Source organism: Wyeomyia smithii, chromosome 2 (assembly GCF_029784165.1).
Source record: "Wyeomyia smithii strain HCP4-BCI-WySm-NY-G18 chromosome 2, ASM2978416v1, whole genome shotgun sequence".
In the NCBI taxonomy this organism is placed as follows: Eukaryota; Metazoa; Arthropoda; class Insecta; order Diptera; family Culicidae; genus Wyeomyia; species Wyeomyia smithii.
The window spans coordinates 81197207-81303297 of record NC_073695.1 but is presented as its reverse complement, the minus strand read 5'-3'; the positions used below and the strand labels follow the sequence as shown (position 1 = coordinate 81303297).

The 106091-nt window shown below is 40.8% G+C and overlaps 3 protein-coding genes across 6 annotated transcripts; all 3 read left to right on the top strand.

The window, feature by feature from the left end:
• The first annotated feature begins 22955 nt into the window (after nt 1-22955).
• On the top strand, nt 22956-47457 carry LOC129723315 (PE-PGRS family protein PE_PGRS47-like). 2 transcript variants are annotated; one of them, XM_055677468.1, is made up of 4 exons: nt 22956-23123; nt 38145-38307; nt 46995-47184; nt 47250-47457. In XM_055677468.1, exons 1-4 carry the CDS (start codon nt 23060-23062, stop codon nt 47385-47387), a joined length of 555 nt encoding a protein of 184 aa, XP_055533443.1. In that variant the 5' UTR covers nt 22956-23059; the 3' UTR covers nt 47388-47457. The 2 variants fall into 2 exon arrangements, with proteins under 2 accessions (XP_055533443.1, XP_055533442.1); XM_055677467.1 differs by lacking the exon at nt 22956-23123 and adding an exon at nt 33183-33390.
• Nucleotides 47458-75888: 28431 nt separating this feature from the next.
• Nucleotides 75889-77154, top strand: LOC129723309 (uncharacterized). Of its 3 annotated transcripts, none has more exons than XM_055677449.1 (3): nt 75889-76137; nt 76219-76377; nt 76448-77154. In XM_055677449.1, the coding sequence occupies exons 1-3, from the start codon at nt 76065-76067 to the stop codon at nt 76954-76956; spliced, it is 741 nt and encodes a 246-aa protein (XP_055533424.1). In that variant the 5' UTR covers nt 75889-76064; the 3' UTR covers nt 76957-77154. The 3 variants fall into 3 exon arrangements, with proteins under 3 accessions (XP_055533424.1, XP_055533426.1, XP_055533425.1); XM_055677451.1 differs by having other exon boundaries at nt 75890-76137; nt 76463-77154; XM_055677450.1 differs by having other exon boundaries at nt 75891-76137; nt 76219-76383; nt 76463-77154.
• An 18328-nt stretch (nt 77155-95482) lies between these two features.
• Nucleotides 95483-98256, top strand: LOC129725440 (uncharacterized). Its single transcript, XM_055681294.1, has 6 exons — nt 95483-95606; nt 95661-95750; nt 95815-95901; nt 97522-97674; nt 97745-97886; nt 97951-98256. The coding sequence occupies exons 1-6, from the start codon at nt 95501-95503 to the stop codon at nt 97961-97963; spliced, it is 591 nt and encodes a 196-aa protein (XP_055537269.1). The 5' UTR covers nt 95483-95500; the 3' UTR covers nt 97964-98256.
• Nucleotides 98257-106091: the final 7835 nt, after the last annotated feature.

The window sequence follows — 106091 nt, the reverse complement described above, 5'->3', positions numbered from 1 at the left end:
TTTTCGGACAACAAATTGTGCAAAAAATTGTTCAAAATTGGAGAAAATCCTTGTCGGTGAAGTTTACCCGAAAGAATGTCAATAGAAACGGAATCAAAAGCCCCCTTAATGTCCAAGAACGCAGACGCCATTTGTTCTTTACGAGCATACGCCAGCTGAATATCTGTTGAAAGCAACGCAAGACAATCATTCGTCCCTTTGGCACGGCGGAAGCCAAATTGAGTTTCTGATAGTAGACCATTTGATTCGACCCAGTGGTCTAAACGACGGAGTATCATTTTTTCCATCAATTTCCGGATACAGGATAGCATTGCAATCGGCCTATAAGAGTTGTGATTAGAAGCTGGTTTCCCTGGTTTTTGGATGGCGATCACCTTCACTTGCCTCCAATCCTGCGGTACAATGTTTTGCTCCAGGAACTTATTGAACAAGTTCAACAAGCGCCTCTTGGCATTGCCGGGTAGATTATTCAACAAGTTGAATTTGATTCTATCTAATCCAGGCGCGTTATTGTTACAGGACAGGAGGGCAACTGAAAATTCTGCCATCGTAAAAGGTGATTCTATCGCGTCGTGGCCCGGAGACGCATCGCGAACAATATTTTGCTCAGGAACAGAGTCCGGACATACTTTCCTGGCAAAATCAAATATCCACCTACTTGAAGACTCCTCGCTTTCGTTGACCGTTACGCGATTCCGCATTCTTCGGGCTGTGTTCCAAAGAGTGCTCATCGATGTCTCCCTCGACGTCTCGTTCACGAACCGACGCCAATATCCACGTTTCTTTGCTTTAGCCAAGCTTTTAAGCTTGGTATCAAGCTCCGAATACCGTAAATAGTCGCCAGGTATACCTCCCGTCTGGTAGGCCTTAAACGCGTCGGATCTTTGCGTGTAGACATCGGAGCACTCTTGGTCCCACCACGGAGTGGGAGGCCGTTCTTTGATCGTTACGCCGGGATATTTCTTCGTTTGGGCTTGCAACGCGGCGTCGAGAATCAAGCCCGCGAGGAGGTTGTATTCTTCAAGTGGTGAATGATGTTGAATCGACTCGACCGCTTTTGAACTCATTTCCTCGTATAACTTCCAATCGACATTTCGTGTGAGGTCATACGGAATGTCAATTGGTCGCATGCGAGTTGACCCGTTAGTAATTGAAATAAGAATAGGCAGATGGTCGCTACCGTGAGGATCGAGGATTACCTTCCATGTGCAATCCAACCGTAGCGACGTCGAATATAAGGATAGATCCAAAGCGCTTGGGCGCGCTGGAGGTTTCGGGATACGTGTCATTTCACCGTTGTTTAAAATAGTCATGTCGAAGTCATCGCAAAGGTTATAGATTAAAGAGGAGCGGTTATCATTGTATGGGGAACCCCAAGCCACGCCATGAGAGTTGAAGTCTCCCAAAATCAAACGTGGCGAGGGAAGAAGTTCTATTAAGTCAAAGAGCAGCCGTTGCCCAACCTGTGCTCTGGGGGGAATATATATTGAGGCAATACAAAGCTCTTTACCTTGTATTGTCATTTGACATGCGACAACTTCGATGCCTGGAATCGAGGGGAGGTTAATACGATAGAAAGAATAGCACTTTTTAATCCCTAAAAGTACTCCTCCATATGGGGTGTCTCGATCAAGGCGAATAATATTAAAATCATGGAAGTTGAGATCAATATTTGAAGTAAGCCAAGTTTCACAAAGGGAAAATGCATCGCATTTGTTTTTATTTATCAAAACTTTATACGAATCAATTTTTGGTAAAATACTTCTACAATTCCACTGTAAGACAGAGATAGAATCCTTCATATACGCAGTTGAATTAGGCATCGAAGGATACAATCGCTGCAAGGAGAGGCCATTGGGCAGTCAACTGCTTCAAAAATGATCTAACTGTTGGGAGGAATGCTGTAAGAAAAATTTTAATTGGATCGGGTACATTGAAAGTTTCAAAAATCCAGTCCACAATGTCAGAAAATTTCACTAATCCAGAGTTTGTTTCATCAACTGGGAATGTAAAAGGAGCAACTGGGGTTTTAGATGTTCCTGGCAGTGCTGGGAACTCCTTCTGGGACTTTAAATTTGCCAGCCCAGGAGGAGTTTGCTTCGGTTTTTCCGCAGCACTGTTTGGTTTGTTTGTAACTTTCATTTCACTTTGAGAAATCTTAGGACCTTTTCTGGGAAGTTTAGGAGAGGAAATATTTTTCCTCTTTCTAGACTCCCCAGGATTGGCGTAAGATGCTCCCGCTGGTGAATCGTCAGAATCGGTTTCATCAGAGGACAACAGATCGAAGGGGTTCGAAGTAACGGGAGAAGTGGTAACGGTCTTCTTCAGCATGTCAGCGTAGGAACGCTTTGAACGCTCTTTGAGAGACCGTTTTATTTTATCCCTGCGCTGCATGTACACCGCACATGTCGAGAGCTCATGCAGATCTTCTCCGCAGTGAATACACTTTTCAGCGTTAACACTGCAAGAATCTTCCGCATGAGACTCCCCACACTTGCCACAACGTGCCTTATTGCAGCAGTAGGCGGCTGTATGGCCTAACTGCTTGCAATTCAGGCAGTTCATGACGCAGGGCACGTAGAGCCTCACAGGGAGACGAACCCGGTGGATCGAGACGTGGCTTGGTAGTGCAGACCCGGCGAACGTAACTCGAAACGAGTCTGACGGAGTGTATACTGTTTTGCCACCGATGATCGATGCTGACCGCAATTGCTTGCAGTCGAGCACCTTTACTTCGGGACACGTTTTGTTCTTAAAGCACCCTTTGGCACTTTGCAGTATACACTCGACGGACAGACTCGAATCGGTTATGACACCGTCGATCTCCACGTCTCGTGCGGGTATGTAAACGCGATACTCGCGTGTGAAGAGCTCAGAGCAAGCTATATCGTTGGCCTCTTTCAGGTTACCGACCACGACACGGAGCTTGTTAGGCCGGACCTTGGAAATTTCGGTCACGCCCTTGTACTCCTTCGTCAGGTCTTTAGAAATCTGCAAGAGGTTCAACTTTTTCGATTTCGGTCCTGCCTTTGGCCGAAAATAAACAGTATAGCTGCCCTGGGCTCCGTCTGGGTAAAGCCTGGGGCGAGGGGGGACTGAAGAATGAACAGGGGAGGGGGTAACAGAAGGGTCAGGGTCAGAGGGGCTCGGGGATGGTGGCGCGGGAGGTGAGGGATCTACATCCATCGCGCTAAGTCTAGCGCACTAGCGCTGACAAGAACACGTACCTTTTTATTTCTCCCTTCCAGTAAGGTTGGTTGTCCGATCGTTCGAAGTAGCAGCCGTTACAGCCAGCAGCACCAATACAGCAGCACCAAACAGCCACCAGCAGCGAGCCAGGTGTGAGATCACTCCACACAGCGATACAACTCGCTGACACTGATGGCTTCTTCTTTTTCCTCGTTCGTGTCTCGTCCACTGCTGTAGCACAATCCAGCCAGCAGCCAAATCGGCTTACGCACCAGCTGGCAGTCACGATGCGAAACAGTTGCACAAAGGCACGACCTTGAACCCGGATTTATTTCACTCGACCAGGCAAACAATGCCAACACTTGTTCACACGTCTTTTGTTTTATACTCTATCGGACCGATCACCAAACACGTCCAGTACTGATGCGTGTTCGGCACAGAATGAACGGCAGCGGTTGTTTTAGGAAGACACAAGACAAATCAGAAAAAGTTGTGCGTGCTCAGAGAAGGGAACAACTTCTGCGTCGAAGAATTTGAAAACATCCACCCACTGGCGTAGCGTGGGGGGAGGGGGGCACCCTGGGGGTCACCCTCTAGAGGGTGACACACATGAGAAAAATTTGATCCGTGAGATTGATTATCAATTAGGTAGTGGTCAAGGTGAACCCCTCGAAAATTATTTAAATTTTCAACCAATTTTTCAAAAATGGGTAGATTTAGTACAATTGAAAACAAGCGTGCTAACTCTCACATTTTTTGATAACAAGATGATTTCGCTGCAACCTGGTGAAGGTGACACCCAAATTTCCCAAATTACCCGGTCACGCTACGCCACTGCTTCCACCCATCGTTCATCGCTTCTGGTCCTTTTCTGAATCCATTCGTCAATCGAAACAATAGCTCTCCACGAAAGCAAGCTGGATGAAATCCTAATATGTTTTTCAAAATTCCGGACCAAAAATTTAATCCGCACACCGCTCCTGAAAATCCGGATCGGTAGTTGTGATAATCTTTAAAATAAAGTTGCGTAAAAAAATTTACTTCTTTCGGGTGGTGGGAAGAAAACAACCAACAGATAATAGAGATTGATAAATCTCCCATGGAGAGTAAATATGTTAGCTTACTCGCAAAAAAAAAAAAATCTACGCTCTTGCGTGTGACAGTTAACCAGCAGTTAACCTTTCTTCCTTTCTTCGTTTTATTTATCAATTCCTCCTCAGTTTTCACACAAATTTGTTGGAGTAGGTCTTACGCTTCAGGCTTGCTCAGAAATCCTCGATGGAATGCAGCTTTAGGACGTTGGGCGGGTTTGCCAACTTGGGTATCACATCGATATTCAGCCGCTCCATCTCCTCCAACAATCGTTTCGAATAGTGGGCCGACGTCAGATCCGGCCAAAACACCGCGTCTTCGGACTTATGGTATTTCTTGATGAACGACGCAACTTCCGGCAGGAACTCCGTACTATCAAATACCCCGTTCAAGGCAAGTCTGGAGCGGAAGAAGAGCAGCTTTGAAATCCTCTTCTTTCTGATTGTTAGTCACAGCAGCGCCTATTTGGGGAACTTGGTGTGTGAAATAAACTTCACCTCGGTGCTCATTTCCTTCATGGGGGAAGTAAAATACGAAGTGCCCTGCCAGTCGTTGCCATCCAAGGTGAGACAGGTTTCGTCGTCCATCACCACCGCCAGGTACTTTTTCACTGTTTGGTCGGTTGCATCGACCTCCTGACCAAGCGATGTAGCCACTATTCCCTCGGTCTTCCTCTTCAGTATCCTTTGGAGCTTCTTGTCGCTCAGGGTCGTCATCCGTCCGGAACTGATCTTTCTTTCAATGCTCTGATTGTTGTCCAATAGTGCCAAGATGTTGTAGATGTCGGAACGGGTGTATCCGGTGTCCACGAACTTCCACACGATGTCCTTATTCGACGCGACGGGATACCGTTCTTTGAACGCGCACACCTCTAAACGGAGTTTTTTTTTAATAGGGGGGGGGAATGTTTGTAATGATTTATTTATGTACTAATATCTATTCAGAATTAATATTGTGTGTTCTGCCACAAATGGTGACATTTCAAAACTATTATAAATATTTGTACGCTTTTTTATATTATTGAATGTTATGAGCTTTCGCAGTTAAGTTAATGTAATTGTAGGAAAATTATTAAATCTACTTGTCAAGGAAAAAAAGGAATAAAACAAAACTTAAAATAAACTTAAAACTATCTTACTGACTATAAAGTGAGCTAATCGTTGCAATTGAGGATTGTAACGATTTTTGTCGGAATTTGTTGATAATTTGGCTTGACATATTTTCGAATGTTTCTACATTAGTGAGCCTATGTAGCTCGTTTGTGCTTAACCAGGGAGGACGCTTCAAAATCATTTTCAAAAGTTTATTCTGAATCCTTTGAAGTGTCTTCTTCCTAGTTGTACAACAACTTGTCCAGATGGGAACTGCATTTAACATTGCTGGCCTTAAAATTTGTTTGTAAATTAACAGTTTATTCTTGAGACAAAGTCTAGAATTCCTGTTGATAAGAGGATATAAACATTTGATATACTTATTGCACTTTGACTGGATATTTTCAATGTGCTCCTTGAAAGTAAAATTCTTATCATAAATTAGCCCTAAGTATTTAACTTGATCAGACCAATTTAAGACCACACCGTTCATCCTCATAACGTGGTTATGGGTGGGTTTGAGAAATGAAACTCTTGGCTTATGAGGAAAAATAATTAACTGTGTTTTAGAAGCATTAGGGGAAATCTTCCATTTCTGCAAGTATGAAGAAAATATATCTAAACTTTTTTGTAGCCGACTGCATATAACACGAAGGCTTTTTCCTTTTGCGGAAATGCTTGTATCGTCACAAAACAGAGATTTCTCACAACCTGGTGGTAAATCAGGAAGATCAGAAGTAAAAATGTTATATAAGATTGGGCCCAAGATACTCCCCTGAGGCACACCAGCTCTAACAGGCAATCTATTAGATTTACCATTTAGATAGTTAACCTGAAGAGTGCGGTCAGTTAAATAACTTTGTATCATTTTTGTAAGGTAAAGCGGAAAACTGAAATTTGACATTTTAGCTATTAAACCTTCATGCCAAACACTGTCGAATGCCTTTTCTATATCTAGTAGAGCTGCTCCAGTCGAATAGCCTTCAGATTTATTAGTTCGAATCATATTTGTTACTCTAAGTAACTGATGAGTAGTGGAATGCCCATGGCGAAAACCAAACTGCTCATTTGCAAAAATGGAGTTCTCATTAATATGTGTTATCATTCTATTGAGAATTATTCTTTCAAAAAGTTTGCTAATAGAGGAAAGTAAACTAATTGGTCGATAACTTGAAGGCTCAGCTGGATTCTTTTCGGGTTTTAAAATTGGAGTGACTTTGGCATTTTTCCATTTCGTAGGAAAATGTGCTAGTGCAAAGCATCTGTTAAAAATTTTTACCAAGAAATTTAAAGAGTTTTCGGGAAGTCTTTTGATGAGGATATAGAAAATCCCATCATCTCCTGGTGCTTTCATGTTTTTGAATTTTTTGAGAATAGTTCGCACCTCACTCAAGTTTGTTTCCAATACCTCTTCAGAAAGAAATTCTTGGGTGGTGATCTGATCATACTTTTGGTTTACTTCATTTTCAATAGGACTTACTACGTTCAAATTGAAGTTATGAACACTCTCAAACTGCTGAGCAAGTTTTTGAGATTTTTGTTCATTCGTTAGAAAAATGCAATCACCATCTTTAAGGACTGGAATTGGCTTCGAAGGTTTCTTAAGAACCTTCGAAAGCTTCCAGAAAGGTTTTGAATAAGGTTTTAGTTGTTCAACTTCTCTCATGAAATTCTCATTTCGCAAGAGGGTGAATCTATGTTTAATTTCCTTTTGTAATTCTTGAAAAAATAATTTTCAAAGCAGGATCACGAGATCTTTGGTATTGACGTCTCCGTATGTTCTTCAAACGTATAAGAAGTTGAAGTTCACTGTCAATAATTGGTGCATTAAATTTCACTCGAGCCTTAGGAACTGATAAATTCCGGGCATTGAGTATTGAGCTGCTAAAATTATCTAATGCTCTGTCCTCTAAACGGAGTAACTTCACTATTTCCGCCATCACGGTTGGAGGTCGACTGATAGAGCTGTCACCTTTGTTCTGCTGACTCATCGGTTAATATGTTTGATGCTGCATGCGTAGTTTCGTCAGGGCGTGTAGAGGTAAACTCATGAAACATCGGCAATTTTTGTCCATTTTATTTACCGCAAACGTTATTTGAGAAATGATCAGTAAAAAATCACTGGTTTTCAGGGCGGGGGCCTAGCGTGGTTGTTAACGTCTACGCTAACCACGCTCGACGCCTGGGTTCGAATCTCACCGCCGACATAGGTGTCGATGGGTTGTGAGGTGGCATGATCCACTCACAACCAACCCAACTAGTCTAGATTCAATCCTAGCCGACACCGGCGATTTTCTGAGGCGAAAAATCTCTGGGATCACGCATTCCATCGCATGAGAAAGTAAAGCCGTTGGCGCCGGTCCGTTAATTAACGGGTCGTGAGTAAGGGTCCTGGGTGGAGTCGCCTCCCTGGGCGTCGGTGATTGGCACAACAACAGTGGCGGAACTAGACCGACGGAAAATAAGCGAGAATAAAAAAAATCACTGGTTTTTGTTTAGACCCCCGATTCTGAATCAGCAACTGGACCCCGGACGATATTAGAAACTAGAGTCCCGTGGAATCTTATTTCCCTTGCGTGTCTTGGTTCAGCAGAACATAACACATATGCTGCTCATTGGTTTTAGCTGTCGACAAAATTAAAAAAGGAACCCAAAAGCCCGGAAAAAAATGGAACATTCTGCTATTCTACCATTCCTATGAATTTTGGTGCCCCTAGCCATTACCAAAACGCTTCAACTTACGTGAAAGGGTAGTATAGAAATTGCGTGCCGGGTTCGTCGCTTTAACGTTATGTTTACGAGGAAACTCATTCTGAAGAAACGGGAATGACTAGGGACATCAAACCTCACAAGAATGGTTGAATAGCTATAATTATTCATTTTTTCCGGTTTGAGCATTTGGAGTGCACCTGCGTTGACCAGTGCTATCCTTTCTACTGAATAGATAGGTCATTTCGTATGGAAACGATCGTGAGAACAATAAACCAAAACTGTCGATGAACAATCTAAACAGGTATATAAATGCAGCTCTGTCTGTCTGTCTGTCTGTCTGATCCTTGTAGACATGAAAACTACTGAATCGAATAGCCTAAAAATTTGTATGAAAGGAAGGTGTGCGAGCCACCATGGAACTATTTCTTGCTCCCAAAAACCTTCACGAGTCAAATTTGAATCCATTTGCTTGATAAGTTTCCGAGTTGTACAGAATTTTCGTTTTTATTTGTATGGGACCCCTCCCTTCCGAAAGAGAGAGGGCTCTTCAACTATCCCAATCATCTTTCCCGTTCTCTAAAACCCCTACATACTAAGTTTCACGCCAATCGGTTCAGTATTTTTCAAATTTATATGGATCAGACAAACAGACATGCTTTTTTATAAGTTTAGATTTTGTTACATATCACTTGGGTTGCCTCCAATAAACGTTTTGAAAAATCTAGAATTCTTCCAGATTTTTCAAAATGGAAATAAAACTGGGAAAACTAGGTAGATCATAAATCTAAGTGAGACAAATCCAACATATGAGCCGTTGCGAACCAGAGTGGTCTCTGTGGCATCGAGCAAAATGTTCAGGAGAAGCAATTTACGAAAAATCTCTGAATTAAATTCTGTTCAACGGATTCTTTCAAACCAAATATTCTAATATAAAGGTTATGAAGTGGTTTAACATTGGGATACATAAAACCAACAGTTTCTTTGCGAAATCGGTGATTTTATCTCTTCCTTCATATATATATATATATATATATATATATATATATATATATATATATATATATATATATATATATATATATATATATATATATATATATATATATATATATATATATATATATATATATATATATATATATATATATATTTTTTTTTTGTTTCAGGTGTAGGGGAAATTAGCATCCAAACCCCTGAGGTGACCAACTTCAGGGAGTGTGGGGTTGATTTGAATCAGTGACCGGACCCACTAAAACCCCTCCAGTCTCCAGCCCATAATACTCCCCGGGACCACCGCTAGGTATTGCTTCGGGGAGCGGCTTTTGTGCTCTGTGCACCCTCTTGGTTCTATAGATCTCTTTGCTAACTTAGCTAACTAACCTGGAGACTGGCCGTTAGCTAACACTGGCGTGTCGGTGGTCAACCTGTCGCCTGTTTTGCAATTCTAAAACTATTTGAGAGGCGGCTGTACAAACCGCCCTCCAAATGTTTGGGTCTTTACACATCCTCCGAACTAGGTTGTCCGGAGTGGTGTCTGGCCCGCTCACTACCATCATGTCGCTCCGCGCATGCACAAAACGAGGGCACACGAAGAAGACATGCTCAGCAGTTTCTTCCGCATCCGCGCACTCGGGACACATGGGGGACCCCGCATGCCCGAATCTGTGTAGATACTGCCTGAAGCAACCATGACCTGACAGAATCTGTGTCAAGTGGAAGTTAACTTCTCCATGGCGCCTCCCGACCCATCCGGATACGTCCGGAATAAGTCGATGCGTCCATCTACCCTTTGCGGAATTGGACCATTCCTGCTGCCATCTGATCATCGAGAATGACCTTCTGGTGCCTCGTATACCCCTTGTGTCACGTTGATCGAAGCATTCTACGTCCTCCTTAATGGCTATGCTGATAGGCATCATGCCGGACAGGACGCAGATTGCGTCGTATGACACTGTACGGTACGCGCTCACAACCCTCAGGCACATGAGCCTGTAGGTACTTTCCAGTTTTCGACGATGACTGTTGGTACCTAACGCTTTGGACCACGCTGGCCCACCATACCTAAGTATGGACGAAACCACGCTGGCAAGAAGTTTACGCTTGCTGCCATATACCGCTGAGCGATTGGACATCATTCGAGATAGTCCTGCAGCGGCCGTTGAAGCCCTCTTACAGGCATAGTCGACGTGACTCTTAAATGTGAGCTTATCGTCAACCATAACCCCCAAGAGCTTCAAGGAACGCCTTGAGGTAATGGTGCAGTCACCGACTCTGACTGCCTGTTGCTCTAATTTGCGGTTGTTCACAACCGTAACCTCCGTTTTATGGTGCGCTAACTCCAGTTTCCTAGAGTGCATCCAGTCTTCGACCTTGCGTATGCAGTGCGCGGCCGTCAACTCGACCTCTTCGATCGACTCGCCGTAGACCTCTAGCGTGATGTCGTCTGCGAAACCGACGATCACAACCCCTACAGGGAACTTTAGTTTCAACACCCCGTCATACATGACATTCCACAACACCGGGCCCAGGATGGAACCTTGCGGTACCCCTGCGGTGATTGGGACGCACTTCTGACCCTCCTCCGTGTTGTAAACTAGTACCCGATTCTGGAAATAATTTTCCAAAATCTTGTACAACGACACCGGTACGTGGATGCTCCTAAGCGCGAGCGCTATGGAGTCCCAACTGGCGCTATTGAATGCATTCTTCACGTCAAGCGTGACGATTGCGCAATAGCGAATGCCCCAACTCTTACGCTGGAGTGCTACCTCTGCCGTCTTGGTGACAGAGAGAATAGCATCCAGCGTGGATCTACCTTTCCGGAAGCCGAACTGGTTACTTGCCAGACCGTTTACACCCTCTGTGTACTTCACCAGTCTGTTGAGGATAATCCTCTCAAGCACCTTGCCCGTAGTGTCCAGCAGACAGATAGGTCTGTATGCCGATGGGTCCCCTGGCGGTTTCCCAGCCTTCGGCAACAGCACCAATCTCTGTCGCTTCCACCTGTCCGGAAAGAGGCAGTCATCCAGGCACTTCTGCATGACTGCTCGAAATAGATCGGGGGCCACTTTCATGGCCGTCCTGATGGCCAAGTTCGGGATTCCATCCGGTCCCGGTGCCTTGCTCACCTTTAAGGAGTTGGCGATCACGATGAGTTCCTCATTCGTAACCCTTACCTCCTCCACAACCTCTGCACGGCTGCCGTCTCTCACGGATTGGATGCCCGGCAGGTTGGCCGACCATCCCTGGTCTGTGTCTGAGATACTGGAACGTCGGACGTGAGACTCAGCAACCGGAGGCCAAGGATTTGGCTCGTGTCGTGGAAAGAGTCCCTCGATGATACGCTCCAGCATCGCTGGTGATCGCTCTGCAGGCGCCAACACGCCTTTGGTCTTCGCCATTACGACTCTGTAGGCGTTGCCCCACGGATTCGTATTGGCACTCGCGCATAGCCTATCGAAGCAGGCCCTTTTGCTCGCCTTTATCGCACTTTTAAGCGCCGATCTTGCAGATCCGAATACTACACGGCGCTCTACCCTCTGTGCATCGGTACGTGCACGTTGCAACATCCGTCTTGCAAGGAGGCACGCGCTACGGAGGTCCGCTATCGCGTCGGTCCACCAGTATACCGGTGACTTACCATTCCTAGGTTGGCGGGTCCTAGGCATGGTGGCGTCGCACGCCCGCGATAATGTGGCAACTAATTGGTCAGCACTCGGGCGGAGCCAACTGCCCCCCTCGCGCTTTCTTCTCATTGCTTCTGCAAATACCTCGGCATCGAAATGCGATGTCTTCCACCCGCGGACGGTCGGAGTATTGGCTCTACCCGTCGCCTGGCGCCTCACGTTATGGACTACGCTATAGCAGACCGACTGGTGGTCACTATAGGTGTAGCCATCGTCTACCCTCCAGTTCACGATCAGTCCTGGGCTGGAGAACGTCACGTCGATGATCGACTCCGCACAATTTCTGCTGAATGTACACTTGGTTCCAACGTTGGCCAGATCTAGGTTGAGCTTTGCCAAAGCTTCCAACAAGATCTGACCCCTCCGGTTCGTGCGGCGGCTTCCCCACTCAACAGCCCAAGCGTTGAAGTCGCCCGCCACTACTAAGGGTGTTAGTCCCGTCAGCTCCATAGATAACAAATCGACCATCTGGGTGAACCTTTCGATAGACCAACGCGGCGGAGCATAACAACTGCAGTAGAACACTCCGTCCACCTTGGCAACCGCGTATCCTTCATTTGAGGTTGACACAACCTCCTGAACCGGGAACTTGCTGGTCGTGCATATGGCCGCCGTACTGGACTTATCTGCAACCCAATTACCGTTTCCGGGAGGAATGCAGTAGGGGTCCGATACGATTGCGATGTCCGACCGCGACTCAGACGCTGCTTGGTATAGCAGCTGCTGTGCCGCATAGCAATGGTTCAGGTTCAATTGTGTCACCCTCACGCCCGTGGTTTCGTGGCCGCCTTACCGGCTGGGCACCGTGGGCCTCACATAAAGTGCTTGGCGTCCCGTTTTCCAGTACATACCAAGCACTTGGGAGGCTCCCCGCAGTCTTTAGCTTTATGGCCAGCACCACCACAACGCCTACATAACTGGCTCCTATCGGGCCCCTTGCAGGTCCAGGACTTGTGTCCTCCCTCGAAACACCTGAAGCAAACGTCCGGCTGCTGGAGTATGCTCAGGGGACATACTGACCAGCCAACCTTAAGTTTGGCTGTCTTCAAGGCCAGAGTTGCATCGGCCGATGCAAGCCGGAAAGTGGCCACCTGGGTCCCCGCTGGACCCTTTCGGAGGCGAATTACCTCAGTGGCTACTTCCACTCCGCACTTCTCCTTGAGGGCCTGTGCAATATCGCACCTCTCGGTGATTTCATCCAGGTTTTTGAGCTGGAGAGTCACCTCTGAGGTGAGTGCCCGAATTTGCACATCTTTCCCGAGGACCTGCTCGGCTACCGTCTTGTAGGCAGCGCCCTTGTTTTTAGCATCCTTACGGAGCTCAAGGATCATCTCGCCGGTGCGAGAACGACGGATGGTCCGCACATCCGCTCCCAGATCCTTGAGCTGGGTTTCGCCTCTCATTTTCTTCAAGACTTCGGAGTACTTGGACCCCTCCGTCTTGAGTATGAGGGCGTCGCCCCTGCTTCGCGCCTTCTTTCCCATTTTTGGACGATTTGTCGCCTTCTCGTCGTTGCGCTTGCTGTCTTTTTGGCGCTTCCTTCCTTCCACGGTAACCCAAGGGTTTCCCGTAGCTGCCACTTCGGCAGACTTTTCGGCAGACTTGGAGGCCGTTGGTGTGCTATCTCGCGGGCTTAGCACAACCAACCGTTTCTTGCTGTTCTCGGGGGCTTCCCCCGGAGACTGCCTTGCTCTTTTTGCGGCTGACCCGGAGGCGCAAACCGCTGCAAACATGCAGGTGTCCGTTTGGACCGACTTCGTCGCCCTTCCGGTCACCTCCGTTGCATTCTTCTCTGCGGCCACCGCTCTTGCCTTGAGCTCGGCGTGCTCCTTCTTCGCAGCATCGACGGAGGACCGAAGCATGTAGAGAGCCTGCTTCAGGTACTTCGTCGTGTTGGTGCGACTTTTCGCAAACTCGATTATGGCATCGAGCTGCTCCGACAGCGCTACTACCTTCGGTAGCGTGTCTCGCTGTCTTCCGACCGCCTTTATCAACAGTGGACCAAACACTGCGATGTCTTGCGTCGATCCGGTAGGCGTACTGCCTTTGCCGTCTTCGCAGGCGTCCTTTACTGCATCCATCTCCGCCTTTCTCGGCGGAGACCTCTGGATGCCTCCTCGTGCAAACGGGTTTTTCAACCCATCTGCGCCCAATTGTTGATCTTCATTATTGCTGTTCATTTTTGTTAAGTGGGTCCCCCTTCCGGCCGCTATCCTTATCCATACTGGAGTGGTCGCCTATCTGGTCCCATGGTAGTCTATGCCGAAGCAGTGAGGCCATGGCTAGGGGCGGCTGCCATAGCGCCTTATGAGCAACTATGACACCCCCGACCGGCACAAGACAGGAAAGGACATCTGGTCCCACTCCTGCCCGGTTCCCACCGGGCAATGAATTTGGAACGTACTGGAAGGCCTGCCAGGTTTTACGGGACGGAGACCCCTGCACCGGTTGTTGTCTCGCCGTTTCAAGCCGTTGTCACACGACCTTACTAAGGGAGCTCGGCGCAGGTGCCAGCCCAGAATCGTGGTACGAAAACGAAATCCGACTCTTATCATATGGCGTTGCGACCAGTTACCGTAATTGGGAACTTACTGGCATCAATCCCAATGGGCGAATTAGTGCATTTGGGTGGTGGGAGCGGCACTATTCGCTCCGTCAGAGCTGCTTCCGGATAATGTGGCTTTTGTGAGAATTCGGCGGCCCAATGCCTGAGTCTCACCACAACCTAGGCTAGCTCTCGCTGATGGTCCGGGACTGCGTTCTTGCAGTTAGCACTTCCGTGACCTACGGTAATCGCCAAATACCGACCCGTGGTGGCATACAGCTCTGCCATATATATATATATATATATATATATATATATATATATATATATATATATATATATATATATATATATATATATATATATATATATATATATATATATATATATATATATATATATATATATATATATATATATATATATATATCATTCTGTGCCGAACACGCATCAGTATCGGACGTGTGATCGGTGATCGCTCCGATAGAATATAAAACAAAAGAAGTGTGAACAAGTGTTGGCATTGTTTGCCTGGTCGAGTGAAATAAATCCGGGTTCAAGGTCGCGCCTTTGTGCAACTGTTTCGCATCGTGACTACCAGCTGGTGCGTAAGCCGATTTGGCTGCTGGCTGAATTGTGCTACAGCAGTGGACGAGACACAAAAGAGGAAAAAGAAGAAGCCATCAGTTGACAGTGAGTTGTATCGCTGTGTGGAGTGATCTCACACCTGGCTCGCTGCTGGCGGCTGTTTGGTGCTGCTGTATTGGTGCTGCTGGCTGTAACGGCTGCAACTTCGAACGGTCGGACAACCAACCTTACTGGAAGGGAGAAGTAAAAAGGTACGTGCTCTTGTCGGCGCTAGTGCGCTAGACTTAGCGGGATGGATGTAGATCCCTCGCCTCCCGCGCCACCATCCCCGAACCCCTCTGACCCTGACCCTTCTGTTACCCCCTCCCCTGTTCATTCTTCAGTCCCCCCTCGCCCCAGGCTTTACCCAGATGGAGCCCAGGGCAGCTATACTGTCTATTTTCGGCCAAAGGCGGGACCGAAATCGAAACAGTTGAACCTCTTGCAGATTTCTGAAAACCTGACGAAGGAGTACAAGGGCGTGACCGAAATTTCCAAGGTCCGGCCTAACAAGCTCCGTGTCGTGGTCAGTAACCTGAAAGAGGCCAACGATATAGCTTGCTCTGAGCTCTTCACACGCGAGTATCGCGTTTACATACCCGCACGAGACGTGGAGATCGACGGTGTCATAACCGATTCGAGTCTGTCCGTCGAGTGTATACTGGCAAGTGCCAAAGGGTGCTTTAAAAACAAAACCTGTCCCGATGTAAAGGTGCTCGACTGCAAGCAATTGCGGTCAGCATCGATCATCGGTGGCAAAACAGTATACACTCCGTCAGACTCGTTTCGAGTTACGTTCGCCGGGTCTGCACTACCAAGCCACGTCTCGATCCACCGGGTTCGTCTCCCTGTGCGATTATATGTGCCTCGCGTCATGAACTGCCTGAATTGTAAGCAGTTAGGCCACACCGCCGCCTACTGCTGCAATAAGGCACGTTGTGGCAAGTGTGGGGAGAATCATGCGGATGATTCCTGCAGTAAAAATGCTGAAAAATGCATTCACTGTGGGGAGTGTCAGCATGAGCTCTCGACATGTGCGGTGTACATGCAGCGCAGGGATAAAATAAAGAGGTCTCTCGAAGAGCGTTCGAAGCGTTCTTACGCTGAGATGCTGAAGAAGACCGTGACCACTTCTCCCATTACATCAAACCCTTTTGATCTGTTGTCCTCTGATGAAACCGATTTTGACGATTCACCAGCGGGAACATCTTACGCCAATCCTGGGGAGTCTAGAAAGAGGAAAAATATTTCCTCTCCTAAACTTCCCAGAAAAGGTCCTAAGATTTCTCAAAGTGAAATGAAAGTTACAAGCAAACCAAACAGTGCTGCGGGAAAACCGAAGCAAACTCCTCCTGGGCTTGCAAATTTAAAGTCCCAGAAGGAGTTCCCAGCACTGCCAGGAACATCTAAAACCCCAGTTGTTCCTTTTGCACATCCAGTTGATGAAACAAACTCTGGATTAGTAAAATTTTCTGATATTGTGGACTGGATTTTTGAAACTTTCAATGTACCCGATCCAATTAAATTTTTTCTTACAGCATTTCTCCCAACAGTTAGATCATTTTTGAAGCAGTTGACTGCCCAATGGCCCCTCCTTGCAGCGATTGTATCCTTCGATGCCTAATTCATCTGCGTATATGAAGGATTCTATCTCTGTCTTACAGTGGAATTGTAGAAGTATTTTACCAAAAATTGATTCGTTTAAAGTTTTGATAAATAAAAACAAATGCGATGCATTTTCCCTTTGTGAAACTTGGCTTACTTCAAATATTGATCTCAACTTCCATGATTTTAATATTATTCGCCTTGATCGAGACACCCCATATGGAGGAGTACTTTTAGGGATTAAAAAGTGCTATTTTTTCTATCGTATTAACCTCCCCTCGATTCCAGGCATCGAAGTTGTCGCATGTCAAATGACAATACAAGGTAAAGAGCTTTGTATTGCCTCAATATATATTCCTCCCAGAGCACAGGTTGGGCAACGGCTGCTCTTTGATTCAATAGAACTTCTTCCCTCGCCACGTTTGATTTTGGGAGACTTCAACTCTCATGGCGTGGCTTGGGGTTCTCCTTACAATGATAACCGCTCCTCTTTAATCTATAACCTTTGCGATGACTTTGACATGACTATTTTAAACAACGGCGAAATGACACGTATCCCGAAACCTCCAGCGCGCCTAAGCGCTTTGGATCTATCCTTATGTTCGACGTCGCTACGGTTGGATTGCACATGGAAGGTAATCCTCGATCCTCACGGTAGCGACCATTTGCCTATTCTTATTTCAATTAATAACAGGTCAACTCGCATGCGACCAGTTGACATTCCGTATGACCTCACACGGAATGTCGATTGGAAGTTATACGAGGAAATGATTTCAAAAGCGGTCGATTCGATTCAACATCATCCACCACTTGAAGAATACAACCTCCTCGCGGGCTTGATTCTCGACGCCGCGTTGCAAGCCCAAACGAAGAAATATCCCGGCGTAACGATCAAAGAACGGCCTCCCACTCCGTGGTGGGACCATGAGTGCTCCGATGTCTACACGCAAAGATCCGACGCGTTTTTGGCCTACCAGAAGGGAGGTATACCTGGCGACTATTTACGGTATTCGGAGCTTGATACCAAGCTTAAAAGCTTGGCTAAAGCAAAGAAACGCGGATATTGGCGTCGGTTCGTGAACGAGACGTCGAGGGAGACATCGATGAGCACTCTTTGGAACACAGCCCGAAGAATGCGGAATCGCGTAACGGTCAACGAAAGCGAGGAGTCTTCAAGTAGGTGGATATTTGATTTTGCCAGGAAAGTATGTCCGGACTCTGTTCCTGAGCAAAATATTGTTCGTGATGCGTCTCCGGGCCACGACGCGATGAATCACCTTTTACGATGGCAGAATTTTCAGCTGCCCTCCTGTCCTGTAACAATAACGCGCCTGGGTTAGATAGAATCAAATTCAACTTGTTGAAGAATCTACCCGGCAATGCCAAGAGGCGCTTGCTGAACTTGTTCAATAAGTTCCTGGAGCAAAACATTGTACCGCAGGATTGGAGGCAAGTGAAGGTGATCGTCATCCAAAAACCAGGGAAACCAGCTTCTGATCACAACTCTTATAGGCCGATTGCAATGCTATCCTGTATCCGGAAATTGATGGAAAAAATGATACTCCGTCGTTTAGACCATTGGGTCGAATCAAATGGCCTACTATCGGATACTCAATTTGGCTTCCGCCGTGCCAAAGGGACGAATGATTGTCTTGCGCTGCTTTCAACAGATATTCAGCTGGCGTATGCTCGCAAAGAACAAATGGCGTCTGCGTTCTTGGACATTAAGGGGGCTTTTGATTCCGTTTCTATTGACATTCTTTCGGGCAAACTTCACCGACAAGGATTTTCTCCAATTTTAAACAATTTTTTGCACAATTTGCTGTCCGAAAAGCACATGCATTTTACGCACGGCGATTTGGCAACTTTTCGCATTAGCTACATGGGTCTTTCCCAGGGCTCATGTTTAAGCCCCCTTCTTTACAACTTTTATGTAAATGACATCGACGAATGTCTGGCAAATTCATGCACGATAAGACAACTTGCAGACGACAGTGTAATCTCTGTTACAGGAGCCAAAGCTGCCGATTTGCAAGGACCATTGCAAGATACCTTGGACAATTTGTCTGCTTGGGCTTTACAGCTAGGTATCGAATTCTCTCCGGAGAAGACTGAGATAGTAGTTTTTTCTAGGAAGCATGAACCTGCTCAGCTTCAAACACAATTAATGGGTAAAACGATTTCTCAGGTTTTGGTACACAAATATCTTGGTATCTGGTTCGACTCTAAAGGCACCTGGGGTTGTCACGTGAGGTATCTGATGAAAAAATGTCAACAAAGAGTGAATTTTCTTCGTACAATAACCGGACAATGGTGGGGAGCCCATCCAGGAGACCTTATAAGGCTTTACCAAACAACGATATTGTCTGTTATTGAATACGGGTGTTTCTGCTTCCGCTCCGCAGCAAACACACATCTGATCAAACTGGAGCGAATACAATATCGTTGTTTGCGTATCGCCTTAGGTTCGTGCAGTCGACCCATACGATGAGTTTGGAGGTCTTAGCTGGAGTACTACCATTGAAAAACCGCTTCTGGAGCCTGTCTTCTCGTATTCTTATCAAATGTGAGGTCTTGAACCGTCCCGTGATTGAAAATTTTGAAAGGTTAATCGAACTTAATTGTCAAACCCGTTTTATGACATTGTATTTCCATCACATGTCCCAAAATATTAACCCTTCTTCGAATATTCCAAATCGTGTCGACTTATCAAATACTTCTGATTCTACTGTGTTTTTCGATACATCCATGATAGAAGAAACTCGTGGAATCCCGGATCATTTACGCGTGCAGCAGATCCCCAAAATTTTTTCCAATAAATATCGAAACATCAACTGCAACAATATGTTCTACACTGACGGATCACTTCTTGATGGGTCCACTGGCTTCGGTATCTTCAATAACAATTTAACCGTCTCCCATAAGCTCGATAATCCTGCTTCTGTTTACGTCGCAGAATTGGCTGCAATTAAGTACACCTTAGGGATTATCGAAAAAATGCCCACGGACCATTATTTCATCTTTACGGACAGTCTCAGTTCCATTGAGGCTCTCCGATCGATGAAAGATGTTAAGCACTCTCCGTATTTCCTGGGGAAAGGGGAAAATACGGGAACATCTGAGTGCTTTATCCGAAAAATCGTTTCAGATTACCTTAGCGTGGGTCCCTTCTCACTGCTCGATACCAGGCAATGAGAAAGCGGACTCTTTGGCTAAGGTGGGCGCAACAAACGGAGATATTTATGAAAGACCAATTGCTTTTAATGAATTTTTCGCACTTGTACGTCAGAATACGATCATCAGTTGGCAAAATGCTTGGACCAGAGGGGAATTGGGAAGGTGGTTACATTCCATAATCCCCAAAGTATCGACGAACCCGTGGTTCAAGGGGTTGGATGTAGGTCGGGATTTCATTTGCGTGATGTCCCGGCTTATGTCCAATCACTATAGATTTGACGCGCATCTCCGTCGTGTTGGGCTCGGAGAAAGTGGTATCTGTGCCTGTGGTGAAGGTTATCACGACATAGAGCATGTGGTTTGGTCATGCTCGTACACCGTGACGCCAGGTCTAAATTAATAGCTTCCCTGCAGGCCGAAAGTAAGCAGCCGGCTGTTCCTGTTCGTGATGTCTTGGCGAGCCGTGACCTATCCTACATGCCCCTTATATACGTTTTCCTGAAATCCATCCACGCCCCAGTTTAATCCTATTCCCTTCCGCCTACATCCAACCAAACGACAAGAACACGTTAAGACCCCGGATCCGGAAACAGCAACTAGACCCGCACGATACTCTCAGGTCCCGAGGGACCCAATATGCCAGTCCGTAATATCTTGGCCCAGCAGCGGAACATATTCAATATGCTGCTTACCTATGGCGATGGAAAACCATCAAACAACAAATCAGTGCTTTTAATGCAAAACATTCTAGCTTTAAGTTAGATTTAGTTTCAGCTCGTAGTCGGCAGCGAGGATAAAAAATTTGCTTTTAGTTATTAAGATACTTTAGAAAGTAAGCTACCAGATATAATTGGCGCCGTTAAACATTAAATTGTAATTTGTGCCGTGTCAAATAAATTATAGATGAAAAAAAAAAAAAAAATAAAAATATATATATATATATAAATATATATATATATATATATATATATATATGTATATATATATATATACATATATATATATATATATATATATATATATATATATATATATATATATGTATATATATATATATATATATATATATATATATATATATATATATATATATATATATATATAAATATATATATATATATATATATATATATATATATATATATATATATATATATATATATATATATATATATATATATATATATATATATATATATATATATATATATATATATATTCACTGGAATCCTCGAACCGTTTCGGAACAGAGTAGTCTATGTACACAAACCTGGTCAATGACAATGAGAATGACGGTAACTCGTATAAAATGGCTAGTGTCACATGTTATATGATACATATAGCATGTCACATGTCAGATGTCACGTGTTACATTGGGAGTCAAAAAACTGAATGCAATGCTGTACTGAACCATGCAAAATATTCAAAAATAACCTCACAAAAATAAAAAAATATATGGAAAAATATAGGAATCGAACAGAATTGAAAAAAAGTGCATAATAGTGGGTTTGAAGCTGAAAAAAGTCATTTTTTTCGTAAATCACGTTTGGGCAACCTGAAAACAATTTTTTAGAAAGTCGAAATGTTCTACAAAAATGCTATAAATAACATTATCTTTCAATTTAGGGCTGAGCACCTTGACTTTTTCAACATCGATTTTTTTTGGGACACCCTAATTATACATATTACATAATATTTTACATGTTACATTTTTTGTGTTACATTACGTGTAACATGTTACATATCACGTGTGACATGTACAAAACAAGTGGCATGTTCCTTATCACATGTTATATGCTACATGTTACGTGTTACATGATAATTTCAAAACAAATATTTTTTCTATTATTATTTCCTGTTCTTCTGCATCGTTTTAAATGTTTTTGTTGAAACTCTATCAATTTGGTTAGGTCCAGGAGAGAAGAAGATGATAAGAAGAAAATACGTAAAATACCTCAACGCAACTGACCTATAAACACCTATAAAGAATTCGTACAACAATGAGAGTAAAACTCGCCAACATATAGAAAATTACGGCCAACTGCATGACTGGATCACATAAAAATAACTGGAAGAATCCAGTTTAAAAAAGAACATAGGCATCTCTGCATACAACCATCACATCCCTAGGTGTCGCATACAAACTACGTAACGCAAGAAAAAGGAGGTGTACTTCCGTAAATATTTTCTCAAATTGAACATTTTGTACTTACTTATTGTTACATAGGGGGTAGAGGTCTGCAATTTTGATTTTTAGCGTTAAGTAGTTTTTGTACAACGTCCTACTACACCTCTTTTCCTTTTGTTGAATAATGGTAGAGATATGAGATAAATATTTAAATTAATAAAATCTCAACGATTAGGAGAGCGTTCACTTTTAAGAAAAACCTTTGAAAAACAAACGCTATGGAGCGAGAAGAGTTAAATAATTTATAATTTATTGTTTTGATCAGCTTTGGTTAAGTGGTCCCATCCTTTTGTGCAAAATCCAATACAATTTTTACACATGTTGCTTGCTATTTCATGACGATATGAAAGAGTTGCTGAGATGACTGAACCCAATTTCTCAAGGCATTACATAAATAGTAATAATCATAAATCACTCGTTTGGAATTTTTTTTTAAATACAGTATCATTTGCATATTGACAGCATTAAACCATTATAATAAAATGTTTTTTGATAAATTGTTTTGACTATAACAATAATTTTAAATTTAGGCGCTGTTATGTGCACCATATATAGCCAGAAAAGTCACCGATTACAAGAAATACATAAATATGCATGTACATAAATGAATTCAACCGGTCTAGCTCAAGGTATTTTTGTTTGCACTAACGAGGGGATTTTGCGGGCTACTGAAACGGTGTGACTCTATCAGCGGAGCGTACCGCGATCTTCGCAAGGAAGGTCAAAAAATTTGTTTTGCCTATGCAGTCCAATGCGATAAGTAAATAACCTCCTCAGTTTTCGATGGAGTACATTCGAAAAATTTACTTCCGAACCGGAAATTCTGCGTCTACTGTTTTATTCGGTCGGCGTTGTTTTTCGATTTACATAAAGCTATGTTTTTGTACCAAACTTCTTTGCGTATTTTCTTCTTCCTACGGAACTGCCGCCAATGGATGCTGTGAAGATTATAAGAGCAAACAAAGTCTTTATCAAGCGAAAAACCTGGAATTCAAGTTTTAATGGCAGAAGTCTACTTCACAGCAAACATCCTAAGGTTGAACATCAGTTTGGTTTTGGCTGTGACAGTGACCGGGCTGGATTACCCTCAAATCGCAAGTTCGTGCTCATCGCTTAGAGAAGTTTGTAGTGGATTGGCAGCAGTGAAATGAAAGTTTCAATTTGTGTTTCGGCATTATTGCTGGTGGTTGCCGTTAACGGGCATAGTGAAGGTATATGAGAAATGTTATTCCTATTCATTCTAAATTTTTGATGATATCGTTTTAATATTATGGTCGTTCTATCATTAAATTTAATTGGAAATATAGCAAAATTCACAGTTCTATCTAATCAAAAACTTCATCATTGTGAACTGTTACAAGAAATGTGTGTTTCCAGCGAAGAATATGTGAATTTCAAAATTTGTATATCAGAAACATGCCGCTGGTGTGACTAAAATTTAAAAAAAATTATTAGGGGATTAAAAGTAGTTTTTTGAATACCGGCATGTTTGGGACATGTTCGAATTGAGTAAAAATAATCAATGTCCAATTTATTTTTTTGCTTCTCAAGATTTTACCCCTTTTTTCCTCAGAAATAATTTCTGGTTACGCCACTGCATCATATAAGTAAAATAAAAAAAGGAAATATTCATTTTATGTTCGTTAATAGCAAATTTGAATATTTTTTTGTGATTCAATTATCCGGATAACTCCGGATCCGGATAATATATATATATATATATATATATATATATATATATATATATATATATATATATATATATATATATATATATATATATATATATATATATATATATATATATATATATATATATATATATATATATATATATATATATATATACGTTACACCACGACCGACCGGCCTAGGCGCACCCGGAGCCGAGACGTCAGCAAAAACCCAGCTGAGGCCCGTAGCAACAAGCGGAGGAACCAAACCAGCAACGAAACCATAAATTGACAATCGATGACGACTGCAGGATTCGATCGAACCACGCGGACAAAGGCTGCATCAGAATTGAACCACCGGAGGAACGACGAGTCAGCGGATTTAGTTTATTTAAGCTTTCTAGATTTAATTTTCAATTCAGTCTTGTGTGTAATTCAGTAGTGATCGGACATTAAAGTGTTAATCGTAGTAATAAAGGTTTTTTTAGCATAATTGGCGCAGTCGCAAGGCCAAGTGGTTAGACAAAGTGAACAGTGTTAACAGAGTGAATATCTAGTATCACAGTCACCGAGTTCTACAAAGAGGAACAGCCCACGTCTATGGCAGACAACTGATACACCCAGCAAGATCAACCCCTGAGTGAACATCAAGGACTTGCGGATATCAGAGGACCGATCCCGCCATTTGGAAACCTACCCCATCCATCCGTCACTTCACACCAAGACTCCAGGAGATTAAAGCAGTAATCTTCCTGTAAGTAACCACAATCATTTTTCTAAGATTAACACAAACAAAACCATACTAATTCAGAGGTGCGAGCCCCCACCAGCGGTAAGCGGACACCTGAAATATCACAAAGTGAAAAAACAAAACTAACAACTAACCGTGAAAGTGCAGTGTAAGTGAATACTGACAACAAATCTATACGCAATACAAAGCAAACGAAGTTAATTTATTATAATGGCCGAGCGCGACTTAATGATCTCACCAGATCTCGCAGCCCCAGAACTTTATGAAGAAGAGCCACAACCAGCTCCTCAACCAGCCCCACAACCGGCAATCACAATTGAGGGTTTACTTCAGCACATAAGAAGTTTAACGCAGAACCAAAATGAGTTGATTGAACAACTCAGAAATTTAAAAGAGAAGGCGGATGATCCTTTTATGCAATTCAGGACTTCAGACCCAATCAAAAATCTAACAACATTTAGTGGAAATAAAAAAGAGACCCATGCATGGCTGGAAGACGCGGAAAATACTCTCGAACTTTTTAGAAGATACCGAGATGAACCAGTGTATAGCCAATTAGTCAGGGCAGTGAAAAATAAAATTACGGGCGAAGCCAAAGAGATTTTGATCGCTGCTGGCAACCCGAACAGCTGGCTAGAAATTAAAGAGGTGATTTTGAATTCCTACGGGGATAGACGTGACCTTACGTCACACATCCAATCATTATTTTACATAACACAAGGGAAAAAGACAATTCCTGAGTATTATAATAAAATCAAAACCATCGACACCGCTATCAAATCGACAGCGGCGACGATGGAAGATTATCAGAATGCAACTAAGGCAATAAACAATTAAGTAAGCTTGATGACGCTTACTAGATTCATAGATGGCCTCACAGACGAATTGTCTATGCATGTGAGGAGCTATCGACCAAAAACATTGGAAGAAGCCTACGCTATAACAACGCAATACGCGAATGCCGCGTACAGGCAAAAATTTAACAAACATTCCAGTTCAACCTCTAACAATTCATTCAATTCAAAACCGTTTTCAAATTCCAACAACGGTAATCAGACGAATACAAAACCCAACTACACGAACAACAACAACAACAGCAACAACAAGCACGGTAACACGTTCAACGCGAAACCGAACGGATCAGGGAAATTTAAAACCCCTAGAGGTCCACCGGTGGACGACGACGTTTCAATGAAAACCGCAAAGTCCCGTACGGAGGTGAACAACCACGAAACCAAACCAAAACAAGAAAGCGAATTCAGCAAAAACTACGAGGATGAGAACGACACCTCTAATCAGCTGGAGGAATCAGCTATGAACTCGGAATTACTTGATTACTTCGTCGGCGAGGAGTTAAATTTTCACGTGGTAGAAGAGCCACGTCGAAAAATATAAAAAGCGATAACAATTTTGTACCTTATATAATAATTCAAACCTCGAAAGGTGAGATGAAATTTTTGATCGACACGGGAGCGAACAAAAATTATATTTCACCCGAGCACGTAAACATTGAAAATTGCAGAACTGAGAATGGAATCAGGGTAACGAATATAAGGGGAACACATAAAATAAACAAATCAGCTTCTTTTGATCCATTTCAGATCAAGAAGAAATTGAAATTTTATATTTTTAAATTCCACAAGTTTTTCGATGGATTAATAGGTTACGAGTCATTAAGAGACTTAAATGCTCGAATCGACATTCGTAATAATTCCTTGAAAATCGGACGAAAAACAATAAAAATGCAAAAAAAATTCCCTGAAGAGCAAGCAATTAACATAAATGAACAAGAATTTCAGTACATCGCACTGAAAACCAAAAAGAACGGTAATTTCATAATAGCGAATGAAAAGAAATACAATTCATTCACTATTTTACCTGGTATCTACAGAAGCAGCAATAATAAAGCTTTTGTAGCGATTCAAAATTTCTCAAAATCTTCACAAGAAATAAATTCGAGTGAAATCGAAATGGATGAGGATCCGTTCGATTTAACCGAATTGCCAAAGCAAATAAACATGACAAACTATACCTTTCGTGACGACCACATGAATAGGGAAGAAAAACAAGCCCTCGAAACGGTGATCGATCAATACAGAGATGTTTTATACGTGGAGTCCGACAAACTGTCATTCACACACAAAATAAGACATAAAATTCGAACGGTAGATAGTATCCCAGTCCATACGAAATCATATAAATATCCCTACGTTTATGAAAGCGAAGTACAAAAGCAAGTTAAAAAGATGCTAAACGATGGAATTATAAGAGAATCAATCTCACCATACACCTCACCCGTATGGATAGTCCCGAAAAAGGCAGATGCATCTGGTCACAAGAAATTTCGTTTAGTGATCGACTACAGAAAGCTTAATGAAAAAACTATCAACGACAAGTACCCCATACCCGAGATTACCGACATCTTGGATAAACTGGGAAGGGCTACATATTTCTCAACTATTGATTTAGTTTCTGGCTTCCACCAGATCCAGCTAGCAGAAGAAGACACAGAGAAAACAGCATTTTCTGTGAACGGAGGAAAGTACGAGTTTACTCGCATGCCATTTGGGTTGAAAAACGCCCCGGCAACTTTTCAAAGGGTAATGGACTGTATACTAAGGGATTTAATTGGAGTATGTTGTTTCGTCTATATGGACGATATAATCATATTTTCCAGTTCAATTCAGGAACACAAGAAAAATTTAGCACAAGTTCTAAAAAGACTTAAAGAAGCTAGACTAAAAATTCAGCTAGACAAGTGCGAATTTTTTAAAAAAGAAACGCAGTTTCTAGGTCATACTGTCTCTGAAGATGGAGTAAGACCAAACAGTGACAAAATAGAAATCATAAAAAAATGGCCAATCCCTAAAACAGAAAAAGAAGTTCGTCAATTCTTAGGAACGCTAGGCTATTATAGGAGATTTATAAAAGACTTCGCTAAAATAGTGAAACCGTTGACAGCACTTCTTAGAAAAGACGCGGAGTTTGAGATAACACCCGAGATAAACGCATGCTTCGAAAAGTGTAAACAAATTCTAACGCTAGATCCTGTGTTAATTTACCCCGATTTCAGCAAGGAATTTATTCTTACTACCGATGCAAGCGATTATGCAATAGGGGCAGTACTGTCGCAAGGGCCCGCAGGCAAGGACAGACCCATAGCATACGCATCGCGAACTTTAAGTAAAACAGAGGAACGATGCTCAACAACGGAAAAGGAATTTTTGGCAATCGTTTGGGCGGTCAAACATTTCAGACCGTATCTATACGGACGGAAATTCAAAATGTTTACAGATCACCAACCACTTACCTTCTCTATGACTAATGCAAATCACCGAATCATAAGAGGTAAACTGGCTTTAGAAGAATTTGACTACGAACTAATCTATAAACCAGGGAAACAAAACGTCGTCGCAGACGCGTTGTCTCGGATAAACCTAAAAAAAACATAATCAATTAAACGCACATTCACAATCATCGATGTCTTTAAACGTGGAACCCTCCGAACGAGAAGAGGAACTTTCAGATGATGAAAGTGACGACATGACAGTACACTCAGCGGATACAAGCGATGATTACTTTATTCCGTGCACTGAGAGACCAATCAACACATTCAGGACCCAAATTATTTTTAAAATCGGAAAAACAGAGATTACGGCATATGAACAGATCTTTCCCAAATTTCACAGGCACATAATAGTCAAACAAAGTTATACGGAAGAAGAAAAAGTAGAAATATTAAAGCGGACTCATAACCCCAGAGGTTCAAGTTGCCTCAAAATTCCAATCTCTTTAGTTCAATTAGTTCAAGAAACTTACCGGAAACATTTTTCAACTAATAGCCCCTACAAAGTTTTTATTTCAGAAACCCTTCTAGAGGACCTACGCCTAGATGAACAACAGGATGAAATTGTGAGGGAAACTCATAATCGTGGCCACAGAGGAATCAAAGAAAATAAGAACCAGATAATGCAAAAATATTTCTTCCCACAACTTGATCGAAAGATTAAAATTTTGATAGATTCCTGTGATATCTGCAAAAAAGCCAAATATGACAGGAAGCCACCGAATTTGATAAGAAAAAGCATTTTCGGCAATAACCCTTTCGATCGAGTCCACATTGACATATTCTTTTTAAAAGGTCAAAAGTGGCTCACCATAGTCGATTCGTTTTCCAAATTTGCAAATGCCATACCTTTGGAAACTAGAACAATAGTGGACGTAAAAAATGCTATTACAGAACACATTAGACAATTTGGCAGACCGAAGACTATTGTGAGTGACCAGGAACCTTCTTTCAGGTCTATTGATTTCATCGGATTCCTTAACGACCTAGGAGTCGAGTTACATTTCGCGAGTAGTTCAAATTCAAACGGTATTGTAGAACGGTTTCATTCTACCCTAATCGAAATTTATCGAACAAACAAAATTAAATTCAACGATTTGCCTACAAGAGATCAAATTAATATCGCCGTCGATATTTATAACAACAGTTTTCATACCGCTATAAAAAATTTACCGCGTAATTTGGTATTCAATCATTCGGGCTCGACAAACATGGAAGAAATTTCGGAAAAATTTAAAAGCTTGCAATCAGCGGCTAAAATCGAACTGGATAAAAGGAAAGCTAAATATGAACAACAAAATAAAGATAACGAACAACCTGAACAATACAACCCAGGCGATGCTAAATACATTAAAATTTCCCAACGAATAACTAAAGACGTAAACCCTTACAAAATAACTACCATAAAAGAGAATAACGATCTTACATTTAAAGACATCAATGACGTAAAAATACACAAAAACAGAATAAAAAAATAATCGTTTAAATCAATAACTTAACTCTCGTTACAGATTAACTTACATCATCCTAATACACGGCACAAAATTTAAAGAAATATCATATAATAATGGCATAATTGCCATAAAACTAAAACAAGTTAGGATAAGAATAGGGTTTGAGAGAGTTGTACACAAAATCAATATTAAATCCATTGCAAACAACATTGACTACATAGAAAAAACGACAGAAAACCTGAAAATAATAGATCATCTCAGAAGGACCCTTGATTACAAAATCCAATACGCAAGAGGAAAATTGTTGAGTTTATATCCCCGCAGAAATAGAAGAGCATTAGTTAACGCTTTAGGATCAGTAATTAAACTTATTGCAGGCAATCCAGATAACGATGATATGGAAATTATAAATCATAATTTAGAAACGTTAGAAAAGCAGGGAAACTTACTCTCCCAATCTTTATCAAGGCAAATAATTATAAACGAAAGAATTCAGAATCAACTGAATAATATTACAGATATTCTCAAGAAAATAAACAAACAAATTGTAGACCAAAATAATAACTCACTTACGACCAATACGGACTTGGAATACATTAATCTTATTATGAACCTTGACATGTTAATTCAAATTCTCACTAGCGTAGAAGAACAAATCGAATTTGCAAAGCTAAACATTTTGAATAGAAACTTATTTTCATTAGATGATAAATTGTACATTTATAACAGACTTAAAGCACAAAAATTGAATCTGGATTACTTAGATCAAATATTCCAATACAGCTCAGGAAGCGTAATTGTAAAAGGCGACGAAATCCTAATTTTGGCGAAAATACCCATCCTAGAAGACAACGAGTTCGACCTGATCAACATCCAGACGCTCAACTTAAACAACACACGAATCGGTACAGACATCAAGCTGGTGGCAAAGCACAGAGACATTATCTATAAACAAGAGCACATTTGTGACATCTGCGAAGCAACAACTCTTATCGAAGACGACTGTATCAACAACCTTTTGAATCATTTGACACCAAAATGTGTCCTAAAACCCGTCAGGCAACATATCAGAATACATGAAATCAAAAAAGGAATCATACTATTGGATACGAATCAACAAGTATTGATTTCCGACTCATGTAATAACTCGAGATTAGTCAACACCCCGACTATTGTCGAAACAGACAATTGTACGATTAAGGTGATGAATCTCACATTAAATGGTCAAAAGCATCTAACAGACCACGAAGAATACCTCATACCAATCTATGGAAGGAAATTCATTCAACTCAACTACTCGGAAGAGCGGAATGAGATCACCCACATCAAACTGGAACACTTAAACAGTCTTCAAGAGATAAAGTTGGACCTGCATCGCTCGAAGAGGACAACAACCATCGGAGGAGGAATTCTCCTCACACTAACCTTTTTCTGCTCTTTTGCAATTTATATCATCAACAGAAGAACCAAATCTAAGGAAGATACCATCCTGAAAATCCATAAGCTTGCTGAAACCACCACGGAACCTAAAGGGACCATTGGAAAAGGAGAACCCGCAACCTTACCGAGGCTCGTCCTTTTCGAAAAATCGTCCGAGGACGGACGACAATCTAAGGGGGGAGACGTTACACCACGACCGACCGGCCTAGGCGCACCCGGAGCCGAGACGTCAGCAAAAACCCAGCTGAGGCCCGTAGCAACAAGCGGAGGAACCAAACCAGCAACGAAACCATAAATTGACAATCGATGACGACTGCAGGATTCGATCGAACCACGCGGACAAAGGCTGCATCAGAATTGAACCACCGGAGGAACGACGAGTCAGCGGATTTAGTTTATTTAAGCTTTCTAGATTTAATTTTCAATTCAGTCTTGTGTGTAATTCAGTAGTGATCGGACATTAAAGTGTTAATCGTAGTAATAAAGTTTTTTTTAGTTCCCGCGATAAATCACGGCATAATTTATATATATATATATATATATATATATATATATATATATATATATATATATATATATATATATATATATATATATATATATATATATATATATATATATATATATATATATTCACTGGAATCCTCGAACCGTTTCGGAACAGAGTAGTCTTTGTACACAAACCTGGTCAATGACAATGAGAATGACGGTAACTCGTATAAAATGGCTAGTGTCACATGTTATATGATACATATAGCATGTCACATGTCAGATGTCACGTGTTACATTGGGAGTCAAAAAACTGAATGCAATGCTGAACTTAACCATGCAAAATATTCAAAAATAACCTCACAAAAATAAAAAAATATATGGAAAAATGTAGGAATCGAACAGAATTGAAAAAAAGTGCATAATAGTGGGTTTGAAGCTGAAAAAAGTCATTTTTTTCGTAAATCACGTTTGGGCAACCTGAAAACAATTTTTTAGAAAGTCGAAATGTTCTACAAAAATGCTATAAATAACATTATCTTTCAATTTAGGGCTGAGCACCTTGACTTTTTCAACATCGATTTTTTTTGGGACACCCTAATTATACATATTACATAATATTTTACATGTTACATTTTTTGTGTTACATTACGTGTAACATGTTACATATCACGTGTGACATGTACAAAACAAGTGGCATGTTCCTTATCACATGTTATATGCTACATGTTACGTGTTACATGATAATTTCAAAACAAATATTTTTTCTATTATTATTTCCTGTTCTTCTGCATCGTTTTAAATGTTTTTGTTGAAACTCTATCAATTTGGTTAGGTTCAGGAGAGAAGAAGATGATAAGAAGAAAATACGTAAAATACCTCAACGCAACTGACCTATAAACACCTATAAAGAATTCGTACAACAATGAGAGTAAAACTCGCCAACATATAGAAAATTACGGCCAACTGCATGACTGGATCACATAAAAATAACTGGAAGAATCCAGTTTAAAAAAGAACATAGGCATCTCTGCATACAACCATCACATCCCTAGGTGTCGCATACAAACTACGTAACGCAAGAAAAAGAAGGTGTACTTCCGTAAATATTTTCTCAAATTGAACATTTTGTCCTTACTTATTGTTACATAGGGGGTAGAGGTCTGCAATTTTGATTTTTAGCGTTAAGTAGTTTTTGTACAACGTCCTACTACACCTCTTTTCCTTTTGTTGAATAATGGTAGAGATATGAGATAAATATTTAAATTAATAAAATCTCAACGATTAGGAGAGCGCTCACTTTTAAGAAAAACCTTTGAAAAACAAACGCTATGGAGCGAGAAGAGTTAAATAATTTATAATTTATTGTTTTGATCAGCTTTGGTTAAGTGGTCCCATCCTTTTGTGCAAAATCCAATACAATTTTTACACATGTTGCTTGCTATTTCATGACGATATGAAAGAGTTGCTGAGATGACTGAACCCAATTTCTCAAGGCATTACATAAATTGTAATAATCATAAATCACTCGTTTGGAATTTTTTTTTAAATACAGTATCATTTGCATATTGACAGCATTAAACCATTATAATAAAATGTTTTTCGATAAATTGTTTTGACTATAACAATAATTTTAAATTTAGGCGCTATTATGTGCACCATATATAGCCAGAAAAGTCACCGATTACAAGAAATACATAAATATGCATGTACATAAATGAATTCAACCGGTCTAGCTCAAGGTATTTTTGTTTGCACTAACGAGGGGATTTTGCGGGCTACTGAAACGGTGTGACTCTATCAGCGGAGCGTACCGCGATCTTCGCAAGGAAGGTCAAAAAATTTGTTTTGCCTATGCAGTCCAATGCGATAAGTAAATAACCTCCTCAGTTTTCGATGGAGTACATTCGAAAAATTTACTTCCGAACCGGAAATTCTGCGTCTACTGTTTTATTCGGTCGGCGTTGTTTTTCGATTTACATAAAGCTATGTTTTTGTACTAAACTTCTTTGCGTATTTTCTTCTTCCTACGGAACTGCCGCCAATGGATGCTGCGAAGATTATAAGAGCAAACAAAGTCTTTATCAAGCGAAAAACCTGGAATTCAAGTTTTAATGGCAGAAGGTCTACTTCACAGCAAACATCCTAAGGTTGAACATCAGTTTGGTTTTGGCTGTGACAGTGACCGGGCTGGATTACCCTCAAATCGCAAGTTCGTGCTCATCGCTTAGAGAAGTTTGTAGTGGATTGGCAGCAGTGAAATGAAAGTTTCAATTTGTGTTTCGGCATTATTGCTGGTGGTTGCCGTTAGCGGGCATAGTGAAGGTATATGAGAAATGTTATTCCTATTCATTCTAAATTTTTGATGATATCGTTTTAATATTATGGTCGTTCTATCATTAAATTTAATTGGAAATATAGCAAAATTCACAGTTCTATCTAATCAAAAACTTCATCATTGTGAACTGTTACAAGAAATGTGTGCTTCCAGCGAAGAATATGTGAATTTCGAAATTTGTATATCAGAAACATGCCGCTGGTGTGACTAAAATTAAAAAAAAATTATTGGGGGATTAAAAGTAGTTTTCTGAATACTGGTCGGACTCGATTATCCGGAATATCATTCCGGATAATCGAGTTATCCGGATAATTGAATCACAAAAAAATATTCAAATTTGCTATTAACGAACATAAAATAAATATTTCCTTTTTTTATTTTACTTATATGATGCAGTGGCGTAACCAGAAATTATTTCTGAGGAAAAAAAGGGGTAAAATCTTGAGAAGCAAAAAAATAAATTGGACATTGATTATTTTTACTCAATTCGAACATGTCACAAACATGCCGGAAGTGACATTACTGGTCACAAATATGCCAGAAGGAATGGTAAAGGTAAAATTTCGGAATTAAAATTAAAAACGAACACCAAAAAATTAAAATTCCGGATAATCGAGTCTAAAATTCCGGATAATCGAGTCTTCGGATAATCGAGTCCGACCTGCAATGAAATTAGATTTTTTTCATGACAAATCATAATTTAGCATAGTACAAATCAGAATAGTCAAAACCACCTACTGCAAATCTCCGGAAAAGATAAAATGTAAAAACGATTTAGACATCTAGTTCACAACTAAAAAGCAAGGTACAGTAAAGTACAATAAAAATAGTATGAGCTGAAAAAATGCTACTTGATTACTTCTTTACTGCCAAAATTTCTAAATTTTATAAATTTGTCCCTTTTCTACGTATATTTTTAATTTTTCCTATCATCAAACTTGATGAATTTAAACGTTGACGGGTGAAAAGTCGTTATAAAAAATGGAGATTAATGTAAAAAAATCTAAATTAATCCACCTAGTGGTGCAGAAACCTTTGTTATACTAACTATAATTGAATACTTATTAGGCTGCCTATAATTGCATATCTGTCCCATCTTCATTTTCATCAAGTTGAGAAAACAGCACGTATAGGTATTTTTTCGTGCTTAAGTTATTTCAACTGTTGAGCGTGGTTTATTCCCATATTTTCGACATGATATAATGAGATAGACATTTACCATAACTTCTCTATAAGAACGACAAGAATGCACGTGGGACTGGTATGCGATTATAAACAGTAGGCCAGTAAATCACAAATCGTATAGCAACGTAAATCCAATTTCAATTATGAATAAAAGGAATTCAAAAGATAATTTTCAGAAGGTGAACCAAAGACAATCTTTGAACTATAGCTTGACGTGGTTTTCGCAAATATTATGGATGTTATCACTGGAGTATATGAGTCTTATATTTTCAAACGAGAACCAATTTTTAAATGCTGGATAGAAGCAACATATTTTTTTTAAATAAACAGAAACAGTAAACTGTAAATAGTAATAGATAACAAAGATGCTGATTTCATCCTAGAACAGCAAATATGTATGTTAGTTCGAGGCAGTTCTAATTTTTTAATTCCCTATAATCCAGGTTTGAATACCACATTCGCATTATTTTCAGAAATCGCAGGACCTAGAATTATGAATCAGCATCAAGTCTTTTTTACGAATTGAAGCCAACTTCTACTAACCTCAGATCAGCATTACAAAGAAAAAAATATAACCATTGACGAAAGTTGTCAATTCAATTCTATCTCAAATGCATAATCTGAAAATGAAGGTTTTCGCGACATTTGAGAGATTTGGATTTTCGGAGTGTAGACGGCCTAGGCTGTATGATAAAATCCGAAATAAAGACTTTATAAAACTTCCTGCGATAACGAGAAAAGGAATAACATATTAGCACTTTGTCTAAAATAAGAAACCAATATTTATATCTAATATGAGCGTAGTGTATCATATCATAGGAATAAGTGACTTTCCACCTGCGCACACTAGTAAACGTGTATAGCCATGTAAAGTTGCTTCAGTTTCATCCAAACTACAAATGATCGCATCTCGATGTTCACAATTTGTGTTGTCGATGATTGTTGCTTTCCTTTGAGAAATTAATAGCGATACGAAAAAAGAGGGATAGAGAAGAAGGAAAAGCATGGAGAGAGAGATAAATTATCCAGAAAGTAAAATATCCCATGTCTAAAATATACTTTGGTCAAAACTCTACAGTTCAAGCAACCAATAAAAAATCGCACTCAGTATGATTTTCAAAGAGCTCCGGGGCTTTCATTTGAGCATGCGAACATCGAAATCGGAATATGCGTACTGTAAAAAGGGTGTTTTTTGTTATTTTTTTTTTGTTAGATTTTGGTAAACTACACATATAAACAACATATTTACACATCTATACATACAAGCACACATTCACATACATACAGAAATTGTTCAGTTCGTCGATTTGAGTCGATTGGTATACAAAACATGGCCCTCCGTGCCATTCATTTTGCCTTAACAGTTAAATGTCTCATATAAAAAATACTCTTTGATCAATAATTCAAAATCTAAGCCACTAATCGAAAATCCACTCGGTAGCATTCTGGGGGAGCACAGTAGCTTTCGTTTGCGTATAAGATCATTAAAATCGGATATTGCGTTCTGTAAGAAAGGTGCGTTAGTATTTTTCGGCACATACATACAGACAACATACATACACACACACACATACACACGAACAGACATTGCTCAGTTCGTCGAGCTGAGTTGAATGATATATACGATTCGGCCCTCCGGATCTTGGATCTATTTTGCGTTTTTGGACCGATTTTATAACCTATGTTTAGTATAACAAAGGTAAAAAGTATTAGTAATAAACAAATTTTGATGATAATTTTTAGGTTTTTTAGTTGAAGAATGGCAATGAAATTAAAAAAAAATCTGGGTTGCTAAATTTTTCTCAAATGAATTTTCTCGATTTGCTCAAATTTTATCTGCTTCATAAACTTATCAATCATATATTGGTTATCGTAGACATATGAAATTGCAGTGAAACGTCTTGAGTTGTTCAAAACCGATGTCATCCACAAAAACTTTGAACTTTTTTCAATATTCTGGATGTACTAATTTTCCTTTCTGGGTAAGGCTAACCACTATTTATCATGAAAACAACTAACATTTTTGTTCAGTTCTTTGTTTCGATACAAAAATACAAAGAAAAAAATTGTAAAACAGATAAACAAACTATGCTGATACTGAACTCAAGAAGAATTTAGATGCACAATTTGAAAAAAAAAAAAACTTTTTCAGATCGAACTATTCTAAAGCAAACTTCAATCAAATTTGATTCGACGTTATATACATCGATTGAGTTATGTATTTTTGAAATAAAAAACTTCCGAGAAAATTGGAACCATTATTTTTTGTTTTATTTCCGGAAAAAAATGAACGAGTTTTTATTCTTTACTAAAATTAATTGCATAGTGTATATTTTTTGAATAAAACTTAAGCAAAGTTTTACTTTGAAAGCGTTATATTTTGTGATTTGGTAACCAAAGAAAAAAATTCTTTCTTCTTTATAATTAATAAATGAAAAACAAATATATTATAGTAATTCAGGGTGTACACTAACTGTATTATAAAATGGTCTGTTGCAACCTTGAAATATACGAAAAACCTAATAATGGAATCTGTTGCTGTAATTCCTAAGCCTTCATGTTTAAAGTGGCGATTACTATGCGGAAAAATCCTTGTTTTGTTTCAGCTGTAACCAGAGATCATGCAAGTTTTTTTTCTTCCACCACACAAATACCAATAACTTATGGGGCAATAATTGATTTTCAGTTTAAATACTACACCACGATTAGTGGAGAGCTGAATATATTAACACATTACCATGTACACATCATAAGTATATACAGTTTGTACATAATCTGATTAGTTTTCAAGGTGCCAAAGAAACGCTCAATGAAAGAGACGAGTCACGCTACATAGTTTACTAATCAATTCGCTCAATTCCCATGCACTGTCTGCGGGTTTCCCCATGAAAGTCAACACTGTCGTCTAGCCACTATTTGTGGCCAGCCCCGGAAGAAGTGGAATGCAAACTACTGGTCGGCTCCAACCGGTCGATTAATGCAGTTCGTTGATCGATATCAGATCGTTCGTACCTTTCTTTGTCTAAGCCAATGGCATCTGCTGAAAATCGTGGATTTACACTAACCGGTTTTACGATTTTATGACGGGATTTACCAGCGTCATTCTAAATGCTCCATCCCGCGATCATCGGGGGTTAGTCTAAAGAGCAAACATCGATAAAAGTACAGTCAAGATCAGTTTAACATGTATTTTTAAAGTGTTATTGCTACCGAATTTTTGTAATGGAAATGATTAGATGTTAGCGTTTACTAGCATGTGAAGCTCGAATGCGCGTGTGGCACGATATGAATGTGTTGTTTTCAAGAACTTTCCAGATAACAAGAAGAACTTCAAGAACTACCAGATAACAATTTAACCCCTGCTCCGTTACGTGGTGTTTTCAAGATAATGTTTTTCGGATTTGTAAGATTTTCTAAAATTGAACAATTGAATCAATATAATTCCTAGAGTTCAAAACAACATTAGTAACATTGGACATATACTTTAAATAGGCAAAAGTACAGAATCGTAGTAAATATTTCAAATTAAGCAAAAGTATACTAATTATCGTTTTAGATGTGGCGTTGAAAGCGAGAACTAACGATGCAGCATTCGAAGAAGTTCTTGTCCAATCGTCGCTGAACGTTCGCAAGTCTAACTCAGCTGCACGGCGACATGTGAGAAGTTTAATGGATTTGCTAATGGCACCGAGTCACTCGCGACCCAAGCGACAGTTTGGGTAAGTAGCGGTTTGAGGGCTTTAATTACGTCTTCCTAACGGGTAGATATGATTCAATGGGATTTAAATAGGTACGAAGAATGGTTTGAGTCTCAGATTTAAAGGGCTTTTTTTGTGAACGGTGATGACGTTGAACTCCAAAAACATTGTGGAAGAAACAATGTTCGAGTGATTTTTTCAAAATTGTTTCACAGGTTTTGAAAATTTTCGGCTAAAAATGCTTTCCTCTGCCATTAAACAATATGAAATAACATTTCCAATGGCATTCGCTTGTTGACGAAGATCTATGTCACAAACCAGAAGTACGTTTTTTGCCTATTTCCCGCTACTTATACAGACAGTCTTCTTCTTCCTTACTTGTATATGATCTGTTAACAACCAACAAGCCAAATATCATGGAACCCATCGGATGTTTAAGTTCTAAATTTTATTTTAAGTTCTAAATTTCGTTTTCTCTGGAATATCCACAAATTTCTTCTATGAAGTGAACCGCTGCAGCTGTAGGACACAGTATCAATGCATCGAGCTTATCATCGGAGAAATCATTGGAATGAAATCGTCGCAAAAATTCCTTCCGATTTCCAGTCATCTCGTACATCAGCAGATCGTGCATCTTCTCCCACCGCACACATCTACCAAGTGCGAGGCCTACCAGGAAGTCGACGGCCTCTTCCTGGTTTACTGTTGAACATGGTTTTTGGCGGCTTTCTCGTCAGGCATTCTGGTTATATGTATGTCCGCTGTATTACCTTCATTATATCAGCATATGTGTATACCTGATACAACTCGTGATTCCAATTTACCGCCAAGTATCGATCGCAGAGCTTTACACTCAAATACTCCGAGTACTCGTCGATTAGCTTCCTTCAGCGTCCATGCTTCATGTCCGCAAAGGGCAACCAGGAGAATCAGCGTCCTATATTGCGCTAGTTTTGTGCGAGTTTGCAAACTACGAGACCCTAGCTGGTTACGTAGTCCGTAGAATGCCCTGTTCGCTGAAGCAACTCGTCGTTTTACGGTCCCTATCGTTGTCACATGTCACAAGCGATCCAAATTAAATGAATTCATCAACCACTTCAAATTGTTTACTATCAATCTTCACTACAAAATCAACACAACCGGAACTCCCACGCTCCGTGCCTGCTACCATGTACTTTGTTGTGGCAGAGGTAATGCTGAGACCGAACTTCACCGCTTTCCTCTTAAAAGACCTGAAGGCCCTCTCCACGGCCCTACGGTCGAAACCGATGATGTCAATATCGTCCGTAAAACCATATTACACGTGGACCAGTTTTTGGTGATTTTAGACCCCCTTCCCTCTTTATGGACAATCGTTCATACCTGCATGTTCTAAAAATTTTGTTTGAATCTTGGACATTCAAACATTTCTGTGTTTAGCATATTCTTAACATATTTAAAATATATTCAACCAATTGATCAAAGTCACCCCAGTTTACGGTACCTAGTACAATTTGTGATTCATGCGTCTGTGCCACACACTTTACGCTGAAATACTCCAAGCCCTCGCCAATCAGCTTCCTTCAGCGTCCATGCTTCATGTCCGTATAGGATCATCGGAACGATCAGCGTCATGTATAGCGCTAGATTTGTGCGAGTTTGAAAACTACGGGACCATATCTGATAACCGGGAGGATCAGCGTCATATACAGCGCTAGTTTTGTGCGAGTTTACAAACTACGGGACCATAGCTGATTACGTAATCCGTAGAACTCCATGTTCGTAATCGCAGCACGTCATTTCATTTTTTGGCTCGTATCGTTGAATTCATTAACCGCTTCAAATCGTTCCCCATCAATCTCCACTTCAGCATCAACACCACCGAAACCCCTACGCCAGCTAGGCCATGTACTTTGTTTTGGCAAAGTTTATGCTGCCGCTTCCCTCTGAAAAGGCCTTAAAGACTCCTCCACGGCCCTACGGTCGATACCGATGATATTTATGTTGTCCGCAAAACCAAGGAGCATCGCACATGCGTGATGATCGTACCTTTTCTCTGCAAATTTGCTCTTCGTACTGCACCTTCACTGAGTCATATGCCGCATAAAATCTACATCTAGTGGGTATGCAAGTTATACTCGCGAAAATTATCGAGGATCTGTCGCAGGGTGAAAATTTGATTCGTCGCGACGCCCCTGTCGAAAACCAGCCTGGTATTCGTCGACGAAGGATTCCATTGACGGGCTCAACGGGATACGGAAGATAATACCTCGATAGTTACTACAATCCAGTCGATGGTCCTTGCAGATTGGACATATGAGTTCTTCCAACCAGTCGTTCGGCATTTGTTCATCCATCCAGATCCTCAGTATGATCGCTTCCCGCATTTAGAAGTTCGGTCGGGATACCAATCTTTCCAGCAGCCTGACCGTTTTACAGCTCACTAATCGTTCTTTTAACCTCCCCCTGTGTTGGTGGCTGCACAGCTTGTTTGTCGCTCATTATCGTCTTCCTGTTCCTGTTTTGCTCCTCTTGCTCTTTAGCGCCTGAAAGTGCTCCTTCTACCTGGTTGCAACCGTCGGTTTATCCGTAAGCAGGTTGCCGTTCTTGTCATTACACATGACCAGTACAGAGAAATTCCTGCTACCGACTCTGTTGACTGCTCTATAGAAGCTCCACCCGTCGCACATTGTTTCCAAAGCTGCAAAAACGTGATCGAAATTATTTTGACCCAAAAAACTTGATTTTAGAGCCACAACTATTCTCCATTATAGTTTTGTTTTTCTCCATTATAGTTTTGTGATCAATCCACTTAACAGTGAAAAGCGAATTTCTCTTTTTTTCATCTTTGCAAATAAAAATTTATCGTGTTCGGCAAAGTTGTAGCACATTTCATAAGAAATAACTTTGTCAAAGACACTATACTTCAATCTGCCTATTCAAATAGACTTATGTGGAATTTTCTACAGATTGACACTAAAAATCAGTTTTTTTTAATATAACTTTTGGTAGTGATTTTATACAATTTTTCAATGTTCTATAATATTGTTTGCTATAACAAAACAAACAATTTCTTCTAAGGAAGTTTGTTTTTACCACACATATATTTTTAGTCATTGACGATTTCTACTTAAATAATTCACTTATTTACACTAATTAATTTTACTAAAAAAAATATTCTCATTTTATGAAAGTTGGAATTTTGTGATAAATCCACCCAAAGGAGAGAAACAAATTTTATTTTTCTCATTTATGCATATAAAAATCCACTTTTTTGAGTAAAGTTTTAGCACATTTTCTAAGAAACAACTTTGTCGAAGACACCGTATTTCTATCTGCCAATTTAAATGAACTTTTGTGAAGTTTCCTTTAGAATGCCACATAATATAATTTTTTTGATATAACTTTTCAGAGTGATTTTCTAAAATTTTTCAATGTTCTACAATGTTTTTCAGTATAATAAAACACACGAATTGACCGACGAAAGCTTATTTTTATCTCTTATAATTATTTAGTTAAAGAAGATTTTTATTAAAATAGTGCAGAAATTTACATACAGATATAAACACAAGAGACAGCGAGAGACAAATGCGTATAGCTATATTAAATGATGTTTTAGTTACACTTTAATATAGAAACGGTTTAGTTTTCAGATAACTTTATTTAAATAGGCCAATAGAAGTATGGTGTCTTTGACAAAGGTATTTCTTATGAAATGTGCTACAACTTTGCTGAACACGATGAATTTTTATATGCAAAAATGAAAAAAGTAAAATTTGGTTTTCACTGTTAAGTAGATTGACCACAAAACTATAACGTCTATAACATGCAGAACATGCAGACACTGTGGCTCTAAAATCAAGTTTTTTGGGTCAAAATAATTTCGATCACGTTTTTGCAGCTTTGGAACGGTGTGCGTCGCTCCTAGCAAAGACGTCTTCTGCACTGGCGAGTACTTGCTCCACGTACTCGCGCTTCTTCCGACGGTGGACTGTAATTACGGCAGTTCTTGTCTCTCTGTAACTCTGCATGGTCTGACGTGTAGCTACAGTGAATATACGGTTCCTGGCATGGTTCTTCTCGTCCGTCGCTCTCTGGCACTCAGCATTAAACCAGCTGTTACGCTGTTTGTCGAGTGTTGAACCCGGACTGAAGAATTAGTCCCTCCCAACATCTCCAATGACAACTTTTTCGTCGTGTTTTGGACACTTGCCATAGGTTTGTTCAAGCTTTTCATAGAACTCCTCTTTGACGGTGTGAACATGTTGTTTAAGCTGTAGTTGAAGAATATATCATCTACGGAACTCCACCGGACTTTTGATTTCTGATTTCCCAACACTACAAAACCAATACCCGCTGTTCCGCTACTTTGAGGTACTTGAAAGAAGTGTGCAGGGCCGGCGTCACATTATTTTCCCGAGTGGGTAGTAAGGAATAGGGAAAGACGTAGCCGGGGGGAGATGACCTTTTGATACCTGAACAAAATTTTACGAAATGTCGACAGTGCATCAACAATAGGGTGCCAATGGAATGTTTAAGAGAAATTTGATTTTCGAATTTCGTTCAGTAGTCATGTTTCCCATCAATTTCCCATGGAAGGCAGTTACATAGGCTCATTTGCAAAAGTAATTCCATGCCCTTGCGAGTGGCTTTCCGAGAGTTTACCGGAACATTCGCCATGGTGGACATGCGTGTAGGCATGTTTTTGAGTTCTTTCTTCGTTCTATTTATCAATTCCTCCTCAATTTTCGCGGCAAGATTGTTGAGGTTGGTGTTCTGGTTTGTCCAGAAACTCTGGATGAGATGCAGCTGGGGAACGTTGGATAGGTTGGCCGGCCTGGGTACCGCATAGATTTTCAGCCGCTCCATCTCCAACGATTGCTTCGAGTAGTGACACCAGATTGGGCCAGAGCACCGCGTCTTCGCTCCTACGGTATTTCTTGATAAACGACGCAACTTTCGACAGGCACTTCGTACTATAAATTCCCCCGTTCACGGTCAGTACGGAGCTTCTCGCTGATTGTCAGCCACAGCAGCACCTTCGTTGGGAACTTGTTGTGTGAAATAAATTTCACCTCGGAAGTCACTTCCTTCGTGGCAAAAGTAAAATATGGAGTGCCCTGCCAGTTGTTGTCATCCAGGGTGAGATAGGTCTCGGCGTGGACCACCATCATCACGTCGCGATTCGCCGGAAAAATCGACTCGACCATCGAGCAACTCTGAAACCAATGGACGGGACTTTCGTTTCTGATGCCCATTTTCGCCAGGTACTTTTCCACTGTTTGGTCGGTTGAACCGACCTCCCGATAAAGCGTACGCAGCGATGTAGCCACTTCCCCATCGGTTTTCCTCTTCAGCATTCTTTGGAGCTTCTGGTCGCTCAGGGTCGTCGACCGTCCGGAACCGGTCTTTCTTTCGATGCTCTGATTGTAGTCCAGTATTGCCAAGATGTTGTAGATACCGGAACAAGCGTAACCGGCGTCCCTTTTCCGTACGATGTCTGTTTTCGACGTGACGGGGTAACGTTCTTTGATCGCGCACACTTCTGAACGGAGTAGCTTCACTCTTTTCGCCATTATGGTTAGAGTTTGAGTCATTTTTTTCTGCTGACTCATGGGTTACTATGATTGATGCTTCATAGGTAGTTTCGTCAGTGCGTGTAAAGGTAAACTCATGAAAGAACGGCCTTTTTGAGTACTTTTTTCAATGCTAACGTTAGGACTCAACAATTTTGTCTTCTCGAAAAAGTTTCCATCGAAAATTTGAGCCGAATAGAACTTCTGAGAGGGTTTCATTTACAGTCGTGAAAGTTTTACATATTTGACCAACCTAAAAATGCACAAGAGTAGTTCTTGAAGTTTCAGAAATCGATTTCTTTTATAGCAAATCTCTTAGAAATTCATGAAAGGTCTAGAACTGATATTGTTTTATATAAGTTTGTAAATTTCAGAGACATGGAAACTTTTGCGTTGGGAGACTCGAGCTACACCAGAACACACAAGAGACATTCCCAGCTCGAACATTTTCTTTATCGTTAAAAAAACTGTAACTTTGACCGCTTGAGGCTCAACTTCTCAAAGTCCGATTGAGCTCAAATTTGGCATGGAAAATTTTTACGAGAAAACAAAACATTAGAAATCTATCGTAATTAAAATTCAGAACTCTATCGTAAATGAAACAATTAAAAAAAATCCTTTTCTCTGAGTTACGTTATTTTTTTCCTGTATGGACTTCCTCACTGCGACCAGAATCGTAGATCTATTGTGAGATATGCCCGCATGTCTGCTGTATCCCGCACTTCTGTTAATAGCAATACCACTATTGAGAAGTGGCATGCTTATTATTATTGTTCATCAGTGCTTGTGTGTAATATGATACTCTTCCTTACACGCTTACTGTTCTACTATACCGAGGCTCGTTCCTCTTGCCAAAAATCACCAATTATAATTCCCTGGAGAAGTTTCGTCGTGCGTCCTTCTGGCCAGTTTTATTGATAAGAGGGACTTATTTTCTGTTAAGAGAAAGTCACGCAAAGGTATTGTAGATTTCAGCGTGAAGGAAGGGTAACTGGTGGGGAGCCAGAGAATAAACCCATGCTCAAGTCCTTATTTGACATCGGATGGCCTAGTTCTACTAAGATTCGAGCCCACGACCATCCGCTTGACAAAGCGGACTCTGTAACCTTGCGGCTACGCAGTTCCCCTCTGAGTAACGTTACAACTGTACATAAGTCTGAAGATTGATGGATATCGTTGAGCGAGAGGTTATAAATCTACAGACTTATGTAACGTTACAACTGTACATAAGTCTGTAGATTTATAACCTCTCGCTCAACGATATCCATCAAAAAATTTTTCGCTCGCAACAGTACTTTTTTTTTGGTTTTGTCCGATAGTTCCGTGTGGGTAAGTACCCACATAGATATTTTCCGAGTGGGTACTACTACCCATACTACCCACATGAAACGCCGGCCCTGGAAGTGTGTGCAATAGAGTCTACTGCACGAATTTCCCTCTCTCTGACCACCTGAATCGCACCAGCTCGCGCCGGTTCATTGAAAGATCGGACGTTCCAAGTAGTTGGTCTCAACTAGCTCACTCAATTTATGCGGTCATTCAGCCCGATTCCATTTTTTTATGTTTTTTAGGGACCGTAACTGCCTTATTTGGCCCTTCTGAGCGTGGTGCATGATATGGTCTCGACAAAAGTAAGCAAACCAATACTTTGTGGTGGAAATTGTTGGCGAAATGTATAGTAACAGAGTATTTTTTCCATCAGGAAGCATTGCTGAATCAAAACACTAAATTAGCATTTTTCAATGGTGACCGAAGTCACAGATATAGCGTCACTTCGAGAGAAATAACTTGAGGATAAGTTACCGACATATCATGAAATGACAGTATTCTAGTTAAGGTTCGTAGAATCGGGCAACCCTAATGATTTTTTCTGTCAGTCTATCCTAGTGAAAACTATTTCTTATATTATCGAGTAAAACAAGGAGAGAATAATAAGATATAGTGAGAGAATATTCAATTGTGGGCCTAGTGCTGATTCCCAACTCAACCCGGCCTAGGTTCAATCCTAGCCGACACCGGGAGGATTTTTGGGGCAAAAAATCTCTGGGTTTTCCTTGGCTTGAAAAAGTGAAATACGTTGGCGTCTGTTAGTCAACTGGCTGTTAGAATCCTGGGTGGAGTTGCTTTCGTTGTCAGTAATTGATCCGTATGTTGGCCGAATTAGACCGACGATGAATAAGCAAACATAAAACATACAGTGGAAGTTCAGGGCGAACAAGCTTAACTTTGACATCGTTATTAGTATCCTATACTTTTATCTATGGCATTCCGCATCTACACAATGCTGGCTAATGACACGATAGCTATAGTTTGTTCTGGATATAAGATTTATTCATACTGCTTAATGAATGACTCATAGTGGGTGATATAGGAGGTTTATGAATAGACCCGTATTATTTAATCATTCGAACAACGAATGTTTATTATTTTAATGAGATTACTCAATTCAACAAAAATGTAAATTTATTTGTAATAACTGGAGATGTGATTGAACTAGCCAACTCCACTCTGGCGTCTAATGTGCTCCATTAAGGAGGTAGAATGGCGCTGGTACAACATACTGCCGCTACACTGGACCACATTAGACGCCACAATTTATACAATCGGTCAATCCAATTACAGCCTGTCCAGGTGAGGATTTCAGCCAAAAGATTGATGGCATCTGCAATGTGGTGGGTTCTAATTGGTCACGCCGAGCGAAGACGCGGGACTGGCAACCGGCAAACTGTTTAGCATTCCGCCAAATGGTGTTTGATAAAAATTGATGAAATTCGAAATGGCACACCGGGCACACTTTTACGACAGATTTGACCCTGATATTGTTCGGGCTGTTCGCAGTGTGCTGCAGCCAGCGCTCAGCGTGGGATCGGCGCTTGGTGTTCCCTGGGTATTTCCATTTCCAAACAGCGCCAAAAGGAACACGAGACGAGCTTTAAGGCCTCATTAACATGATTGAGTGTACGTGAACGGAATCTGTGATACTTTCCGGTTCAAAAAATTGAGTTAATGCGTGCAAGTTGGAAACTGTTACTTTTTTCGATTTGGACTCTAATTTTTATACCCTTCTCAGTTGCACTTGTCTAAACGAGACGGTTTATTGTAGTTTATTGTAGTACGGTTTATTGTAGTACTTTTTCTGTGGTTTCGTTACAGCTTTGGGGCATCTAGCTCGAATGCAAACGCCAACGCATTCAATCAGCAATACGGTCCACAAGGCTTTGGAGCAAGTGCTGCTAATGCTGGAGCTCAGTCGTTTTATAACCAAGGACCAGGTGGAGGATTTGGAGCTTCGGCAGCTAACTCTGGTTCCCAAGGATTCCAAGCTGGACCAGGAGGACTTAGTGTACGAACAGAATTTGAGTTCAATAATATATGAATAAGTGAATCTTAAATATTGCTTCTTTTCAGGGTTCCGCTGGGATGTCTGGCAGTCAGTCATACCATCTGCCTGGTAATCGTGATATTAGCCTATCGTATACACAGGGTTTCTCGGTGGCTAACGGCAGGCCAAATGTGTCGCAAGGTAATTCGATTAGCTTCACTTGAGCAGCGCGAAGACGGAAGAGTATCGGCCGTTTCAGGATATGTTAAAATATATTTAAATTTATCCAATGAAGTGTGTTTTATTGCATGTAAATCCGAACGAGATAATTTAGTGGAGCATTTGATGCAGGAACAGGCACAACTAAACAATGAATCGCTTTCGGGAACGCATGTGCGAAACCTGCGTAATATCCGCGATTCTGGAGATAGCGAGAAACGGTCGAAAACCCACCATCTTGATTGTTATTCTGGAAGCGTTCCCGAAGCCGGACCTCCTCGGTGGAGAATGACAACCGGGTTCATTTGAATAAACGTATACAGCTGTTGTATGAGGGAGCTCGATACATGATTAATTGGTTGGATTTGTCGGCGGAGGCTCGGCAGAAGAAGAGAATGAAAGAATGAGGATTAGGAAATTATTATCCGACACGAACCCGAAAGTTACACATTTTTGCCTTTCTCCTAGAAAGGTATAGCAATCACTGGAAAAACCGAAGGTATAAAAGTGGTCCCAATGGCCGAATGTCATATACCACTCGACTTCTTTCGACGAACTGAGCATTTTCTGTATGTATGTATGTATGTGTGTATGTGTGTATGTGTGTGTGTGTGTGTATGTGCAACTTTTTTTTCTCACTCACTTTTCTCAGAGATGGCTGGACCGATTTTCATAAAATTAATTGCAAATGAAAGGTCAAGTTGCGCCACAGGTTGCTATTGAATTTCATTGTAATCGGATTTTTAGTTTAGAGGTTATGTATCAAAATGTAAAAATCACGAAACATCAATATCTCAGAAACCACACAACCGATTTCAATAAAACTGGTTTCAAATGATTGGGCTGTCCCGAGAACCCTCAACTTTTGAATTTCGTTATGATTGAACATTTGGTTCAAAAGTTATGTAAAGAAAAGATATCCTGAGGTTGTTTAAACTCACTCATTTATCTCAGTGATGGCCGAACCGATTTTCACAAAATTAGTGTCAAATGAAAGGTCTAGTTGCGCCATAGGTCGCTATTGAATTTCATTGCAATCGGATTGTAACTGTGTCCGTTGTTCATAAAAATGTGAAATCACATAATGGAAGTAAACATATTGACTTTCTCCTAACGATCACTGGCTAATTAAAAGGTAGAAAAATGATTGAAATGGCCGAATGTCATATACTACTCAACTCAGTTCGACGAATCGCGCATTTTCTGCATATATGCATGTATGGGTGTATATGTTTGTGTGTGGGTGTGTACGTGTGTATGTGCACCTTTCTTTCGCACTCACTTTTCTCAGAGATGGTCTGACCGATTCTTTCTATCTTGGTGTCAAATGAAGGGTCTATTTGCCGCTTAGGTTGCTATTGAATTTCATTGTAGTCAAACTTTTAGTTTTGGCGCTGCGTCAGAATGTGAAAAACGCTCTTAGATCTCAGAAGCTATGAACATAGGTGAATTCAAATAAATGGGCTTTTAAACCCTTAAACAATGAATTTCATAATGTTTAAACATGTGGTTTGAAAGTTATAGAAAGAAACGAAACCCGCAGACTGTTTAAAACTATAGCTACGATCAAAATATGTGGCCTCAACATCATTTAAATTCAATATTGTACTATTTCAATGTTTGCGGCCTTGCTCGGGGTTGAAGTTGAAATTAAAAGTCATTTCTATCATTTCACTTTTTGCCTTTCTTCTAGAAAGGTATAGCAATCACTGCAAAAACTAAAGGTATAAAAGTGCTCAAAAGGGCCGAATGTCGTATACTACTCGACTCAGTTCGACGAGCTGAGCGATTTCTGCATGTGTGTGTGTGTCTAACGCTCTCCAAATCTCACTCGATTTTCTCAGAGATGGCTGAATCGATTTCAATGAAATCAATTGCAAATGAAAAGTCTAGTTGCCCTATAAGACCCTATTGATTTTTATTGTAATCTGATTTCTAGTTTAGAGGTTATGTATCAAAATGTAAAAATCACGAAACATCAATATCTCAGAAACTACACAACCGATTTGAACAAAATTGGTTTCAAATGAACGGGCTACCTGAAAACCCTCAACTTTTATATTTTATGAAGATTGAACATATGGTTCAGAAGTTACAGAATGAAACGTGTTCTGGAGACTATTTAATCTCACTCATGTTTCTCAGAGATGGCTGGACCGATTTTCATATAATCAGTGTCATATGGAAAGTCTTGTTGCCCCATAAGACCCTAATGTTTTTTTTTTGCGAACGGATTATTACTTTTCCTGTTATGTTTAAAAATGTGAAATCCAGCTATGAAGAGAAACATATTCTGATGACTACTTGGGCTCACTCACTTTTCTCAGAGATGGCTGACCCGATTTGCACAGAATTAGTATCAAATGAAAGGTCTAGCTGCCTCATAACACCCTATTGAATTTTGCTGTAATCGGACTGTAACTTCGTCTGTAATGTATCGAAATGTGAAAATCACTAAACTTCATTATCTTAGAAACTACACAACAGATTTGAACAATATTGATATCGAATGAACGAGATAGTTAAGGGTTAACTGATGAATCATGATTAAACACGTGGTTTCAAAGTTTGGCTCTCCCATACGTCCCCTTTTCATTTGATTGTAATCAAACTTAAGCAACCGTTATGTTTCAATTTGTAAAACAACGAAGTCTATTATCTCAAGTATTACACGACTTATTTGAACATAACTAGTGTCATACAAACGAGTCATCTCTCAAACTTACAAATAACAAACTTCATAAAAATTTGATATACTGTTCAAATGATTTGTAAAGAAAATAAATTCAAAGTTTATTCAACACTATAGCTGCTTTGATCAATATATATGGCCTCAACATGATTTAAATGTGGTATCGTACTATTTGAACGTTCCCGGTATCGCTCGTGATTAAATTGTTCGAAATTAAGAGTCATTTCTTATATTTCGCTATTTCTGAAGAACTAACATTACGTCAAATTTCATATTTTATACTTTAATTACAACATCAATATTTTAGAACCCAAAGAGTGAATATACCTTTTTGGATTTAAGCATTCATGTAAATCTATTTTTACAAATAATAAGTTTGAATGAGAAAGGCTGAGTCTGACCGCTAGGTGGATTAATTTAGGTTTTATACCTATTTCCGATCTGGACCTGGGTTGTATGCATCTCAACAATCTTTCTATGAATGTCTTTTAATTTACTTTTTATGTTAACTGTTCCTCTCTGTATGTTTTATTGTGATATTAATTCCACTTTTAGATTCAAAAAAAACAAAGCTAGAATGTAAATACGGAGGCTGGATAAAAAAAAAATGGAACGAAAAAATATTTGAACATAATTAGGTGGGTTTTCATTCAAAGTAAATTAAATTGCGTCCAGAAGTCATCATAAACGAGCAAAAAATTGTCCAGTTTGAGATGCAATGACGACATGACGACAATAAAATTTAATCTAATATCCTTAGTGAAAGGAAATGGGAAAACATTCTGAAGCAAATGTTACACTAAATTATGACAGTAATAAGACAACAAGGAACTTGACTTAGCTAAGATTTAGAAAAAACAATATGGTAAACTGAGACTGAGTCAAAAAAGTTATAAACTATCTAAAAACTAGTCAACACACAATATCGCACGCTAGCCTGGGGGCTAATGCGGTCTCGATCAACTAGATTAGTTGAGAGAATTCGTTATCGATATTGTTTTCGGCACATTTTACATGTTGTAGGATAAGTACAACGATACACCGTGCCCCAGTGCTGAGTCGAGAAAATTTCCAGCTCGAAAAATTCCTCGACCTGATCGGGAATCGAACCCGATATCACAACCGTGTGGGAGAGCTAGCCGACCGACATCGCTAACCACAGAACCACGGGGACCACTAGTCAACTAGTTAAAATATTCAACTAAAAAATTGGACGCGATTTGTGGATTGAAAATATTCGAAGCATCATCGATTGTTTTCGATTTTTATTAATTTTGTGAAACCGCAATAAATAAAAAACACTTTTTATGTGTCGAAAGGTAGAACCAACTTAAGCTTAGACGTTAATGTAGCTTAAGAATGTTTGTATACCCGATCAGAAAGACAAAACAAAAATGTAACAGAGGCTTGTTTGTTATGTGAAAAACCTTTCAGATTGTGTTTTTATTTTGATCCCGTTAAATGTTAAAATAACAGAATTCATAACAAAATATATTCTACTAATATCAAACTCATATCAAACTTTTTAACTAACGTATCATTTTTAAAACAAAATGAGATAGCACATAGAACAGTATAATAACAACAATCGTTATAAACAACAAGTTTTAATAGAGACGCAAAAATTGATAGATTTGTTTCAAAACAACTTCATTTCAGGATTTGTTATTGTAGCTCATTCAGATTCAATTTTGTTATCAAAAGCAAATGGGAAAATACAAAATCGTATCAAAATATGTTATTTGTATCTCCCGTTGATAGAATATTGTAATTTTTTAGTTATGCTCCTCTGATCGGGTATCGCTTCACTCTGAAGATGAACTGATGAACTGGCAAAAAAGCGCTTGACAGTGACCAAAGCACGAAAAACGCACGAAAGCTAAAAGAATGGAACTGTTTTCGAAAACTTTTTCTGAGTTTCAATCTGCAGTTAGCAATGCATATGAATAGGCTTCATCAAAAGTCGCGTATGAATTAAATGTTTATGTGTACCATAAAATATGAAATAGAAAACTCATTACATATCTATGACTGTTTAGAAGGCACGAAACTGGAGTAATACCTTTTTAACTGCCATATCCTGCTTGATCTACAGTTCTAGTTCTGTTATGAAGTTAAAAATAATCAAAATTCGTGTCTCGTTCGTCCCTGCACAATAATTTTTTTTCTATTCACACATTTGACGTACCTAGTTTTATGTCTACGGCGATAGCGGATCTCTGCTGCGGTGAATGAGTTACACTGAACCTGTTTATTGAACCATACGGTACAGTACTAGGTTTGTTGATGTGGTCGTATTTGTCATGCACTGCCGGTTTCAATAGTACATTTGGTAGGCTAAGGTGACGACAAGGACTATGCTGTGCCAATTCATTCATTGTCTATAGTTAGTTTTTTTTCAGCAAAACATTCAAAAACTATCCTATTCTTTGATGGCACACGATCGTGCGATTATCGCTTTGGTACGTGCTGAGATCCGTGTAGATAGATCGACTTAAGTATTCTCCTTGAGAGTCCCATCCAAAAATCGCGCAGTTTTGTTACTACGAAAGGCTGCAGTATAGCATGATTTATGCTGGACCGGTAATCAATCAAACCGTACAATTGAAATTCACCAGGGAAGGCCAAGATGTAGCGACACTTGATTTCCCAGCTACGTGCGTACCCTCACGTAGACGTCTCGTAACATACTGGGGACCCAACGATCCTAGGTTCTGAATGAGTTATCGGCCATCTCGCATAAGTAGCCGTGGAGTTCCCGATTTTTTTGTGGGCACAAATATGCAGATAAGACACACTTTTAATGCGCTGTCTGATGTGACAAAAAACGATGCAACATGCCATTAATGTCAACGTTATTCCCATACAACCCACATGTACCGCTAGACATCGTGGCAGCAAGTTGTCGTTCCTGGAAATCGTACGATATATGTGTATCAACTGTGTGAATAAAATATAGATATTTGAGATTGATTATCATCGGTTATTGCAAGACGTACTGAATTAATAATATGTCGAACAATCAAACATGTGATGCGGACCGGACAGTTTTGGAATATTTTATGTAGACCAAAAAATCGATTGAAGATTTCAGTTACAAGTTCAAATTTGATTTTAGTTGAACGAATTGCAATCCTCATCTGGATTTGGTTTTGTTTTTTTTTTCTTCATCTATAGTTTATTTGACACGGCACAAATACAATTCAATGTTTAACGGCGCCAATTATATCTGGTAGCTTACTTTCTAAAGTATCTTAATAACTAAAAGCAAATTTTTTATCCTCGCTGCCGACTACGAGCTGAAACTAAATCTAACTTAAAGCTAGAATATTTTGCATTAAAAGCACAGGTTTGCTGTTTGATGGTTTTCATTGCCATAGGTAAGCAGCATATTAAATTTGTTCCGCTGCTGGGCCAAGATATTACGGACTGGCATATTGGGTTGTTTCCATCGGGCCTTGAGAGTATCGTGCGGGTCTGATTGCTGTTTCTGGATCCGGGGTCTTAACGTGTTCTTGTCGTTTGGTTGGATGTAGGCGGAAGGGGATAGGACTAAACTGGGGCGTGGATGGATTTCAGGAAAACGTATATAAGGGACATGTAGGATAGGTCACGGCTCGCCAAGACATCACGAACAGGAACAGCCGGCTGCCTACCTTCGGCCTGCAGGGAAGCTATTAATCTAGACCTGGCGTCACGGTGTGCAGGGCATGACCAAACAACGTGCTCTATGTCGTGATAACCTTCACCACAGGCACAGATACCACTCTCCCCGAGCCCAACACGACGGAGATGCGCGTCAAATCTATAGTGATTGGACATAAGCCGGGACATCACGCAAATGAAATCCCGACTTACATCCAACCCCTTGAACCACGGGTTCGTCGATACCTTGGGGATTATGGAATGTAACCACCTTCCCAGTTCCCCCTTGGTCCAAGAATTTTGCCAACTGATGATCGTATTCTGACGTACAAATGCAAAAAATTCATTAAAGGCAATTGGTCTTTCATAAATATCACCGTTTGTTGCGCCCACCTTAGCCAAAGAGTCCGCTTTCTCATTACCCGGTATCGAGCAGTGAGAAGGGACCCACGCTAAGGTAATCTGAGTAGATTTTTCGGATAAAGCACTCAGATGTTCCCGTATTTTCCCCAGGAAATACGGAGAGTGCTTAACATCTTTCATCGATCGGAGAGCCTCAATGGAACTGAGACTGTCCGTTAAGATGAAATAATGGTCCGTGGGCATTTTTTCGATAATCTCTAGGGTGTACTGAATTGCAGCTAATTCTGCGACGTAAACAGAAGCGGGATTATCGAGCTTATGGGAGACGGTTAAAATGTTATTGAAGATACCGAAGCCAGTGGACCCATCAAGAAGTGATCCGTCAGTGTAGTACATATTGTCACAGTTGATGTTTCGATATTTATTGGAAAAAATTTTAGGGATCTGCTGCACGCGTAAATGATCCGGGATTCCACAAGTTTCTTCTATCATGGATGTATCGAAAAACACAGTAGAATCAGAAGTATTTGATAAGTCGACACGATTTGGAATATTCGAAGAAGGGTTAATATCTTGGGACATGTGATTGAAATACAATGTCATAAAACGGGTTTGAGAATTAAGTTCGATTAACCTTTCAAAATTTTCAATCACGGGACGGTTCAAGACCTCACATTTGATTAGAATACGAGAAGACAGGCTCCAAAAGCGGTTTTTCAATGGTAGTACTCCAGCTAAGATCTCCAAACTCATCGTATGGGTCGATTGCATGCAACCCAAGGCGATACGCAAACAACGATATTGTATTCGCTCCAGTTTGATCAAATGTGTGTTTGCTGCGGAGCGGAAGCAGAAACACCCGTACTCAATAACAGACTGTATCGTTGTTTGGTAAAGCCTTATAAAGTCTCCTGGGTGGGCACCCCACCATTGTCCGGTTATTGTACGAAGAAAATTCACTCTTTGTTGACATTTTTTCATCAGATACCTCACGTGACAACCCCAGGTGCCTTTAGAGTCGAACCAGACACCAAGATATTTGTGTACCAAAACCTGAGAAATCGTTTTACCCATTAATTGTGTTTGAAGCTGAGCAGGTTCATGCTTCCTAGAAAAAACTACTATCTCAGTCTTCTCCGGAGAGAATTCGATACCTAGCTGAAAAGCCCAAGCAGACCAATTGTCCAAGGTATCTTGCAATGGTCCTTGCAAATCGGCAGCTTTGGCTCCTGTAACAGAGATTACACTGTCGTCTGCAAGTTGTCTTATCGTGCATGAATTTGCCAGACATTCGTCGATGTCATTTACATAAAAGTTGTAAAGAAGGGGGCTTAAACATGAGCCCTGGGGAAGACCCATGTAGCTAATGCGAAAAGTTGCCAAATCGCCGTGCGTAAAATGCATGTGCTTTTCGGACAACAAATTGTGCAAAAAATTGTTCAAAATTGGAGAAAATCCTTGTCGGTGAAGTTTACCCGAAAGAATGTCAATAGAAACGGAATCAAAAGCCCCCTTAATGTCCAAGAACGCAGCCGCCATTTGTTCTTTGCGAGCATACGCCAGCTGAATATCTGTTGAAAGCAATGCAAGACAATCATTCGTCCCTTTGGCACGGCGGAAGCCAAATTGAGTATCTGATAGTAGACCATTTGATTCGACCCAGTGGTCTAAACGACGGAGTATCATTTTTTCCATCAATTTCCGGATACAGGATAGCATTGCAATCGGCCTATAAGAGTTGTGATCAGAAGCTGGTTTCCCTGGTTTTTGGATGGCGATCACCTTCACTTGCCTCCAATCCTGCGGTACAATGTTTTGCTCCAGGAACTTATTGAACAAGTTCAACAAGCGCCTCTTGGCATTGCCGGGTAGATTCCTCAACAAGTTGAATTTGATTCTATCTAACCCAGGCGCGTTATTGTTACAGGACAGAAGGGCAACTGAAAATTCTGCCATCGTAAAAGGTGATTCTATCGCGTCGTGGCCCGGAGACGCATCGCGAACAATGTTTTGCTCAGGAACAGAGTCCGGACATACTTTCCTGGTAAAATCAAATATCCACCGACTTGAAGACTCCTCGCTTTCGTTGACCGTTACGCGATTCCGCATTCTTCGGGCTGTGTTCCAAAGAGTGCTCATCGATGTCTCCCTCGACGTCTCGTTCACGAACCGACGCCAATATCCGCGTTTCTTTGCTTTAGCCAGGCTTTTAAGCTTGGTATCAAGCTCCGAATACCGTATATAGTCGTCGGGTATACCTCCCTTCTGGAAGGCCAAAAACGCGTCGGATCTTTGCGTGTAGACATCGGAGCACTCATGGTCCCACCACGGAGTTGGAGGCTGCTCTTTGATCGTTACGCCGGGATATTTCTTCGTTTGGGCTTGCAACGCGGCGTCGAGGATTAAGCCCGCGAGGAGGTTGTATTCTTCAAGTGGTGCGTGATGTTGAATCGACTCGACCGCTTTTGAAATCATTTCCTCGTATAACTTTCAATCGACATTCCGTGTGAGGTCATACGGAATGTCAATTGGTCGCATGCGAGTTGACCCGTTTGTAATTGAAATAAGAATAGGCAGATGGTCGCTACCGTGAGGATCGAGGATTACCTTCCATGTGCAATCCAACTGTAGCGACGTCGAACATAAGGATAGATCCAGAGCGCTTGGGCGCGCTGGAGGTTTCGGGATATGTGTCATTTCACCGTTGTTTAAAATAGTCATGTCGAAGTCATCGCAAAGGTTATAGATTAAAGAGGAGCGGTTATCATTGTAAGGGGAACCCCAAGCCACACCATGAGAGTTGAAGTCTCCCAAAATCAAACGTGGCGAGGGAAGAAGTTCTATTAAATCAAAGAGCAGCCGTTGCCCAACCTGTGCTCTGGGAGGAATATATATTGAGGCAATACAAAGCTCTTTACCTTGTATTGTCATTTGACATGCGACAACTTCGATGCCTGGAATCGAGGAGAGGTTAATACGATAGAAAGAATAGCACTTTTTAATCCCTAAAAGTACTCCTCCATATGGGGTGTCTCGATCAAGGCGAATAATATTAAAATCATGGAAGTTGAGATCAATATTTGAAGTAAGCCAAGTTTCACAAAGGGAAAATGCATCGCATTTGTTTTTATTTATCAAAACTTTAAACGAATCAATTTTTGGTAAAATACTTCTACAATTCCACTGTAAGACAGAGATAGAATCCTTCATATACGCAGTTGAATTAGGCATCGAAGGATACAATCGCTGCAAGTAGGGGCCATTGGGCAGTCAACTGCTTCAAAAATGATCTAACTGTTGGGAGGAATGCTGTAAGAAAAATTTTAATTGGATCGGGTACATTGAAATTTTCAAAAATCCAGTCCACAATGTCAGAAAATTTCACTAATCCAGAGTTTGTTTCATCAACTGGATGTGCAAAAGGAACAACTGGGGTTTTAGATGTTCCTGGCAGTGCTGGGAACTCCTTCTGGGACTTTAAATTTGCAAGCCCAAGAGGAGTTTGCTTCGGTTTTTCCGCAGCACTGTTTGGTTTGTTCGTACTTTTCATTACATTTTGGGAAATCTTAGGACCTTTACGGGGAAGTTTAGGAGAAGAAACATTTTTCCTCTTCCTAGACTCCCCAGGATTGGCATAAGATTCTCGCTGATGAATCGTCAGAATCGGTTTCATCAGAGGACAACAGATCAAAGGGGTTCGATGTTATGTAGAAGTGGTCACGGTCTTCTTCAGCATCTCAGCATAAGAACGCTTTGAACGCTCCTTAAGTGACCGCTTGATTTTATCTCTGCGCTGCATGTACACCGGGCATGTGGAGAGCTCATGCTGGTTTTCCCCCACAGTGAATACATTTTTCAGCATTAACACTGCAAGAATCTTCCGCATGAGTCTCCCCACACTTGCTACATCGTGCTTTATTGCAGCAGTAGGCGGCTGTGTGGCCTAACTGCTTGCAATTGGTGCAATTCATAACACGGGGTACATACAATCGCACAGGCAGACGAACCCGGTCAAACGAGACGTGGCTAGGGAGTGCAGATCCGGCAAACGTAACGCGAAACGAGTCTGACGGAGTGTAAACTTTTTTACCGCCGACGAGAGACATGGACCGCAATTGCTTACAATCCAAAATCTTCGCCTGTGTTTCGGTATTTTTGAAGCAACCGGTTGCGCTTTTTAGGATACACTCGACAGACAGACTCGAATCGGTTATGACACCGTCGATCTCCACGTCTCGTGCGGGTATGTAAACGCGATACTCGCGTGTGAAGAGCTCAGAGCAAGCGATAGCATTGGCCTGTGCCAGATCACTGACCACGACACGAAGCTTGTTAGGTCGGACCTTGGAAATTTCGGTCACGGCCTTGTACCCCTTCGTCAGGTCTTTAGAAATTTGCAGTATGTTTAATCGCCTTGAATTCACTCCTGCCTTTGGACGAAAATAAACAGTATAGCTGCCCTGTTGAGATCCGTCCGGGTAAAGCCTGGGGCGAGGGGGGACTGGAGAATGAACAGGGGAGGGGGTAACAGAAGGGTCAGGGTCAAGGGGGTTCGGGGATGGTGGCACGGGAGGCGAGGGATCTATATCCATCGCGCTAAATGTAGCGCACTAGCGCACTAGCGCCGACAAGAGCACGTACCTATTTACTTCTTCCTTCCAGCAGTGGTTGTCCGATCGTTCGAAGCTGCACCCAAAGCAGCCAGCAGCACCAGTACAGCAGCACCAATACAGCCACCAGCAGTGAGCCGGGTGTGAGATCACTCAGCACAGCGACACGACTCGACTGTCAAATGATGGCCTTGAATTAGAAAGATCTATTCACTGTGCACAGATCAAAACTGCAGCTGGTATTTTGCACCAATACAGCCAAAGTTGCGAGCCGGGTACAGAACGTATCGACACAACTCACAATCTAGTTGGCCTTTAGCGCGAATAATACACTCTTTTGTTTGGCTATTCGTACACACGGACCGGATTGTAATAGAACGACCACTTCGCACGTCCGTTTCTGTCGAGTGTTCGACGCGGAATGAGGTTTTGTTTTTATGCTATTTACCATTTTTTGTAGATCAATTTAATTACAACAACAATTGAGTCCTAGAAAAGTCCCTATTTTATTTTATATTACATTACTCACCTCAGATTTGTTTATCGAAATTCACTTGGATACTTTTATACTGGTCGAATACACTTGAACTTGGTGCGAACTTCAAAAAAACTGTCAACATTATGTTAATGCGATGCCGGCTTATAAAAGCCCAATTTTTTAAACAATCGATCGGATAGCAATTATCTTCGGTTTGATAACCAACATGCTGGGCGTTTGAATTTTCCACCTGTGGTGACACCGTCAGCATTCAATATGTTTGAAATCTACTGGAAAAATTATCATACAATACCATATTGGCTTCAGTCAATTTAGGCCGCTGCTTGACGACTGAAAGCCGCCACGATGTGACTCTGTGACAAGCGATTGAGCTCGTCGAGTCGTTGGCTTGCAAATCGGTGGAAGACTCACCTGTCCCCGGGAGAAGGTGCCAATCAGTCCAGCATGGGTTCTGTTTATTGCCCTCAGTTGGTCACGTACTGCACCAACCAGTTGGCTGGTGCCTCAGTGCAGAACATCCGCTTGACTTCAAACAGATGTTGCCAAGTGAATGACGCGGGTTCTGTTTTAACTCAAGTACTTGAGATTAAGAATGAGGATTGATTTGATGCTTTTTTTTGGCTGCACGTGAGTTTCATGTTAAACGCTGCAACCGAGCAATTGAAATTGATTGAGAAATATAGACACCGGAATGGTCAAATCACTGGAATTATTTTTGGTTCATCGGACAGAGCTGGAGCATTTTTTTTAATATCTACTATGATTAATTTGAAACATAGCCGATTAGAAAACAAGGATTAATTACTATCATGTGGTGTGTAGTAGACATGTCTGGATCATTATGTTGCGTTGGGAATCTAGTAGATCGCTAACCAACCACGATAATCTTGCATATAAAAGACGTTGATTAAAATGAGTCGAAGAACTTTACACTTCAACAGGTTTTGTAACATTTTATATTTGCGGTTAATTGCGAATCGTAAAATTACGATTGTAGAATCGTATCCACGACGGTGGATATTCAGGTGTGTGTTAGCTTTCTATAAAATATTGAAAATATGGTTTCGGAAAGAGAATCTTAGCTAGCTTTGTGTAAAATCGATGGCTGGAATAGTTTACGCCTACGGTTGAATTGATATCATCCCACTTAACAAAACTGGTTATATCAAAGTTTTATAGTACTTGTTTTAATTCTATCAAGCTCTATAAAACATAAATATAACAAGTTTCGTTACTTGGACATTTTGTTAACTGGTTACGTTTCCCAATCAAATCCGATACGATCACATGACAGACGTTATTTAAAAAAAATTGTGTTAAGCCAATATTTTTTCCAAGTTTTAAATTTCTGCGATGATTTTTCAATTACTCTATCTTAAAATACAACTTCTCGAAATTCTTTTAAAAGATTTTCAAATAGATTCGCGCAGTAGGAAGGAAGTAGGTAAAGGCGATTTGTAGCGCGCCTCGTTGTAACGTCGCCTCGTAGCACGCCTCGTCAGACCGCAAGGGTGCGTTGGTCCTCTACAAGCATAGTCCATGTCTTATGGCCGTAGAGGACCACCGGTCTGATCAGCCTATTTTGAAGATGGTTAACTTGGTGCAACGGCAAATTCTACTCGATCAGACCATAGAAAGCACGATTTTCCTGCCATAATGCATCGTGACCGGGTGACGGGCGGAATATTTGGATATCAGCCCTTTCCCCCTGGGTGTCACCCCCACCAGGTTACAGTGAAATCATCTTGTCAATGAAAATTGTGAGAGTTATCACGCTCGTTTTCAATTGAACTAAATCTACCCATTTACGAAAAATTTATACAATTTTCGTGGGTTTCAGCTCGACATCACGTGTCGATCACGAGAAATCGATAAATAGATGATGTGTGGGCACGTTGTATACGCGGAATTTCTGCATAACCTACCGAACCGCGAATATCTGATCCGTGATGGCGCGGACAGTATTGGGGACAGTACCTTGTAGTTGGCGTTCCGCAGGGTGATTGCCCAGTAATTGCAGTACTGCAGCTTGTCGCCCTTTTTGTAGATGGGACATACTATGCCTTGCATCCACTCCTCCGGTACTCGTTCTTATTCCTAAATCTTGACAATGACCCAGTGCACGGCTCTAGCCAGTGATTTGCCACCGTATTTCAACCGCTCGCTTGGAATTTGGTCCACTCCCGCAGCTTTATTGTTTTTCAGCCGGCCAATTTTCTCCTCCACCTCCAGGACATCGGGGGCTGGAATCTGCCCGTGCATTAAGATCAATTGCCATACCGTCCTCATGCTCTACTGCATCACCGTTTAGATGCTCATCGAAGTGCTGCTTCCACCTTTCGATCACCTCATACTCGTCAGTTAGGAGGTTGTTGTCCAAGTTCCTGCACATATCGGCTTGCGGCACGTAGCCTTATGGGAGATTCTTGTAGAACTTAAGAGGGTCGTTAACTTGGTAGAGCTCTCCCATCGCTATGCGATCTAGGTTTTCTTACTGGCGCTTCTTTTTTCGGAGGACTGAGTTTCGGCTGTTCCGTGCCAGTCGGTATCGTTCCACTTTCGCTCTTGTACGGTGTTGCAGCATTCTCATCCGTGCTGTGTTTTCCTCCTCGACAAACTGTTTGCATTTGCCGTCCAATCAGTCATTTCTACGATTCGGAGCCCTTGTTCCTAGTAGCGCCACAGCAGTGCCATCTATGGAGGACCGAATGCTCCTCCAGCCATCTTCGCATTCATGTCCCCAATGACGACTTTAACGTCCCGTCGAAAACAGCTTTCGTAGACCTGCGTGCTTCGATGAATGGTGTCGAAAAGATGTTAAACGTCAACACTCTGATCTTGGTGATTCGGGTGAGGCCAAGGGGATGGCAGCCCTATCTAAACTCTACACGTTTGACAGTAGCCAACATATCGGGGCTTTATTTAAAAACAAAGCCCCGAGGCAGGCGCCCAGCAAAACTTCCATATACTTTTCACTTTAGTCGGGAAGACTCTTCACTCATTCAACATAGAAAGAGATAGCATGTTGCCATTCCCCTGGGTGAGGCAGACGAAGATGCGACCTCGGACTTTGTTCAGGTCGAGAAAAAAGATCATCGCGGCGGTTGGAAGTATCGCTAAGTCCTCTAGATGCTATTGTTTCAGTACCAAAGCCAGAGAAAGATGCGGGGGAAAAGAAAGGAAAGCGTAGCAAGAGCAAGTGAAATGGGTGATTTTTAAGGTTGTGAAAAATTCGTGAATATGTTTAGTTAAGACGCCTAATCCATTCAGCATTGACAAGTTTGTTCCTCAGTGTTATTAGCTGCACACTGCATGCAGATCATCTCTGACATAATTGATCGCGTAATTTCAAAAGAACATGTTATAAATCTGCAACATTTTGTGTGTAATTTAGAGGTTTATTGTTCAGATGTTTAATCTTTTATTTCGTCAACGCCTTCACCGGAAATATCCAGCGTAGCGATCCTCCATTTTTATGGCAAGCAGCAGAGTTATGTGCTTGCGCTTTTTCACTTTGCTTCTCGTTGAATATTTAGTATAAAAAGTATTGATCAAATACATTGAATATGCGCCACAGCAGCAAGACAAAAGAGCGAAGTATATTTTCTTTGACAAAGCTTTACCGAAATGAAATTAGGAAGTCTTTTCAAAGCAGGAAGAAAACAAACAATCGGCACTCCCCTGTGTAAAATTTGCCCAGCTGTCAGTTCACTCAACTAACGAGCACGATTCGCTAGTTGGGTGGCAGTCGTGTTCCAACCAACGAATCCCGGCTGTATTGCTGCGAAAAAGATGTTACTAAAACAGTTCCTAATGTCGGATGATATTGATATTGCCTTCCTTTAGGAGGTTCATTTCGATGACTTCTCTTTCATATCAAGCCACAAGGCTTTTGTAAATATTAGTGATACTAATAAGGAAACTGCGATTCTGATTAGAAAATCGCTGGATTCTGATGGTTTGGTAATGGATCCCGGAGGACGTTTAATATCTCTAGCAGCTGATGAAGTCAATTTCGTTAACGGATAAGGTCACTCAGGAACTCAGTACCGGGCTGAGAGGGAAGAATTGTTCAGAGATGCTGTTGTTGTTAGTTTTAATAAAGCTGGAACTGAAAATATTTTTATGGCAGGCGATTTCAACTGTGTAGTGGATACTGAGGATTGCAGAGGGAAGGCTTACAACTTCTCCAATGGTCTGAAGTCAATAGTGTCCTCGATGGGCCTTCGAGTTGTGGCGTTTTCGGTGAACGGTGCTAAGCGTGACTTCACTTTTTTTCAGAGGCGACTCTGCCTCGAGGTTGGACAGAGCATATGTTTCAAAGGACTTTGCCTCGAGAATAACGAAGTATGTAGTTGATTCAGTATCATTACTGATCATCATACAGTAGTGATTGAGTATGAAATAATAGGAAGTCAGTGTTCCCCAGTGTCCAGTCGCGGGTACTGGAAGATCAATGGGAATCTGTTGAACGATTCTCAAGTGCAAGAAGAATTTCGTAAATAATACAGTGATTTGAAAAAAAGGAAGAAGTATACAAATAGTTATAGCGAATGGTGATCTTATGATCTGAAAAATAGGATAAAACAGTTCTATGAAAGGACAGTTCTATAAAAGGAAAGCTTACGAATTCAACGATGGAGTCAGAAGGAAAATGGATATGTGGAACAAGAAGTTAAGTGATTTGTGCGAAAAGCAAAAAACTGTTCGAATAAAATAAGCATTGCAAAATCAAGGTTGCTAGAAATTGAATGGTCAAGATTAGAAAGTTATGCTAATCGCTCGACACTATTAGAAGGAGAGAAATTTGGGCTGTATCATGTCTCGAAGATGATCAAAAGAAAATCGCAACCAGCGTTAACCTCACTTAGAGGAGAAAACGGTTTAGTTGCAAATCCAGTGGAACTAAAATCTATGGTGTTTGATTACTATTTAAAGCTATTTACAAGAGATTCTACAGTTGCTTCTCCCTGTTATCAACTCGTTTGATCACGAAACTGGCATTCAGCTCACAGAACAATTCAGTGAATCTGAATTGCAAAAGGCAATAAGTGCATCATCAAAGAAAAAGGCTCCTGGGCCGGATGGAATAACGTATAACGTAATCTTACATATTTTGACTTGGTGAAAGTTGTCCTTCTGAAACTGTTTAACGGATTTATGGACAATTCTTTGTTACCTATTGAGTGTTTCTCCAGCTGTATAATAATACTAATTCCAAAAAGTGGCACCTCAAAAGACCTTAGTAATTTCAGACCTATTAGCCTGTTAAACTCTGACTACAAGTTATTCATGAAACTTGTAAAGAGTAGAATCTCAGAACACATCGAAAAATTGAATGGCGAGGGTCAAACAGCAGTAATTCCTGGTAAGTTGTGCCTCGATAATTTAAATATTTTGATAACTTTGGTGATTAAAGCGCAACAGTCAAAACTCTGAAATTTGCTCTTTTGAGTTTGGACCTTGAGAAGACATTCGATGTTGTCGACCATAAACGTTTGTGGAAGATTCTGGAAAAATTCGGAGTACCCATACAGCTAATTTCAACTCTTAAAAGTTTGTACTCGGTAGCGACTTCACAAGTGCTGGTGAAAGGAAGCCTAATGAATTCTTTCAGAATCAGTAGATCAGTGCGATGTCCATGACTCTATTTATTCTCTACATAGAACCACTGATCAGGCAAATTTATGCACATTTGAGAGGAATACTGGTAAAAGATAAGTTTATTAAAATTAGAGCTTTCGCTGGCGTTATAACAATATTAACTAGAATGGATGAGAGTTTGATTTTATTCTAGAATTGGTTAATCAATATCCTATGAGTGCAAAATTAAAAATAAACTTAAGTAAATCTGGATTTCTAAGGTTCAATAATTGCCTGAGTGACCCACAAGTAATAACAGAAAAACAACAGTTAATTATATTAGGATTAACAGTATATACAAAATGTAGAGACATTGTTAATATTAATTATAAAACAATAATAGCGGATTTTACATTCTCGGTTTTTCTATTTCATTCACGACGAATGAATCTTACAGAGAAAGTGATTACTCTAAATACGTTTTTGCTCTCGAAGTTGTGGTATTTAGGTCAGGTTGTTCCACCAAACAATAGCCATATTGCTGAAATAAAAATGATAGCAGGACAGTTTTTGTGGAAACACCACAAGATGTTAAGGGTTCACAGAGAGCAACTTTACTTAGATGCTGAAAAAAGAGATCTTAAATCAGCGGTTCTCAACCTGGGGTTCGCGTACCCCTAGAGGTACGCGAGAGCCTTCAGGGGGTACACAAAAGAAAAATCAGTAATGGCGAACAAAGCAATTTTTCTCCATAATACTTAATTATTTGTTCAAACTTGCTCTTAAAACATGACTGTAACAATTAAACAAACCATAGTTCAATTTGAAACCTGAACTAGACTACCACATAATGATCTACAACTACTACCTCTTACTCTGCAAGAACAAGCTAGGGGGTACAATTGATTTAGAAAATATCGCCAAGGGGTACGCGGACAAAAAAAGGTTCAGAACCGCTGACTCAAATTTTTGGACCCAGAGACACAATGTCAGGCACTCTTCATTAGAAATTTGTTATTTGAAAATGGGGAAAGAGTAAACCATCCCCTGGTAGGAAATGTTAATCTTGTTAACGTTACGCCAAATACGAATGTACGAACATATTACAAGTAGCCGAGAAATAAGATCAGAAACTAATAACTAATCAGAAACTAATAACTAATAACAAATAGAATGATTTACTTAAATCTCTTGTCGAAGAAAAATATTGAAGTTAAGATTGAACAAAGATTGAACAAACCTGTTGGGATAATATAGGGGAAAATATGAGCAAGAATTTTATTATAACAAAAGCCAAATCGATATGGTTTAAGGTATTTAATGATGCATTTTCAAATAGAATAAAAATGAGCAATCATAATAGCGCGGGTATCAGCAGTCATTTGTGTGAGGTTTGCGAAAAACCAGATACGAATAGTCATAAAATTAAGAACTGTAATAAAACAAAAATTGTTTGGAACTGGGTATCAGAGGTAATTAAGGATAGATTAAAGTTGAAACTTTCGTCTCCAGATATATATATATATATATATATATATATATATATATATATATATATATATATATATATATATATATATATATATATATATATATATATATATATATATATATATATACTTGGCAGAGCTGTATGCCACCACGGGTCGGTATTTGGCGATTACCGTAGGCCACGGAAGTGCTAACTGCAAGAACGCAGTCCCGGACCATCAGCGAGAGCTAGCCTAGGTTGTGGTGAGACTCAGGCATTGGGCCGCCGAATTCTCACAAAAGCCACATTATCCGGAAGCAGCTCTGACGGAGCGAATAGTGCCGCTCCCACCACCCAAATGCACTAATTCGCCCATTGGGATTGATGCCAGTAAGTTCCCAATTACGGTAACTGGTCGCAACGCCATATGATAAGAGTCGGATTTCGTTTTCGTACCACGATTCTGGGCGCCGAGCTCCCTTAGTAAGGTCGTGTGACAACGGCTTGAAACGGCGAGACAACAACCGGTGCAGGAGTCTCCGTCCCGTAAAACCTGGCAGGCCTTCCAGTACGTTCCAAATTCATTGCCCGGTGGGAACCGGGCAGGAGTGGGATCAGATGTCCTTTCCTGACTTGCGCCGGTCGGGGGTGTCATAGTTGCTCATAAGGCGCTATGGCAGCCGCCCCTAGCCATGGCCTCACTGCTTCGGCATAGACTACCATGGGACCAGATAGGCGACCACTCCAGTATGGATAAGAATAGCGGCTGGAAGGGGGACCCACTTAACAAAAATGAACAGTAATAATGAAGATCAACAATTGGGCGCAGATGGGTTGAAAAACCCGTTTGCACGAGGAGGCATCCAGAGGTCTCCGCCGAGAAAGGCGGAGATGGATGTAATAAAGGACGCCTGCGAAGACGGCAAAGGCAGTACGCCTACCGGATCGACGCAAGACATCGCAGTGGCTGGTCCACTGTTGATAAAGTCGGTCGGAAGACAGCGAGACACGCTACCGAAGGTAGTAGCGCTGTCGGAGCAGCTCGATGCCATAATCGAGTTTGCGAAAAGTCGCACCAACACGACGAAGTACCTGAAGCAGGCTCTCTACATGCTTCGGTCCTCCGTCGATGCTGCGAAGAAGGAGCACGCCGAGCTCAAGGCAAGAGCGGTGGCTGCAGAGAAGAATGCAACGGAGGTGACCGGAAAGGCGACGAAGTCGGTCCAAACGGACACCTGCATGTTTGCAAGGCAGTCTCCGGGGGAAGCCCCCGAGAACAGCAAGAAACGGTTGGTTGTGCTAAGCCCGCGAGATAGCACACCAACGGCCTCCAAGTCCGCCGAAAAGTCTGCCGAAGTGGCAGCTACGGGAAACCCTTGGGTTACCGTGGGAGGAAGGAAGCGCCAAAAAGACAGCAAGCGCAACGACGAGAAGGCGACAAATCGTCCAAAAATGGGAAAGAAGGCGCGAAGCAGGGGCGACGCCCCCATACTCAAGACGGAGGGGTCCAAGTACTCCGAAGTCTTGAAGAAAATGAGAGGCGAAACCCAGCTCAAGGATCTGGGAGCGGATGTGCGGACCATCCGTCGTTCTCGCACCGGCGAGATGATCCTTGAGCTCTGTAAGGATGCTAAAAACAAGGGCGCTGCCTACAAGACGGTAGCCGAGCAGGTCCTCGGGAAAGATGTGCAAATTCGGGCACTCACCTCAGAGGTGACTCTCCAGCTCAAAAACCTGGATGAAATCACCGAGAGGTGCGATATTGCACAGGCCCTCAAGGAGAAGTACGGAGTGGAAGTAGCCACTGAGGTAATTCGCCTCCGAAAGGGTCCAGCGGGGACCCAGGTGGCCACTTTCCGGCTTGCATCGGCCGATGCAACTCTGGCCTTGAAGACAGCCAAACTTAAGGTTGGCTGGTCAGTATGTCCCCTGAGCATACTCCAGCAGCCGGACGTTTGCTTCAGGTGTTTCGAGGGAGGACACAAGTCCTGGACCTGCAAGGGGCCCGATAGGAGCCAGTTATGTAGGCGTTGTGGTGGTGCTGGCCATAAAGCTAAAGACTGCGGGGAGCCTCCCAAGTGCTTGGTATGTACTGGAAAACGGGACGCCAAGCACTTTATGGGAGGCCCACGGTGCCCAGCCGGTAAGGCGGCCACGAAACCACGGGCGTGAGGGTGACACAATTGAACCTGAACCATTGCTATGCGGCACAGCAGCTGCTATACCAAGCAGCGTCTGAGTCGCGGTCGGACATCGCAATCGTATCGGACCCCTACTGCATTCCTCCCGGAAACGGTAATTGGGTTGCAGATAAGTCCAGTACGGCGGCCATATGCACGACCAGCAAGTTCCCGGTTCAGGAGGTTGTGTCAACCTCAAATGAAGGATACGCGGTTGCCAAGGTGGACGGAGTGTTCTACTGCAGTTGTTATGCTCCGCCGCGTTGGTCTATCGAAAGGTTCACCCAGATGGTCGATTTGTTATCTATGGAGCTGACGGGACTAGCACCCTTAGTAGTGGCGGGCGACTTCAACGCTTGGGCTGTTGAGTGGGGAAGCCGCCGCACGAACCGGAGGGGTCAGATCTTGTTGGAAGCTTTGGCAAAGCTCAACCTAGATCTGGCCAACGTTGGAACCAAGTGTACATTCAGCAGAAATTGTGCGGAGTCGATCATCGACGTGACGTTCTCCAGCCCAGGACTGATCGTGAACTGGAGGGTAGACGATGGCTACACCTATAGTGACCACCAGTCGGTCTGCTATAGCGTAGTCCATAACGTGAGGCGCCAGGCGACGGGTAGAGCCAATACTTCGACCGTCCGCGGGTGGAAGACATCGCATTTCGATGCCGAGGTATTTGCAGAAGCAATGAGAAGAAAGCGCGAGAGGGGCAGTTGGCTCCGCCCGAGTGCTGACCAATTAGTTGCCACATTATCGCGGGCGTGCGACGCCACCATGCCTAGGACCCGCCAACCTAGGAATGGTAAGTCACCGGTATACTGGTGGACCGACGCGATAGCGGACCTCCGTAGCGCGTGCCTCCGTGCAAGACGGATGTTGCAACGTGCACGTACCGATGCACAGAGGGTAGAGCGCCGTGTAGTATTCGGATCTGCAAGATCGGCGCTTAAAAGTGCGATAAAGGCGAGCAAAAGGGCCTGCTTCGATAGGCTATGCGCGAGTGCCAATACGAATCCGTGGGGCAACGCCTACAGAGTCGTAATGGCGAAGACCAAAGGCGTGTTGGCGCCTGCAGAGCGATCACCAGCGATGCTGGAGCGTATCATCGAGGGACTCTTTCCACGACACGAGCCAAATCCTTGGCCTCCGGTTGCTGAGTCTCACGTCCGACGTTCCAGTATCTCAGACACAGACCAGGGATGGTCGGCCAACCTGCCGGGCATCCAATCCGTGAGAGACGGCAGCCGTGCAGAGGTTGTGGAGGAGGTAAGGGTTACGAATGAGGAACTCATCGTGATCGCCAACTCCCTAAAGGTGAGCAAGGCACCGGGACCGGATGGAATCCCGAACTTGGCCATGAAAGTGGCCCCCGATCTATTTCGAGCAGTCATGCAGAAGTGCCTGGATGACTGCCTCTTTCCGGACAGGTGGAAGCGACAGAGATTGGTGCTGTTGCCGAAGGCTGGGAAACCGCCAGGGGACCCATCGGCATACAGACCTATCTGTCTGCTGGACACTACGGGCAAGGTGCTTGAGAGGATTATCCTCAACATACTGGTGAAGTACACAGAGGGTGTAAACGGTCTGGCAAGTAACCAGTTCGGCTTCCGGAAAGGTAGATCCACGCTGGATGCTATTCTCTCTGTCACCAAGACGGCAGAGGTAGCACTCCAGCGTAAGAGTTGGGGCATTCGCTATTGCGCAATCGTCACGCTTGACGTGAAGAATGCATTCAATAGCGCCAGTTGGGACTCCATAGCGCTCGCGCTTAGGAGCATCCACGTACCGGTGTCGTTGTACAAGATTTTGGAAAATTATTTCCAGAATCGGGTACTAGTTTACAACACGGAGGAGGGTCAGAAGTGCGTCCCAATCACCGCAGGGGTACCGCAAGGTTCCATCCTGGGCCCGGTGTTGTGGAATGTCATGTATGACGGGGTGTTGAAACTAAAGTTCCCTGTAGGGGTTGTGATCGTCGGTTTCGCAGACGACATCACGCTAGAGGTCTACGGCGAGTCGATCGAAGAGGTCGAGTTGACGGCCGCGCACTGCATACGCAAGGTCGAAGACTGGATGCACTCTAGGAAACTGGAGTTAGCGCACCATAAAACGGAGGTTACGGTTATGAACAACCGCAAATTAGAGCAACAGGCGGTGGTCAGAGTCGGTGACTGCACCATTACCTCAAGGCGTTCCTTGAAGCTCTTGGGGGTTATGGTTGACGATAAGCTCACATTTAAGAGTCACGTCGACTATGCCTGTAAGAGGGCTTCAACGGCCGCTGCAGGACTATCTCGAATGATGTCCAATAGCTCAGCGGTATATGGCAGCAAGCGTAAACTTCTTGCCAGCGTGGTTTCGTCCATACTTAGGTATGGTGGGCCAGCGTGGTCCAAAGCGTTAGGTACCAACAGTCATCGTCGAAAACTGGAAAGTACCTACAGGCTCATGTGCCTGAGGGTTGTGAGCGCGTACCGTACAGTGTCATACGACGCAATCTGCGTTCTGTCCGGCATGATGCCTATCAGCATAGCCATTAAGGAGGACGTAGAATGCTTCGATCAACGTGACACAAGGGGTATACGAGGCACCAGAAGGTCATTCTCGATGAACAGATGGCAGCAGGAATGGTCCAATTCCGCAAAGGGTAGATGGACGCATCGACTTATTCCGGACGTATCCGGATGGGTCGGGAGGCGCCATGGAGAAGTTAACTTCCACTTGACACAGATTCTGTCAGGTCATGGTTGCTTCAGGCAGTATCTACACAGATTCGGGCATGCGGGGTCCCCCATGTGTCCCGAGTGCGCGGATGCGGAAGAAACTGCTGAGCATGTCTTCTTCGTGTGCCCTCGTTTTGTGCATGCGCGGAGCGACATGATGGTAGTGAGCGGGCCAGACACCACTCCGGACAACCTAGTTCGGAGGATGGGTAAAGACCCAAACATTTGGAGGGCGGTTTGTACAGCCGCCTCTCAAATAGTTTTAGAATTGCAAAACAGGCGACAGGTTGACCACCGACACGCCAGTGTTAGCTAACGGCCAGTCTCCAGGTTAGTTAGCTAAGTTAGCAAAGAGATCTATAGAACCAAGAGGGTGCACAGAGCACAAAAGCCGCTCCCCGAAGCAATACCTAGCGGTGGTCCCGGGGAGTATTATGGGCTGGAGACTGGAGGGGTTTTAGTGGGTCCGGTCACTGATTCAAACCAACCCCACACTCCCTGAGGTTGGTCACCTCAGGGATTTGGATGCAAATTTCCCCTCCACCTGAAACAAAAAAAAAAAAAAAATATATATATATATATATATATATATATATATATATATATATATATATATATATATATATATATATATATATATATATATATATATATATATATATATATATATATATATATATATATATATATATATATATATATATACAGGTATTCAATGAAAAGCTTTAAAGCCAAGAGTGCTTTATGGTTAGTTCCAGAAGCAGTTGCTTATAATATGGATAATTATAAAAACGGTAATCTGTTAATGTTCAAAAAAGTTATAAGAGATTGTCGTTGGAACAATAGAAATTTAATTAATAAACATTTCAACGAATTTCTTAACATATAATAAGAAATCTGTGTTAAGTACGAGTAAATGAACTAAACCTTTCCATCTACTTGTATTATATAATACAACGTTATGTTTGCATCCTTAGGTTAAGTTTGTATGAATGTATGAGATAATGGAAAGTTTGTAAATAAACGGTAAATAAATGAAAAAAAAATAAACACTGAACGGATAGTTTTAAAACTTTGTACAAGTACATAATACACTCGAATTTAGTTATACCCAGTTATTCGTTAATTTTTACCCACGAACAAAAAAGTTACACACGGAAAAAATGGTGCATTTTTTTCGAGTACAGATTCCTCCATTTCCTGGTGACGTTTCTTCTCCAAGAATAGTTGGTTATATATTAAAACCCGCGCAGCGTTCTTCTCGTTCAACAGCTGCCGACACTTTTCTCAAGGACGTTCCCTGCAACGCTGTTGATGGTTGTTTCACGGTGCTCAATCGCCCGGATTTAAATCATCCCGCCCCAAATTATACCAAAATATTAATTTCGAATTCTGGACATGCTTCGTGGAATTTTTTGTTTTGTGCTTACAACTTTTAGATGTGATTTTCTTTTTCTTTTTATGGATTAAGAGGGTTTTCAAAAACACAAGATTGTTGTTGATGGTAATACTGTTTATGAATAAGAAGAAAAGAAAAGGGCCTTTTTTGTATCGATTTTGAATGTCCAGCTGTACTGATAATTTCTGATACAGTGTACAGGTTGGACTCGATTATCCGAAGGCATGATTATTCGGAGATTCGATTATTCGCTGCTTGGAGTTTTTTTTTCTTCAATTTCGGATTTCGTTTACATTTGGTTGGTGTTAAGTCAGACCGGATCAAGTCGCAAAATTGAAAAAAAAACGAGTTAACGATAGTATTGGATAAAGATTTTTTTAAGCTACATCACACAACAATCAGATTTTATTTATCTCTAAAACAGAAGAATTAACAGCATGATTTTTGTCTGCATGACCAATGAAAAGCGATTACAGTGTTTAGTCAGAATGGACCAAGTGTTTATTTTCAAGGAGACTGCCATCGGTCAGCTATTGATAAAAGCGAACGAACGGAAGAATTTTCAAGCGTTTTTCCAGATTTCTTTGTATCAGAGAACTCTTTCACTCACCCCTAATCGGAATCTGTAAAGTTTCACGCACTGCCGTGGTTTTGGATGTGTTTTTGGACCGTTTATAGCTGTCACTAACATGACCTGATATCATGCCTTATAGTGTGCAGACAAAGTGAACCATGTGTTATGCCGAAAAAAGTTGAAATTATCGGAATTTACAGCATCGGATTGAAGTCAACATAAATGAATTTCAACACTATCAGGCAACTTATCGGAATGCTTCATTGCCCGTTAGTCAAAAAAGTATACTTTACCAGTAAATAAGGAAAATGTGCATGGTCCACTCTGATTGAACACGTAAATGAGAAATGTTAGGCATTTGTGTGGGTGACACAACAATCCACAATTTACAAACGTGACTGAAATTCCAAAACCAAAAAACGAGGAAATTATCCAGTCCATCATCAATTCTACGCCAATTTTGGCCAAAGTTGCGGAGAAAGTGGATGATTACGAATAACTTAAGTGAGTAAATTAACCATGTTTTTGTTCCATTAAAACATTCCGCTCCTACCATTGATTTGTTGAAACAAACACAGTTTGAAGTTTATTCAAACTATTTTCAATTATTGTTGATGTCGCATAAGCTAACCATGTAGATTAAAAACTTTTTGACTGTTCGACGATCAATGGACTAAAATTATTTGTTCAATTGTTCAGTCATAATGGACCAAGTCATTAATGATTTTTCTTTGATTCAATAAGAGTGGACCAAGTACATTCCACCAGTTACAAACCTGTCCTTTTTGAGCTCAGGGCACTCCTTTTTTTCAATTGTCACTACTACTGCTACTCCAACTTATAACATCAAAACTGCGCAAAAATATTGAAAACTTCAAAATTCCCAGAGCAACAAATTTCAAACTCGTGCCAAAATTTGATGCAATATTTTACGCTGCGTGATTAACTCAATGCATGAAGAGAGATGAAACGATAATAAAAAAAAAATGCGCGATTTTATGGGAATTCGGTTATCCGAAGTGAAATATTTTTCAAAACTCGGGATAATGGAGTCTGATCTGTATAGCTGAAAGAAGCAGAAAAAAAAAAATCTCAAACGATTGGTAGTTATCTCGTCCACGAGAAAAAACAGCTGAATATTCTCAGTAAATGTGCCCATCGATTGGAGTAAAGTTTATCTTCGAGTTAAAGTGCATTATTTTTAATTATTCTTTAATTTAAACCTGAAACTCAAATCATAAAAGAATGAAGTTATTTTTGTATCCTCACCATCTTAGGAGCAATTACGAATCGATTTTGGATCTGTTTTTGTTTTGTGTTGTTGTCTCTATTATGATGGATTCAGGTAAAAAAATGAGTTGAATGTTTTTTTTTAACATAAGAACGGTATGAAGAACTCGAAACAGGAGATCTTTTGTTTAAATGTTAGTACATACAAATAGTTGATAGAACAGTGGCCTAATACTAATAATAACACTGGTGGTGTCCTACAGCTCAAACTGGAAAAAATGAAAGATTTTTTATCAATCCTGCGAATTTCGAGGTCCCTAGCCAAGACTTTTTCAGAGACTTAAATGAGTTTTCCCGTTAGTAAACGCAGAAGCGACGAACCCGGCGAGCAATTACTTTGCGGCTTTTGGCGCACTTCTGTTTTTACTAGGAGCACCTCAAAAATTTAATTCAAAACGTATATGAATAAACTAGAAAAAAATTATATTCTTATTTTGCAGAAAACATTGTACTTTCATTCAAATTTATTTCTTTATATTTAAAGTTAACCCATTCTTTCAATTTAAATTATTTTTCATTTAGAGGTTTAGATTTTGAGACATGAAACCGTTCTTATTTCGAATAATTATAACAGGTATATTTATGGTTACAATTCAAAATAATAGCTCAAATTGGATTTATTTAGAAAAAAAGGAAAAAAATGGAGCAACAGTTTATAATCAGGACTTTCTATTGAAAATATCAAATCAAATTGGAAAAAGCCTCTTGAATGTTTTTGATGCAGTTTGAACAAATGGAAATAAAATTAAGCATTTCAATACAATACGTCTTCTTTTGTTTAGAAAATAAAAAGAAAGACAAACCGGTTAAAAGTATACATTCCCGGAACCCTTCCTTAAAATATGTTAAGATTTGCTCCACAAAAAAATAATGCAGATTTATTAACACAACCATTTTTTCCATCAGATTCTGACCAAAATCTGTTTTCTGAAATCATTATTTCAACTGCTAGCGGTGGTTTAAAATCACATAAAACGTTAACGTAGTTTTTCAGTACTTCAGTCACTTAAAAAACGCGAAATTTCCGAAAAAGATGAATTATACCTGTTTCATATGCGTATGAAATTTATTTTCAATAGTGCCCAATTTTGACCAACTTTGTCTCCTAGGTTGATTACATCTAGTTTTGCCTGTTTCTTGCAATAGTATCTAACGCAAACTGATTATGGCAATCGCACTATACCTGCCAGCCCTCCAAAACCATCGATCGCGTTGAAGGCGTCGCTGAGCAGGATTCACCAATCAAGCGTCTCTCTTTTCTTCTACGTACGCGATAATTTTCTCTTTCATTGCGCTCACCACGTTGTTCGCGCTTTACGCTTTCGACTACCGGCTGAATTCAAATTTATTCTAATATCTAATAAACAGGATAGTCTTACATGCGAAATCAGTTGGCGCTCACGGGAACAAAGTAGGCAATAATAATTTACCTCGCATGAATACCAACTAATCTTCTCGATACTTTTTGGTATAAAAGCGCCGGATCCTGGTACCTGAATTATCAGTAATCGGTGGAAACTTATCGAAGCATTACATAAGTTTAGCTCCTGATTTCTGTGCCGAAATTGTCAGCTGACAACGAAATCACGACCGGTCGAAACCAAACAACTCAAGAACCAAAAAGTGTAACTAAAAAAATCCAAATCAGTCAAAATGAATAAAATTGTGTCCCTATTTGTGGTGCTTTGTGGAATCAGCTTAGGATACTCAATCCCAATTCAAAATGGTGTGTAATCAGTGCAAACGGACTCGTATGAAGTGCTTAGTAATGGGTGGTGATATTAATTCATATGTTTCCAATTGGCAGCCCTCATGTATTACCGTCATGCAATGCCCTACATGGTCCCACATCAAGCTATGTACGGATTTCACTATCAGAACCAGCAGCTGAGGAATCAACATCGTTCAGCAGGAGTATCCGCCTTTGCAGCAGGAAACACTATAGCAGCTGGAACCTACCTGAAAGGTAAGTGTAAGTAGCAAAGAGTTCTGGTAAACTCTCTTCAATGTATGTTCCTATACCGAATAATCACCAGATTGCAAAACTACAGATATCGAAAGTGCCGAGCAGCCCGTTCAGAATGACCCGAACGTGCAGTCAACTGCTGAAGCCTACCCAGAGGAGCAGTTCCATGTGGAGGATGAACCACAGTACGAAACCCCGATTGTAAATGATCAGGAAGCCATCGAACCAATTGCTGATGAACCAGCGGCTATCCCTGCGGCCGTTCCTGCTGTACCTGCTGTAATCCCAGATAAGAGGAAGAAGGTTCAATTGGACTCAGACGAAGACGAAACTGCAGTCTATCCTAGCCGTCGTGGTGCCAGCCGCCCAGCCGAACCTAGCAGTTACTTCCCGATCAATTTCGGTGGTACCAGCGGAGGCGCCATTGCCATTGCCAACTCGTACAGCACGGGAAAGGGAGGATCGGCCACTAGCACCGCCACTGCCTATGGAAGCCCCACGTCATCTGAGCTGAGACGAGCCACCCAGCCTGCCCAGCTGAAGAAGAAACCTGCCAAACTGCGTGCCCGGAAATACTGATCATACTCAGGAGCAGGTAGAGTGCCTAAAGTTTTCAGGTGCAATCATTTCCGTCATAGGTTTACGAAATTAAAAGTGCAAAACGTCGACTAGCCATAGGATTCCGCAATGCGCAGCAAATAATTAGTATTTATTGTAATTCAAACCATTTCCGCTGATCGAAGAACATGCTCAAATACAAAAGACTTCGAAGTGTAACACGTTGGAGTGATTAATGCCCGAAGCGAATATCACAGTTTATTCAACTTTCTGAACTGCTGAATATATTCTTATTTTTCAGAAATCTTACCAGCAAACTGCTTGTTTGAGTTTTCTGCATTTTGAAGCTCAAATCAATAAAAAACAATTATAGTTTTCATATTTGTCTCTCTAAACAGGTATCGTTTTATCATAATCATATAATTAGGATACAGTAAGCGTTTTTTCAATAATTGAAAAAACACTCATTGCATAATGTAAGACTTGTTATTATTCATTCTGTACGTTCACGTAAGATTGAGCCGTAATCACGTACTAAGAATAATCTCTCGTAAGAGTCTTGAAGATTCGTGCTTCAATTATGCAGTGCCAAATGAGAGAGATTTCATGTTTTCAATGCAGTGTCGCTAAAATTAACCAATTATAGAGTTATAGAAAAAAAAGTTACTGCTTCTTCTTGAATTTGTGAAAAGTTTGGTAAGGCGAAAAAATCCGAAATATTCGGAATACTTCGTGATAAGGGCGAATCATTGCCTTGTTCACGAAGTAGTCTGGATATATTTCAGACGTAGTGATTGAACGAAGTAGTCTGGATATATTTCAGACGTAGTGATTGAACACGAAAATATCCGGACAAACGAAAAATACTATCATTTATTGATTTTAGTAATCATGAGTTTGCCTCAGCACAAATTTGAATGATTTCTAGATAGCAAATAAAAAAATGCATGAGAAATTTTCATGGCGCAGGTTGAGCTGGATGTAACACGTAACGAAAATTTCCTGACAAAATATGATTATGTCGTTTAGTATAATGCAGCGTACTGCCAGGCAGTTTTTGGACACTATATCAATATTATACCTCATTTCATTCAGTCTTAATAGGCATCTCATTAAAATTATAGTGTTGGGTATAAAAACATTTAGGCTAATCGCTCTTATTGTTACCAAGGAAGCAGAGGAACTGGCAACTTTGCTTGCCATTAATAAACGGCTAAGGTCGTGATCGCTGATCGGGGATCAACTTATCTCCTTAGCTTTGAGAAGGTAACGTCAGATTAGAAGGAGGAGAAGGTTAGCTTATAGTAATAATGTGTGAATTAGATTGAATAATTAAGAGTCCATCCTGCAGCCAGCGCATATAAATCACTTAGGGAACATCCATAAATGACGTAGCTTTTTTTTAGGTTTTTTGACCCCTTCCTCCCCCATCGTAGCATTTCGTCACAAAGTCAGGACCCCCCTCTAGATAATTACGTAGCTTCATAACAAAACATGATAATATTTTTTTGCAAATTTTACTATCCAAAACATACCTTGAGTTATAAATGAACAAGAAAAGACAAGAAAGTAATATAAATGACCCTAGACAGACAAAACAGTGATAAAAAAGAACAATTGAAAAATCCAATTTTGTTTCTTAGTTTCATGTTTGCTACGTAGCTTGGCTTGAACCCAAACCCTCCCCCTCGTCACATTTCGTCACAAAACTGCAAACCCCTCCCTCACCCCTCAAACGATACGTCATTTATGAATGTTCCCTTATAAAACCAATACAGTTTTTCGGATACACGTGTGTAGGGTTCACTGATTTCTTTGTAGCCTTTTTTATAATTGAACTGCTACAAACATCAGTGCGGGCTCTTACTCTACGATCCGAAATAACACCCACATTCATCTCATCATTGTCGTTTGTTCATTTTAATGTCAAATTTCCCAAAATTTGTAAGGTAAATATTTTCACCTATCAATTTAGTGGAGTATTTGAAAGTTTTACTTGGAAAATGCAGTAAAATTTTACGGTGAACTGGCAGAAAAGAATGAAGAGATGAATATAGGAGCAATTACCCATTTCTCGAGGAACATTTTAAAAGGTCCTATCTGACATTTTTAAACAAAATCTATTTTATGTTTATTCGTTTAAAAAAGATTCTTGTCTATGAGTTTCTTTAAAAAAAAATTGATTTCTGGTACCCATAAAACCATAAAACCATCCAATTTGAATAACAATACAATATCGCACAGCTCTTTGATTGGACGTTTATCCAGGCGAATCTGTTATTCGAACAAAACCTTTGACAATTGCAGATTGGACCTCGCGCTTTGAAAATTTGCGTAATATTTTTTAAAGTCGTAGTCGAGGTCCACAGAAGACGCCGCAAACCAAAGTTTTTTTCATCACTAGCGGACCACTTCTTATTTTAATCACTAAACAAAATCACTCCTACACTAAGAATACTTTAATCTTTGAAATGTTCACCTCAAATTTCCTTAAACAAGCTTGAATTAGCAGAAATATAAGAGATGAATTTCTACAATTCCTAAATTTCAACTGTATGTATTTTCATCTGTTTTCACGGCGTTGGAGAAAATCAAAAGTTGCCAAATCAGTTTCTGTTAATACGAAAAAATCATACTGAAAATGTTGAATTATTTCGACATAATTGACATAAATCTACAGCACTGTAGTGGTTACCTAGGATACCAATTTTGCACGTAAACAACTGCAGCGGATATCTAGGTAACCTACTACGACGGGCTGCAGCTACGTTCATTCATTATAATGTGATTCATTCATGATTAATAGTGTGATGAATATGGGGGCGTCGTGAGATGAATAATTGAGCAGTGATTCAAGTTTTGAGATGGACATGGAAGAGTTGTGAAAAATGGTTTTGTTTTACAAAATTCAGGATAAATCTAGCTAATTTTACTGAATATACAATGCTAAACGATTCGTAAGCATATTTAGTTCATTTGTTCAATGATTTCGTGAAAATTTGGTGTTTAATCAATGCATTCTTCGTGAATACCAGCTTAATGAGATGAATAATGGAGCAGTTCCCCTACGAACTACAATATTCACCTAACGCAATCGGTCGGACATCCATAATTGTATTTTTATGGCATTCAGCATTCAGCTTTTACGCATATTTATGAGTATAAGATACAACGCATTTAATATATGCTAAAATTATGCGTCGCACCGTTATACCCACGGAGTGTTTGTAATCTTCGTCTCAGCTAGAAAAGTTTGCGCACAGTCCAAATATTAAATAATGAAATATCAAGCTCATCAGTCCATGGCAAGCCTCCTCTGAAGATGGAAACACGTTTTTTCAATATGCTTCTAGTGTTTGAGCGATTGGGAATCGCATTCGCACTACCAGCACAAAAGTTTTCCCCCGGAATTGCTATAACCCCAATAGGTTTGTTTGATGAGTTGATATTTAAAAAATATTTTTTAGTAATTCAATTCGTAGTTGATGAAAAATCTGGCCAAGTCAGCGGTATTTTAACTAACCAAGTCAGTGCTAACCCTGGCACACAACATCAACAGCCGGTTTCCCCAGCTAGCTGGCATCTCTATCTTATTTGCATTGCTCCGTTAGGAGCTAACAGAGCTAACATCACTGCGGATCCGCAATTTGCGGGCCCCATTGACAGATGCTATGTTATGCGTATGAAAAGTGGCGGTGATATGCTATCTCGTTTACACACACGCTGAGATGTTAGTCCTCGAAACATGGCGGGATACCAGCTAGCTGGGTTTCCCAATGTAAGTACATACTACATAAATTGTAGTTTTTATGGTATGCAATAACATGCTGATTTCTAGCGAATCAATATCAACCCGCCGAAGTGAGTACTTTTCCAGTCAAACTACCAGTCACTAACAATAGAATAGCACAACAAACACCAACCAATTCGGGTGAGTACCAGTATTGATAATTCATGAATCCATCTCCCAGGTGGACAGCAACTCGCCTCGGCTCCAGTCACTGACAAGGCTAGCAAAATGTATCCCTACGACATTCCTATGGTAAAACGCACCAGATAACGAAAGCAGAGTTTATTCTTGTTAAGGTTATAGTGTGTAGAAGCCACCACGTGGTCGACTACAACTTTCAATGGCCCTAGACTCGGAAATAGTTATTGCGTCACCTATCTTATGTTTTCATCATCATAACAAACACATTCAATTCATAGGTGACGCATAAACTTTTACCGAGTGATATGCCTTTGAAAATTTGAAGTCGGCCACGTGGTGGCTCGAAGTCGACCATTTGTGGCTTCAACACACTTCCACTAAGCAGAGAGATAAAACCAATGTTATACACTGATCAAAATATCAAAACCCTTATTTATTCGTTCAAACTCACATCAAATATTAAAACATTATAGAAAATGCATAACACACATTTTTAAAGTGAGTGTAATAATTTGTAAAAAATACCAGTCGAGGCAAAATGCGATATTGGGGCAGAATGCACTGCAACATTGGGGCGGTTTGGCTCATTTTGTCATCTAATATATAATGGCAAAATGGCTTTTTTGACGTAGGACTACGTCTAACCGCACTATATCGTGATACACTCCGCGAAAACTAAAACCAAGATGTAACGCCGGAATGAAAGATTTCAAACGGTTATACTGATGTAACCACATGATGGATCACAATAATCTATATGTCGTCGGATTGATAAAATGATGGACAATTTTGTGATTCTTCAATTTTCATTATCACTTCATTGTTAAACAGTAAAATTTGAATAAAAGTTTCAAGGTCAAATTTTCACCAACAATGTACCAATCATATGCGAGCACGCCTAGCACAGACTTCATGAATAGACACCAACTGCACGCTGTGATATCCTGTATAGCAGTGGCAAAAAATTTTTTGACAGAATCTCCTCGTCCCAATAGGTCAACTAATGTTAGTTTCCATGAGCCTAGACTATTTTGATGTCTTGAAGGTGAAGCTTTCTCGGAAAGTTCGTAACCACCTCCACTATTAGACAGTATGACGTTCTGCTGTTAATAAATATGTTAATGTTAATAAAACTGATGTCTTGACGGAAAAAATGCTGGCACAGGCAATAGTACTGCACCGAGCATTGTATGAATAGAGCGCTGGTCATTCGTCGTCTATCAGTGCAGAAAAATTCGATATTCATTTGTGTGCAGCCAAGCCAAGTGAAAACTGCATTGCCGCTGTTGACGCACGGTGGGGCGTGGAACACAATCGAATTTCCGTTTGAATTCTCTTCTTCTTCTTCTTGTTTCGTATAGCAGCAAATATCAGAATTCAATTTGATTTTTCGGGTACCGCAGAATACGCTGCGCCGCCGGGGACAACAAAATGCGTTGTTTATTTTTGAACTCTACACTCTGCTTTTTTCAGTTTTATTTAAATAACTGAACATAGGGTATTTAAAAGACAAAAGAAAACCAAAATGCTCCGTACAGATCTTTGAATAGGTAGTTAAATAAGCTGTACTGATGATTATATTTTACTGGCTAAATGAATTGAGTCCAATATGACAATACTAGTTGCATCCCGCGGTGGCGGTATAGAGGAAAGCTAAATTCATTTCATCTTGACATTAGTGTTCCGACATTAGTATTTGTATTTTTCATTTGGATTTTTTTTTTTTTAATTAGCATTTGTAAGAAAATATTTCTTTCCATAACCTTACTTGTAATTGAACAACGCTATGCAAACATTAATTGCCGTGGCTAATGTTGTGCATCACTCTTGCCCAGTTTATTTTCGAAAATAACAGACATATAACCTTCAAATATGATATCTTCGTTGTTCTTTGGTATCTTGAAACTAATCAAATTTTTTCTGATTGATTCTGTGTACTGATAAAATGTTTAAATTGACCTGAATTGAATGTTAACATGTTCATAAAATTCTATGTCAATTTCAAATTTTCTGTGAATATACATTTTCTACTAAAACTGTCATTCATTATCTATATTTTTTTCACGAGCTTGTAACTGCAGGAAAAAAATTGATGTGACATCTTTGCCGCTTTGTGATCGGTGAGTGAGCCAACTTTAACAAGACAAATAGATATAGAAGGAAGAAGTATAATTTCTACTAAATCGTACTCAATTAAATATTTTATGGAAGGTTGCCTTTTCGCGTAAAAAAGAAAATTCGCTGTATTAGAATGAAAGGTATTCATCAATAGTCTGGAAACTAAATTTAGGGGTAAATTTGGGTCTAGAGCTCTATAGCAATATTTTAGAGAAAAACTTTCTTCAACAAAGTTGTTACATTTCACCAAAATTTTCAATGCTATCAAGTATCTAACTTTTTTATTTTTGTAGATAGAAAACCTTGTTCTACAATTTTAAAGCTCCAATAATTTTAAGTAACTTTCTAAAAAAAAAAGATTTTCTCTAAAACATTGCTATATAGCTCTAGACCCAAATTTTCCCCTAAATTTGGTTCCTGGACCATTGTGAATGTTGAAGAGAATATTTTTTCTTCTAAGGTAGAGTGGTACAAAAAAATAATCAAAATACAGACCCCGTTCGATTTTGGCAACACGCCAGAATATTTTCTGTTGCCAAAATCGAACCATGCCAAAAATGAACGGTTCTTTTTTCATGACTTTTTTGACTTTTTAAGTGGTCAAAGACAACCTTAACAGTAGAAATGGCCACCAATGAACTAGTTTTAGTTCCAAGTCGTTTAAGGTGTCGCTTGATGAATTCGGGCTGACGACCTGGATACTTGATATTACCACCCGAACCAAAATACCTCCCTTTTGGAAGATGTTGAGTTTTAATTGGTTAAAATAAATCAAGCAAACTACAAAAGTGAAACGAGCTCAAATCAAACATAGCTTTGAAATAAAAATATAAAATTATTGTAGTCCTACGTCAACTATGCGGTCGTGTCTTGGATACCACCCTCCTACTATTTGAAATTCTTTACACTCGAGCTGCATGGTTTTTGGAGATACCGTTTACCGTGCATAACTGAATGGACCGAAAATTTTGTAGAACTGCTCAAAAAACCATAAATGCAAAAGCGTAAAACTAACAGTATCATCAACTTTTGATGTTTCCTTAGAGGTGCTTATTACGGGAGTCACTTCACGGTGAAATCAGAGTGAAGTGAATGATTACGAGACTCACGTATGTGAGAAAAATGTTGCAAAGTGACATCTGCTGTGGAATCTGGGTTATTCTGAGTGTCATATGAGTGAAGTGGAAACGGAAAAAGCGACGTTTTGCGTGGAATTATTTCACGACCATTTTGAAAGGTGAAATCATTTCACGAATATAGGGAAGTTTAAAAATCGATTGATTTGTGATCTAGCGGTAATATGTATGGGATTTATTTTCCAGTAACAAGGCGAATCTTTTTTTTTCTTGAAAAAAATCGGCTCTCTGGGAATTACAAATTTTTGAGCTGCGGCCAATGGAACGTAAGGGAAAATTAACCTTCGAATTTCGTTTAGCGGTAGAGCTCAAAAGTTTCCTCTTGTCGAAAAATGTCATTTTACAAAATTTCAGCTCAATCGCCTTTCCGGGACTTAGAAATTTTTGAGCTGGGAAACTCGCTCATTTCACATGTTCTATTCTCTTTTTCACTACACTGTTAATCTCACTTCACGGAGGCGATTTTTGTCACCTCACTTGAGGTGGAATCGGGAGTAGGTCTCAAAAAGTGAAGTGAGCGTGGAAGTGAAATATATTTCACCGTGAAGTGACTCCCGTAATAAGCACCAGAGTGTACTGCCCCTGTTTACATAGTTGACGTAAGAGCCAAAATGACCAAAATGCACTTTTTCGTTGATTCAGCTTCCTTTCCCTAAGATACATACACTACAAACAAAAAGAAAACCATTTTGTTCTGAAACTTTTGAGAAATATTGGAAAAACGTTTTGGTGTAACTGCCAATTGGTTGCAAAAACTGGCGTCACTCCATACAAGGTGCAATTGTTTATGTTAAGTCGTTTTATTCGACTATCTAACTACTGTCTGTTTGTCTAAGTTAAGTTGTTTAATTCAACACATATTCCATGGGAAGGGGTAAAGGGGAAAGTGGGATTGAATAACTGTATTGTATATTAATATTTTCACAAAACACTCAGCCTCAGGAAGGTGTAAAGTCATCGTGTCCTTTCCCCCTACTAGTGGATATTTGCATCAGATGAAATAATTAAAACGTGTGTGTATAATACGGTGGGTAAACTTAATCGATTTGCCAGAACGTTTTTGAGGTTCTATTTGGGGCCCCAAACAATCCTGACACTACCGGAAGTGGATTGATCGATAGCTATCTAGAAAGAAACATACGCAAAAGTTTTCCTATACTGATTTTCATACAAATTTATGGAACATGCATATGTAATGCACCAATCAGAGGCACGAGTAATCCATATCCGGCAGGTTCAGCATTGTCTGGGGGCCTAAATTGAACCAAAGAAAAACTTTTTCATGGCTCTGTGCTGTCAAGTTTGCATTTTTTCCATGTGACAATTACCCACTTTAGCGTAAATGTAAGTCTTTATGCATGTGTTTGTGTGTGTGTGTTTGTATGTGTGTTCGTGCGTGTTTGTCTGATTAAAACTGCCGATGGACAATAACTGACGTTTGACCGAAACACGATTGATAAAACTGAACCAACTGCGAGGCAGAGTAGGAAGTAGTCAAGTTTTTACGCCAAACTATGCGACCAATCTGCGAGAAAAATACATGTTTATTCGCATAAACTGGTGTAGCGGTTTTTCTGGATCAATTACCACGGGCCGACTCGTATAATCCATGAGGCCTCTTTTCAAACATCAATCTCCATAAAATTGACAGACTATTTTGTTGAAATTTTATCTCAATATAATGATTTGGGTTAAAATAACAAAAACGCGTTTTTCTCGCTATGATGGTGTTGGTTGTTACGTCAACTATGTAAACAGGGGCAGTGTAGTAGCACATTGAACCTAAAATAAGTCATACTTTCCAGGATAAAGCACCTGTCCATTTCGCCCCAGGGGTCCGAATTACCCCAAACTTCCTTACCATGAAAATAGTTTAAATTATTCCGATCCTGATACACCTTTTTTATTTACATTTTCTGACATTGCAGTACTTTCAAATTGACAGGGTGACCATAGAAAACAGATTCAAATAATTCTCTCTGATTTTTTGTTATTTTATAATGAAAGTATACAACTGTTTGTAAATTTATCTTAGGAACAGATTCATAAACCGTCTGGTAAATCGAAATATTAATTACGCAATTAATTGTATTTTTGACCTGTTTTTGTTATCGCTTTCATCAGGCCGCTTAAACACCACCTTGTTTGAATTTTTCGTCCTCTGTTAGTAATGCGCTTTCTGATTTACTTTTTTTAGTAGGCAGTCAAGTAAACACAAGTACAATGATACCTGAGAACAGAAAAAAAAATTATCTTTTTTTGCACACGCTTCACAATATAATTTCAGAAATGAAGTGAGGAGTGGATACATCAACAGGTAAAATTAGAAGAATTGAACCTATTAAACCAAAATACAGCCGAAAATCGTTGGTTGGAACACGACTGCCACCCAACTAGCGAATCGTGTTCGTTAGTTGGATGAACTGACAACTGGGCACATTTTTCAAAGGGGTGCGCCCATTGTTTATTTTCTTCCTGCTGTGAAAAGTTTTTCTAATTTCATTGCGGTAAAACTATGTCAAAGAAAATGAAGTTTGCTCATCTGTCTTGCTGCTGTAGTAAATATTTCATGTATTTGGTCATTATTTTTTCATACAAAAAATCCAACGAGAAGCCAAATGATAAAGCGCAAGCACATCACACTACTTGCTTAAAAAATGGACGATCGCTACGCTGGATATTTCCGGTGAAGGCGTTGAAGAAATAATAGAACAAACAACCGAACAATAAACCTCTAAATTACACAAAAAATGTTGTAAATGTATAACATGTACTTTTCAAACTACACGATTGATTATGCCAGAAGTGTCCAATAGCGCTGAGAAACAAACTTATCAATGCCGAATGGATTAAGCGTAACAATTAAACATGTTTAAAATTTTTTTTAAACACAGTTATTTTAGTAATATTTTTTTTCACTTTTCGGACCCCTGAAATGCCTTTGAATGAGGTTGAATTCTGACATTAGAGAGCTTTTTAGTTGGATGACAGCCCAACTTGCGAACACCCAACTAACGAACCCCCAACTAACGAACATCCAACGAGCGAATCATCACTGTATATACTATGTAGTTCAAAAAATCTACTTCGCATATAATATCGCTTCCGGCAGTGCAATTAACCGTACATACTAATCAAAAAATTGGTGGCACACCAATTGAAGTGGGACAGTTAATTGGATCATGTTTTATCCTAGTAAATTATTACTAACACCCAAAATGGTGCGAAACCAGTACAAAATTATGTGATTTCAGCGCTTTTGTTGATGTTGTTTGGAACCAGTACAATGATTGCGTATTGGGCATAACGTGAATCATGCTCTAAATTCTGCTTCGCAGCTCTAAACTACTACACTTAAAAAGTTTCAGCTGGTGTTAGTATCGTCATGTTGATTTGTACTGGCATAGATAACAGACATCCAAGCTAGAACAAAAAATTCCAGAAATCGCGTGTAAGATTTCAAATTCCTACTCGTTTGGAATGCTAACGATATCTTTCTGCAACTTGCGACTTTAACCACTTCAGTGATGGCAACGCTGGATTACAGTCAAAACTGCCAGACGCATGAAAATTCTCACAGATTATTTGTTCGCTGTTTTTGCAACGATATAATACTGATTTTGTGAGGTTGGTGTTTTTTTTGAATCAACACTAAACTATCGCGAATCTGGGGTTGAGTAGAATTGTCGACTATGTAAAATTTACGACTGCTCAAAATTTCTACATTGAAAAACGGCAACCCATCTTATTGCGATAACATCGATAAGAGCTGGAAAACTATCGATTCTACCGATAACCGATATCGATTCTACCGAGCAACAATTGAAATACAATAAAAAAAAATTGTGATTATTTGTTACAATAACGAAATTCTGAGGTTTCAAGAAACACCTTTTGTTACTACGATGAAATTGTAAAGATACAAGCAACAATTTAAAGTTGCATCGCTGCTTCAAAAAACTTTAACCTACAACGTAATTCACGATGTTGGATTTGTTGTTGTAACGTGTAAACGGCATTTGAAAACATAACCTTCATTGGATAAATGTAGTGGGCGAAGCTAGAGATACTCAGAGAGAGATAAGCGATAAAAAAATCGCTAATTTGCAACTGGGTTTCACATGTCAGAGGTGCCAGATCTCTTCTCGAAGCGACTAATTTTTTCATTCGGATAGAATAACTGATGTTAACGGTGGAAGTCCTGGGGAATCATAAAGAGCACCGCAAACACCGTGAAGGTGTTGAATTTTATGTTTATGTTTAATTTTATATACTTTCACCATAATTGATCATTATTTTGTTGACCATGCAAATGGTTTGTGAACCACCAGTTAAAAATCACTGTGATAAAGCAGTTTTGCTGCATTCTCAATACATTGTTTAGCAATAAAACATAAAACGTGTGAAAATGAATATATCCTTTATTGTACCTGATTTCAATAGCTTTCAATGTGTTATCTTTCTTGTTCGTTTGGCTCGGATTTTGACATGTTCGTTTGGCTCACAACATTCTCTTCGCATATCTCTCCCTCTGTGTATTGCTAGGCGAAGCATATAAGTTACTAATGTGATGCTTGCGAGATACACATAACGATACTTATATAAGTTGCAGTCATGTTCGCAAGCTATGTAACAGCAACTTTTGGTCGATCGTTCGCCGTATATTTGTTTTTGAGATGAGGTTATATACTGCGTTATAACTTTTTGCTGTGGTTCATACTGATGTCCATTAGGGTGGTAATGCTTGTATGAAAATAATTTCACCATCGAATTTCAAAAACCGACCATGTACATTTTATTCATTGGCCTAAAAAAAATGATCTGTGCAAAATTTCAGCTCAATCGGACATTATTTAGGGGTGCCTCAAAGCGCTCAAAGTTGTGATTTTTCGACCTTCGAAAAAATGAGAAAATCGAAATTTTTTTAATGCCAAATGTCTTGAAAATGCGTCGTCGAGATCTGGTGTTATCTCGAAAAAAAATTTGACCAAAAATCGACCTTCTGAGACTCTGGGCCGTTTTCTGAGCAACCAAAAGCTTAATATGGAATATTTTAAAAAGGGCTTCTAAAATGACTCACAGCTCGTTCCAAATCAGATGTTAATTATTTTAATGTTCATTTGGTATCTCAAACTTGATTTTCATTAGGGTGGTTCATTTATGTTTTTTACTAGGGCAACCCTAAATCATGTCCGATTGAGCTGAAATTTTGCACGGATAATTTTTTTGGGCCAATGAACAAAATTTACATGGTCGGTTTTAGAAATTTGACATGACCCTTTTCGCTGCCACCCTTAGTCTATGTATTTTCAGTACAACTGTTGCGTTATACATTTATTGAGCGATTTCAGTGCAAAGCTTGTGGGAATCGAGAAGATACATTGTACAAGACTTTTGCGTGAAGATATGTTAAATAATTATATTGGCATTCCAGTTGTTCTTGAAGCACGATGGTGGCCTAGCAATCCAATTATCGTATGGGTGCATTGTTCGCTTAAAACGAATTCCTTTTACTTTAAAGCTTAAATTGAAAGTTTTAAGACGCTTCGATTTTTAGTTTATGTTTGTCAGCCATCAATAGTGAAAGCTATCTGTGCATTTGGTTCTCGGATTGGGTCAAATGGTTATCATTATGTTATGTGATACCTTATTTCGAATAACTCTATTCCAATTAATACCAAAACTAGACTGAATAAATCAATTTATTCACGTCTAGGAATATATCAATTTTTGTTAAGCATTTTTTTCCTTGTTGGGGACATTATACCACTGCGACCAGTACTTAGATCTATTGTGGTGTATCCTCTTTTGCTTTAAGCTTTTTCGACAACTACTATATGTTTTAATAGTCACTATCGTGACTGAAGGCATTGTCCCAATGTGGTATTATGTAACGAATAAAATTTAAAACATTGTTTGGAGAACTAGCCCATATTTCCCAAGGTTCTAGAAGTCCCTTTTTGAAAAATTTGCGCCGTTTGGTTAATATTGCTGGGCATTCACACAGAAAATAATGAGCACTTTCACTCTCTGTGCAACAGAAGCGACAATTGTAATTTTCAAGCCTTCCTATTAGCTTTAGATGATCGTTACTCGGACAGTGACCAGTGATCAGCCCAGTATAAGTATTAAGATCCTTTTTGGAAAGGTTCAACAATTTTTGTGCGGTCGAATCGTTGGGCTTGATGTATCGTTTTGCATGACGAGCTATTGTAGTGCTATCCCTGTTCAGCAGCACCCGACCATTTTCCCATTCTGATAGCTCCATCTTTAGTGTACTAAAGGAAACCCCACAGAATGGTTTAGGACCGATAAGTGTCGTGGCTGATCCAGCTCTTGCTAGTTCATCCGCTTTTTCATTTCCTTTTTATTAAGCATACGCTTTACCGCATTGGTATCTTATACATGGGGAATCCACTTTCAGAGACTCCAAAATAAATTAATTTCCTTACTCACGATTTAATTCCAGTTTCAGGACAACCGACACAGCAGGTCCAAATGGCACCGAGGCCCCAACCAACAGTTATCTATATGACGAACAATAGGCCTTACTATTCAGCCCCTCGAAACACTGGACAATACGTGTATCCTAGTGGAATGGCTGCTCGACCAAGGCCAAGTGGTTGGTAGCACGCATCATTGAACTTCGAATTACTGATATTGTTATGTTTGTTTACGTTGCAGGTGGATCCATAGGTCAATTCATATCAAACGCTGTCACTGACGTAGCAAACCGTTTACAATCACCGCCGAGCCGCGGGACGATTTCTACGTTGGGGGCACTCGGAACTATTGGTACACTTGACGCTTTAGGAACGTTGGGAGCTGGGGCTTTGTAAGCGTTTCATTATCATTTTATTAATTGATTCAAAGCATAGATTTTTATTTTATTTCTTATTTCAGACTTTTAGGCTGAATGTTCCCAGCATTTACGAAAATGTTTCAGAAAGCTAGTATTATATTCAATTAAAATTTTACTGTTGAAACAAATATCGTGAGCCTTAAATAAAGTAATGTCAGTTGCTCTCATGCTGGTTAGCCCACTGAAAAAATTGAACGGAACATTTCAGTATAGCTTATTTTATAAAATCACCTCAGACAGTTGACGCTTTTCGTCCAATTTTACACAGTGACATCTTCGTGTGCTCTCTACGGTTGCTCAGAAATGTTAATCGACCGAAGTTGGGAACAACTTGGTGGGTTTATTCCACCTTTAACGAACATGACATTATTATGGGAAAGCCCAATGGAAAGTAGATTCGGCGTAACGAGCCGACATCAAAGCTGGTCAGAATAGAGGAGAAACATAACGCTTTCTATTCAAAGGAAACAGTTGAAGCAAACAAAATACATGTTAGAATGTTAGAGGTCTACGAACGAAAATCGACGACTTTTTCATTGCTGTTTCTGACTGCGAGTACGACGTCATCATTCTGACGGAGACCTGGTTGAAAGACGATATCAATTCTATGCAGTTGTTCAACCAGAGCTATTGTGTATATAGGAAGGATCGCATCCCCGAAGTGACTGATAGAACGCGTGGAGGAGGCGTTCTCATAGCTGTTAAGCACTCACTTAATTCCACTCTCTGCACGGTTCGTATCGACGACAGTCTAGAGCATCTTTGGGTTAAGGTTGACTGCATTGAACGAGTGGTTTGCTTAGGCGTGGTTTACGTTCCTGCGGACTTATCAAGAAACCGCTTTGTTATAGAGAGACTCAACAGTTCGATTTCATCCGTGGCAGAATCTATAAATGTGTGCGACACTCACATGCTTTTTGGTGACTTCAATCTTTCGGATTTGTGCTGGCGGGCCGCTACTGGTGGGTACGCCCAAATTGTGCCCAGCGAATCAGCCTCCGATAGTAACATTTTTATGGATAATATGTCGCTGATACATATGAAACAACTCAACTTAAGGAACAATAATCTGAACCGAATACTCGACCTAATATTTGTGGATGAAGAGGCTGTACCGATGTGTCACCTTTCAGATCCTCCTGAAGCGCTTATTCCCGTCGATGTTTTGCATCCTCCAATCCTGACACAGCTGCATTGTATAGCTCCCATACGCTTCAGTGAACCCCCTGACGATCAACTCCTTGATTTCGCCCGCATCAACTTTGAAGGCCTTAGAGAAGCTCTTTTGTCTGTCGATTGGTCACTAGTTTACAATGCTTCCGACGTAAACGAGGCGGTTCAATTCTTCAACGCAACGCTCACGCAGCTTTTTCCAAGATTCGTACCAGTTCGTCGCCCAAGAATGTTACCTCCGTGGACCAATAGACGTCTTCGTTATTTGAAACAACAACGCTCTAGAACTTTGAGGCTCTACTCAAACAACCGAAATTCCGCCACCAAACAGAGATTCATTGAAGCGAGCACCAAATATAAATTTTACAGCAGAGCTCTCTACGGACGGTACGTAATGCGAATGCAAAAAACCTTAAAAACTCAGCCAAAACGGTTTTGGGCTTTCGTTAATGAGAAGCGGAAGGAACATGGTCTGCCTTCAAGCATGTTTTTGGGCTGCGAAACCGCGAGCTCCACTCAAGCAATATGTAATCTGTTTGCGAAACGTTTTGCTAGTATATTTGATGATGCAGTATGCAGCAATCAACAAATTGAGAGCGCGCTTGCCAATGTCCCTACTGGTATGGTTCCAATGCACTGCCGTGATTTTAATAACACAGATATCCTAGCAGCTGTTAAAAAATTGAAGTCCTCGAAAACGCCTGGACCGGATGGAATTCCTTCGACAGTTTTGATAAAATGCGCCGTTGAACTGTGTGCGCCATTGAAAGCCATATTTAACCTATCCTTATCACAAGCACTATTTCCAGAATGTTGGAAGTAGTCGATTATGTTTCCAGTTCTAAAAAAAGGTAATAAAAGCGACGTATCTAACTATCGTGGAGTTACCTCACTATGTGCTGGTTCAAAGTTGTTTGAGATACTTATGAACGCAGAACTCTTCCGGGCAGCAGAGTCATATATTTCGCATGAGCAACATGGATTCTTCCCTGGCAGATCCATTGTAACTAATCTAACTCAATTCACATCACTGTGTCTCACCTCAATGCCACTAGGGTATCAAATTGATACAGTTTATACCGACTTGAAAGCGGCCTTTGACAGAGTTAACCACCGTATCCTGCTTGCTAAGTTGGACCGGCTTGGTGTGTCCTCGAACGTTGTCCACTAGTTTGAATCGTATTTAAGCAATCGCTGACTATCTGTCAAACTGGGTTCCGTGGAGTCAGGAGAATTCGTTAACCGACAAGGTGTTCCGCAAGGCAGCAACTTGGGGCCACTACTTTTCACCATTTTTTTCAACGACGTCTGTCTAGCACTGCCAAAAGACTGTAAATTACTGTATGCCGATGATTTAAAAATGTATTACCTAATCAAAACTCCCGCCGACTGTGAACTTCTGCAAAGGGTAATTAACAGATTTTACGACTGGTGTAAACACAACATGATGGTTATCAGTGTATCGAAATGTTCATTGATTACTTTTGCGAGGAAAAAACAACCAATTCAGTGGAACTATCGTATAGGCGATGAGACCATTACCAGAGCTAACGTAGTGCGAGATCTTGGGGTTATGCTTGATGCAGAGTTAAACTTCCGGGAACACTACAGTCATATAATCAACAAATCTAGGCGGAATCTTGGGTTCATTCTCCGGATGACAACCGAATTTCGTGATCCTTACTGCCTACGCTCCATGTACTATAGCCTAGTGCGGTCTGTTCTGGAGACAGCTGCCGTCGTGTGGAGCCCTTTTCGCAGCATCTGGATAACCAGAATCGAAAAAGTCCAATCAAAATTCATAAAATTCGCTCTAAGACTACTTCCTTGGAGAAAACCAGATGCGCTACCTCCGTACGAAGCCCGGTGCAGACTTTTAGGAATGGACACTCTCGAAAAGCGACGCAATGAGCAAAAAGCGGTTTTCGTCGGAAAGACCCTGCTAGGAGAGATCAACGCGCCCTGGATTCTCAATAAAATGGATGTGAACGTGCTGCCACGTCCACTGCGCCAACGAAGTTTTTTGAGGCTCCAACAACATAGGACGGACTACTCACAAAACGAGCCTATTAGAACTATGTGCGTTCTTTTTAACAGATTTTATCATTTGTTCGACTTTAATGTTTCCTCTACTGTTTTTCGTGATCGTGTTACAAACTTTTATGTGCAGTTATAGTTCTAGTCATTAGTTTTTAAGTGTTCATTTAGACTGTTTGTCCGATGAATGTATACGAAATAAATAATAATAATAATAATAATAATAATAATAATTGATTAAAATACAGGGTGTTAGGGAGCTCACTTAAAATCCTTTAAGGGATGATATAGAAACCTTTTTGGTGACAAAAATCCTTCTACGCATATGGCCAACATTTTACTACTGCAGAGTTATTCTCTACTTTCAGTTTTCGGTTATATTTGCCAAGATATATTAGCACAAGAAGTGTGATAGCTCGCTCAATCCTGTTGGTTTCGTTAGAAAGCTGAGAAAAGTTCGTAAAACGTCGAATTAGAGAAAATAATGAGCACTTAGAAAAAAAAAGTGAAATTTCATGTTTTTTGAGAACTAAACTGCAATTTTCTCTCTGAAATGTGTAATAAACATGGGTTTTGTTGTTAACTGAATTTAACATTGAAACCTACTCCACAAGTTGTTCTTTGACACCAAGCATCTAACTCTTTTAGTTTAGCTGCTTTTACATTTTAAAAGTAATAAGCTGTGCCTTTATTTAGTGTGGTAAGATTCACAATTTGCTGCTTCACTGTGTTTATGTAGACGCGTCGTTGAAGTCGTGAACACAGCATGCACATTGCACAGCATTATGATTTAACTAGTAGTAACCGTGTCGAAAATAGTAATTTTTAAAATGATAAAATATGAATACAATAATGAATTCATATTATTATGCGTTACTCAAGAGAGAGTTCGAATATTGAAGATAAAGTAAGTACAAATTTAATTGCATTTAAAATGCAAACACAGTACAAAACAGACCCGGATCATACGATCGTATTATTGAAGTTATATCATTACTCAACTGGGTGACACGCAAAAAATCTGAAAATTCAATGGGCCAGGACTAAAAACGCTAACTCCAATATTCACGATCGGTCACATTCACATATAAACGACTATTTTTATAGAATTCAGCATTCAGATTTCTAGCAGCTTTATAAGTATAAGATGCAGCACGATTAATACACGATAAAATTATGCGTCATCCCGTGATACCCACGGAGTATTTGTGATCTTTGTCTCGAAAGCTACTGAGAAGTTTACGCACAGTCGAAATGTTAGATAATAAAATATTAAGCTCATCAGTTCATGGCAAGCCTCCTCCGAAGATGGAAACACGTATTTTTAGTGTGCTTCTGTTGAGTGTGCGTTTTGGAATTAATTTCGCACTACCAGCACAAAAGTTTTCACCGGGGATTCCTATAACCCCTATAGGTTTGTATGACGAGTTGATATTTGGAGAATACTGTTTAATAACAAAATTTGTAGTTGATGAACAATCTGGTCTAGTCAGCGGTATTTTGACTAACCAAGCCAGTACTAACCCTGGCACACAATATCAACAGCCGGTTCCCCAATGTAAGTACCTACTACGTAAGATCAGAGTAATTTTTATGGTATGCAACAACAAGTTGATTTTTAGCGAATCAATATCAACCCGCCGAAGTGAGTACTTTTCCAGTCAACCTACCAGGCACTAACAATAGAATAGAAATACCAACTAATTCGGGTAAGTAAACTTGTGCACAGACATTATCGATGACTCATGATTAAATTTAAATTTAGAAAAATAGCTAAATTTAAACAAAAAAGTGCATAGAATTTAGAAAAACAGAAATATCTCACACAAATCAGCGGTTTTCAAATGCGATATTGCATGAAAGGATGCAAAAAAAAGTAATTTAATTTATGCAAATATAAGGATACATAATTTTCCAATAGGCATGCATTATGCCGCACTGAAATTAGTGGCGTCGACTGGGGGGTGCGGAGGGTGCGGAGCGCACCCGGGTACACTCTTGGGAATGTGCAGAATGACAAACCTTTATATTGCTAAGTACGTCTTAATTTGGCTTATACAATCTGCCTATTTTCTAGGTATACTAACTTCCAACCTTTCCATTGACTTTTTCGACTTCTGAATGGTCCTTTTTGTTTTGGCGAGTAAAATCTCTCTTTTTCTTACTCTCGCTTAGTTTGAGATTACACAGGAAGAGAATTTTGTCATTATAAATGGTTTACGTCATAAATGTTTAACAGTTTCTTTACTTGATACAGCTGCTTATGGGTTCACTTGAGATATATAAGTGCAAATATCAGGTAATAAACTTTATACACTAGCAAAAAAACCTTACGGTAACACTGCAGGAAATTAGATCTGAGGCAGCTCAAACCAAATTTTTTTTGTTTATTTTTTGCTGCTAGTGACATTATCAAACTTGCACAGAAGTGGTCTCATGAACCGCTTCGGATTCCCAATAGTCTCATATCTTATTTTTTGCATGTTTCCGAAAAAATTGACTGGGGCGTTTTATAGATGCATACCCTATTAAGGTGGCTCGAAGTCGGCCATATGTGGCATCAAATCAGTTTCACCTTAATCTATGTGGACAGCATTTTTAGGTGATTATTACGGTAGGCGTAAAGTTTTATGGAACTCTTGAAGCAGTGTACGCGTTTTTTGCAGGTTCGACACAACGATTGGAAATAGGTGTTATCTCTAAAACGGTTATCGACTACGCATTGGAGTAGCCACCGAGCAGTCAAACCATTTCAAGACAACTTCGATGGTATCATTGCAGTTTTACAGCTTCTGATCCAACGGGAAATATAAACACGAGAAGTACCGCGTAATCGGTCATCCATAGTATGTGCCGACAAACACATCAGATTCATACCCGGCGAAAAAAACTCGTACAGTTTCTCGAACGTTGCAGAAGAAAGCACAGGTTGTGATGTACGAATGTTTGGACAAAATTTAAACAAGAACTCATCGATCATAGGAAAGGTATCAATGAGGTTTTCTGCAACCGAAAAATCTTGTTCTTGATAATGATCAAACGTTCCAGTGCTGTCGATCTTGTCTGTTGAGAACAAACTAACCTAGGCGATCGATTAGAGAGGAGTTATTGATAATTTTACTCTAATCAAGACCCGAAGACCAAATTGTCATTGTCATTGATTTTAATAGGGTGGTTTTTTGTATCATTGTATCAGAATCCATAGAAAATGGTTGATTTTAAATTCGTTTCGGGAGGGGCGAGGGTGCAACCAGACACTGACTGAAATACTCATCTTATCTTACGCACATGGAATTCTCTTTTTATTGACACTTACAATTTAAATTCAGCCATAGGACAACCGACTCAGCAGGTTCAATTGGTCCCGAGGCCACAACCAACAGTAATTTATATGACCAACAATAGGCCTTACTATTCAGCCCCTCAATACAGTGGACAATATGTGTATCCTAGTGGAATGGCTGCTCCACCAAGGCCAAGTGGTTCGTATCAAGCATTTTCAACTTTCTAAACTTCGAATTATTGATATTTCAAAATTTTTTTTTGTTACAGGTGGACCCATAAGTCAATACATTTCAAACACTGTCACTAACGTAGCTAACCGTTTACAATCACCAACGAGCCTCGAAACGATTTCTACGTTTGGAACACTCGGAACCATTGGTGCGTTAGGAGCACTGGGAGCTGGAGCTGTGTATGCGTTTTTTAATCATTTTATAAAATGGGTTACAACTTAGATATTTTTATTTTATTTTCAGACTTTTTGGCTAAACGTTCCCAGTGCTTACGAATATTTTTTTGAAAGTTAGTACTAAAAATGTTAGGAAAAAGTTAGATTACTAATCATAATAATCAAACAAATTGGAAACTACAATCATTCACTGGTTCTCAGAATTTAACATAAAAAATGCAATTTGGCAGTCATCCTATGGAGGTCAAAAGAAAAGACCAATATACCTATGTCAGTTATCCTAAGATACTCAACCAGGAAAGATTGGTCTTCTGCTCGACATAGTATGGCTGACAAACAATGGCATGGCACAACCTCATACTCACCAATCGTAAGAAAAATCAGCTTTATTTTGAGCTCTTGCTTTTGCTAAGACCGTCCGAGAATCCTACGAAAACATGGTATATCTTTTTTTTTCTCTACATTTTATCATATTATCCTGCTATTGTCAAACTTAACTTGATGCCAGACATACCTTGATCGTCTGTTCTATTCTCTCTATTCTCCGACAGAAGTATCACAGAACAGAATTAGTGCCTCTAAACGGATAATTGAACGATTACACTGGTCCGTGGAAGCGAAAAAAAGTTGCCTCAAAGCTCAAGCTGGAGTAAACGGAGGATTTTAACTTTTTGACAATTCCTGTGAATTTCGATGCCCTTAGTAAATGCAGAAATGCGTCAAAACGCCGCAGAGTAATTGCTCACCGGGTTCGTTGCTTCTACGTTTGCTTTGAAAACACCAAAATTCACAGGAAAGTATGGGTATGTGTAATGTCCAAGGTCCATACAAAATTTTTATAATTTATATAAGCAGTTGTCCACGGGGGGGTAATCGTTTAAAATCTGTCCACGTGGTATGTGGATGGCCCCTTACCTAGATAATTTCAGCTGCCACTCCCAAGTCCCAACAGCACACCACTACCAGATCGGTAGGTTGTGTGCAAAGCCACGACCGCAAGGTTGAAGTAGAATATTTTTACAAGAAAGATAACCCGGCTTCTTGCGTGTCAGTAATTTTTTCTAGTAAGTAAACGTTGACTAATCAGATCAATCGAATTTTGCGCTTCAACAAGGATTGACCATTGATCAATAATATAGTAAGTTGCTTGTCATGGTTGGGGCTTGACATTTTTTAAATTTTGAGATGAAATTTTTTCGGATGTCGTGTTCATGACTGAACGAAAAGATAATTCAGTACGTTTTGAGACACGGAGATGAAGTAAAATTTATAACTTTAACATATTTTAAAATGTTAATTAACTCATTAGAAAATATTAACTCTTTAATCAAGTTTTAATTTCATCCTGAAAAGAACAATTTGTTGTTCATTTTAGTATCGGATAAGATGCCGATCACATCTTTGCGTTTAACACTCAAAACTAGACGGCTCACGTGTTGTCAAAATGAGTCAACTTTTCAATGAATGCATTTACTAGTGCCCACTATCGCACAGAGACTGCATTTCACTAAAGTGCCTCACTGCATCAGCCGCTATCGATGCTGAGATCCGCTGCAACTAGTTCGCTATCCATAGCCATGCCACAGTTGTGGCCGCTATACGTTGCCATTGGTATCCACTGTCCCTGCATCAGCTGGCCCAGCTGCTATCGTTGCTGGAATCCGCTGCAACTAGTCCGCTATCCATTGCTACGCCACAGCTGTGGCCGCTTTCCGCCATCGCTGGTAGCCACTGCACTGCTAGTGCTACTGCTAAGGGAGGACGACTGCTGTTGTCGCTGTCTAGAACTATTACGAGCGGCTTCGGCTGAAACAGGCTCTTATATAGGCCAAATAGCATGTTTTCAATTGCAAGGTATATAAATCTGTCGACCGTGCTTGGGAAGCAATCATATAACGACCAATCAGAGGTCGAATTTTTCATTTTGACAAGGCTTGACTATTTTCAACAGTTATCTTCTTTTGGGAAGAATCTTAGAAGATTTTCCAATCTATTTCTGCAAGAACGAAGGAAATCCATCGAATACTAACTGATTTATTAGCATTTGAAATTGGACATATTTTTCACTTTTTTCGGTTTTAGATTTTCATTTCACATCCCTATGCAGCCGAACTTACTGAGAGAAGTATTCTACTTCAAAAATCACTACCATATACTATCTGATCATGGCTACACCCAAAACAAACGAAGATGATTTTGTTACTTTTGAGCAACGCTTGATTACTTTTTGTGTCGCATGGACGAACAAGATAAAAAAAACTAATAGCGAATTTCTTTACTCCACTGAGTCAGGGGAAATCTGCCGAGGAATAAAGAAACGACATCGTGATTTAGGACGCAACAAAGAAAGAGATGCCAGATAATTGTTTACGAACTAAGCACGTGCGGTGGTGGGTTGAAGCTGACAAATTTTACAGTGCGCTTCGGGCAGCCCGTCAGGCCAATACTGGGTCAAAATCGAGCGAATAAAGAAAGATTTGACAGCAAACAGGTTGCTTCCAGGTCAAAACAAGGTGAGCTGATGGAATAAAGAAATTCGCTATAAATGTAATAGAATAAAAGACAGCTCTCCACTTTTATTTGTTTCTTCAGGGGAACATACAACCAAGCGTTGCAATGCATGTGCTAGCGAGACTTCGCTCGCTGCATTTTTATTGATGCAACGAGCAGGGCTTTGAGTTACAGTTTTTCACACATATGCAGAATCTCTTTCGTAGCGTTTTTGCCTCAAAGGTCTAGTTGAGTTGTCTGAGCTATTTACAGATTTCTGATTTTTATGTACCACCCAGAAATTGTAATTTTCTAAGCAAACTCGATTTTTTAAAATTTCATATCGTTGTCTTTCGACTGTTTAAATGAAAAATTGAAATCGCTGGGAATCTATTCAATGACAGTTAGTACACGTAACATCGAGCAGATTTCATGAAAATTTGGTGTTTTTTTTCTTCACCTATCGTTTATTTGACACGGCACAAATACAATTTAATGTTTAACGGCGCCAATTATATCTGATGACTTAAAATCTTTGAGCAAATTTTTTATCCTCGCTGCCGACTACGAGCTGAAATTAAGTCTATCTTAAAACTAGCATATATTTTTCAATTAATGTTTTGTAATTGAATGGTCGTCTGATGATCGTCGAATGGCCATGAATATGCAGCATGTATGGATTTGTTCTGCTAAGCCACGATGTTATGAGCTGGGACAGGGGCTTGTAATCTTGGGTCCTGGAAGTATTGTGCGGGGTTCAGTTATGGTTCGTTGTTGTCGTTTGCTGTTGTTCAAGCCAAGATATCACGAAAGGCCTCGGGTTCTCAGGTCCTGGCGGAATCGTGTGGGGTTCAGTTGATGATTCCAAAATCGAGGTCTATGACGTGTTCTTGCCGTTTTGTTGAATGTGGATGGAAAGGAATGGGACTAGACTGGGGCATGGATGGATTTCAGGAAAATGTATACAAGGGACATGTAGGGTAGGTCACGACTCGCCAAGACATCACGAACAGGAACAGCTGGTCCTCTACCCTCGGCCCGGAGGGAAGTTATTAATTTAGACCTGGCGTCACGGTGTACAGGGCATGACCAAACAACGTGCTCTATGTCGTGATAACCTTCACCACGGGCACAGATACCACTTTCCCCGAGCCCAATACGACGGAGATGCGTATCAAATCTATAGTGATTGGACATAAGCCGTGACATCACGCAAATGAAATCTCGACCTACATCCAACCCCTTGAACCAAAACTTTTTTTTAAAGGTGGCGGGGAAATCTGCAAACAGACACCTGAGAAGAGAACTCAGGGTGTGGGGATGAGACTAGGGGAGAGATGCTGGGGTAGTTACACTCGCCCAGGCACCTACTGATCCCTGTCCCGACCCACTAAAACCCCTCCAGTCTCCAGCCCTGGTCTTCTCGGAACGACGGTTAAGTATTACGTCGGGGAGTGGCTTTTGTGCGTGATGCACCCTCTTTACTCTTATAAGCTCCTAGCTAACTACCTGGAGACTGGTAATTAGCTACCACTGGCGTGTTGGTGGTTGACCCGCCACACACGTTGCAGCTCCAGAACAATCTGAGAGGCGGCCGCACAGACCGCGTTCCAGATGTCCGGGTCGTCGCACATCCTCCGGACTAGATTGTCCGGAGTAGTGCCAGGCCCGCTCACAGCCATCATGTTGCTCCTCGCTCTTACGAAACGGGGACATACGAAGAAGACATGCTCAGCAGTCTCCTCCTCCTCCACGCACTCGGGACACATAGGGGACACCGCGTGTCCGAACCTGTGCAGATATTGCCTGAAACAACCATGGCCTGACAGGATTTGTGTCAGGTGGAAGTTCACTTCACCATGTCGTCTCCCGACCCAGCCGGATATCTCCGGTATGAGTCGATGCGTCCATCTGCCCTTTGTGGATTTGGACCATTCCCGCTGCCAGCGGAGCATCGAGAATGACCTTCTGGTACCTCATATGCCCCTTGTGTCACGTTGATCGAAACACTCTCTGTCCTCCTTGATGGCGATGCTGATAGGCATCATGCCGGACAAGACACATCGTATGACACCGTACGATACGCACTCGCAACTCTCAGGCACATGAGCCTGTATGTACTTTCCAGTTTACCACGGTAACTGTTTGTGCCTAGCGCTCTGGACCACACTGGCCCACCATACCTAAGTATGGACGAAACCACGCTGGCAAGAAGTCTTCGCTTGCTGCCATAAACCGCTGAGCTATTGGACATCATACGAGATAGTGCTGCAATAGCCGATGAGGCCCTCTTACAGGCATAGTCGACGTGACTCCCGAACGTGAGCTTGTCGTCCACCATAACCCCCAAGAGCTTCAGGGATCGCTTCGAGGTGATGGTGCAGTCTCCGACTCTGACCACCACCTGTTGCTCCGATTTACGGTTGTTCACAACCGTGACCTCCGTCTTATGATGCGCGAGCTCCAGTTTCCTGGAGCGCATCCAGTCCTCGACCTTGCGTATACAGTGCGCGGCCGTCAACTCGACCTCCTCGATAGACTCGCCGTAAACCTCCAGCGTTATGTCGTCTGCAAAGCTGACGATCACAACCCCTACAGGGAACTTGAGTTTCAACACTCCGTCATACATGACATTCCACAACACCGGGCCCAGGATAGAACCTTGCGGAACTCCTGCGGTAATTGGGACGCACTTCTGACCCTCCTCCGTGTCGTAAACAAGTATTCGATTCTGGAAATAATTTTCCAGAATCTTGTACAGCGACACCGGTACATGGATGCTCCTGAGCGCGAGCGCTAACTGGCACAATTGAACGCATTCTTCACGTCGAGCGTGACGATTGCGCAGTAGCGTCTCCGATGAAACTAGTTTGTCGGACCACAGACACATCGTTTTTAATATAGAGGCTAACCCTCTGAAAAGAGAGCTGTTCAGAAATCCTAAGAATACAGATTGGGAATCCTTTAAGGAACGCCTGATCGATTCACGAACTTTCAGTTACAGCAACATTCGAAATTCTGTTGACCTGAATTCGGCAGCAAATGATCTACAAAACAGAATCATGGATGCTTTCGACGCTAACTGTCCACTAACACAGCGGTCAGTATGCCGTGACGTACCCTGGTGGAATGATCAACTTAGTGACCTTCGTCGGGAAACTAGGCGGTTGTTCAACAGGGCAAAAGTCACGTCTAACTGGGACGACTACAGGGCGTCCCTCACTAAATACAACGCCGAGCTACGCAAGGCTAAACGGAAATCCAGAGTTAGTTTCTGTGAAAGAATCCAAACTCTGCCGGAAGCTACGCGGCTCCAAAAGGCGATGTCCAAAGACCATACTAACGGTTTAGGACAGGTGAGGAAAGAGGATGGATGCCTCACTGTCACTACCAAGGAAACGCTGGAGGTTCTTATAAACACCCACTTTCCTGGATCGACAGAGACCGAAGAACTGAATAGTGATGGGTCGCGGCAGGACAATTCGAGACATATGGCGTCTCGGGAGTCCATCCTGCTGGCCCGTCGACTGTTCACGGAAGCTTCAATAGGTTGGGCTCTAAGCTCATTCGACCCTATGAAGTCTCCTGGTCCAGACGGCATACTACCCATCTTTCTACAAAAATCGGCCGCAGTTATCATGTCCGAACTCATCAACCTCTTCAGAGCCAGCTTTATCCTGGGCCATATTCCGGATAACTGGCTGAAGGTGAAGGTAGTGTTTATCCCCAAAGTTGGAATAAAGGACAAAACCCTACCTAAAACTTTCAGACCCATAAGTCTGACTTCATCGCTTCTCAAGTTGATGGAGAAAGTAATGGATAAATATATCCGTGATGAGTTTCTTAAAGACTCCCCGCTGAACAGGAACCAACATGCCTATCAAAGCGGCAAGTCAACAGAAACTGCTCTTCACAGCTTAGTGACGTTGATTGAAAAGTCCCTAAGTTATCAGGAGACGGCGCTATGTGCCTTTCTTGATATTGAAGGGGCCTTCGATAACACGTCCTTTGCATCAATCGATACGGCTCTTTCTAATAAGGGAATCGACCAAACTTCAAGGAACTGGATACACGCAATGCTCTCTAGCAGAGTGATCACAGCAACCTTGGGAGATTCGTCTGTAACAATGTCAGTGATCAAGGGGTGTCCGCAAGGAGGAGTTCTCTCGCCCTTGTTATGGTCACTAGTTGTCGACGCACTTCTCAACAAGCTTTCACAGCTTGGTTACGAGGTCATTGGATACGCCGATGACATCGTCCTCATCGTCAGAGGTAAAGATGACGCAACTCTGTCGAGCCGAATGCAAACGGCTCTGAATACCACCATGTCATGGTGTTTACAGGAGGGTCTAAACATAAACCCCTTAAAAACAGTCCTAATTCCATTCGGCAGACGAAGGACGATCTCCATCACTCCTCCAATACTGAGTGGAGTTAGACTGGGCTTCAGCAATGAAGTCAAATATCTCGGAATTATTCTGGACAAGAAACTGAACTGGTCTGCACAACTGGATCATGCCGCTAAGAAAGCGATCTCAGCGATCTGGGCCTGCAGAACTCTCTTCGGTAAGACCTGGGGACTGAAACCAGACTTGGCACTCTGGTCTTACAAGACCATTGCCCGACCAAGAATCACCTATGCTGCCCTAGTGTGGTGGCCTAAGGTGAACGAAGTGACTGCGCAAGCCAAACTCAAAAAAGTTCAAAGACTTGCATGTCTTTCGGTTACCAGCGCTATGCGAACAACTCCAACTGCAGCCATGGAAGCTATGCTTTGCCTACTACCTCTACATCTTCATGTGAAAAAGGAAGCAGAGCTTGGCGCTCTAAGGTTGCAAAGGAGGAAAACCATACTTGAAGGGGACCAAATCGGCCACCTTCGCATACTTAGGGAGTTCAAACTAACTCCGCTATTAACCACAGTCTCCGACTGGATGGACGTTAGGTCCAACATGGATATTCCATATAGAGTGATTGAAACAAACCGCTCTATGTGGAACAATGGAGGGCCTAATCTTCCACCTGGCATCGTCAATTTTTATACGGACGGCTCGAAAATGGGATCCCTAACGGGATCTGGTATATACGGACCCGGTATCAGGGAAACGTTTTCCCTGGGAAAATGGCCCACCGTTTTTCAAGCAGAGGTATATGCCATATATATCTGCGCAAAAATATGTCTGCAACGCAACTACAGACATGCGAAAATCGGTATATTCTCGGACAGTCAAGCAGCACTACTAGCACTTAAGTCCGTCAAATGCGCTTCCAAACTTGTTTGGGAATGCATTGAAACTCTACGGGAACTTTCCCGACAGAATTCAGTTTTTCTGTTTTGGGTGCCCGGACACTGCGGAGTCGAGGGTAATGAACACGCTGACTACCTAGCAAGACAGGGATCAGCTCAGCGGTTTATTGGTCCCGAGCCGTTTCTGGGTACGTCCATTTCCGCTATCAAAAGCGAACTATTAACTTGGGAATGGCTAGAAATAGTATCCCAATGGCAACAGGCACAGGGTTGTAGACAAGGCAAACAGTTTATCTATCCGAACCCTGGAACCGCCAGAAAGCTACTTAGTCTAAATCGTAGTGACCTACGGATAATCACGGGACTCCTCACCGGACACTGTCCCGCTTTTTATCATTTAAAGAAAATCGGCGTAGTGTTGAACGACACCTGCCGATTCTGCAAATCTGAACCAGAGAGTTCAGAGCATT

What these genes read in the sequence shown, in the direction of transcription:
- LOC129723315 (XM_055677468.1), top strand. Translation starts at nt 23,060, where the DNA reads ATGAAAGTTTCAATTTGTGTTTCGGCATTATTGCTGGTGGTTGCCGTT. An exon ending in CGACCCAAGCGACAGTTTGG is followed by an intron (nt 38,308 to 46,994) that starts GTAAGTAGCGGT and finishes GTTTCGTTACAG; the next exon opens with CTTTGGGGCATCTAGCTCGA. An exon ending in CTGGACCAGGAGGACTTAGT is followed by an intron (nt 47,185 to 47,249) that starts GTACGAACAGAA and finishes GCTTCTTTTCAG; the next exon opens with GGTTCCGCTGGGATGTCTGG.
- LOC129723309 (XM_055677449.1), top strand. Translation starts at nt 76,065, where the DNA reads ATGAATAAAATTGTGTCCCTATTTGTGGTGCTTTGTGGAATCAGCTTA. An exon ending in CTCAATCCCAATTCAAAATG is followed by an intron (nt 76,138 to 76,218) that starts GTGTGTAATCAG and finishes TCCAATTGGCAG; the next exon opens with CCCTCATGTATTACCGTCAT. An exon ending in AGCTGGAACCTACCTGAAAG is followed by an intron (nt 76,378 to 76,447) that starts GTAAGTGTAAGT and finishes AATAATCACCAG; the next exon opens with ATTGCAAAACTACAGATATC.
- LOC129725440 (XM_055681294.1), top strand. Translation starts at nt 95,501, where the DNA reads ATGGAAACACGTATTTTTAGTGTGCTTCTGTTGAGTGTGCGTTTTGGA. An exon ending in GATTCCTATAACCCCTATAG is followed by an intron (nt 95,607 to 95,660) that starts GTTTGTATGACG and finishes CAAAATTTGTAG; the next exon opens with TTGATGAACAATCTGGTCTA. An exon ending in TGCTCCACCAAGGCCAAGTG is followed by an intron (nt 97,675 to 97,744) that starts GTTCGTATCAAG and finishes TTTTTGTTACAG; the next exon opens with GTGGACCCATAAGTCAATAC.